Raw genomic sequence first — 144,179 nt, forward strand, 5'->3', positions numbered from 1 at the left:
TTTGTGGGCAGTGGGGTGCATGATCCTTGGTGGCAGTATGGGCCCAACAGCTTCCCAGAGTTGAGACATTAAGCATGACTCTCTTGGTACCTCCACCATGAAGCTAGACTCTGAGGAAGCCAAGGAATGGGGCAGAGCCAGCTGCCAAGTCTTCTGCTTTAGTCCTAGCCATCCCCACTTAGCAGTTTAAACACTCATGTGGTCAGAAAAAGATAGAGATATGCAGTAAAGACAGATTCAGAAGAAAAACAAACAAACCAACCTCTAAACAGTTCACATTGCATTTAAAGATATACATAGGCTTGGGAGAGAAAAGAGAAGGTACAGACAGTCATAAAAAAGAAATATATAGTTTTAAAATAATAAAGTCCTTAAAAGGGAGTAAAGTAATATAAAACAAACCATGTAAAGATGGAAAATACACAGAGCGTCTGGATACTGTATGTTATTGTGTTGTCTGTGAATTGTTTGACAGCTGAGGAAGGAGCAACAGCTGCTAAGAAACATTTGATTATAAATGTTGCTGGATTAACCCAACCTACATATTTTGAAAATGTCTTGACTTCAAAATTTAAGTCAAAAGATATGTTACTTTGGAGAAGAGTTTATGCTTTTATTTCCACAGGAAATAAAATGGCTTTGGATTCATTCTGTTTTAAGAAAAATCAGATTTGATCAAGGAGGACCCTCCCCCCCAAAAAAATCTCTGATAGGAATGGATGGCCCAGATGATCCAACATTTCAGAGCACATCTGTTTCATTTTCCTCTGAGTCCTGCATCCAGAACAGCTTCAAGGCTGCTGGCTGAGATCATCTAGCCTCACAGACAACTCTAGCCAAGACTTAACAGTTATGCTAACTTTTCTAAGATCCCCCAAAGATTACCAGTGCTCCTAACCAGCATGAAATAGCCTAGAGAACTATGCCACATTCCCAAAAATAAATTATGAATACTTGTCATTGTCTAGGGGGGTTGGTTACAAGTTGTTATGGATAATGGTCAGGAAAAAAGCTAAACTAAGAAGATTAGACTCAGGGATCTTGTTCTGAAACAAAAAGGGGGGATATAGAAATGATAGGATAAAAGGATAGATTATTGAATCTACTTTAATCCAAAAAATATTAATTTTACATATTTTCATTAGTATGGATGTTGGTTTATTGATACAGATTTAAAATTATTTTTCTTATACTCTGTGTATATTCCTACTCTTGTTTGTGGTATTATGTTTATGCGGCTCATTTAAATATGTAATATATAATTAAGAAATACAGAATAATGGTCATCTATAATAGCAAACTTATAGTCATGTTAGGTATGTTTTCAAGGTCATACAGAGATATATTTCAGATAATTAGACAATCTTAAAATACTTCAAAGACCTACAGAGTATGGCATTTAAAGTGTTTTAAGAACTTAGACTTTTCTGGACATTGAGACATGTCTGCTTCTGGCAGCACCAGTTACTGCAAAGAGGATGTACATTGAAGAAACTCCATATGGAGTTTGTTTTCCTTATGGCAAAAGCTAGCTATGTGGGTGAAGAAAGTGCCCTTGCCTTGACTTCTGACAGTATGCTGTCCAAATTGGATGAGCAGGACACAAAAGAACATGACTGCAGAACTTTGCCTAGACAAGGTGGGACAGTCCTTCAAAAGTCCTGCTTCACAGAAAAGTCTGTCAGACATGCTAGGCCTGTAGGACAGAGTTAGATTCCCTAATGTTGTGGAGGAACTTTGGGTGATTGTCCAGTAGGCTTGAGGTTCCTGTCATTAGGTAACATTTCACCCTTCTGGGGTCTTTGATGGAGTTGAAGACAAAATAGTTATAATTATAGTGTTCCTTAGTTATAATAGAAAATAAATTAGATACAAAACTTTAGACTCACCAAAATAAGACAGATAATTAAGTATTTTCTCTAATGTTGCCAAATGCAAATGGATTAATAGTTTTACTGCAATTCTTGCTTGGTAACTGCTTTGTTATATGTAATTTTACTATATTAAAGTTAAAATCTTCCTTTTTGATTAGACAGAAAGGGGAAAATGCATGGAATGGTCCTTCTCTATGCTGTGAATATGTGTTGCTCCCATTGGTTAATAAAAAGCTGAGAGGCCAGTAGATGGGTAGGAAGTTAGGCAGGAACACCAGGCTGAGAATGCTGGGGAAAGGAAGGGTGAAGTCAGGAGTCACCAGCCAGATGCAGAGGAAGCAAGATGAGAATGTCATATTGAAAAAAAGATACTAAGCCATGTGGCTAGACATATGTCCTGGCCAGCGGGATCTTCAGCAGAGACCCTAGAAGGGGGAATGGCGAATGAAAGGGACAAGAGACACAAAGAATTGACAGCAAGACAGTATTCTGATCAAGCTGCAAAATTTTATTTTTCTCAGGTGGGTTTTATAGTAAGCAGACCAGGAAACTTTCTTTGGGAAAAGATCAGGGGACTGTTGAGTTGCCAAGCAACCCAACCAAGCAACCTAACCACAAAACGTTGTTACTAATGGTCACTGTAGCAGAAAGATAAGGAAATGTTAAGTTATTTTCTAATAACTCAGGACTTGTCCAGGCATGTCAAAAGTTTCTGGTTAGTGGCTCAATACTGGACAACAGAAACTTAACTCAGGCAGGCAATATGGCATAGCTCTTAAAATTGTCCTCGGTAGACATAGATAAGAATTGTGAGTTAATTTAAGTGTAAGATCTAGCTAGTAATAAGCCTGAACTACTGGTCAAGCATTTATAAGTAATATTAATCTCCTGAGTCAATTATTTGGAAAGTGGCTGCTGGGTATTGGGAGTTGCTGGTGGGACAGAAACTTCCACCTACACTGGACATTGTGAATGTGTTTCTTACTTGATAATTGTTCTTATTGTATATAGTTTTACTCTGCTAGACTTAAAACCCTTCCTTTCTATTTAGACAAAAAGGGAGAATTGTTTGCACTTCCACCCCACTGTGCCAATAAAGCCATCTTGAATCAAGGATGGAGTTAGCGATTGGCTGACTGAGATTAACCATGGAGTTGCTGAAGACTGAGGAAGTTGAGTAGAGAGGGACAGGAAGATAGACTGAGGGGCTAGGGGGGTGGGATTCCAGGGGTTTTTGGATGGGGTGGGGAAAACATAGAGAGTAGGGTCCACCCATCAGCCCTCCACTGTTCCTTGGATTCATCAGGTTTTATCTCAATTTCTGACTCCCAAATTTTTATTAATACTAGAACAGTTTAGGTAAATGCTATAGTGTCCATCACTTTTTCCTCTGACCTGGTGACCACCATATAGTTCTGTGTTTATGGGAAATTTTTTGTTTTCAGATCTCACCTGTGAGCAAGCTTATACATCATTTGTCTTTCTGCCTGGTTGTTTCCTTCGAGTCAATGACCCTTCCCCATCACTCAGCTCCTTCTCCAAGAAGACTTGGTGCTGAAGAGGCTAGTGAGCTCACATCAGTGGTGAGCTGACTACTGGGCTTCACTGACTGTCCAGGAGGTATCCCATTACAGGGACAAGAACTTAAAACCTTCATCATTGACTTGGACAGATCATTCAGCATCAAGTAGAAGCTGACAGACAGTTATAAAAATGATTAGTAGTTCCAGTGCAAGATACTCTAGGATGAACAAAGGGAGGAAGGAACAGATAGATGCATTAAGGGGCCCAGTGCCCCAGGAAGGACCAGGAAGCTGACACAGGGCAAAAGACAAAATACAGGCCAAATCTTGGAGAGTCAGACAAGTATACAGAGGAGCTCAGCCAACTGGCTATGGCCATGGGTTTCCCAGCAGAGCCTTCCCATTGCCAGCAGCTAAACAGTCAGCCAAGGGTAATAAATTTGCAGAGCCTTGTTGTGACATGGAGAGCCCAGGGACAGTGGGGTCCAACCTTCAGTTTGAGTGTAGACACTCTCAGGCACGCTGTCCTCACCACTATTGTCTCTTGCTCCATTTCTCCTTTCTCTGCTTCCCTCTGTTCATTAGCTCTTCTCTCTTTTTCTTCTTTTCCTCTCTCCTTTCCTTCCTCATACCCTGCCTGTCATTCTTTCCTTCCCTCTCTCCATCTCCCTTTCTCTCCCCATCTCATCATCTTGTTTTTCTTTTTTTTCACCCTTCTTTCCTCCCACAAACACTTGTCCCCAACTGCAGCTCAGGTGCCAGCTGTGGAGAAAAAGATGGAAAAAGCAAGACACTCTGACATCCAGCATCTCAGAGGACCCAAGATCCACCTAAGAAGTTATTCTAGGTCCACTTTCTGGTTTCTTTGAAAGCTTTTAGCAAATGCTCAAAAAACATTCCACTGAAAAAGAAGAATTAAATCCCAGTCAAGTGTGAACAAGACCATTGGTTAGGTCTTGTCTTCCAGTCCAAGACCTGGAGGCTCTGTGTAACCCAGATTCAAGACGACAGCTGGGATGTTTTGTTTTATAAATTATTTATATTATATGTAAATATTTTTGCTTGTATAAGTTTATGTGCACCATGTGTGGGCAGTTCACTGAGGAGGTCAGAGGAGGGTTTGAATCCCCTGGGATCTTTGTTACAGGCTGTTGTGAGATACTACTTGGGTCCTAGAATCAAATCTTGTTGCTCTGCACATTGGTAAGTGCCCTTTGCTGCTGAGCAATTTCTACTGCTTCAAGGGCATTGTTTTAGGTAAACAAATCATATGCCATCTGAAAGTGTCAACATTGCTGAAAGTGAAATATAAAATCTTCAGCCAGTAAGGCTATACAGTTTCACTAATTGCTGCTTTCAGCTGCGATAAGGGGCAGTGCTTGAACATACTATTTTTTACCTTTGTTTTTCTTATATGCAAGGACTTACCTGCTGGTGGTTCAACTGTGAGAACTGGGGGAAAGTGGATGGATTCTTTTTCCCTCTCTCCGTCTCTCTGTCTCTGTCTCTGTTTCTTTGTCTATGTCTCTCTGTCTCTCTGTTTGTCTCACTTGTGTGTGCTCCCTCTTTCCTTCTCTTTCAAAAAAAGCATTGCAGTGGGGTTGTAACTTGGCAATAGAGAACTTGCAAAACTGCAAAAGAACACTGCATTGGTGGGTAGTGATTCAGGATAGTTTATGCTGTCTTGTCTGTGAAAATGGTCTGAGGCCTTATGGGTAAGGGAAATTTAAGGAAGCAGAGCCTCTAAGCTGTATCCAAGCCTGGTTCCTATATGACCTCAGCCTTACTTCTTGGCCTCTCTGGTCTCAGTAGCCTTTTCCAAAATGGGGTTGAGTGGTGATTGGGAACAAATACAAGCTCTTTGCATAAGTGTTTGGGTAGGGGTACCAGGAAGCTGTTATGTCTGGGATTAGCAGTCATGTTGGGGTATGAAGTCCTAGTGTGGGACAGATAATCCTTAATATTTTACAGGAAATTTGCAATGAGAAATTCATTCCATGACCCTTATAGCCTATCCTTTCCCCCTGATAGACAAGTGTTTAGCAGTCAGCCAGCACAGACCTGGGATGGCCTCTAACAGCCCAACCTCTCCCTAACCAAAGCCCTTTGTCCACATTATGTCATGTAATTGCAGACTTTACTGGCAGCCATGTGCACAGCCTGCCCAGTGTGAGGACATTCACATGTGTTCCCACCTGTTTTCTCTGCACATTTCTCTGCAGGGAGGTGAGGTGCAGATTCCAGTATCACTTCACAGAGAAGGAAGAAGCTCCACCCCAGGTCATGCAGCCAGCAGTGGGAAGAGTGAAGATTTGAACCTAGGTCCTTCCAGTTCCAGGGACAGGCCCTGAACAGACCACTGCAAATTCCTCACAACCCTCATGATGCCCCAGGCACTTGACTGCCCATAATGCCAGGGAGATCCAGGTATAAAATGTTCACCCATGTAACAGCTGAGACAACTCTGGGCAGGCCCAGCAACAGGCTTGAGGTCACAACTCCAACTCCAGGACACACAGACTGTGTTCCTGGGCTGTGAAAACCCCTCTTAACAAGATTTCAGCATGGCCCTTGGCTTTGTGTCCATAACTGGGTACAGGGTTTTTATGGGTTTGTGAAACATGGTGGCAGGCAGACAGGAAGAGGGTCTGCATACAGAAGGAAGTCATGGCAAGGTGACAGTAGGGTTCTGACTACCTGAGCTCCCAGAATGACAAGGTCATAACTCATAATGTTCTTTGCTACGGTCACCTCAGTTTAAGGACAGGCTCTCAGGGCTTACTACGTTGCAGTGACCCAGCTCTGTGCTGTCCCACAGCCCAAGGCTGAGGTCCTACCTGTCTGTGCTGTTCTGGCTTGACTTGGGCCCAGGGCTTGGGGACTAATTCAAACAATGGGGCCTGTGGAAAACAGGAAACAGGATGTACAAGCCTAGGAACAGTCGTGCCCTGCCAGCTGGCCTTAACCTCATGCAGGTGGAAGGATCCAGGTAGTGGATTTCTTACTCTGTGTGACCTCAGCAGCAACTGAGTCTAAAAAAAAAAAAAAAAACCTCTTTTTTTTTTAACTGGAAAATGAGGCTCTCAACTAACTTCCTGACAAATAACAGGCTCAGTGAAGAAGTATGTCTAAACCTGAAGCCCAGAAAGCAGCAAATATCTGCATCTACTCTCAGGGAGTAGTGGAGGGGATGCTCACTGCTGCCCCCCACCCCCAGAGGCTATGTCCTGGAACAGCTACTTCTGTGTTTAGTGAGGGCATAGGCCCTGCCTAATCATCTCAGCAAAGCCCCTTCCTGTCTGAACCTCCTTCAAGGTCACTGGAAATACAACAAGACAAAGAAGGACAGTTCCTGGTGGCAAATAAAGGACAGTGGTCATTGCCAGTTGTCTGCTTATAGAGGACTGTGATTCTGCAGTGCACACTGTGAAGGGCTGTGCACATGAGCCACAGGGTTTGGAGGTGGAGTTGGGGCTCTGAAATTCAGAGTGGGGCAAGCTCACCAAATGTGAGATGGAGGTCACCCGTGAGTCCTGTTGTCCAGCTGTTTCTGTCCCTGACATCCTGGGGAGGCTGTACAACAACTTTGGTCATAGTCTACAATCCATTTAACCTAAGAAACATCCGTGTTTTATTTTTGTTTGTTTCTATTTATTATTTTGTGTTTGTGTGTGTATGATGTTCATGTGTGAGTGCAGGTACATATGTGACCATGTACCTGTTGAGGTCAGAGGATAACTATCAGGAGTCATTTCCTAGTTCCACATTTCTGTGGGTTTAGGAGAAAAAACAGGCATCATTAGGCCCATGAAGCAAGTTCCTCTTGCACTGACCCATCCTGCTTATTCAAGAAGAGACATGGGCTAGCATGAGCAAAACACACATTTTCAACCTAAAAGATGTCTTCCATGCCATAGGATTACTCTAGCTTCTCACCTATGGAAATAAGATACTTCTCTACCTATCTGGGAGATCTATTTCCACATACACCCTTCATTCATACACACTTCATTCATAAAAATTTCAGTTACAGTTATCTGGCAAAATCTACCAGAGAATGAAACCAATAAAGAAATTGGTTCTTCTTTAAGAAATTAAGAAAGTTAGAAAAAAAAGCATTATTTGAGGACATGGATCCAGTAACCCTAAGGCACATGGAGTCTATGAATTACAAACTCAAATCCTAATTCCTTTTAGCATCTTTGGTGCAGTCTCTAAAACCAGGGGAGCTGGATTCCTCCCCCTCGACCCACAACCATACTGGCTTGTACATACACACCTTTTGCCTTCTGTCCAATGGTAACATGTGGGTCACAGAGCCATACTATAAACATGTCTGATTTCAAGGTAGGAAGGATTTGAATCATTTAGTCATCCTTGCTGACTCCATAAAGAAGAATGACTACCCCACGGCAGCACAGTGGCCATAAATCCACTTATTTTCCTCCTTTTATTTTTAGGTTTGCAGTAATTTTCTGCTCTTAGAAACATTAGTCTTGGGAGGAGGGATTAAACAAAATCAAATATAAAGCTACTTCAAAATACAGATGCTTGAGTCAGTGATATGGTAGGGAGATGTCATTATTGCCTCTTCACAGCATCCCTCACAGTGGATGGCGGTGCCTAGGAGAGATGATTAGGGGACTCAGATGCAGTGCAAGTGAGTATAAGGATGTACAGAGCTACTTGAGAACCACAATTCTACCCTACTTATTCTATGACCACAATCTAGTTACCTCCCCATTAATCCATTCTGGGTCTTCTTCTCAGCCAATACTGAACTGATCTCTTCTTGGCAGCCTCAGGGCCTTAGTCTTGGCAGAAGTTCCTCTCCATCCATCACTGCCACTCAAGTGTTCTGGATGACCTTTGGGGTGGAATATATTGGCTAACCTTAGGCATTTTCTTTGGAGTCTCCTGAGAATGTCCTGGAACCCAGACTTGCTTCTCATCCTGTCACTGCAATATAAGGGCCATTGTCACCCCTAGCAACCAAGGAGATTGTGCAAAGAAACAAACATATCCTGTGCTGCATCCTTCTTCAAACCAGTGAGTAGGGGCTCCCTCAATATGACCCCCCAGACAGGGTTTCTCTGTGTAGTTTTGGTGCCTGTCCTGGATCTCGATCTGTAGACCAGGCTGGCCTCAAACTCACAAAGATCCACCTGGCTCTGGCTCCCAAGTGCTGGGATTAAAGGCATGCGCCACCACCACCTGGCTCTGGGATCTTTTGACTCTAACAAATTTGATGACATAAATGATTTTGTGTCAAAGTAATGACAACCTAGTTTTTTTATGTGGGTTCTGTTGACTGTTCAAATTGTATTCTTCAATGGCTTGTCTCAGTGTATGGAGAAAGGCTTCTTACTGAAGTCTAGGCTCAACAGTGGCACAAGTCATAGCTACTTCTCTAAGGACAGTGTTGTCTCAAGCTTGGTGGAGCCAGGTAGTGGGAGCCTCTAACTGTTCTCTGGGGAGGGGTCTCAAATTCACTTCATGGAAGGTTTGAAGTTTTACTGAAGCAAGACAACAAATTTAGGTTGCAATGTGCAGAGGAAATAGGTTTCTAGCAGAGAAGGCAGTAAGCACAAAGGACCTGAGCATAAAGAGCACAGGCTGGATTCAGTTGGGCTTTCCAAGCCCCGCCCCTCCACACCTAGATGTGTCTCGTGAGGTTCTCTCTCTTCACCATCCTTCTTGCTCATCTCTAGAACAAGTCGACTGTTTTTCCTCAGTCATAATTGTATGTGGTTCTGTCTATTATTTTTAAATTCACTATTCAAAGTAGTGGGTTTGCTGTGGCTTTTTCTTACATACTTAGTTCCTCTCTCTTCCCCTCCCCTGCTGTCCTTCCCCATCATCACCCCACCTTGCTAATGGCTGCCTCCTTCCTTTTACTTTCCTGTCACATGTATTCCTTGCTTTCTTTTTCTGCATCTTCTCTTCCCTTAATATTTCTTCTTCTCTGCTCAGGGTCTTCTTGTTTTATGATCTCATAGACACATATTCAACATATTCATATATATATATATATATACACACAAAAAAAATTTTAAACTCATTTTTACAATATACAAAATTGGGTAATTTTTCTTTCAGGTCTGGTTGATTTTTGTTAAGTATAATGACTTTCACTTCCATCCATTTCCTGAAATTTTATGATTTCAATTTTCTTTTTTCACTGAATAAAATTCCCTTACGCACTTGGATCCAATTTCTTTATCCACTCTTGAGGGTGGGCATCTCTGCTGGTTCCATTTCTTACCTATTGTGAACAACAGAAGCATATCTGTCTTGTAGGTAGGAAGGTCAAGTGTGAGAGTGACAGGTGTTCACTGTGGGTTCTTGTTTCCTCTTCTTCCTCCTATGACCATCCAGGTGTCAGGACCAAAGATGTTCCAGCTTGGGAGCCTTGTCTTGTGCAGCCTGCTCACTGGGACTTCGGCATCACTTTTAGGTAATATTGGCAGTGCCCTGAATAATTTGGACTTTCTGAATTCTGTCTTGGAAATGATTCAATAAAGGTGATATTAGATGGCTGATCCAAGGAAGAACAAACTAATCACTAAATCTGTAATTGCAGAGGCTACTGGCGGAGAGTGGTATTGTCCTTTATAGGTGGCTTACAGAGAAATATGCAGCAATTCAATTCCTTTCTCACTCACTTATCTTTTTAGAAACAAATGCTGCTATAACATTATATCCTAATAGAGTCTCGCCAATATACACAAAGGATAAATTCATCAAAGTTAGATTTCAAAATTTTAAGAAGTTTGCATTTGAAATTATGGTGGCTGATGACAAGTATTTCCCTATCCACTGTCTCTAGCAGTCTGTCGGAGACCCCTGCCAAGCTCACCCCACTGCTCCATGGCAAGCCCAAACTTGGACACCTTTAACTGGTTTGTCATTATCAGAGATGAGAGGATGTGACTCATTTCACTTTGAATTTCTCGATTCCTAACATTCCTCTCAGTTTTCATGTCTTTACTACTCGTTCACATAATTTAACTAAAGTGTTCTGTCAAAATTATTAGCATATGTTTCTCTAATTTGTTTGACTTTTCTTATTGGTCTGTGTTGACTGGCTGGAAATGGGACATCAACCCACCTGGCTTAGATGTTTATTAACTTCCCACTGTCTATTTAATGGCACCTCTCTTCTCTACTATAGAAGGGCTAATGGCCAAACAGTTCTTACAGGAACAGGAAAGCTCTGCACATGTTGTCTTCAAACCTTCTCAATATTTAGGCAACTTTCAAATATGAAGAAAGGAGCCATCCTCCTATTCCCTAGCTTGGGAACCAAAGCAGAAAGAAAAGGGTGTCAGAGTCAAGGCTACTAGGGTGTTGTGTGGCAAGATGGAGTTATCTAAGCAATGATAGCTGAGTTAGCCTTGTCTGTATCATTGTAACAGGTAGATCCTGTCTGTCACAGAGCCAAGTTGCAGTATTGTAATTATATCAATTTGATTAAAATTGTTTTTAATACTTTATTTTCATTTATGTATATGTATCTCTGTGTATATGTCTATGTGTGTTCCCAGAAGCCAGAAGAGAGTGTCAGATTCCCTGGAGTTACAGATGGTTATGAACTGTCCAACAAGAGTGCTGGGAAATGAGCTCTAGTCCTCTGCAAGAGCAGCAAGCACTCTTAACTCATATTGTAATGCTTTTTTTCCCAAAAATTATGTCCATACATATATATCACAAACAGCTTTAAAGGAACAAGTGAAATAGTTCAACATTACTTAAAGATACTTAATACAGAACAGGAAAGCAGTCTACAGAAACAAATGCTAGTCTTCACAAGTGTATGATTTCAGCAGACAAAGCTGGAGGATGAACTGAAACACCACTGTACAACCACAGCAAAAACATATACAATATCACAATTCTAAGCCAGACTGCTTTACACCCAAATGCAATGAAACAGGTTACAAATGGTGGAGAAATTAGCAGGCACAACCGAGTCGCAATCAAAATTCTAAAGCATCATGTTAAGCCAGGGCACCTTTAAAAATAAGAGGTTGTTGTTGTTTCCTTTTCTTTGTTCCTGAGTTAGTAATTGTTTTGTTTCACAGTAGAGGTATTTTCTACTCCTACATTTTTAATACTTCACAGACGCTATCTGGCACATGCCATTTATTCATTTCATTCCCTGGTTATTCTCTGAGATCTTCTGTTAGGACACTCCACACTTCTGCTCTAATGTCAATAACTGTTCCCTAGGACTGATTCCAAGCTGTAATTTTGTGACCCACATTTTAGATGTTCACAAGCTGGAGCAATAGTTTCCCTCTGTTTTTTCCTTTGTTTGAGATTTTTCCATTTCTTACTTTATTATCTTAATTTCTTGACTAAGTTTTTCAAACCTGTGTGATCATCTCAGTAAGAGAGACAGATCCTCAAATTATCACTGAAAACAGGTATACACAATCAATTTCAATTGCTTGGCATATTGATCGATTGCTTTGTTGAGAAACGCTCAACCTGTATTAGTATAAAGTCATGCTGGAAACAGTGCATGGACCCAGCTGTATGGACACATTTCCTAACCTTAGGAGTCTCGGGTTCCTCTTCTGTACGATGGATATGGTGGCAATACTTTCTCACTGAGCTGTGGCAGAGACTGAATGAAGCAGTGCAGAAAAACTGACTTCTCTGAGACCAGGAGGATGGGAGCTCATTCCCTAGTGGTGCAGGCACCGATTGATGACTGTTTTGACAGATGTCCTTCAGAACCTGAATCTAGATGTGGGGTCACTTCAGGAAACCACGGATTGGTCGTTAGTCAAGAACAATTTTCTAGAAGCACTGAACACCCTGGACCCTGACAGATTAAACCTCCTTTCATCTCAGGAAGGTTTAGGGTGAGTTGGTGCTTCTTTGCTCCCAGAAAAGGGACTACCTGAGTACTCAGTTTTAAAGACAGATGGATAAGCCTTGTCTTCCCCTAGAGAGCTGAGGAGTTCTGAGGGAAGGTTCATTAGAGCTTGAGTAAGTCTGAGGAGGGCTACAGGGTCATTTTGGACAGTTCACACATCTGGGTTCCCACAGTCTATAATTTCAGGATGAAGGTAGCTGTTCCATTTGTCCTAATATCCACTTGTATCTTGGTACCTAGAGCGTTTCTCTAAGAATGACACTGTTCTTCTTCAAATAAAGCTGGGAGTAAAAGTACAAGTTCCTGTCAAGGGATGGGAACCTGGAATCCACTCCGCTTAGTCCCAAGTGTAGCTTCATGGAGCTTTGAGTCACACAGTCCTGGGTTCAAGTTCTGTCTCTGCTGCCTATTGTTTCCCTGGCTCAGTCCACTGCACCTGAGACTGCAGATGCTCACGTTTCTGAAGAGGATGTAGTGAGGACAAGAGGGTAATGAGGAGAGGTGCAAATGCTTCAAGGATGAATGACAAGAGGGAACTTATGGATTTTGTGCAGATTGCAAGTCAACAAACTTAGCCTCCTGAACCTGCAAGCTGGCCTGTCTTCCAATGGCAATGGCATCGACCTGAAGCTGCCCGTGGTTTTGGATGCCTCTGTGCCTCTGTGAGTATGTGTTTCTTGGATTTAGGGGGCAGAGTGTAATATGGACTATTTGAGTAGGCACTTAATTCCCAGCTACTCTTTGGCCTCTAGCCCAAATTTCCTAATCTGTAAAAGATGGGATCCTCAGAGGTCTAAATCCCAATCTTTAAAACATTCTAGTGAAAACATGCCATGTTGATTAAATGAATGTTGTATACAATATGCTTTTGTGTGCATGCTGCATGTATGCACTTGTGTGTATAAAGTTTTATGTGCACTCACAAGTGTTTGTGTAGTTCAGAGATCAACATCATGAAACTGCCTCAATGCGGTGTGTATGCCAGATTAATTATGAGATAGAGTCTCTCACAGTACTTGGAACTCATCGATTTGGGGTAGGCTTCCTGGATAAGTAAAATACAATTTTTAAAGTTTTTCAATTTAAAATGAGAGACACAGAAAAACAACCAAGTCAAGAACCTGTGCAAAAGAATCCCTGGAGATTGGGCGTATTCTTCACGGACAGCACTTGCCCAGTATGTGTGAGTCTCTGGCCTCAATCACCTACACAGGGGGAAGGGGTGTTTGTATTCGATACACTTGTGAAGCCATGAGCTGTGATAGTTACTTTACTTTTCTATGACCAGGATTTAGTGCTAAAAAAGAAAGGAGTGTGATTTATCTCTTAGCAACATTATAATGCTTAGATGGATTAAACCAGGTATATAATACTTTAAATTAATGCCCACAGGTAATTTGTGTTATAAAATATTAGCAATTAATTTTATTATTAGTCTTATGCCAAGTGAAAATCTTGCATGTGATAGAGTTACATTGCCCAGAGAAGTTTAGTTTAAACTGGTAAATTTTGTAGAGTATATGTAACACATTGACATTACTGTTATGATGTTAACATTGCCCATAGACACCCTGAACTGTGTCTACCCACAGAGATGAAAACCAGTGCAGCCTGCAAAGCCTTCTAGACCTGTGCCTGGTGTGACTCTTGTTTTCTGCAGGCCCCTCACTGGCTTACTGGTCCGTGTTGCTATTTCCTTGGACCTTATAACTCCACTCACTATTGAAACCAATGCCCAGACCGGCCTTCCCACGCTGTCCGTAGGGAAATGCTCAAGTGATGCAGACAGTATCATCACTTCCATAGTGGGCAGGTAAGCCTCATCCATCCCAGCAGAGCTGGGCTCTCAGGGAGGCTTTAGTACCTCTGACTTTCATCCTGTTCATACACCTGGGAAGAAGCATGGTGGAAAACACAGTATCACCTCTGTCACAATTATCAGTGCTGTCACTCTGCAGCTTCATCTTTTGAGGCCTCAGTTTGCACATCTGTGTATTAGAACAGTAGAGATCTGTACTAATCAGCTTCTGGGATGAAGACATGAGAAAATACACATGTTTACCTGAGAGCCTGGAACACGCTAAGTGCTCAAGAGACATGATATCTACACTGGCTCTATGGACTGTTCCTTTCCACTACTGAGGCAGGAGGATGGACATGTCCTGCCATAATCATGCATTTACCTATGGTACCTTTCAATTGGGTCAATGTGCCTCATGCCTTAGAAGATGTTAACCTTGCATCCACCTCCACTGGGAGGCAGTTGGTAAATTAGATGCTAGCATGGGACCTGATTGTCCTGAAGTAATCTCTACCCTCTGGAAAATTCCTAGAGTGAGATCCTGACATCCCAATCTTGTCATTTTCCATCACTGATTCCAATTGATCCTCAAACTCTGCATCTTTTATTGTGCATTTAATAAAGCAGGTTTGGCTCAAACAGGGGTTGGAGGAGGTAATGCCATCCAGTGTCTAGAGAAGGAAACATCACCTGTAAGCCTTGGTCAGAATCAGAGGGATGGCCTCTGTTCCTAGCTTTGATAATCATGTCTTGAGTCCATCCAAGCTCCCTGTACCGAAGACCTGATATGATATCAAAGACAGGACGACAGTCTGCCAAGCAGAGCCAGGAAACTCATGTTGTTGCACTGGGTCTGAATATCCATGGCCAAGAAGACTCTCATGATGCTGGTCTGTCCTCACTCTACTTTAGATATATTGGCTTTTGGTCTGTGCCTCAGACAAGCTTTTTCCTACCACAAAACACCTTACCTGAACTCAATGCATCTTTTCATCTTTCAGGGCCTTTACTAGATTCCTTCTCTTTTCTTATAAGACAATGTACAACATGTCTCTGTTGTCATTGTGTGCATATGTATTTTGAGACAAGGTCTTGCTTTAGAGTTCTGGTTAGCTTCAATCTCAGAGATCTACCTCCTTCTGTCTCCTGAGTGGTGGGGTCATAGTGGGTAACACCAGACTGGGTGGGACACTGTGTATTTAGCTGGAGGTGTTCGTTGTTTATGTTGTGTGTTGGGAGATGCGGTGTTCTGTGTGTGCACACATGCACATGTGTCAGTTGCTGGAGATCACAAAGTACTAAGCTGTCTGAGGAAGCTCCCTATCTCTGTCTTCACCACTCTGGATTATAAGCATTTGCTCTCAACTGGCTTTTCCTTCTGGTTTTAAAGTTATAGCTATTGGAGATGGAACCCGGGTCCTCATGCTTACAAGGCAAATACTTTGCCGACTGGGCTATCTCATTGCCCCACTTCACTCATTCTTCTAGTCAAAAATCTGCTATTTTCCAGGCAGGCATTGTTGTAAGCCCCAGAGAAGGATTTGGTGAAAATGAGTAGGCTCTCTGTCTCCTGCAACATGTCATGAGGAAAAAGCAGGCAGAGGACTATTTGGTCCATCATAAATTTAAGTAAAATGAGGAGCCCTACACTGACCACCATACTTAGCAGGGCACAAGAAGAGAAAATCCTCCCTTCAGTGAACAATCAGGATGGGAACCTCAGGAGATAACAACTGGATGAGAGTTGAAGGGGAGGGGGCCACCTCAGTGAGACTTGGTTATGAAGGAGGTGAAAGGCTGGTTGTTTTTTGCCCAGTGCCCAAAGCTGAGCTTGGTGCTCTGTAACTAGAGGCTGAGTGAAGGATGCTGTGTCAGGGCTGGAATGAGCACTCAGACGCTGAGGAGGTAGCTATTAGGAGTGAGATGCTCACATGCTCAGTGGTGGTCCATCCTGATAGAGGCCACTGGGCCACAAGCTGAAATGAGTCCACAGAGCAGAGTTGTGGGTCGCCTGACCTCCGGAGGACTCTCTCAGCTATGCTGAACTCTTGACCAAGCTTTGCATGTCCCTTCTTTTCCAGACTAAACAGCCTTGTCAACTGAATGCTGGATAGTGTATCTTGTCTCCTTACAAATAACAAGCCTGCTGCAAAACCAAGTAAGTCCCCAGCTCTTTGCACCCAGAGCCAGGCCTGGTGGGGATCACAGAGGTATCTGCTGGTGTGACTGTGTGCTCAGGACACTGTCTCCTGTGAGGTCCAGATTTGTCTTTGGGAAGTCTGTGGGCACCTCCTTCCCCCCTCAGTAGCTGGACTGCAGAGAGAGGAGAGGAGGCAGAAATCACAAATGATGCCTTGAGCTGTTTACCACATCCGTGCTCCACCTGTACACTTTAGCTAATGTTTCCTTGTAATCAACACACTTTCATTTAAACAACTGTGTTTAAGCACCCGTGAATGGGATTCTGCAGGGAAGTTTGACTGGGCTCCCCAAATCTTGAAATTCCAGGGTTCAAGAGTTCAAGATTTAAGGAGTTTGGTGTGTTAAGGTTCTGGATGCTAGTTCTTAGCATCCTGGGACAGATCTGGTTCATGCTGCTACATTCCATAGTTACAGGTTGCTAAGGTTAACTGTTCTCAGGTCCTAGAAATAAATCCCTCTCTCAGGGGAGGATGGTCATTGTGTTGCAGGCAAAGTCTCATCTGTTTTCTATCTCTCCCCCTCTTCTTTCTCTCCATTTCTATCTGGCTCTCACATATGTCCTGTGCTCCAGTTCCTCTTCAACAACCTGAATGTCAATCTTACTCAAGACATCCTTTGTAAGTCACAGCTTGGGGACTGGAGTGCTTTCCATGGGCCAAGACAGCTGTGGGAGTTCCCAAGGCAGGGACCTTGAATCCTGACCAAGTTGGGCTGTTGGCTTCTCTTCCCCTCATTGGAGCCTCCTTTGAGGTTTATGCTCCTCATGACTGTTGCTGGGGCAACAGGAATCAGGCACCCACGGTGTCAGGCCTTGGAGTTGGCCCTTCTGTGGTTATGTCCCTTTACACAGTCTTTGTATCTCTTGCATGCACTACCTCATTGGGTCCTCAAGAGAGTCTGCACAGTCACTACTCATTTTCAGGGCACTGTCAATACCCACTTTCAGGTGAACAGTGGCATACTTGAGGTCATAGTGACAAAGCAATGAACAAGAGGGAGGTAATGAGTTCAGTAGGCTTCTGTTCAATTTCCCATGGCAAATACTGAGGTTTTGATCTTGGTTCCTTCAGCTAATCTACCAACAGGACAGTTACCAGTCTTCACCTGAAGGGAAGAAGCAGAAGGAGGAATGTCATGACACCCTGCTTGTATAGTGTTCTAGTTACTTTTCTATTGCTGTGACAGAACAACATGATCAAGAGAAATTATAAAAGAAAGGAATTTTTTGGGATCCACAACTCAAGAGGGGTAGAATCCATGGACATCATGGTGAGGAGCATGACAGTTGGTAGGCAGGCGTGGCACTGGAGTAGTAGCTGAGAGCTCATGTATTGAGACACAATCACCAGGCTTAGAAAACTAAGAAAGGCATGGCCTTTGAAATCTTAATACCTATCCCTGGTGACATCCCTCCTCCAACAAGGGCACATCTCCTAATCTTCCCAAACAGTTTGTCTAACTAGGGACCAAATATTTAAGCACATGAGCCTATGGTGGCAGTTCTCATCAAACCCCACAGGTAGACTTTGGGGCTGGTGCACAGCAGCCCGTCAGGAAGCCAGGGCCAGTGTTGTTTTGCTTCTGTCACAAAACAAGAGAATTTGAGACCTGACTTGACTCTGGGATGAGCTCTGAGTTTGAGTACACCCTGAACCGTGGGCCTGGATCTATTGCCAACTCAGCTAGTGTCTTTGTTACTAAATGAATATCCTGGTAGTTTTTGTCTGAGTCCTAACTTTGAGCACAGACACTTGTCCTTGTCCCGCATACAGATCTGGGCCTTGTGGGCATCACATCTACTCAACCTTTTCCCATCTATCATTGCTCCCAAGGAAGAAATGAGAAGGGTCATGGTGAGGTGGGAGAACAAGACCACAAATCTCAGCTGTCTCTCTCCTTCCACAGCCTAATCCATGCTGGCACTTCATGAACCAGTGGATATAGTGATGCCAGGTTTCTGTGGATCTACTCAATAGGCAGTGAAAGCCAGCTCCTACTGCTGCTGTGACAGCCAATGTCCTGATACCCTGTGTTCTCATTCCAGGTTAATCCTAATGGCTTCATCTGACTCCCGGTGGCATTTCTCTGTAGAAAGTGCTACCATTGTCCACACAAGGTCTGTCTGTGCCTAACTGACGGACTCTCCCTGACTCTCTTCTTCTCTCAGTGGTTTCTTCTCCTGTTATCAACATCCCAGCATTAAAATCCTAATTGTACCCTGGTATGTGATTTTCTTCAGTCCTTGCATTAGGAATTATTGGCAGGGTGTGTGTGTGTGTGTGTGTGTGTGTGTGTGTGTGTGTGTGTGTGTGTGTGTATGACACTGCAACTGAGTGGCTGGTTCATTCTGATTGTGAATATTGGTGCAGAATGTGGTCCACCCTATCTAATGAGACCCAGGAGCACAGACAGACAAGCTCATGTGGCCATGGCCTTTCCTGCCTGTCTCTTCCTGAGGGGAATCTCAATCTCTTTTACTCTCCAGCCTCATTTAGCCCTCCCACTGCTAATCAGTTCCTGGACATCACATCCAGACTACAGGGATATTAGTTTCCCTGGGGAGGTCAGGCATCCTCCTGACACACAGGGTTCCTGATTACACTTCTATCAGGGAGGCTGCAACTGAAGAGGTCTTAATACTTCACCACATCCATATGCCATGAGGAAGAAACAAAGGTTCACAGAAGCAAAGTGATTCATCCAGGCCATGTAGCAAGCAAGGGCCAGAGCCAGGATTACACTGACCCTTATTTACAATTTATGTAATTGTGGTTTTTCCTTTAAAATGCTATCCCTGAGCTTCAGCACCAGGAGATCCCAGGCATGAGCTCACTTCTAGTCACTAGCCAAAATAAAAGAAGTCTTATCCTCTTCCTTGTTTAAATAGTGTGGAGGTCTGTATCTTCCTGAACTGGGTTTTATCACTTCCCCTATGTGCTATGAAAGGGATGGGAAAGTTTTCTTGGGGCAAGATTTGTGGACATTCCACCTCTCCCACAAAGACCCTGTCTGGATAAGCTTACAACTCAGGGACAGTAACTGTTGGTGCAGTGCTTGGTGTCTTGACAGGTTTCCTATAGTTTGAATCTGCAATGCTCTCCATGGGTCAAATGTTTGAACACCGAGCTGTCTCCTGGTAAAACTGTGTTGGAGACTGTGGAACCATTGAGAGCAGATGACCTAGCAGGTGAAGGTTGCTGGGGGCCAGTCTTCACAGTACTATGCCTCTCTGGGTCCACTTAATGCTATCTGATTTGTCAAGATATGACCGAGGCATGCTAAATGCTGGCACCACCACAGACTGTGCCCCACCAGATGCCATGTCCTCCCCACCATGACAGGCTTACATCTCTGAACTGGAACCAAAACAAACCCTTTCTGCGTTAAGTTCTTTCTGTTAAGTCTTTGATCACAGTGACAAGAAAACACTTGATGCAGAGAATAAATACCAGAGTGAGGTCCATTTCTCTGGGATGTTTGACCATGTCTTTGTGCCTTTGGAGCAGATTTGTAAGAGATGTATAGAAGAATCTAAACCTGTGGGATAGAGAAATGCCACAGAACTTTAAGAATAGTTTAATACACTGTACAGATGGGAGTTGTAAAAATCCAAATGCTTACACAAAAGCAGACAGGAAAACCTGAACGTTCAGAGTTTCAGAGGGGATAAGAACCAACCAATGGACAAATGAGCTAGAAGTCATTCATGCTACATTAGGGAAAGAATCTGACTGTGCTTGGCCCATGTACTGAAAATCTGAATGAGGCCAAATTTTAAATTAGTGGAATAACTTATTTCTCAGAGGAAATTTCAATACAGAACACCACTCAGGCTATAACATGGTTGTGACCTACTTCTTTTTGTTAACTGTATGGTGACATTCCAGAGCAAAAACCAGAGCATAAACATATGAAAAACATGTAATTTAGTGAAGTAAGTGTGTGGATTTCTGTGTGGACTGGTCACCAGGCTGGAAGGTGAAGTCTAAGTTATACTTGAGGCTCCAATGTAGCTAGAGTTTTCCTGCCTGGTCCACAGTCAGGACAAATCTCTGACACCCACTAGTCCCACAGCTGCTCAGACCCAACCAAGTAAACACAGAGACTTATATTGCTTACAAACTGTATGGCCATGGCAGGCTTCTTGCTAACTATTTTTATAGCTTAAATTAATCCATTTCTATAAATCTATACCTTGCCACGTGGCTCGTGGCTTACCAGCGTCTTCACATGCTGCTAGTCATGGTGGTGGCTGGCAGTGTCTCCCTCCGCCTTCCTGTTCTTTTCTCCTCTCTATTAGTCCCGCCTATACTTCCTGCCTAGCCACTGGCCAATCAGTGTTTTATTTACTGACCAATCAGAGTAATTTGACATACAGACCATCCCACAGCACTTTCCCTTTTCTTTTCTTAAAAAGGAAGGTTTTAACCTTTACACATCTCCAAAGCCACCTTGGTATATTTGGGAATTTGGGCGTAGCTTCTCTTACTACTTCCTGCTGGAGGGGGGCACTGTATCTTATGGGGATACAAAGAAAATTTTAGGGTTATGGAGTAGTCCGTGAGGGTGTATTGTCTGAGCCAGTTGCCTTGAAACCATTCTGGATGTTGGATCATCTGGGCTATGGTGTCATTGGAGACCTTTCAGGGGGTCTTGGCTGGTCAAACCTGATGTATCTTAATCTGGAACAAATCCATAGCCTCTGGCTTTCTGTGGAAACAAAAGCAGAGCCTCCTTTTCAAAGCCACACATCCTTACATCCAAATTTTGAAGTCAAGGTACCTTTAAAATATACATTTTGGCATAACTCAACAGCTTTTGCAATCAAATGGTTTTCTTCAGTTACAAATATCAAAGAGAACATAATCCAGATTCTCTGTGTGGTAGCCATCTTTACATGGCTTATTTTTTATATTACCTTGAGCCTATTGCTTTAAACTGCAGTCTTCTAAGCCTGAAACGGCACTGTGGCTGCTGGCTCCACCCACTTCAGCTTCCCAACATGGCGGTGGTATGTTTTCTGCCAGCTCTGGGAGCCATCAGCTCTCAGAAATAGTGGGTCTATGCTTCTATCAAAGCAGAGTGTAGCCCAGAAACCTCCTTTTTTGTTTTGTACTAGCAAAGGCTAAATCTACCACGCACCTTAATGTGCCACTTGCAGAGGCCTCATTCCCACTATACTGCAGGTCCAGCGCAAATGCCAGGATCCCACCATAGCAGCTCAAGCTTGCAGGCTGCTGCTAGCTTGAAATAGACAACTAGGAACTGTTTTTAGCTCTGTTTTAGAATCCTTTTACTCAGGTTTTAGGTGGAAACTCTTGCCAACACATTGGGCGCTATTTGTAGTAGAGTTTTCCTGCCTGGCCCACAGTCAGGACAAATCTCTGTCACCTGCCAGTCCCACAGCCACTCAGACCCAACCAAGTAAACACAGAGACTTATATTGCTTAAAAACTGTATGGCCATGGCAGGCTTCTTGCTAACTATTCTTATAGCTTAAATTAATCCATTTCTATAAATCTATACCTTGCCACATGGCTCGTGGCTTACCAGCGTCTTCACATGCTGCTAGTCATGGTGGCGGCTGGCAGTGTCTCCTTCCACTTTCCTGTTCTTTCTTTTCACCTCTCTATTAGTCCCACCTATACTTCCTGCCTAGCCACTGGCCAATCAGTGTTTTATTTACTGACCAATCAAAGTAATTTGACATACAGACCATCCCACAGCACTCCAAGATGTTGGCAATGTCACAACAGCGGAATGTCTGCCTAGATAGACCTGCAGACACCACTTTTAGTTTGCTCATTGTTGCAACAAAATACCTGCCTAGAAACCAAATAAGGAAGAAGTTAGTCTGGCTTACAGTTCCAGGGGGAAATATTCTATGGTGGCAAGGAAAGCATCTTGGGCAGGAGTAGGAGGCCATCTGGTCCCATTGCATCCACAGTCAAGAATCAGAGAGTGACCAGAAGAAAGGGACAGGCTATAGACCCCAGGGTCCTCTCCCAGTGATCCACTTCCTTCAGTCAGGCTCTATCTTCTAATGATTCTAGTCTTCTCACACATCACCACCAGGCTGGGATCAGGAGTTCAAACAAATGAATCTTGGCTGCTCATTTCACATTGAAATCATGGCAGCATGTAAGTGGAGCCCCTGTGTGCAGTAGGAAGTGTGGCCACCGGGGCAGGGATGTTTAGGTAGATAAGGGATCCTTTATCTGAGGGATCCAAAGAGGATGCAGCAAACATTTGTAAAAATTGCCAGTCAGTGGGAGCTGCTATTTTTACAGATGGGAGGCTGAGGCAAGGAGTGATGGTGGGAACATTCCAGCATCAGATAGCAAGGGCTGGGCAGAGCCTGGCTGACACTGAAGGATCCAGGGTCACAGGCCAGAGACCTGCAGCTATGATCTCCACCTCCTCCACAGCACAGGGGGCATTGGCCCCTGCCAAGGTCTCAGGATCCCTCTGACTTCTATGACTAGGGCAGGATCTCAACATTCAGCCCTTCTAGAAGCTCTCCTCATTTCAATTAGCAGATATTTCCTGGGAGGTATCAGCAGCCCTTCCTTTTCCACTTAATCTTGTGGCTTTGAACCTCATGGGAATAAAATAACTGCTGAGATCCAACTGTCATGTCTTCTGTCTTACCCAGGAGAAAGCAGGATAGGAACCCAGAAACAGAGAGTTGCTTGTGGAGTCAGCTTAAGGCTCCCACAGCCTCTCCAGCTTATGATGCAGGAAACTAATGAGAATGGGTTCAGTAAAAGCCCCAAGGACCTAGGTTTACTCAGATTCAGAAAGAGCAGAGAAGCTCAGCCAGCACCCTCTCTTCTCCAGTGGACCCATTTTAGAGAGGGGTATAGGCAAATGAGGACTGTCTGCAACAATGCAGACTTTCACTTTACCACTCAAATGAATCAGCAACTAAGAGATTGGCTCTTCTTTGTAACTTGGGAAGAAGCCATTGCTCCTATCCTGTTGTTGACATCACCAACACCCGGCATTCAAACACCTCCAGATTCCTTTGTAGGAAACACTAAAAGAAAGTAGTCTGGGCTCAGAAAAGTGTGATGGATAATCTTGGTTGTCATTTTGACTATATCTGAAATGAGCTAAAATCCAGATATGGAGGGCACTCCTTTGAGAGATATTCTGCTTGGTTTGAAGTATATGAATTCATTTCTACTCCGGACTGCTGAGGTAGGAAGACACACCTTTGATCTGGATCTCGAGGCAGGAAGACACACACCTTTAATTTGGGCCACACCTGCCTGAAGCCTGTATAAGGACATGGAAGGAAGGTTTTGCTCTTTGCCTACTTGTTCCTAAATTGCTGGTACATCCAAATCTTTACTGACATTGGAGCCTATGTCTTCAGGATTGAAGCATATACTGAAGAGTCGCCGAGGCACCCAGCCTTGTGGAACTGAGCAACTACTAGATCCTTTGACTTTCTGTTCACAGCTAGTCATTGTTGGAGTAGTTCAACTGCAGCCTGTAAGTCTTTCCAATAAACCCCACAATGTCATTTGATTTCTGGTCACACTGTGAACCCTGAGATTGTGTCATTTAAATAAAATCAACCATAGGTCAAGAGGCAGAGCAAGCAACCAATTGACTGGAAGTAAACAGAGAGTGAGGGGAAGTCAGGAGGTGAGGGAGAGCGAGAGAGCAAGAGAGCGAGAGCGAGAGCGAGAGCGAGAGCGAGAGCGAGAGCGAGAGCGAGAGCGAGAGCGAGAGCGAGAGCGAGAGCGAGAGCGAGAGCGAGAGAGAGAGAGAGCGCACTAGAGAACACTAACACAGGTTTTTGGCACCAGATGTGGTTCTAGAGAAACAGAAGTTTAAGGATGAATCTTTAAGTATCTGGAAGAGATTTTGAATTCTCCAGCACCTTCACATTCACTAGCACCTTCAGCTACTGGAACCTTTTGAATCACTCCCTCTCCTGGGATCCCAGAGAGTACTGAAAGCCCATGGTGTGAACTATATTACAGACTTGAAGAAACAAATGCATTTAGTTATCTTGATTTACCAATTGTGAGTGGCACTATATTTGGTGGCCTTGTATATGCAACTTTTAAAAAAACTTTTATTGATTCTTTTCAGATTTCACATCATGCATCCCAATCCTACCCATTCCCCTATCCCCCCATATCTTCCCTTCACCCTTGCAACCTCCCCCTCAAAAACAAAACAAAGTTTAAAAGAAAAACCAAAAGGCAAACAAAACAAATAAAAACAAAAATATAACAAAAAACTCATACCAAAACCAACATAACACACAAAAAAAGAGAAGAGTCTCACCCTGGAAGCTGTGGTGTGGCTTGTTGAATTACACAGTTAAGCCTTTAGTCCTCTCATCTTTCCTTGCAAGTATTCATTGCCATTGTCATTGGTCTGGTTCGAGGCACTCCTGCTACCCTGTCAATAATGGGCTCTCACTGGGGCTTCTCTTGGATATCCTGTTGTTGTCCTGTGTTGTAGGGACCTGTAGTTGGAATCTTAGATAGTCTTATAATAAAAATCTTGGAGCCAGATATTGGGTGAAAGCTGAAAGATCAGAGAAGCAGAACAAACAAGCCACAGCCAACCTCACAAATGCCAACTCCGTGGCCGATCCTGTTTCCACAAATTCTCAGACTGAAAGCCTCTGAGTCCTCACCTGAAAGGCGTCAGCCAAAAAGAGAGTTTGTTCCTGTTTCCTCACAGCTTATATGCCTTTATCTACCCTGCCATATTATTTCCTGGGATTAAAGGAATGTGTGCTTCCCAAACAAAGGCATGAGATCTCAAGTGCTGGTATTAAAGGTGTGTGCCACCACTGCCTGGCTCTGTTTCTCTCCTATACTGGTTCAATCTCATGTAGCCCAGTGTGGCCTTGAACTCACAGAGATCCAGACAGATCTCTGCCTCCCAAGTGATAGGATTAAAGGTGTGTGTGCCACCACTGACCTCTATGTCTAATCTAGTGGCTGGCTCTGTCCTCTGATCCTCAGGTAAGTTTATTAGGGTACACAGTATATCACCACCTTGTGGTGGTATTTGCTCCATCCATGACCTTGGGCTATACAGCTCAAAGGAGGCAGTGCTTTCTGTTATTGTACTTGACCTCTTTTAAAGAAGTGGAGTAGGGTCACATGCCCCTTTTCCCTGCTCTGGCCTGTGAGGTGGAATTGCTCCCGGTCAGATCAGAGGATGAATTCTGCTGTCTGTAATTCTGTAATCATGAGTGTATTTCCTCAATTTACATCTTAATAAATTCTGCTACCCTTTTAATAAACTCACATGGATTGATCATAATAAGGGGTGCCCACGTGACAAAAAGACCCCACACTCCCTGTAGCTCCTGCCCACAGCCTCTACAGCAGTGGCAGCAGGATGGCTCAGAGGCTTGTATGCTCACTGCAGGTTAGCCTCGCTAGCACCCCTGAGCTACTCTGTCCCATTCACGTGGATCTGAGGCCCATGTCCCCACTAGGGCTACTTGCATGACCAAACCCTAATGCATGCAGGCAGCTGCTGGTGAATTTATCCGCCCTGCAGAGCCTGAGAAGCCCGAACCCCCAGGAGGGGCCTGACCCCTGCTCAAGTGACCAGCTGCACACAGCAGCCTGATGGGAAGCCAGTAGACCAGGCAGCCCACGCAGCATGTGAGTCAATCACTCTCTGGCCAGTGACTCACAAGGCAGCACTAGGTGCCTTCCTAGTTCTGTTCTTTTAGCCTCAGGATCCGGTCACAGTTCCCCACCTGTTTAGAGATTACCAGCAGACTGTTCCTTTACTTTTAAAATTGTTCAGTGTAGCAGCTGCAATTCCAGGACACCCTGGGGCTTCGCCCTTGAGAGCACACCTACCCACCCACTCGCCAGCTTCTACCAGTCCAGCTGAGTCCTGTCACAGCACCACACCCCTGCCCACCACTACCATCACCAACCCTTTGGTGCCAAACAGACTGGTGGCTCATGCCAGGTGTGTGACTGTGCCTGAGTCCTTCCAGTTCATTGTTGTACTGCCTCATTTGTTGTATACAATCTGTTGTGGTCCCAGCAATGCTACCTAGTGCTCAGGTTGCCTGGTAAGTGTTTAATTCACAGGAGTCATTCAGGGACCTCAGTCAGCTGGCAACAGACCTGCTTTAGCACTATGCCACCAACACATGCTGGCCAAACAGTGCTACTACACCCCCTCCCCCCCAAAAAACATAGCAAGGACAAAAACACAAGCAAGCAAAAATTTCATTCCTGATAAGAGTACTTGATCATTTTACACCTTAATATTGATTAATAAATAAATAAAGTAATAAAATTTTCTTTACAAATTTTGAATATCAAAACATGGCATAAAATATTACTTCACAAGGTTTTAAAAACTGTTTTGCTTGTATGATGAATGAAATTTTACAGGACATATATGACCTACCTGGGATGTATATATACACCATTTTGGTATTTACTATAGTAATTCACATAGCATTGAAAAACTGGTTTAATAATAATAACAAAGATGAGTCATTATTGGGACTGATACAGGTTTTGCAATGTAGCAATAAACTTACATAAAAAGATTCTTTCTCTGGAATCTGCTACTGAGGATTTACAAAGTAACAATAAAGACTTGAATAAACAGATTCTTCTTCTGAAATCTGCTAACCAGGCTTTACAAGATAGAAATGAAGACTCACATAAAAAGATTCTTTCTCTGGAATCTGCTACCAATGATTTACAAGATAGCAACAAAGACCTAAATAAACAGATTCTTCTTCCAAAATCTGCTAGCCAGGCTTTACAAGGTAGTAATAAAAACTTATATAACAGACTCCTTAGTTTGAAATCTGCTAACTTACTACAAGAACTTCAGTCCATTAGTAATAAATGTATAAACAGATTTGATTGTATTGTCTATAAATATGAATAATTAATGGATAGAACAATAACTCTCTAGGGTGAAGTTGTTGCTTCTCAAATACTCTATAAGGAGGAAAGATTATCGTTAACTGATTAAAATAAGGTCTATGGAATCATGTGTTTCAAAAGAACATAAAAGGTTTCATGATTCCATGAAATCTCTGGAATCCCTTACAACAGAGTAGGTTCACTCACTGGAATAGAGCTTAGGTGCTTGTCTGTGAGCCCTAGAGGAAACTCTCAGTAAAGATAAGGGACCTAATAGGCAGAAGGGCAAGGCCATACAAGTCACAACATCTCCAGATGGCTCTCATACAATGGTTTATTCTGACATCATCCATGAGAGGCCAACAGATGATAGGCATCCTGGGCCATATGTGGAATATATGATGCTACTAATTCCTATGAGAGATTTAGAAAATATTAAGGAAGTGGTGATTACCTTTGGTATACACTAAACATATGTAAAACAGATGTTAAATACATAGTCTACCACAAATAGAATTATATCAGATGATTTGAATCAGTTAATCTCAGCTGTTCTATAATATAGTCAGGAGTTACAATGGAAAAGCTGATTGAGAGAGGAAGCGAGGGTCCTAGAAAAACAGGGTAAGACCAGAAGTTTTGAGATCTCCCAAGATCAAATTGTTGATGAGGGATGTTTCACTGATAGCAATGTACAAGCCACTTATGATAAGCATACAATATCCCTATGCCATAAGGCAGCTCTAAATGCTTGGGGAAAAATTCCAGAACCAGGAAAGCCCAGTGAGCTATACACAAAGATATTCCAAGGACCACAAGAACCTTTCACTGATTTTTTACAAAGGCTGACCACAGGTATAAAAAAAGCTGTGCCAGATAAAGAATTAAGACAAGTATTAACTGAGTCCTTGGCATTTAACAATGCTAATACAGAATGCAAAAGAATACTTACACCATTAAAGATCAGATCAGCTCCTTTTGAGGAATGGATTCCATATATTAGTGGTATTGAGTCTCTTAACTACAGTAATGAGGCTTGGATAGGAGAGGCAATTTCCAAAGGTAGAAAAAGGCCTCAGTGTACCAAATGTTATAACTGTGGTACACCAGGTCATATAAGTAGAAACTGTACACAGGGTGCTCCTGAAGCAATATACCCTTCAGAAATAACCCAAACGGGAGACCCCAACATTCTGGATTATGTAGAAAATGCGGCAAAGGCTGACATTGGACCAATCAGTGCAAATCAACAATAGGCATACAAGGCAACCCTTTACCAGTGGAAAATGCCTCAGGGGGGGTCTTTTGCAGGCCCCCAAATCAAACATGGTCCAAACATTTCCAGCCACTCTGGAGGAAATCCCTCTCCAGGACAATTAGATAACCCAGTGTCTAATGTAAAGAATGATACTGCACTGGATGATAGAACAGCTCTGATAGATGAATCAAAAGTTCCAAAGAACACACTAAAATGAATATTTTGGCAGACTTCCATAAATGAACAAAGACAAATTCTCAGACTTGGAATTAATGGCTTTGTTCTAGAGGGCATGGTAGACACTGGTGTAGATGTGACTATAAGTACACCAAAATCATTGCATCCAAATTGACCTCTTCAAGAGGTAGATGTCCAGTTTCTAGGGACTGGAACCCTATCTCAGGCAAAACAGAGTTTTAGATGGATTGAATGAAGAAGGCCAGATGGACAGAGAAGAAGCCTGAAGCCATATGTAGCAAATATAGCAGTGAATCTTTGGGGACAAGATCTGTTACAGAAGTAGAATACGCAGATTAAAATGCCTACAATCTCAAAAAGGGAATACAGAACAAGGCATTTTTCTAGGATTAATATTATAATATATTATAAAAAACAGCCACCAACCATTTAGTCTGTACATAAACAAAGCACAACTGCCATTGAACTCTCAGAAGTACCAACAGCCCTACCTTTAAAATGGCTAACTGCCAAAATATATAGAGAACTCAAAAAGCTGGACTTCAAAATGCTGAACAACCCAATTAAAAAATGGGCTACAGAGTTTAACAGAGAATTCTCAACAGAAGAATTTAAAATGGCTGAAAGACATTTAAGGAATTGCTCAACATCCTTAGTCATCAGGGAAATGCAAATTGAAATGACTCTGAGATACCATCTTACATCTGTCAGAATGGTTAAGATCAAAAACACTGAAGACAGTTTATGCTGGAGAGGATGTGGAGCAAGGGGAACATTCCTCCACTGTTGGTGGGAATACAAACTTGTACAGCCACTCTGGAAATCAGTATGGAGGTTTCTCAGAAAATTGGGAATCAATCTTTCTCAAGACACATCTATACCACTCTTGGGCATATACCCAAGGAATGCTCAATCTGACAACAAGGACACTTGCTTAACTATGTTCATATCAGCATTATTTGTAATAGCAAGAACCTGGAAACAGCCTAGATGCCCTTCAACTGAAGAATGGATAAAGAAAAATGTGGCACATATACACAATGGAGTACTACTCAGCAGTAAAAAACAATGATGTCATGAAATTTGCAGGCAAATGGATGGAACTAGAAAATATCATCCTGAGTGAGGTAAACCAGATTCAGAAGGGCAAATGTGGTATGTACTCATAAGTGGATACTAGATGTAGGGCAAGGTATGGCCAGACTGCAGCCCATGGCTTTGTAGAGGCTAGCTGACAAGGAGGGACCCTGGGAGAGACACATGGATAGCCCAGTGAAGTAGAAGTGGATGGGATCTGCATGAGTGGGCTGGGGGTGGGGGGATGGCAAAGGGCAAGGAATGGAGGGTGAGAACATAGGGAAATGGAAGTGTCGAGCTGGAGCAGGGACAGAGTGGGAGAGCAGGAAAGGAGATACTGTGATAGATGAAGACATCATGGGAGTGGGAAGAGGCAGGGTGCCAGGGAAGCTCTCAGGAATCCACAGGGATGACCCCACCCTGGACTGCTGGCAGTGATTGAGGGGATGCCTGGACTGATCTACTCTGGTGACCGGTCTAGTGAATACCCTAACTGTCATCATAGAGCCTTTATCCAGTGACTGATGGAGGTGGATGCAGGGATCCACATTGGTTCACCAGGCTGAGCTCTAGGAATCCAACTGAATGGAGAGAGGAGGTATTCCACGGGTGGGGGATGTCGAGACCATGATGGGAAGACATGTAGAGATGACCAGCCACACTGGTGGAGACCCATGAACTGTGGACTAATGGCTGTGGAGCCCCCATGGGACTAGACTAGGCCCTCTGGATACAGGAGACAGCTGTTTAGCTTGAACTGTTTGAGGGACACCCATGCAGGGGGATTGGGATCGATGCCTGGTGCATGGGCAGGTTTTTGGAAGCCCAGTACCTGTGGTGTGGCACCTTGAGCAGCCTTGGTGCGGCAGGAAGGGGCTTGGACCTTCCTCATCTCTGTGTGCCAGGCTCTGTTGACTCCCTATGGGAGACCTTGATTTGGAGGATGTGGGGATTGGGGGTTGCTTGGGAGGGAGAGATGGAAGTGTGAGGAGGGAGGAGGTCGGATCTGTGGGTGGCATGTAGGATAAGTAGAAAATTTCTTAATTAAAAAAATAAAAAAAACATAAAAAGATGGCTCACTGATAAACCTGTCTGGATTTGACAATGGCCTTTGACAACAGAGAAGCTACAAGCTTTAAAACAGCTGGTTCTATTGAACAGTTAAATGCCCAACACAATGAAGAATCTACCAGCCCTTGGAATTTTCCTGAATTTGTTATTAGAAAAAAGACCAGTAATTGGAGAATGCTGACAGTTCTGAGAGCTATTAATAAAGTAATTCAGCCTATGGGTTCCCTACAGACTGGGATGCCCTTGCCCTCTCTGCTACCTAAAGAATGGCCTATAATAGTTATTGACTTAAAAGACTGGTTTTTTACCGTACCTTTACAAGAAAATGATAGAGAAAAATTTGCCTTCACAGTACCTAATTATAACAATTCCCAGTCTGTTAAGAGATATCAATGGAAGGTTCTCCCACAGAATATCAGATAGCACAACCTTGTGCTAATATTTTGTATGAGAGCCATGGGAAGTAATGCATAAACAATTTCCTCAATCTATACTTTACCATTACATGGCTGACATTTTACTACCTGATACCAATGTAGATACGTTAGAAAGGATGTTTGAAGAAGTAAAGAAAAAGTTGCCTTGTTGGAGATTACAAATTACTCCTGAAAAGATACAAAGAGGAGATTCTATTAATTATTTAGGATATAAAACAAGTCTACAAAAAAAATTAGACCCCAAAAGGTACAAATTAGTAAAGATCAATTATGGACTCTTAATGACTTTCAAAGATTATTAGGAGACATTTCCAATCTATGGACCACTATTGGGGTAAAAAATGATGAACTGAGTAATTTGTTCAAAATTTTGGAGGATGGCAAGGACTTAAATAGTCCAGGAGAATTATCGGCTGAAGCTAAGAGGGAACTGGCCTTTGTGAAAAAGAAAATACAGGATGCACATGTATATCATTTGGATCCAAAGCTTGGTTGCATCTTGGTTATTTTACACTCTAAGCATTCTCCTACAGGAATTTTAATTCAGAGGCAAAGTATTATATTGGAATGGATATTTATACCAAATAAACAGAGTAAAAAAATTAAAACTTACATGGAGAAGATCTCTCAGTTGATTTTAAAAGGAAAATTGAGACTTTTTCAATTAGCAGGAATAGATCCAGCTAATTGTAGTACCTTTAACTAATGATGAAATTGACAAATTATGGGCAGAAGTTAACCTTGGCAAAGAGCTTGCAGTAATTTATTTGGGAGACATTAACAACAAATATCCCAAAATTGATAGAATTAAACTTATAAAAAGAACTTACTGGATCCTGTCTCACATTGTACAGGAAACACCAATATCTGGGTCCCATACATTATTTATAGATGCAAACAAAAAAGGAAAAGCAGGTTACAAATCAGAAAATTTAAGTAAAGTAGTTCAAAGTCCTTATAATTATGTGCAAAAATCAGAATTATATGCCATGCTATAATTAATGGATGTTTTGGGAAGCTCTCAACATGGTTACTGACTCTCAATATGTTGAAAGAGTGGTCTTTCATATTGAGACTGCAGAATTTATCCCTGATGAGTCAGAATTAACTTTGTTATTTATTCAGTTATAAGATATAATCAAGAATAGGAATCATTCCTTATATATAACTCACAATTAATCCCATGCTGGTCTGCCAGGCCCTCTAGCACAAGGTAATGAAGAGATTGATATACTCTTGATAGGAGATATGATGGAGGCATTAAAATTTCGTAAAAGACATATCAATAGTAAGGGATTTTTTTTCATAACCTGACAACAAGCCAAGGAAATTATAAGGAAATGTCCTTGTTCTTTATACAATCAAACTCCTCTACCAGCAGGATGTAACCCAAAGGGTACTGGGAGGAATAAAATCTGGCAGATGGATGTGTTTTTTTGTAGAATTTGGAAAATTGAAATATGTACATCACACCCCTGATACCTACTCAGGATTTCAATTGGCAACTACTCTGAGTCCTGAAAAGGGTGATTCTATAATCATGCATTTGTTAGAAATTTTGGCCTTCATGGGTATACCTGTACAAATTAAAACTGACAATGCTCCAGCATATGCCTCTGGTAGAATGAAACAGTTTTTTGCTTATTACAATATAAAGCATATTACAGGTACATCACACAATTCTGCAGGCCAAGCAGTCATAGAAAGACCAAATCAAACTCTAACAGATATGCTAAATAAACAGAAAGGGGTAACCAAAAACCCAAGAAATGATTACATAATGCTTTATTAACTTTGAATTTTCTCAGTGCTAATGAGAAAGGAACAAAAGCTACGGAGAAATATTGGATAATAGAAAAAACTACAAAATTAAATCAGCCTGTGTACTTTAAAGATGCACTGACCTCAGAATGGACATTAGGATATGTGTTGCAGTGGGGACAAGGTTTTCCTTTTACTTCCACATGAGAAGAAAAGCTACTGATACCATCAAAATTGATAAAGGTTTGATTTGAACAAGAGAGAGCTCTTAATTAGAAGAGGTGATAGTTTATCAACCAGCCTGACTATTCAATGTAAATTAACTTATACAACTAACAAATGTTTTTCATTTGATCAAATATAACTTACCAAAAGGAAACCTCCCCAAAGTTAGGGTTGGGGAAGGGTTTTTGTTTTTATATTTCAGGAGAATGAAGAACACTGGACAAATGAGACATCTGAAGAAAAAGGACAAATCATCAAGAAAAAATGTTCCAAGCAAAAGAGCAAACTTGCCTATTGGTATATCACATATCTAACAGGATAAAATTTTATAATTCTTCCTAAATGTTTGTTTCTGCTGTTCTCTACAGACATATAATGAAAATGGTCTTTATGTAGCCCCAGTTCAACTAAAAATTAAAGCTGGCTTTGGAGTTGGAGTGTGGGTCTTTCCTCTGAACCCAAGCACGTCTGTTAAAAGAAAATGCAAAATCTCTGTTTCATGTCAGAAGAGCTGCCTGATATGGGACAGAAGAAAAATCAAAATTAAGGGACTACTCTATTGCTACTAATATCATAATTCTTTGGTTTTATTTTGACTCTTTAAAACTCTTCTTAAGGTATGAATTTTATATCAAAATTTGTGATATATATATTAACCTTTTGTCATGATATTAATGGTCATATAGAGTCCTAACTAATCCTAGAAAAAAGGCCTCATCTAGCTTCTTGTACATGATTTTGGGTTTGAGTCTCTATCAGTTTTCTGCAGTGAACCATGACCATGGCTAACAGTGACTTTGAAGTCTCCAAAAAGATGATGGGGCCCCATAATGATAATTCTATCAGGACGATGATAATACCACTAACCTGACAAACACCACCCAAAGATCGGCTTTGGACTATGAACTGCTCAGGACAATTTCAAGATGGCTAGCTGAGATTATCCAGCCTCACAGACTACACATGAAAGTACTTGAGACAAGCCCTGCACTTTCCCATTATATAGAAACTGGACAACAAATGATACAGTTACCTCTCCCAGGACTTGACAATTAACCCAATATTTTTCTTTTCAGATTCCCTAAAGATGCCTTTGCTCCCCAGACAGCAGGAAGTAATTTTAAAAACATGATGCCCACATTCCCAAGATGTGGGGTGTGTGGTTTTTGGTCATTCAATTGGTTATGTGTAATTTTTATTGCTCAGGATGGTTGGTTATAAGTTGTTATTGTTAATGGTCAGGGAAAGGCTATATATATGAGATTAGATTTAGGATTCTTGTTTGGAAAAAAAAGAAAAAGAACAAAAAAGAGGATATAGATATAAGATAAAAGGTAGATTATTGAATCTACTCTGAAAAGAAAAAGATAAAGTAATGATAGATAGAGGGTAGATTGTTGAATCTACTCTGAAAAGAAAAAGGGGAGAATATGGATATGATATGTTAAAAGGCTGATTATTGAATCTACTTTTAGAAAGCAACTACTAGTTTTAAATATTTTACTTTGGATTGGATTTTTGTATACTGTATACAAATTTTGTATATTGATACAAATTTGAGATTAAGTTTGTTAGAAAATACATTGAACAAGATTACAATTACATGTACAGTATTGTACCTATACAGCTCATTTAACAATGCAATACAAATTGCTTGTCCTTGAAAGTTATTATTACCAACAATTAGTATATAAAGAAATGCAAATTACCATTTATTCACCTGTTATAATTGAACTTGTAGTCATGCTAGATATGTCTTCAAGGTCAAACAGAAATATATTTTGCTGGGGGATATCTTTCTGTACACTGTGAATATATGTTGTTCCCATTGGTTAATAAATAAGCTGCTTTGGCCTATGGCAAGTCAGCTTAGAGGCAGGTAGAAAATCCAAGGAGAGAGAAAGGAAGGAGAAAGGTGGCATCTAGAAAGAAACCAGCACTACTTGAAGAAGCAACATGTGAAAGTACTGGTAAGCCATGGCCACATGGCAACTTATAGATAAATAGAAATGGGTTAAGTTATAAGAGCTAGCTAGTAAGAAGCCAGTCATAGGCCATACAGTTTGTAAGTAATATAAGCCTCTGTGTGTTTACTAGGGTCCAAGAGGCCATGGGACTGTGGACTGGGTGGGACCAGAGGAACCTTTTGGCTACAATATTTTAGATAGACAGGTTATCTTCAAACACTTCAGAGATCTATAGAATACGGCATTTAAAATGTTTTAATGACATAGATTCTTTTTTATGATTATAAGACATGTCTACTCCTGGCAGCACCAATCTACTTCAGAGAAGATGATGGGCATTAAAGAAACTCTTATAGAGTTTGCTTTCTTTGTGGCAAAAGTTAGCCACTGTGCAAGAAAATGCCTTTGCCTTGACTGCTGACAGTATGCTGTCCAAGATGGACAAGGAAGACACAAAAGACAAAAGAAAGGACTGCTGCACCTTGCCAAGATAAGTTATGAAGGCCCTTCAGAAAATTCTGCTTCACAGGTAAGTCTGTCAGATATGCTAGGCCTGTAGGCCAAAGATGGATGCTGCAACATTGCAGAGAAATCTTGGGTGACTATCCAGGCATCCAGCTTTTTCTGTCATTTCTCACATTTTTTTGGAATTCGTTTATTTGTACTTCCTGCTTTCTCAGTTAATATTTCCTTCTCAGGTCTCTGAGTGAGTTGATGATTAGATAGTTCTAGTTTTCCTTGTTACTTACTGAAGAGGTGTAAATTGTATAAGATTGAAAGACATCAAAATATATTTTTGGTTGGTAGTACAATTTAGGATAGAACATGAATTAGGTATAACACTTTGGACTCACAAAAATAGGATAGATAATGGAGTATTTTCTCTGAAGTTGTCAAATGTTTATGGACTGGACATTATTAATGTAACTCTTGATTGTACATATCATATATATACTTATTGTACTTATATATAGTTTTTCTTATATTAGGTATAACCTTTTATTATTTTAGACTAAAAAGGAGAAATGTGGTGATATACTGTATACTCTGATAAAGCTTGCCTGAAGATCAGAAGACAGAGCCAGCCACTAGATTAGACATAAAGGCCAGACAGTGGTGGCACACACCCTTAATCCTATCACTTGGGAGGCAGAGATCCATCTGGTTCTCTGTGAGTTCAATGCCACACTGGAAACAGCCAGGCAGTGGTGGCACACATCTTTAATTCCAGTGCTGGGAAGCACACATGCCTTTAACCCCAGGAAGTGACATGGCTGGGGGGAGAATGGTATATAAAGTATGAGGAGACAGAAACTAAGGCAGTTCAGCTGAGACCCTTTTGGGTGAGGACTCAGAGGCTTTAAGTTTAAGGATTTGTGGAAATAAGATTGGCTGAGGAGTTGATGAGGTGAGATTGGCTGTGGCTTGCTCTGCTTCTCTGATCTTTCAGCCTTCACCCTGATATCTAGCTCTGGGGTTGTTTTTTTTTTATTAAAAAACCATCTAATATTTTAACAATGACTGTTCCTAATGGTGACCTTTGAAGTCTCCAAAAGAATGATGGGGCCCCACAAAGATGATTCCACCTGAATTGTGGTAATGCCACTAAACTGACAAAAAACACCACCCAAAAATCAGCTATGAATTACAATCTTCTCAGGACAACCTCAAAGTGGTTAACTAAGATGATACAGCCTCATAGACTACTCCAGCCAGTACTTCAAGTAAGCCTTGAACATTCTCATCACACTGAAACTGGACAACAGCTAGCTCTTCCAGGACTTGACTACTATCTCTATTTTTCCAGGGTCTCTTAAAGATGCCATAACTCCCAGACAAAAGGAAGTAATTTTAAGAACAGGATTCCTATATTCCTAAGAGGAGGGGTGAGTGATTTTGGGTTGGTCAGTGGGTTATGGATGTTTATCATCATTTAGTTGGGTTGATTTCAAATTGTTATTGGTCATGGTCAGGGAGACACTAAGCAATGGACATTAGATTAAGGGATCTCTTTCTGAAAAGGTAAAAAACATGGAATATAGGAATGATGGGATAAAAGGGTATATTAGCGAATCTACTTTTAAAATAGGAATGATAGAATAAAAGGGTAAATGATTGGATATACTTTTAAAATAGGAATGATAGGATAAACAGGTAGAATATTGAATTTACTTTTAAATTAAAAATCAACTACTAGTCTCAAATATTTTACATTGGTATGGATTTTTGCATATTGATTCAAATTTAAGGTTATTTTTGTTAGACCACACTATTTGTGTTTCCACTCTTGTTTATGGTATTTTTGTATATTGGTATGAATTTAAGGTTATTTTTGTTATACCGTATATATGTTTTTACTCTTGTTTAAGGTACTGTACCTATGTGGCTCATTTTACAATGTAATGTAATTTCCAGCCCCTAAAAGTTATTATTACAAACTTCTTATGATAATTAAGAAATGCAGGTTAGCAGTTGGTCATCTAAGAATCAAGTTTGTGGCCATGTTAGATATGCTTTAAATGTCAGACTGAGATATATTTTAGATAGATAAATGGTCTTAAAACACCTCAGAGAGCTACATAATATGGCATTTAAAATGTTTTAATCACATAAGGCTTTTCATGATAGTGAGACATGTCTGCTCATAGCAGCACCAGTTTACTTCAAAAAAGAATGATGGGCATTGAAGAACATCCATATGGAGTTTGGTTTTATTGTGGCAAAGCTAGCCAACAGGCAAGAAACTGTCCTTGCCTTGACTGCTGACAGTATGCTGTCCAAAGTGGACAAGCTGGTCACAAAAGAAAGAGACTGCTGAACTTTTCCAAGACAAGGAGTGACACTCCTTCAGAATTCCTGCTTCACATATGTGTCTGTCAGATATTCTAGGTCTATAGGCTGAAGATGGATGCCCCAATGTTGTAGAGGAACCTTGAGTGACTGTCCAGGCAGCCAACTGTCTTTATCATTTCTAATGTTTTGGAAGTTGCTTGCACTGCACTTCTTGTTTACTCAGGTAACATTATATCCTTCTTGGGTCTCTGATGGGGTTGAAGATGAAATAGTTATAGTTGCAGTTTTCCTTGTTACCAAATTAAGAAAAGAAACTCACAAAAGTGATGTAAAGATTATACAGGTTAAGAGATATAAAAGCTTAAGTTGTTTACCTAAAAATATTTTAAGGTCTAAAAAGATAATTTTAGGTTGGTAATGCAAGTTATGATAGAAAGTGAATTAGGCACAAAACTTTGAACTCACTTAGATAGGATAGATTATGGAGTATTTTTCCCAAATTTGTCAAATACAAATGGTCTGGACATTGTGAATATAGCTCTTACTTGAATTGTTTTAATTTTATATAGCTTTACTTTGTTAAAGTTAAAACCTTTCTGGTTTTGTTTAAACAATACCTGATAATTGTTCTTATTGTATATAGTTTTACTGTGTTACAGTTAAAACTTTTCCTTTTTATTTAGACAAAAAGGGAGAAATGTTGTAGGAGATTTGTTCACACTGACATTCTGAGACTGCCAATAAAGTTAAACTTTGAATCAGAGGACAGACTTAGTGATTGGCTGACCAGAATTAACTATAGAGTGTTTGGTGATCCCAATTAGAATAGGAAGACCCAGGAAGGAATAAGGAGAGGCTTAGAAAGATTCATGGCCTTTTCTATCTGGTAAGCGAGGAGAGGCAGAGTCAGCTGATTATTTCTCTACCACTCTGTGGATCTATCAGTTTTTTTGCCTCACTATCTAACTTCCAGGTTTTATTTAATAATGGAACAATAAAAGTAATCACTTCATAGGCCCATCTTCTGGTTTCTTTGAAAGGTTTCAGCAAAGGCCAAAGGAAGATTCTACAGAACCAGGAGAGAATTCTAGTTTTTAGTGGGTAAGACCCTTGGTTAGTTCCCATTTTCCAGACCAAAGCCTGAAGGGCTCTGTATAAATCACTTTCAAGACCATGGCTTAAAGCAATGTTTTGGTTTTTTCAAAGATTTATTTATTTTATGTGTAAATACATTTGCTTGCATGAGTTTATGTGCACCATGTGTATACAGTTCCCTGAGAAGATCAGAGGAAGGTTTTGAATTTCCTAGGACCCAAATTATAGGCAGTTGTAAGCTACCATTTGGATCCTAGGAATCAAATCCTGGCCCTCTGCAAAGGAGTAAAGGCTCCTTACTGCTGAGGCATCTCTGCAGCCCCAAGGGGGCATTGTTGTAGGTTACAAATAATATTTCACCCTGAAAGTGTCAACATTGATGAAAGCAAAATAAAAACTCTTCAGATTCTAACATTATACAGTTTCTCTAATTGCTACTTTCAGCAATGTAATAAAATGGAATTACTTGATAATTTTTTTTGCTTTTGTTTTTCTTATAAGCAAAGACTTCCTTCCCTGCTTGTGGTTTGAATGTGAGAACTAGGATAAAGTGGATTAAAACTATCTATCTATCTATCTATCTATCTATCTATCTATCTATCTTTCTATCTAATCTCTTCCTATCTTTCTTAAAAGTAAACAAAAACATTGCAGCTAGATTATAGCACAGCAATAGAGAATTTGCAAAAATGCAGAAAAATATTGCATTGGTGGGTGGTGTTTCAGGCTGCTTTATGCAGTCCTGTGAGGAGGGTCTGGTTGCTGGCTGTTTTCTCCTTATGGGTAAGGGATGTCTAGGGAGCAGAGAACCTAAGCTTCATCCTGGTCTGGATCTTGTGCAACCCCCACCTCACTGCTTGGCCTCTCTGGTCTCAGAAGCTTTTTCCAAATAGGGACCTGAGTGGTGACTGGGAACAAATACCAGCTCATTGCTTAACTGCTGGAGTCAGTGGGACTAGGAAGCTGCCATGACTGAGATTAGCAGGCATGTTGGGGGTAGGTGATTCTAGCCTGGGACTACTAATCCAAAATGCCTCACTGGAGATTTTCAATGACAAATTCATCCCATGACACTTATGTCCCAGCCTTTGTCCCTAACAGACATATACTTTTTATTGGAGAAGACTTTCTGTACACAGATAGAGATGCTCTTTCCAAGGTGACTCAGAGAAGCCAACACAGACCTGGGATGGCTTCTGACAGCCTAACCTTTGCCCAACAAGAACACTTTATATGTGGTATGTAATATAAGTGCAGACATTACCATCAGCTGTGTGCACAGCCTGCCCAGTGTGAGGAATTCACATATGTTTCTCACCTATTTTCTCTGCACATGGATAGTGGGGAGGTGAGGTGCAATTTCCAGTACTACTTAACAGAGAAGGAAGAAACCCCAGGAAGGTCATGCAGCCTGCAGTGCAAAGAGGGAGGATTTGAACTTGAATCTTTGAAGTACCAGGTACAGGCTCTCATCATACGCCTACAAGTCCCCTTACCACCCTCACAATTTCCTTTCCTGGAATTTCATACCAAGGATATCCAGGTATAAGATGTTCACTCACTTATCAGCTGCAGCAACTGGGGTTGGGGACCAGCAATAGGCCTGATGTCATCATCCCTACTCCAGCACCCCCAATGCTGTGCTCTTGGGGCAAATAAAGCCCTCTGAACATGATTTCAGCAATCATGTTGGCTCTGTGCCCCATAGTTGGGAACAGGGTTTTTATTCTCACAGGACCTGCCTTCTCATCTCAACCAAGCCCATTTCTGTCTGGGCCTCCTTCAAGGTCACTGACAGATAGAACAAGATGGAGCAGGATAGTTCCTGGTGACAAATAAAGAACAGTGGTTATTGACAGTTGTCTGCTTAGAGGAGTGTGTACTCCTGCAGTTCAGACTGTGAAGAGTTGTGCACATGAGCCACAGGATTTTGAGGTATGGCTATCGCTCTGAATATCAAGTGGGGTCATCTCATGAAATGTGGGATGGAGGCCAGACATTAGTTTTAGTCAGAGTCTACAATCTCTTTGACCTAAAAACATAAGTCTTTTATTTTTGTTTTTAGGTATTATTGTGTGTGTGTGTGATGTTTGGTTGTAGGTGCAAGTGCATGCGTGATGGTGTACCTGGTGAGTTCAGAGGATAATTTTCAGGAGTTGTTCCCTCTTTTGACCTTTTTGTGGGTTCTGCAGAGCAAAGAGGGGTCATCAGGCTTGTGAAGCAAGTGCCCCTCCTGCTGACCCATCTCACTGATTTAAGAAGAGACATGGGCTAGCATGAAGAACACATACATTTTCAGCCTATGACACAGAATTATTTTAGCTTCTCAGAAATGGAAGAAAACAACCTCTCTACCTACATAGGAGATAGGTTCCCACAGAAACCACTTGTCTGTCTTAATCCATAATTTTTTTCAGTTACAATTATCTGGAAAGTCCACTAGAGGATGAGACCAAAAGAGAAATTAGTTTTTCTTTAAGAAATTAAACAAGATTCTTGCTATTACTAGTAATGCTGCTATGAACATAGTTGAGCATGTGTCCCTGTGGTATGATTGAGCATTCCTTGGGTATATGCCCAAGAATGGTGTATCTGGGTCTTGAGGAAGATTGATTCTCAATTTTCTGAGAAACCACCATACTGATTTCCAAAGTGGCTGTACAAGTTTGCACTCCCACCACCAGTGGAGGAGTGTCCCCCTTGCTCCATATCCTCTTCAACATAAGCTGTATTCAGTGCTTTTGATCTTAGCCATTCTGACAGGTATAAGATGGTATCTCAGAGTCATTTTGATTTGCATCTCCCTGATGACTAGATTAAGAATATGTGGTACATATACACAATGGAGTACTACTCAGAAAAACAATAACACTATAAAATTTGATTGCAAATGGATGGAACTAGAAAATACCATCCTGAGTGAGGTAACCCAGACTCAGAAGGACAAACATGGTATGTACCCACTCATAAGTGTGTAGCTGAAGTTTTCCTGTGTTCTGGCCTGCCGGCAGTTGGGACAAATCTCTCCCACTAGCGTCCCCTAAGTAAACACACAGAGGCTTATATTAATTAAACTGTTTGGCCATTAGCTCAGGCCTATCACTGACTAGATCTTACATTTAAACTAACCCATAATTCTTATTTATGTTTAGCCACGTGGCTTGGTACCTTTTCCCAGTTCTGCCTTCATATCTTGCTTTCTCTGTATCTGGCTGGTGACTCTTGGCCCAGCCTTCCTGTTCCCAGAATTCTCCTCTCTCTTTGTCCCACCTATACTTCCTGCCTGGCTACTGGCCAATCAGCACTTTATTTATTAACCAATCAGAGTAATACATTCACAGCATACAGATATCCACAGCACTTCCTCTTTTCTTTTTTTCAAAAAGTAAGGTTTTAACTTTAACATAGTAAAATTACATATAACAAAAAAAATTCTCAAGCAAGAATTCCAGTTACAGTATCTAGTTTATTTATAATATCTAGTCTATTTGTATTTGACAAAATTAAAGAAGACACCCCATCTATCCTATATTTGTGAGCCTAAGGTTTTGTATATAACTTATCTTTTATCATAACTAAGGAAATTATAACTATCTAGTCTTCAACTACATCAAAAACCTCAGACGAATATAATATTACCTGAGAAACGGGAGAAGGATGCAAGCAACTTTCAGGAGTCACAGCATATAGATATCCACAACATAAGTGGATACTAGAAGTAAAGCAAAGGATAACCAGACAATAACCCACAACTCCAGAGAGCCTAGCTAACAAGGAAGATCCAAAGAAAGATGCATGGATCACCCTGGGAAGGGGAAATAGATGAGTTCTCCATGACCAAAATGGGGATGAGGGATGGGCAGTGGAGGGTAGGCCATGGGGGATGATAACATAAGGGAATGGGATGGTCGAGCTGGAACAGGGATGAAGTGGGAAAGCAATGAGAAAGATACCATGATGGAGGGATATATCATGGTGATAGAGAGAAAGCAGGTGCTAGGGAAGTTGCCGGGAATTCCCAAGGATGACCCCAGCTTAGACTACTAGCAATAGTGGAGAGGGTACCTGAGCTGAACTGACTTGCCCAAGTGATCAGATCAGTGAATACCCTGTCATCACAGAGCTTTTCTCCAATGACTGATGGAGGCAGATGCAGAGATCCACAGCCAAACACCAGGAAGAGCTCCAGGAGTCCAGTCAGAGAAAGAAGAGGGATTCTATGAGCAAGTGCATCAGAATCATGATGGGGAAACCTGCAGAGATGATGCCCAAACCAAGCTAATGGGAACTCATAAAAGTTGGATCAATGGCTGTGGAGCTTGCGTGGGACTGGGCTAGGCCCTCTGCATGGCAAGACAATTGTGTAGCTTGATCTGCTTGGGGAGCCCCCTGGTGGTAGAATCAGAATCCATCCCTAGTGCATGAGGGTTCTTTTTGGAGCCCACTACCTATGATGAGATACCTTGTGCAGCCTTGAGGCAGGGGGAAGTTCTTGGACTTGCTTCTACTGGATGTGCCTCCCCCTGGGACGTCTTGCCTTCTTGTGTGTGGAGGAATGGGGGGTGGGTTGGAGAGAAAGCTAGGGGGTTGGGAGAAGGGAAGAGGGGGATCTCTGACTAGTGTGTAAAGTGAAAAAATCTTAATAAAAAAGAAGAAAATGAAATTAAACTAGAAAAAATGCATCTTTGAGGACCTGGATCCTTCAATATCCCAAAGCACATGGAGTCTGTGAGTTATAAACTGAAATACTAATTCTCTTTAGCTTCTTTGGTTTGTTCTCTTAAGCCAGGGGACCTGGATTTTTTTTTTTTTTTTGGTTTTTCGAGACAGGGTTTCTCTGTGTAGCTTTGCGCCTTTCCTGGAACTCGCTTTGGAGACCAGGCTGGCCTCGAACTCACAGAGATCCGCCTGGCTCTGCCTCCCGAGTGCTGGGATTAAAGGCGTGCGCCACCACCGCCCGGCGGGACCTGGATTTTGCCCCTTGGCCCACAGCCATTCTGGCTTGTGCATTCACACATCATCTGGTCAATGATAATTTGTGGGTAACACAGCCATACTATAAACGTGGCTAACATCAAGGTAGGAAGGATGTGATTCATACAGTCAGTCTTGTTTACTCCATAAAGAAGCAACACTCTGCCATGGCAGCACAGTGGCTATGAATGCACTTATTTTCCTCCTTTTACCTTTAGTATTGATCGAATTTCATACCACAGGAAATAGATGGAGATGCATTAAACAAAGTCATCTAGGAAGCTGGTTTATAATACAGATGCTTGAGTCAGTGAGATGAGGAAGATGTCATTATTGCCTCCTCACAACATCTCTCACAGTGATTGGCTCTGCCCAGGAGAGATGATAGGGTACTTAGATGCAGGGCAGGTATAGGAAGGATGGGCAGAGCTATCTGAGACCCACAATTCTACCCTACTTATTCTATGACTGCAGTCTAGTCATTTCTCCTCTCAGGTTTCAAATGACAAAAGGGCTAGTCTATGCAAACACTAGGAGCCTTCTCAATAGAATGTTCTTCCATTCCATTCTGGGCCTTCTTCCCAGTCCATACTGAACAAACTACTTCTTGGCAGCCTCAGGTTTGACAATTTAAGACCTTAGTTTTGGCAGAAGTTCCTCTCCATCCATCACTGCCACTAAAATGTTCTGGATGACCTTTGGGTTGGAGTATCTTGGCTAACCTTAGGTAATTTTTTTTGGAGTCTCCTTTGAATGTCTTGAAACCTGGACTTACTTCTCATCCTGTCACCACAATATAAGGGCCACTGTCACCTACAGCAACCAAGGAGACTGCAGAAAAACAAGAATTTTGTGTGCATCCTTCTCCAAACCAGTGAGTAAGGGTTCCCCAACAAGAACCCCCATATAAGAGTCGTCAGGAAGCTTTGGGGCAAGGAGCAGTGGGAACATGCTGTTTGTGTTAGGGAAGTTTTGACTCTAGCAAATTCAAAGACCTGGATAATATTGTGTGGGGCTAGTGAAAACCTAGGTTCATGCGGATTCTGTTGACTGTCCAGATTTTATCCATCAATAACTTGTCTTATTTTATGGAGAATGGCTTCTTACTGGAGTCTAGGCTCAACAGTGACACAAGCCATAGCTATTTTCCTAAGTACTGTGTTACCCCCATCTTGGTGTAGTCAAGTAGTGGGAGCCTTCAACTGGTCTCTGGGGAGGGAGGGGCCTGTAGCTGGCTTTGTGGAAGGTTGGAAGGTTCATTGAAGGTAGAGAAAAGATTTATGTGGCAAAACAAAGAGAAATATGTTTCAAGCAGAGAAGGCAGCAAGCACAAAGGACCGGAGCATAAAGAGCACAGGCTGGTATCATCTTTCCAAGTCCCTTCCCCTCCACAACTTGGCTTTGTCTCTAAAGTTTCTCTCCCTACCCCACCTTGCCTGCTCATCTCCAGAACAAGCCAACTGTTTCCCTCAGTTATTATTGTATGCAGTTATGGCTATTATTTTTAAATTCACTATAAAAAGAAGTGGATTTGCTGTGGTATTTTTCTACATACTTAGTTCCTATCCCTCTCTTTCCCATCTCCACCCCGTGCTAATCACTACTTCCTTACATTTACTTTCAGTCACATGCATTTTCTGTTCTCCTTCCTCCTCTTCCCTCCCCTTAAGAGCTCTTCTTTTCCTCTTGGCTTAATTCATGACTACATACACACACACACACACACACACACACACACACACACACACACACACACACACATTAAAATAAACATAAATGTAAACAAATCTCCTTTGTACATAAAAGAAAATGGGGTATTTTGTCTATCTGAGTCTGACTAATTTTGATAAATACAACTTCCAGTTCCATCCACTTGCTGAAATGTCACAATTTTAATTTTCTTATGGCTGAATAAAATTCCATTGTGCACTTGGCTTCTCTTTATCCCCTCCTAAGGGTTGGCATGTCTTCTGCTTCCATTTTTTTGAGTCTTTTAATTAAAATTTTTATTCATTTTGCATATTATCCACAAATCCCCTCTCTTCCCTCCTCCTATCCCTCAGCCTTTCCCCTCAACCCACCCCCCATTCCCTCCTCTGACAAGGTAAGGCCTCCCACGGGGCGTCAGCAGAGCCTAGTATATTCAGTTGAGGCAGGTCCAAACCCCTTCCCCTGCATCAAGGCTGTGCAAGGTGACCCATCATAGGTAGTGGGCTCCAGAAAATCAGCTCATGTGCCAGGAGTGGATCCTGATCCTACTGCCAAGGGGCCCCTTAAACAAATCAAGCTACACAACTGTCTCATTTATGCACAGGGCCTAGTCCAGTCCCATGGAAGCTCCACATGCATGGATCACTCATGGAAGGGGAAATAGATGAGATCTCCATGAGTAAAAGCAGGGTGTGGGGAGGGGGGCAATAGCAGGTAAGGGATGGGAGATGAAAACATGAGGGAATGGAATGGTCTAGCTGGAACAGGAACAGAGTGGGAGAGCAATGAAAGAGATATCATGATAGAGGGAGACTGATTCCTTTTTTTTAACTACTGTGAACAGACTATGCCTCTCTTGTAGCATAGTTAAGTTTGAAAGTGACAGGCATTCACTGTGGGTTCTTGTTTCCTCTTCTTCCTTCTATGACCATCCAGATGTTACGACCAAAGATGTTCCAACTTGGGAGCCTTGTTGTCTTGTGCAGCCTGCTTAGTGGGACCTCAGAATTACGTTTTGGTAGTGTTGGTAGTAATAATTTGTACAATTTGAATTCTGTCTCTGAAGGTGAGTCAATAAAGGTGCCATCAGGTATCTGGTCCCAGGAGTAACTCTAATAAACACTATGCCTCCAATAGCAGAGACTACAGGGAGCGGGTAGTGTTGTCCTTTATGGGTAGCTTACTGAGAAACATACAGCTATTCAATTCCTGCTTCACCTGCTTGTAATTTTAGAAATAAACAGTTCTATTACATTATATCTTAATAGAGACTAGCCAGTATGTACACGGGATAAATATTTCAAAAGGAAATTTCAAAATTTTAAAAAGTTTGCATTTTAAATTATGGAAGGTGTTGGCAAGCATTCTCCTATCCACTCTCTCTAGCCATCTATGGGGGCATCTCCCCTGATCCTACCACCTTGCAAGCACTAATCTGGACATATTTAGCTGGTTTGCCATTATCAGAGTGGAGAGGATGTAACTCATTTCACTTTGCATGTCTCTGATCCTAACTGTCCTCTCATTTTCCATATCTTTACTGCTGGGCTACATAATTTAACTGAGGTGTTGTGTCAAAATTATTAGCATATATTTCTGAGGTTCTCTTGACCTTTTCTCATTGAATTGTGTTAACTGGCTGGAAATGAAACACATCAGTGCACCTGTCTTAGCTGTCCCAAAACTCCCAACTCTTTTTTAATTACACCTCAGTTTTCTGCTATAGAAAAACTGGGCTAACTGACAAGCAGTTCTTATAGGAACATGAAAGCTCTGCACATTCTGACTTCAATCCTTGTCAATGTTTAGACAATTTTCAAAATGAAGAAAGGAGCCATCTGCTCATTCCACAGCTGGGGAACAGAAACATTGAGAAAAGGGCGTCAGATTCAAGGGACAGTATTGAAATTACATCTGTTCTACTAAAACTGTTTTTAAGATTTTATTTTTATTCATGTAATGTATCTCCATGTACATCTGGATGTGAGTTCCTCAGAAGTCAGAAGAGGGTGCCAGATCTCCTGGAGTTACATTTGGTTATGAGCTGTTCAACAAGGGTTTTGGGACTGAACTCTGCTCCTCTGCAAGAGCAGCAAACACTCTTAACTGCTGAGCAATCTCTCCAGTCTCACCGCTGCATTGAAAACACAGATCGTATATGGTCATGCTTGAATGCTTTCTTAACAAAACTATTCATGTCCATATAATATATATATATCTCACAAACAGCCTTAAAGGAAGAAGTGAAATAGTGGCAAAGGTACTTAAAAAACACCTGATACAGAACAGGAAAGCAGTCAAACAGAAACAAAGGCTAGTCTTGGCAGCTGTATTATTTCAGCAGCCAAAGCTAAAGGTTGGACTAAATCGTCACCACACAACTTAAACAAAACCTATACCGTGTCACTATTCTAAGCCAAACTGCTTTACACCCAAAGAAATGAAGCAGTTTCAATATGTGGAGAAATTATCAGTCAATACTGTGTTACAAATAATATTTAAAGCATCATTTAAGCCATGACTCCTTTTCAAAATAAGAGATTTTTTTTGTTATTGTTTTGTTCTGTTTTTCCTGAGTTAGCAATCTTTTTGTTTTACTCTTGAAGTATTTCCTATACATACATCCCAAATTCTTCCCTCACATCACATGTTATATGCCATTTATTCTATTCACGCTGCACTCATTCCCTGAAGATCTTTGTTAGGACACTCTATCCTCCTGCTCCAATGTCAATTATTGATATGTGGTTTTGATTTCAAGCTGTCATTTTGGGACCCCTATTTCCTACTTTCACTGGTTGGTGAAATGTTTTCCCTCTTTATTTTGTACTTAATCCTAGATATTTCCATTTCTCAGTTCATTCTCTCAATTGCTTGACTCAGTTACTCAAACTCACATGAGCATCTCAGTAAGAGTGACAGGCCATAGAAGTCACCAGTGAAAACATGTATACACACTCAACTTCAATTACTTGGCCACTCAATTGTTTTGTTGGTAAGTGCACAACATATATTAGTATCATGTCAGTCTGGAAACAGTGCTTGGACCCACCTGTGTGGATACATTTCCTACCCTTGGGAGTCTTGTGTTCCTCTTCTTTATGGTGGGGATGGTGGCAATCCTGCCTTCATTGAGTTGCCACAGAGACTGAATGAAATAGCAAAGGAAACTGAATTCTCTGAAACCAGGAGAATGGGAGTTCATTACCTAGTGGTGCAGGCACTGTTTGATGACTATTTTTTGACAGATGTCCTTAAGAACCTGAAGTCTGACTATGGGTTGCAGTGGAAAATCCTGAAATGGCCAGTAATTAATAATAGGAACAGCCTAGGAGCTTTGAACATACCTAACACTGTCAGATCAAACTTTCATTCACCTGAAAATGGTGTAAGGTGAGTTGGCACTTATTTGCTTCCAGAAAAGAGACTTCATCCCCGGGGATGCCAGTGCAATATAGTAGATAGATATATAAGCCTCATCTACCAAAATAGAGCTGAGGAGATCTAAGGCAAGGGTAATTAGACCTTGAGTAAGTCTGAGTCAGGGCTACTGGCCAGTTCGGAGAGTTCACACATCTGGGTTCCCACAGTCTGTAATTTCAGGCTCAATGTGAATGTTCCATTTTTTCCTCATCTCCACCTGCTTTGTGATACCTGAAGCCTTTCTCTAAGAATAACACCTTTCTTCTACAAATATAGCCAGAAGTAAATGTCCAAGTTCCTTCAAGAGACAGGAAGCTGGAATCCCCATCCCTTAGTCTCAAGCAGTGGCTTCATGGAGTTTTGAGTCAGATGGTCCTTTGGTTCAAGTTCTGTCTCTGCTGCTTATTGTTGCCCTTGCTCAGTCCACTGTACCTGAGAGTGTAGAGGCTCACATTTCTGAACAGGAAGTAGTGAGGACAAGAAGGTGATGCAGAGAGGTTCAAATGCTGCAAGGAAAATAACAAGAGTGTACTTGTGGGTTTGGGGCAGGTTTCAAGTCAACAAACTCAGCATCCTGGACAATCTCACTAGAATTTCTTCCAACCAGAAAGGCATTGGCCTGAAGTTTCCCCTGGTTGTGACTGCCTCTGTGTCTCTGTGAGTATGTGTCACTTGAATTTAGTGGATGAAATACAAGGAGGCCACTTTGAATTAGGCATTCAATTCCCAGCTGCTGTGTTGCCTCTAGTCTCCATTTCCTAATCTGTGAAAGAGGAGACCCTCCAAGGCCTAAAATATGAATACTTTAGGTGTTCTAATGAAAACAGGCAATGTTAAATCTCTTTCAAAAGAATGTCCTATGCAATAAACTTTTGTGTCTGTCATGCATGTGTACACTGGTGCCTGTACAGCTTCATGTGTATACTTCCATGTGTCTGTGGTAGTCAGGAGTCAACATCAAGAATCTGCCTCATTCACTCATCACAGTAATTTTTCAGACAGGTTCTCTCAAAGTTCTTGGAACTCAGATTTAGACAAGACATGAAGGATAAGTAAATATGATTTTTAAAGTTTTTAATTAAAAAAGAGAGATAGGAAAATGATGGACAAGGACCTGTACAGAAAAATTCCTAGAGACAGTGTATGTTGTTCAGAAAGAGCACTTTTCCATCACGTTTGAGACTCTGACTTCCAGCACTAGCCCTGAGGGCATGTATTAACTTGATGCACTTATGCAGTCCTGGGTTGTGATATCCTAGGGTAGCTACTTAACCTCTTTATGCCCAGGTTTCTTGGCTCAGAAAAGAGAATGTGATTTCCCTCCTAGCACTGTTATAATGATTAAATGGATTAAACCAGGTCCAGTACTTTAAATGAATGCTTACAGGTAATTAGTGTTATAAAACATTAGTGATTATTTTTGTTTAGTAATTAGATTTATGCCAAGTAAAAATCACACATGCTAAACATGCATGGCCCATGGAGTCTAATACAAAGGTGTATATTTTGTGGAGACTATGTCACAGGTTGATGTTATCCAGATAATATTGACATTGCCCATAGAAAACCTGCATTATGTTCACATAGACATGAAAACCCCTGCAAACTGGAAAGCCTTCTTGACCTGTGCTCAGGGTAACTCTTGTTTTCTGTAGGCCTTTCAATGGCCCCATAGCCAACATCTCTGTATCCTTGGATATCATATCTTCACTCACTCTTCAAACTAATGCCCAGACCGGACTTCCCACCCTGGTCACATGGAAGTGCTCCAGTGATGCAGAAAAAATCACAGTTTCCTTGGTTGACAGGTAAGGCTCATCTATCCCAGCAGAGCTGGGCTTTTAGGGAGACTTTAGGACTCCGACTTTAATCCTGTTCCTATACCTGGGAAGGAGCATGGTGGAGAACACAATTAGACTAGACTCAAATATCAACTCTGTCACAAGTATCAACAGTGTTACTCTGCAGCTTCATCTTTTGAGGCCTCAGTTTACACATCTTTGCATTGGAACAATAGAGATATACTCATCAGCTTCTGGGTGAAAACATGAGAAAATATACATATTTAGCTTAGAGCCTGAAATATGCTGAGTGCTCAAGTGCCATGAGAACCACACTGAGTCTATGGACTGCTTCTTTCCATTGCTGAGGCAGGAGGATGGACCTCTCCAGACATAATCATACATTTACCTATGATATCTTTCAACTTGATCAATATTCCTTGAGCTTCTCAAGATGTTAACATTATATCCACCTTCACTGGGAGGCAATGGGAAATTAGATGCTAGCTGGGATCTGACTGTCCTGAAGTAATCTCTATCCTCTGGAAATTTCCTGGAGTGAGATCTTGACGTCCCAATTTTGTCATTTTCTATCATTGATTCCTGTTGATGCTCAAAATTTGCATCTTTAATTTTGTGCTTGGAAAAGTAGGTTTGGAGGAAGTGATGCTACCCAGTGTCTGGGAGAGAAAATATGGCCAGCAATTCAAGGGTTTGGGCTGGGAAGCCTTTAGCAGGAATGGAGGGATGGTATCCGTTTCCAGTCTTGATAACCATGCTCTGAGGCTACCCATCCTCCCACTACCGAAGATCTGATCTCAAATCAAAGACAGGACCACAGTTTTGGCATGCAAATCCAAAGGCCTGGGTCCTGCTGGACACTGCCCTGCCAGGTTGCACCAGGAAATTCATATTGCTCCACTGGGTCTGAATCCACATGCCCATGATGTGGCTCTGCCCTCACTCTTCCTTAAACACATTGGCTTTTGTTTTGTGCTCAGATAAGTTTTTCCTACCACAGGACCTTTGTATGAAAGTGGTAGTTATGTAAAACTTCTTTTTCCCTACTCCATCTCAATACATTTTTTTCATCTTTAAGGATCATTGATAGATTCCCTCTTTTTCTTATAAGAATATTCTCTTAAACTTCAGAGTACTTGACCCTGTTCTCATTGTGTGCATACATATTTTGAGATAGGATCTCACTGTACAGCTCTAGTTAGCTTCAGTCTAAGAGGTCCTCCTGCTCCTGTCTCCTGAGGGCTGGGATCAAAGGTGGGTGACACAACACCAGATATCCCACAGTATATTTAGCTGGAACTTTCCTTTGCTTATTTTGTTTTGTGGGATGGGTGTTTGTGTGCGGGCACACATGCGCATGTGTCAGTGCCTGGAGCTCACCAAGTAGGCTAAGCCAGCTGAGGAATCTCCCCATCTCTGTCTTCACTGCTCTGGATTTCAAGTGTTTGTTGTCATCTAGCTTTTCTTTCTTTTTTTAAAATATGGCAACAAGAGATTAAACTCAGGTCCTCATGATTACAAGGGATATATTTTGTAGACTAGGCTATCTTCTTGGCTGAATTTTCTCATTATTCTAGTCAAATATCTGCTTAGTGCTAGACAGGCATTGTTCTGTGCCCTGGGAAACAATTTGGTGAAATCAAATAGGCTCTCTGTTTCCTGGAATATATTCTGAGTAAAAGGCAAGCAAAGGAGTATTTGGTACATCAGTCAATTGAAGAAAAATAAGAAGCTCTACACAGACCATAATACTTATCAGGTTACAAGGAGAGCAACCCCCCCCCTTCAGTGAACACTCAGGACAGGCTGCCCCAGGAGGTGACAGTTAGATGAGAGAGGAAGGTGAGAGGAGGCAACCTCAGTGAGACTTGTTTATGAAGGAGGTGAAAGGCTGAATGTGTTTTTGCCTGGTACCCAATGCTCAGCCTGGTGCTGTGTAGGTAAGGACTGTGGGAATGTTACTGTGTCAGGATGTGATGAGCACCAGGCACTGAGGAAGCAGATACTTAGGCATGAGATGCTCAGATGCTCAGTGATGGTCTATACTGACATGGGTCACTGGGCAACACAAATGAGATCATAGAGCAGAGTTGTGGTCACCTGACCTCCTGAGAACTCTATATTCCATTCTGAACTCTTGACCAAGCTTTGCAAGTCCCTCCTTTTCCAGACGAAACGCCTTTGTCAAGAGAATGATGGATGATGTATCTGGCATCCTTACAAACACAGTGTCGAACTTGCTGCGAAGTGAAGTAAGTCCCTAGCTCTTGGCACCCAGAGACAGGCTGGGTCAGGACAAGAGAGGTATCTGTAGGTGTGGCTGTATAGTAAGAACATTGTTTCCTGTGAGGTGCATATTTCTCTTTGCAAGGTCTGCAGGCACCTCCTCTTCCTTAGTAGCTTTGATGCAGAGAGGAGGCAGAAATCACAGATGATGCCTTGAGCTGTTTACCACATCCATCACCACCTGTGCCTTTAAACTAATGCATTTTTAGTAATAAACAGAATTTTATTAAAATGACTGTTGAAGCACCTGTGAGTGAGAAGCTACAGGAAACTGGGAATTGGAGCTCCCCAAATGCTTAAGCCTTCTGAGGGGCTTGAATTTCCAGGGTTCAAGGGTTGAAGGTTCAAGGAGTCTGGGGTGTTAAGGTTCTGGATGATAAATCTTCAGATCTTGAACTTTTAACATCCTGAGGTTTTTGTTTCTCACTCAGTTGGAACAGCTCTGACTCAGGCTACTACAATTCCACAGTTCCAGGTAGCTAAGGTTAACTGTTCTCGGGTCCTGGAAATGAGCCCCTCTGTCTGGGGAGGGTGGGAAGTGTGTTACCAGCAAAGTCCCATCTGTTTTCTGTCTCCTTCCCATCTTCTTTCTCTCTATTTCTCTCCATCTCTCAGATATGTCCACTGCTCCAGGTGCTCCTCAGAGACCTGAATGTCAATCTTACTCAAGACCTCCTTTGTAAGTCACAGCCTGGGAACTGGAGAGTCTTCCACAGTTCAAGACAACAGGTGCAGGAGTGCCCCAGGCAGGGACCCTGCATCCTGACCAAGGCAGACCTTTAATTTCTCTAACCCTAATTAGGCCCTCTTTTGAGGCTTTAGCTTCCCATGATAGACAGGGTTGCCAGGGCAATGGAAATCAGGCCACCCAGGGTGTCAGGCTCTGGAGGTGACCCTTCTGTGCTTATGTCCCTTTATACAGTATTTCTGTGTCTTGCTTTCACTACCTCATTTCATTCTCAAGAGAGTCTGTACAGTCACTGCTCACTCTCAGGGGTACTGTCATTACCCACTTTCAGGTGAAAAGTGACCTAATTGAGGACAGAAGGGACAGAGTGATGTGCAGGAGGGAGGTGAAGAGTTGGGTGGGCTTCTGTTCAGTTTCCAATGGCAAACACTGAGGGTTTGATCTTGACTTGATTCCTTCAGCTAATCCACTGACAGCACAGTTACCAGCCTCCATCTGAAGAGGAGGGAGCAGAGGAGGAATATCGTGACTCCATGCTGGTACAGTGTCCTCGTTACTTTTCTATTGCTATGACAGAACAACATGACCAGGGGAAATTGTAAAAGGAAGGATTTATTTTATGATTCACAACTCAGGAGGGTTAGAGCCCATCTGTCATGGTGAGGAGCATGGCAGTAGGTAGGCAGGCATGGCACTGGAGTATTAACTGAGATCTTATGTCTTGAGACAAAATCACCAGGCTTAGTAAACTAAGAAAGGCATGGCCTTTGAAATCTTAATACCCATCCCTAGTGAGACCCCTCCTCCAACAAGGCCACATCTCCTAATCTTCCCAAACAGTTTATCTAACTGGAGATCAAGTATTCAAACACATGAACCTATGGTGACAGTTCTCATCAAACCCCACAGGTAGACTCTGTAGCCAGTGCACAGCAGCCTGTCAGGAAGCTAGGGACAGGCTTGTTTTGCTTCTGTCATAAGAGAAGAGAAAGTGAGACCTGGTCCTGACTCCAGGCAAAACTCTCATTTTGAGTACACCCTGAACTCTGAGCCCACATCATGAACCCAGACTGAGCTTGGGTCTTTGCTACTAAATGAATTTATTGGGTTGTTTTGATTGAGTCCTAAATTTGAGCACAGACACTTGTCCTTGGCCTGCCTCTGGACCCTGGCTTTGTGGGCATGGCTTCTACTCAGTCTTTTCCCATCTGCCATTGTTCCAGAGGAAAGGATGAGAAGGGGTCAGGGCCAGGTGGGAGAACAAGACCACAAATCTACAGCTTTCTCTCTCCTCTTCATGGTCTAATCTGTGCTGGCACTTCAGAAATTAGTGGAAACAATGAGGCCAGGCTTCTGTGGATCTACTCAATGTCCAGTGAAAGCCAGCTCCCACTGCTGCTGTGACAGCCAATGTCCTGATGCCCTGTGTTCTCATTCCAGGTTAGTCCCCTGTGGCTTCATCTGACTCTCTGTGGCATTTCTCTCTAGAAAGTGCTACCATTGTCCACACAAGGTCTGCCTGAGCCCACCTGAAGGACCCTCCATGACTCTCTTCTTCGCTCAGTGGTCTCCACACCTGTTATCACTATCCTAGCATTAAAATCCTAACTGCACCCTGGTGTGTGGCTTGTTTCTGTCTTTGCATTAGGAGTTGTTGTCAGGGTGTGGTGTATGTGTGGGTGAAACCGAAACTGAGTGGCTATTTCATTCTGATCCTGAAAATGTACAGAATGAAGTCCACCCTGTCCAATGAGGCCCAGAAGCACAAATAGACAGGCTCAGGTGGTGTGCCTTGTCCTGCCTGTCTCTTCCTAAGGGGAAACTCAATCCTTTTTGATCTCCAGCCTCACTTAGCCCTCTCATTGCTACTCAGTTCCTGGACACCACATCCAGACTGTAGTAATCTTAGTCTCCCTGGGGATGATACACAGGGTTCCTGATTCCACCCCTATCAGGGAGGCTGCAACTTAAGTGGCCTTAATACTTCACCACATCCTGATGCCATGAGGAAGATACTGAGGTTCACAGAAGCAAATTGATTCATCCAGGTCACATAGTGAGCAAGGGCCAGAGCCAGGATTACACTGACCCTCATCTACCATTTATGTAATTATGGTTTTGCCTTTAAAATGCTATCCCTCAGCTTCAGCACCAGGAGACCTCAGCCATGAGCTTACTCCTAGTCACCAGCCAAAATTAAAGGACTCCAAACTCTTTGTTGGTTAATTAGTGTGGAGGTCTGTATTTTTTGGAAGTGGGTTATGTCACTGCCCATACATGCTATGAAAGGGATGAGGAAGTTCCTTTGTGTCAGAATTTTGAGGCCAACCCACATCTCTCAGGGAATCTCTGTCTTGAGAAGCTTACAATTCAGTGACAGTAACTGTTGGCCTAGTCCTTGATGTCATGCCATAGTCCCTATGGTTTGAATCTGCAATGTCCTCTTTGGGCTCAAATGTTTGACACTGAGCCTCCTCCAGGTAACAATGTGTTTGGAGACTGTGGGTCCTTTCAGACTGGACAATGTAGCAGGAGAGGGTTGCTGGGCACTGCTCTTGACAGTAATATGCCCCTCTGGTCCCACTTTCTGCTAGCTGGTCTATCAAGATGTGACACAGGCATGCTACAAGCTGACACCACCACAGAATATGCCTTTCCAGCCTGCCATGTCCTCACCACCATTACAGAATTATATCTCATAAGACTTAACCAAAATAAATTCTTCCTTCATTAAGTTGTTTTTGTTAAGTGTTTGGTCACAGTAACAAGATAACTTTTCATATAGAATTGGCATTGAATATAATTAGTATCAGAGAAGAAGGTTGTTGCTCTGGTAAGCTTAGCCATGACTTTAAGCCCTTAGAACTGATTTACAGGAGATGTATAAAGAGTCTGAAGCTGCGGGCTAGAGAAACGCCACAGCTCTTTAAGAATAGTTTACAAGACTCCTCCAGCTCCAACTGGACCAAGAGGTGAGTCACTGTTTTCCCAGCTGACACCCAGCCTTTATGCCTTAGGCCCAGGGGCACAACTTGTTCCCCCATACCCCCACCCATTGCAGCCCCAGTTGCAGACCAGCAGTCAAGACTCCTGCAGGTAGGCCTGACCACAGCCCATCAGACCCTGTAATCTATGAGTCCCACGCTGTCCCCCAAACACACCCATCCCCCCGAGACCTCAGCTGCTTTCTGAGACAAAGACTCCACCAGCTCTGATTGGACCAAGAGCTCCCTGAGACATAAATATTGCCAGTGCTGATAGGATCAATAGCAGCTCCCTGAGACACAGACACTGTTTACACCAATTGGAGGAAGAGATGGGTAGATGCCAGTGCAAGAATACATTCAACAACATAAAGAGCAATATGGCACCACCAGAACTTAGCAGTTCTACTACAGCAAGACCTGAACATAGCAATGTACAAGAAGCAGAAGAAAACAACTGTAAAATGACTTTATGAAGATTATAGAGGCCTTTAAAGAGGAAATAAAAAATTCCCTTAAAGAAATCAAGAGAAAGACAAACAAAAAATTGGAAGAAATCAATAAATCCCTTAAAGAAAGTGAAGAACACCAAGAAAAAGCAATCAAATGGGTGAAGAAAAGAGTTCAAGACTTGAAAGTTGAAATGGAGGCAATAAAAAACCACAAACTGAGGGAATGCTGGAAATGGAAAATCTGAGTAAACAAACAAGAACTACAGATGCAAGCATAACCAACAGAATGCAAGAGATGGAAGAGAGAATCTCTGGCATTGAATGTACAATAGAGAAAATAGATTCATTGGTCAAAGAAAACATTAAAGCCAACAAAGTCATAACACAAAACATTCAAGAAATCTGAGACACCATGAAAAGACCAACACTAAGAATAATAGGAATAGAAAAAGAAGAATACCAACTGAAAGGCACAGAAAATATAGTCAACAAAATCATAGAAAGCTTTCCCAACCTAAAGAAGGAAATGCATATGACTATACAAGAAGCTTACAAAACACCAAATAGACTGGACCCAAAAAAAAGTCCCCTCCCCACATGATACTCAAACACTAAACATACAGAATGAAGAAATAATATTAAGAGCTACAAAGGAAAAAGACCAAGTAACATATAAAGGCAGACCCATCAGAATAACACCTGACATCTCAATGGAGACTCTGAAAGCTAGAAGGTCCTGGACACACATTATGCAGACACTAAGAGACCATGGATGCCAACCCAGACTATTATACCCAGCAAAACTCTCAATTACCATAGATAGAGTAAACAAGATATTTCATGATAAAACCAGATTTAAACAATACCTATCCACGAATCCAGCCCTACAGAAAGCACCAGAAGGAAAAATCCAACCTAAGGAAGTTAGATGCACCCAAGAAAATACAGGCAATAGATAATCCCTCACCAACAAATCCCAAAGAAGGGAAACACACATACTACCACCCAAAATAAAAGAATTAACAATCACTGATCATTAATATCCCTTAATATCATTAGACTCAATTAGCCTATAAAAAGACACAGGCTAACAGAATGGATATGAAAACAGGGTCTATTCTTCTGCTGCATACAAGAAACACACCTCAACTTCAAAGACAGATATTGCCTCAGAGTAAAGGGTTGGGAAAAGACTATCCAATCAAATGGACTTAAGAAGCAAGCTGGTAGCTATCCTAATATCTAACAAAATAGACTTCAAACTAAAATTAATCAAAAGAGATGGAGGAGGACATTTCATATTCATCAAAGAAAAAAATCCATCAAGATGAAGTCCTACCTCTGAACATTTATGCCCCAAATATAAGGGCACTCACATATATAAAAGAAACATTACTAAAGCTTAAATTGCATACTAAATCCCACAGCCTACTTTCACCAATGGACAAGTCTGCCAGACAGAAACTTAACAGAGAAGTAAGGAAACTCACCGATGTTATGACTCAAATTGACTTAATAGACATCTACAGAACATTTCACTCAAACACAAAAGAATATACATTCTTCTTAGCACCCCATAGAACCTTCTCTAAAATTGACCACATACTCAGTCACAAAGCAAATCTTAACAATACAAAAGAATTGGAATAACTTCCTGTATTTTATCAGACCACCATGCCTTAAAGTTAGAATTCAACAACAACACAAATTACAGAAAGACATCAAACTCATGGAAACTGAATAATGCTCAACTGAATCACCACTGGGTCAAGGAAGAAATAAAGAAAGAAATTCAAGACTTCCTAGAATTCAATGAAAATGAATGTACAACATACCCAAACTTATGGGACACTATGAATGCAGTACTAAGAGGAAAGTTCATAGCTACAAATGCCTGCATAAAGAAGTTGGAGAAATTTTACACTAGCAACTTAACAGCACACCTGAGAGCTCTAGAACAAAAAGAAGCAAACTCACCCAGGAGGAATAGACACCAAAAAATAATCAAATTGAGGACTAAAATCAATAAAATACAAACAAAGAGAAACATACAAAGAATCAATGAAACAAAGAGGGTTTTTTTTGGGAAAAAAAACAAAATGAACAAACCCTTATCTAAACTAACCAAAGGTCAGAGAGAGAATATCCAAATTAACTAAATTTAAAATGAAAAGGGAGACATAACAACAGGCAATGAGGAAATCCAGAAAATCATCAGGACATACTTCAAAAACCTGTACTTTGCAAAATTGGAAAAATCTAACAAAAAAAAAAAGGACCATTTTCTGGATATATAACACGTACCCAAATTAAATCAAGACCAGATAAACAATTTAAATAGACTTATAACCCCTAAGGAAATAGAAGCAGTCATTAAAATCTCCCAACCAAAAAGCCCAGGGCCAAATGGTTTCAGTGCAGAATTCTACCAGAATTTCAAAGAAGAGCTAATACTAATAGTTCTCAAATTGTTCCACACAATAGAAACAGAAGGAACATTGCCAAACTTTTTCTGAGGCTACAGTTACACAGATATGGAAACCGCACAAAGATGCAACAAAGAAAGAGAATTTCAGACCAATCTCCCTCATGAACAGTGATGCAAAAATATTCAATAAAATACTGGCAAACTGAATTCAAGAACACATAAAAATCATCCACCATGATCAAGTAGGCTTCATCCCAGAGATGCAGGAATGGTTCAACATAGGAAAATCTGTCAATGTAGTCCATCATATAAATCAACTGAAAGAAAAAAAACACATGATCATCTCATTAGATGCTGAAAAAGCCGTCAACAAAATCCAACACCCCTTCAGGATAAAGGTCTTGGAGAGGTCAGGAGTACAAGGAACATACCTAAAAATAATGAAGGCAATTTACAACAAGCTGACAGCCAACATTAAATTAAATGGAGAGAAACTCAAAGCAATTCCACTAAAATCAGGAACAAGACAAGGCTGTGCACTCTCCCCACATCTGTTCAATATAGTACTCGAAGTCCTAGCTAAAACAATAAGAGAACAAGAGGAGATCAAGGGGATACAAACTGGAAAGGAAGAAGTCAAAGTTTTGCTATTTGCAGATGATATGATAGTATACATAAGTGACCCCAAAAATTCTACCAGGGAACTCGTACAGCTGATAAACACCTTTAGTAATGTGGCAGGATACAAAATTAATTAAAAAAAATCAGTAGCTCCCCTATATACAAATGATGAAGGGACTGAGAAAGAAAGCAGAGAATTATCACCCTTTACAATAACCACAAATAATATAAAATACCTTGGGATAACTCTAACCAAACAAGTGAAAGATATGTATGACAAGAATTTTAACTCCAAAAAAAAAAAAAAAAAAAGAAAGAGAAGATATCGGAAAATGGAAAGATCTTCCATGCTAATGTAACAATGTATATAGAACCATCATAATAAAAATGGCAATCTTACCAAAAGCAATCTACAGATCAATGCAATCCCTATCAAAATCCCAACACAATTCTTCACAGACCTTGAAAGAAAAAATACTCAACTTCATATGGAAAAACAAAAAAAAACAGGATAGATAAAACAATCCTCTACAATAAAGCAGCTCCTGGAGGCATCACTATCCCTGACTTCAAGCTCTACTATAGAGCTATAGTAATAAAAACAGCTTGGTATTGGCATGAAAACCAACATGTGGACCAATGGAATCAAATTGAAGACCCTGACATTAATCCACACACCTATGAACACCTGATTTTTGACAAAACTGTACAATGCTAAAACTGTACAATGGAAAAAAGAAAACATCTTTAACAAATGGGATAGGCATAACTGGATGTCAACATGTAGAAGATTGCAAATAGATAGATCCATATCTATCATCATGTACAAAACTCAAGTCCACATGGATCAAAGAGCTCAACATAAATCTAGCTACACTGAACATGATAGAAGAGAAAGTAGGAAGTAGCCTAGACTGCATTGGCACAGGAGACTACTTCCTGAATATAACACCAGTAGCTCAGACACTGAGAGCAATAATTAATTAATGGGACCTCCTGAAACTGAAAAGCTTCTGTAAGGCAAAGGACATGGTAAATAAGATAATCCAGCAGCCCAGAATGGGAAAAGATCTTCACCAACCCCACATCTGACAGATGGCTGATCTCTAAAATATATAAAGAACTCAAGAAACTAGACATATAAATACCAAGCAATTCAATTAAAAATGGGCTACAGATCTAAACAGAGAATTCTCAACAGAAGAATCTCAAATGGTCAAAAGACATTTAAGAAATTCTTCAACATCTTTAGTCATCAGGGAAATGCAAATCTAAATGACTATGAAATACCATCTTATACTTGTCAGAATGGCTAATATCAAAAACAGTGATGACATCTTATGTTGAAAAGGATGTGGAGCAAGGGAAACACTCCTCCACTATTGGTGGGAGTGCAAACTTATATAGCCACTTTGGAAATCAGTATGATGACTTCTCAGAAAATTGGGAATCAATCTACATCAAGACCCAATGATACCACTCTCAGGCATATACTCAAGAGATGCTCAATCATACCACAATGACATTCACTCAACTATGCTCATAGCAGCATTATTCATAATAGCCAGAAACTGGAAACAACCTAGATGTTCCTCAACTGAAGAATGGATAAAGAAAATGTGGTACATATACACAATGGAGTATTACTCAGCTGTAAAAAAAGAATAACATCTTGAAATTTGCAGTCATGTGGATGGAAGTAGAAAATATCATCCTGAGTGAGGTAACCCAGACTCAGAAAGACAAGCATGGTATGTACTCACTCATAAGTGGATACTAGGTATAAAGTAAAGGATAATCAGACTACAACCCACAGTTCGAGAAGCTAGCTAACAAGGAGGACCCTAAGAGGGAGACATGGATCACCTTGGGAAGGGGAAAATAATGAGATCTCTATGAGTAAACTGGGGATGAGGGAAAGGAATAGAGGGGAGGGGATGAGGGATGAAAACATGAGGGAATGGGATGGTCAATTTGGAGGAGGGACGGAGTAGGAGATCAATAAAAGAGATACCTTGATAGAGGGAGACATTATGGGTTTAGGGAAAAACCTGGTGCTAGAGAAATTCCCAGGAATCCACAAGGATGACCCCAGATTAGGCTACTAGCAATAGTGGTGAGGGTCCCTGAACTGGCCTACCCTAGTAGTCAGATTGGTGAAAACCCTAAATATCATCCTAGAGCCTTCATCCAGTAACTGATGGAAGCAGATGCAGAGATCCACAACCAAGCACCAGGCCAAATTCTGGGAATCCAGTCAAAGAGAGGGAAGAGAAATTATATGAGCAAGGGGCATCAAGATCACAAATCTACAGAGACAACTCAATCAAGCTCATAGGAACTCATAAACTAGATTGACACTGTGGAACCTTCATGGGACTGGACTAGGCCCTCTCTACATACAGGAGACAGTTGTATAGGTGCGTCTATTTGAGGGGCCCCTGGCAGTGGGATCAAGATCTATCCCTAGTATTGGGGACTATGGGGGTCTAGCCCCTTGATAGTTCCCTCCCAGGGTCTGGGAACAATCTACAACCAGCTGATAATTAATCTTTGATGATAGGAAATGAATCTATGTACACCAAACTCCTTAGTTCATACACTTTATTATTCTGTGATAGTTCTCTCTCTGCACAGCTTCTATTCTGCTCTCATGTCTAGCTCCTTTCTTGCCTGATTTCTCTCTATATTTATCTGCTGTCCCCTCTAGGTTCTATCTTAATTCCTTCGTCTAGTTCTGTCCCTTCTAGGTTCTCATCTATCTAGTTCTTTCCCCTATCAGCTCCTCTCCCATCTCCTTCTCTCTCATCTGGCTCTTCCTCATCTTGTTCTTCCCCATCTTGCTCTTCCTCAGCTTCCATCTCGTTCCTCTAGTACTGTCTTCTAGACCTTCAATCTAGTTCTTCCCCATCTCAGTTTGTCCTGTCAAGTTCTTACCCATCTAGTTCTTCCATTCTCTTCTCTCTTCTCCCCTGTGCCCTGGAAGTCCCAGTACATAAAGGGAGGGTCCGAGCTAAATTGTGTAAAGCTATTACTTAACGTCCACCTCTCCTAGGCGGTGTCTCCTTGTGGAATTTACCGTAAGTCAGGAGACTTGCATGTGGGCTGTTATCATTGTTAGTCCTCGGAAGTTGGGTGCTCACCTGGGTGGTGTTTCCTGTAGTCCTTGAAAGTGGCTAAGGGAGATAATTTGATTCCAGAGAAAGCCTTTCCTGAGGCTGTTCTCCAAATACCTGGAATGTGTATGTCCAGAGAGTGATCAGTCTACACTGTTAGCCCTTCTTAGGGGGAAGCCAAATGGGAAAACTATGAAGGCACACATGATTTTCATAACAGAATACAGCTGAATATATAACAAGCCAAGTAACACCAAAAACTCCTTGGGATTTGGCTTCCTCTGGAGGAATTCCCTGATCCCTCCAGGTATTGACTTTGCATAACCAGCTGAGTTCTTATGATATATTCCTGTGGCCTGCAGCACCCTGGTTCATGAGCTGGCTTTTTGGGGCCCATTACCTATGGTGGAATGCCTTCCTTAGCCTTGATGCAAGCGGAGGGGCTTGGTTTTTACTCAACTGAATGCACCAGGCTTTGCAGACCCCCTATGGGAGATCTTACACCTTTGGAAGAGAAAATGGGGAGTAGGTTGGTGGGGAGGCTGAGGGGAGCAGGAGGAGGGATGAGAGGGGTATCTGTGGTTGGTATATAAAATGAATAAAAAAATTAAATAAAAAAGAATAGTTTACTAGGCAGTGCTGATAGAACTTGTGAAAATCCAAATGCTCTCACAAATGCAGACAGGAAAACCTGAGCCTCTGGACTTTCATGCTACATTAGGGAAAGAATCTGACTGTGCTTGGCCCAAGTCCTGAAAATCTGAATGCAGCCAAATTGTAAGGTAGTGAAATAAATTTTTGTCAGAAAAAAATTTCAAGGCAGAATACCACTCAGGAAATGGCATGGTGTGACCTGCTACTTTTAGACAGTTGTATAGTGAAATTCCAGAGCAAATATCATAGCATAAAGATGTGAAAAACATGAAGTTTCATGAAGTAAGGACAGTGGGTATGTTGAAAGTTGTGGACCAGGCAGGTGCACACAAAATGATAGTGATTGCTAAAGAAGTACTTCACACTTTGCCCTGGGAAAATAGAAAGGGGGTCTTGGGGGAAACAAAGGCTCCAGGTACAAATGGAAAACCTACTTGAAAGACTCATTTCTAAAAAGATTGCCAGGATACTCTGCTATAGGGAGTGTTTCCTTGGGTTCTGCCATGTAGGCAATTGGACCCTTCCCCAGTCATGGTCTACAGTAACTAACTGCTCCAGCTGCCAGAAGAGCATTGCTATTATTCACTTGTGTGGTGCTGTTTCTATAGGCATGAGGAATGTAAGAGTGTGGGGTCATTAAAGTTTGCACTTTGGATCCCAAGAAAAAGAAAGAAAGAAAGAAAGAAAGAAAGAAAGAAAGAAAGAAAGAAAGAAAGAAAGAAAGAAAGAAAGAAAGAAAGAAAGAGAGAAAGAAAAAGAAAACTCAGGTTGGCAAGATAACGTGTAACAGGGTCAAATTCCCTGCTTGAGTGCCTGAGTGCACACTGCATAAGTCTGGGTAGGTGATGCCTAATTTACACTTGAGACCCCAAGATGTTGGAAATGCTAGCAATGTGGAATGTCTGCCAATGAAGCCTGAAGACACCTGCTTTAAAATTTTGCTCATGGATGCAACAAAATACTGAACTAGATGCCATTTAAGGAAGAGGCCAGCCTGACTTACAGTTCCAGGGAAAACAGTTCATTGAAACTGAAGTTTTTCTGTGTCCACCCCACTCCTGTGTCCTTGCATTTTTGCAGCCACTCAGACCCAAATAAACACACACAGGTTAATATTATTTAAAACTGCTTGGCCATTAACTCAGGCCTACCACTGACTAGCTCTTACACTTAAACTCAGCCCATTTCTGTTAATCTAGATGTTGCCACATATTCAGTGGCTTTTCCTGTGTGCCTGTTACATGCTGCTCCCTGGAAGGTGGGCTGGCATCTCCTGACTCAGCCTTCCTCTTTCCACAATTCTCTTCTCTGCTTGTCTGTCGCGTCCGCCTCGACCAGCAAGGAAGACGCAACACCAGGCTCTTCTCCAAGCAGTTTATTCAGGAACCTTGAACAATCTTCTGACCCCGGGGAAAGCCATCTTCTTCTTTTTCTCTCACTCTCTCGGGGAAAGCCAGGCCACGCCCTTTATAGCCACTGGGCAATCAACCCCGTAGTGCCACGTGGACAATGCCAATAGGGTCAGACATACTCAAGCAAGCCAGATTAGGTCCAGGTGCGCGGAAGCAAGCCAGATCCTAGCCTTAGCCAAATAAGGAGCACCTGCCATCGGGAAGGCGGAAGCCGGATGCCGGCGCCATCTTTGCGGCGCGGCCGTACACGGCTCTCTACACTTGTCCCACCTATACTTCCTGCATAGCTACTGGTCAATCAGAGCAACACATTCATAGCATACAGAACATTCCACAGCAGTCCATGGTGGAAAGGAAAGCATTGTGGCAGGAGCAGGAGGCCAGCTGGTCACATTGCATCCACAGTCTGGAATTAGAGTATGACCAGGAACAAGGGAAGGCTAGAAAACCTCAGTGTCTACTCCCAGTGATCCACTTCCTCCAGCAAGGCTCTACCTTCTAATGATTCTAGTCTTCCCAAACATCACCACCAGCCTTGAACCAGGAGTTCAAATAAATGAGCCTTTGTGGTTCTTTTCACATTGAAATCATGGCAGCATCTATGTTGAACCCCTGTGTGCAGTAGGAAGTATGACCACTGGGGCAGGGGTCCTTAAGTGAATAAGGTCTCCTTTATCTGAGGGACCCTATGAGGATTCAACACCTTTTGTGAAAACTCCCTGTCAATGGGGGGCTTCTGTTTTTACAGATGGGAAAATGAAGTGAGGAAAGATGGTGGAAGCAGTCTAGCATCAGACAGCATGGGCTTTGCAGCACCTGGTGGGAACTGAAGGCTCCAGGTCACAGGATTGGGGTCTGCAGCAAGTATACCCTCTTTTCTTTTTTTATATATCAGGAAAGGAGCAGCCGGAGGAATCCAGGGAGTCCAGAGTGGGGAGAAAAGCAGAGCAGTGTCCCCCACCAAGGTCACAGGATCCCTTACACTTCTATGTCCAGGGCAATATCTAGACACTCAGCCCTTCTGAAAGCTCTCCTCACTGCAATTAGCAGATATTCTAGGAAGGTCCCAGAAACCCTTCCTCTGCCACAAAAAGTTTATGACTATGAACCAGGTGGGAATAAATACCTGCTGAGAACCAACTCTCCTGTCTTCTTCCTTAACCAGAAGAAAGCAGGAGAGGAACACAGAATCAGAGAGTCCTCTGCCAGGTCAGCTTAAGGCTCCCTCCTCTCCAACTTAGGATGCAGGAAGCTTGACTCTGGATGGGTTTCAATAAAAATTCTGAGGACCCAGGCTATCCCAGGTGCACAGAGAGCAGGGAAGCCCAGTCAGCACCCTCCCTTTTAAAGTGGGTCACCATTTTAGAGTCATTCTAGAGAGGTGGCTATGCCAATGAGGATTATCTACTACAGTGCAGACTTTCACTGTACCATTAAAATGGATCAGCTGCAAAGACATTGGTTTCTTATGATTTGCCCACTCCTCCCTCTCTCTAGATATCTTGCTCTCTCTCACCATCTCAGTACTCTCTCTGCTTTCTACTCTGTGCTCTCTCACATTTTGTCATCTCTCACACTATGTTCTATCTATTATTATGCTCAGCACTGTCTCCTGCTTCCCTAGCCCTAGCCATGTCCAGTCTGCTTTTCTCTCTGCTCTGGACTCCTCCAGATTCCTCTGTCTGTTCTCTCTATACATTCAACAAAAGCCTTCCCCTAATGGAGCAGTCATGTTGGCAGTTCCAATACTGTGCCCCCTCACATAAATCCAGTGCCAAAACCGACAAGTAGCACAGATGGATGCCTTTCCATGGTACTTTCAGGGCAGGAACTTGGGAAAATTCCGTTATCCTTAGGGTCCCTGGCATAGACTTGAGAAATGGCACTTGCCATCCAAAGCCTGATCCCCAAATGCCCCTGCAGGGTCTCTTACAAAATCTATTCAAATTGGGGCTTTCTGATACAATTGGACAGGACTGCCCTATGTCCATGGTTTTTGGGTTCTGCGGTCCTGCCCTCCCTACAGAGGCCAATGTCTCACAGCACCAGTCTTATTGGCTAGGGTCATGGCACCTCCAGATTCCTGCCTATCTGGGTACTGGGATCCTAAAAATTCCACTCTGACCATGCTGCCAGGGAGACTGGCCCCTCCCCCACTTCCCCCCAACTCTACCTGCCCAACCCCCTCCTAAGGGGCCACATGTTCCATTCATTGGTGGAGACAATGACCCTTCCCTCACTTCCCCCAAACTCTATCTACCCAACCCTCTCCTCCTTACCCTCCTTCCTGTCCTTCCCTCCCTGCACTGCTTCCCCCTATCTCCCAATGCCTCAACCTACATCCTGATTCACTTTTACACACTGGCTTAACACCTCTGAATCTTCCCCAGTTTCTTCTCATACTCAGTCTTGCCAGACTCCTGCCTTCCCACCCATTTCATTTCTCAGTCAGTGTCAGATATTACAAAAATTAAAAATTAAAAAAAAATTAAAAATCGACTGGCACCCCTATACCCAAATAGTCCCCAAAAATCCCTACAAGAATTGGTGAAAATGGCTTTTAAAACTTTTAATGCTCGAAAAGAGACAGCTGAGTCATCCCGATAAACAAGGCTGCAACAAAATATGCTCCAAGCCCAAGCCTTAGCAGCTGCCCTGAGGCAACCAGGGCCCCCACAAGGGGGACAAGAGAAGTCAGCCACAAGGCTCCATCCCACCGGAGCTCAGCCCAAGTCGACTCCGCCAAAAATGCAGCCAGCAGCTGCCCAGGAGGCCATGCTCGTCTGCTGACAGCCTGGACACTGGAGATCTAAATGCCCCCATGCAGGCTCATCCTCTATGCCATGACATGGAGGTCCAGCCTCACCAACATTGGCAACTGAGACTCTTCTGGCAATGAACTCCTAAGCCTGGTGGAGAACTGACTCGGCCTAGACCTGGTGATTCCTATTGCCCTCTCCAAGTTTAGGTTGATGCTGAGGGTAACAGGTAAGTCCAATGACTTTCTTCTGGACACAGGAGCTACCTATTCTGTTTTGACATCTCACTCGGGTCCTACAGTTCCCTCAACAATTTCTGTATGGGGGTGGACGGGATCCCTTCCTTCCCACTTAAGACCTTGCCACTTCCCTGCATTTTTGCAGGGCGATTTTTCTCACATTCTTTTCTGGTCATACTTGCTTGCCTTGCACTTCTGCTTGGTCACAATATTCTCAGCCGCTTTGGAACCATACTCATCTTGGCCACCACACTCTCCTGAGTATTTCACAGGTCCATTCACAGGAGGCCCTCCAGATATGTCAGCCTCTATACAAGCTTTGAGACATCAACCCGGTGAGGATTAGCAATGTCATGGAGTTCCTGTTGGATGCTCTTAATATCTCCTGGAAGCTCCACATACCCTATTGCCCACAATCCTTGGGAAAGTTTGAGAAGGCCAATGGACTCATCAAATAACAGCTCACCAAACTCTCCATTGAACTCAGGGTCTCTTGGCCCTCCCTTCTCTCCATTGCCCTTAGCTGCCTTCAGGCCATCCCATGTTCTCCTACAGGCCTGACCCCTTTTGAGCTCCTTTACAGAAGGCCCTTCCTCCTCTATTACCACCTCCAGGTCCAAACTCCCCCACTGTCTGGGTTCCTCCCCTGTTTCTCTCTTCTGAGGTCCCTTCTCTGTTCACATGCTGACAGCTGTCTCCCTGCCTCAAAACCAACAGACCCACTGCCCCTGAGCCTGCCCCACTCTCCCCAGGGGACAGAGTACTCCTCAAACAGCTATCCCCTAAATCTCTTGAGCCCCAATGGACAGGACCTTATACTATGATCCTCACCACCCCCTCGGCTGCCAAGCTCCTGGGACGTCCATGCTGGTATCATCTCTCTAGGCTCAAGCGGGCACCTATTCAGGATACATGGTCTGTCCAGCAGCTGGGACCCTCCACCCTCTGGTTTTTCAAGATGTCCCAATGAAAGGCCTATCTGCTCCTCTACTCTATGCATTCATCTTTGCAGTACGGCTAAGACAGATGTTAATAAGCTATTTTTTTCCCGAGAAACTTGCCTTCTCCGCTTCCTCAAGAAACAGATGCCTGGGGTTTCCAGGATGACAATTAACCAGATGCTCCTCCCCTCACACTTCCTGCTGAATGTGAGCCCACCAACTCCCAACTCCCCTTCTTCCCCAGTCCCATGCCCACAGGAAGTAGTCAGACTTCAACTGGTGCCCCTATACCCAAAAAGTCTGGAGTGTTTGGGTGGGAGCTTCACCTCAACCTGTGACACCCTGGCATCCTTATACCCAAAGAGTCTGGAACGTTCTCGTGGAAGATATACCTCAACTCCCCTCCCCCATCTCTTTCCCTAAATCCTCCCCTTCAAAGCCTGCCAAACACAGCTCCTCCCCCAGAGAGGCTCAAGACCACTCCCACAGGGTATATAAGCTACATCCCAGAAAGCAGACACGTGGTTCCTCCAATCTCTCCTCCCTGTCTCCTTTCTGAGGGGCCAGGAATCACCCAGGGAATGCTTTATCCATTAAACCGGCCTTTTTCTAATTTGGTCTGATTTGGATTGCTGCATCAGTGGAGAAGCCTATCAGGGTACGAAAAATTTATCACATAGTTTGATAATAAAGTTTCATAAACCCGTATGATTATAAAAATCATTAACAGGGTTAACAGAAACTGACTTGGGGATGTATGTCTAACCACTTATGTCTTTTCTAAGTGTGTTCAACATCGGGCTTCTAAAAATTATACTAGTTTTAGATAATGAACATGTTTTTTTATTAAGAGATTTTCTATTCGTTTTACATGTCAACCACAGATTCCTCTATCCTCCCTCCTCCCACCCCCCCAGCCTTCCCCACCATTCCACCCCCCACTCCCCCTCCTCCAAGGCAAGGTCTTCCCTGGGGAGACAGCAGAGCCTGGTACATTCAGTTGAGGCAGGTCCAAGCCCCTCCGCCTGCACCAAGGCTGTGCAAAGTGTCTCACCATAGGCACTAGGTGATAACGAACATGTTTGATGAATAAGATTTATGACCTCCTAAGGTTCATTCAGGCTAATAAAGCTGACTAGACAATGTATGTCTAGCTTCTTTGTCTTTGCTAACATTGTTTAGCTTTAGCTATTTGGATAAACTGAGCATACATAATCTCTGATATTCTGTAAAGGTACATGATTGATGGATCAGGAGAAGTAAGGTTCCCAGTCTTTCTGTGGACTTTATTTAGGGATTAATGTTTTATTTTCATACTAAAGGATCTTCAATTCTAATTTGAAGAAAGACTGAAACTTAAGAGTAACAAAACTATAAAATCCAAATACTTTAAAAACTACTAACCTGTTGTAAATTGTTGAAGAGAATTAAGACATACAGTTAACAGTCAGTCACCTTATAAATGATCAGATTCTTTAATGTGCTCACAAGTACATAATTCACTTCAAAAGACAAGCTTTAACCTTATGAGTATGTTGTCTAGGTTAAGCCTGAAGCAAGTAACTAAAAACAAGTAAAGTTTGTTTCAAATCAGGTATACTTAATAGACTAGGTGATTGCTCTCAAACCCCTCAGAGAGATCTGCTGAATATAGCATTTAAGGTGTTTAATGAAAAAAGGCTTCCCATGATAGACAGAAAAACCAGCTTCTCATAGCAGCAGTTGAGGCTGTCACCAAAGAAATGGGTAGCAATGGACTCTGCCTGGAACTTGCTTCAAGTGTGGTAATGCTGACCACTGGGCAAGGAACTGTTCCATGTCTCATCCATCACCAGGCCTTTGCCCAAACTGTGAACACTGTTGGGTCAACCACTCTATTATCCCTTGCCAAGGTAGGTCAAGAACTTTCCTAAGTTCTTCCTCCACAGAAAAATCCTTCAGACCTTCTGGGTCTATTATCCAAGGGCTGATGACACCCTGTATGGCAGTCAAATACTTCATGCTATCCTTCATGACAGCCAAGGACTGATTCCCTCTGCCCCCAATAAAGCTATTGGAATCACAATGAAGTAGCCCAGGCTGGCTGTCTATGTGGTGGGTATGTCTCTAATTATTTTCATTGATAGAGAGACCTTTTGGTTTATACTTCCTGCTTAAATTTATCCTTCTCAGATCTTCATGCTTGCTTGATAGGGAGGCTTAGCTTTACAAGACTCAGCAACAGCAAGACAACCATGGCTAGCTCCACTCCTCAAGGCTGCAGCTGCCCAGTCATTCCATTTCATATGTAAAAATTGGGCCTTGTTTTCCTTAGAACTTCTCCTACTCCTGCTGAGAAAGGCAAATTTACAGACGTGATTACCTTTCTGACAGGCTTCATTCTGAGAAAGAAAAACTCACAAAACAGGTTTCAATGTAAAAACAAACCCAAGCTATCATGCTGTTGTTATTAACAAACTTTATTTTTTACTTGAAAGCACCAGAATCTGCACAAGACACCCCGGAAAAAAGTTCTCAAGACACAGGAGTTTTGTTTGCCCCAGAGGGTCTAAGGGTAGAGCTAAGAGATGAAGGAAGACAAGAGATAGAGGGCAAGGGAGAAGGGAAGATGGGGGGAGGAGGGGAACAGAGGTATTTTTGTCCTGGAGGAACAAAGGACTGCCTGCCTCTGACTACAGAGAAGACAGACATGTTCCATAGGCAAATGGCAGTTTATAAAAGGAAAAACGGAAATGTCCTGTAAGGATTGTTTGGTTTGTTTTGATTGGGCATTTTAATAAGGGCAGCCTAAGGGGGACAGAAGGTTGCTGGACTTTGATAACTGGACATTGGTGGTCAGCCTCAGAAGGAGGAAGTGGAAAAATAAGGAACTAGAACTTGGTGACTAGTTTAGGAATGTAATCTAACAGTTTAGCAAGGCAGAGGGGATGGGAGAAGGGAAGGCCTGCCAGAGCCATGTTTGCCATGCTCAGGCCTGCTATATCCCTTCATTATTGTTCCTTTAATTTTAAAAGCAAAACTTGTTTCTCAATGTCTGCTCTGAGTAATCATCCACCTATGTGTCCTGGTAAATGACTGGATGCTTCCAGATAAAAGAAAAGAAAAGTTTAAAGTTTATGCAAGTTGTAAAAGGCTTCAGTAAAAATCTGAGGTCCCCTCACTATCCCAGCTGGAGAGAGCAGGGAAGCTCAGTCAACACTCTCCCCTTTAGAGAGATGAATGGCAAAGGAGAACTATCTACTTTAATGGGAATCTCTCCACTGTGCCATTTAAATGGATCAGCAGCTATGTGACTGGCTTCTCTTTGTAACTTGTAGGGAAGACCTTGAGAATATCCTGTGGTTATGGACACTAAGGCCAAGTGTACAAACAATACCTCAAAATACCTCAGTAGGAAAAACTAGAAGTGAAGAGTTTGGACCCTGGAAAGGTTTTACTGCGAGCTGAGACATAGTGAGCATTATGTACTAGTCCCCACAGCAACTCTGAAGTGTGCATCATAATCCTCTGCCTTATTCAAGGTTCTTTAGAGTAACAGCCCTTATAGAATGAATGTGAGTGTGCATATATATGCATATAGGGAGGATTTATTAGACTAGCTTACAGGCTGTGATCCAGCTAATCCAACAATGGTTGTCTTTGAACTGAAGTTCCAAGAATTCAGTAATTGTTCAGTCCACAATGTTGGATGTCTTAGATGGTCATCAGTAAATGCATGAATCCTAAAGAGGTAAGCTTTAATGCCCATGAATGAATGGACTTGAAGTTTGAATGAGAGCAAGGAGAGAGAGAGAGAGAGAGAGAGAGAGAGAGAGAGAGAGAGAGAGAGAGAGAGAGGGAGGGAGGGAGGGAGGGAGAGAGAGAGAGAGAGAGAGAGAGAGAGAGAGAGAGAGAGAGAGAGCACTTCTATCTTCCATATCCTGTATGTAGGCTTCAAGAAGAACATGTGGCCTGGATTAGAGGTGTGCCATCCCACCAGGATCTGGATTAGAAATGGAACTTCCAACTTTAAAAGATTCAATTAAGAAAAAAAATTCTCACAATTGTGCCCTGCCAAATTTGTGTATAGTTAATTCCAGATGTAGTCAAGTTGACAACCAAGAATAGCCATCACACCCTTCATACTCTACATATGAAACATAAAGAAAATTAGATTTTAAAAAAATTACCTGTGTGCAGAAGGAAGATGGCAGAACCAGAGAATATTCACATCATTCCACCACAGATGCACACTGTAACCCATGCACTGTCAAGATGCTGAATGTCATTGGGGATTGGTGAGCAGTTCCACTCGAAAGAATTTGAGTGCTCTGGACTCCCAGTAGGGCAGAAAGAATAATGAAAAGATGTCAATGAAGTGGTTGAAGACAGCCAGTGGCCAATTAGCACTTCCCGCTCCAGGGCTCTGGCTCCAAGTCTTTTGGCTCAATGTCCATCCCAACTATCCTCCCATTGGTCCTTGGAAAAGCTGCTTCATCCACTCAAACTATTCAGAACTTTCACAACTGAAGTCCCCCTTTCATGCTAGGCACAATCCTACAGAGGAGCAATAGCTGAGCCACCCAACCAAAAGGGTCAAAGTGAAGGAGCAGTTCATGTGTCAATGTGCTTATAATCTTGGAAATGGGAACATATAGAGTGGTGACCTTGGGTCTTTAACATCACTATGTGTGTCAATCCTTCCTTCACTCGTCTGTGCTGTTGTAGTTATGCATCTGCAAGGAGCAAGCTACAGTTTGTGATTCTAAGGTCACCACAATGAAGAGGACAGACAAGGCTCTTTGTGTGCTCAGATATTTTGTTCTGTTTTATCCAACTAACCATGAATAGAGAAATTCAGAGCCCACCACATCACAGAGAGTGCTTGATGTTTTAGGAAACCACAGCAGGAGGCTATGAGAGGAGGAGGGTGGGAACTGAGAAGCTGAGGGAAGACAGAAGGCTGTTTGAGGGTGAGAATTTCCAAATGAACCATGAAGGACGGCACAGAAAGAGCTGTGCTAGGACACATGTGGATGATGAGAGTGTGGAAAGGGTGTGAGGGAGGCATGAATGAGCTTTCTTTTTTAAACAAAGAAATCAAGGAAAGTGGCTGCAGTATAGAGGGAGTTCACTGTGAGGAGACATTTTACAAGAGTGATGTTTGGGAGGTTCCCTAAGAGGAGCTGGCTCTATTCATTTCATGGGTCATGTATTCATTTGTGACTTCTCTGGGCTGATTACACTCTTCTCAGATGTCACAATTTGAAATTCCTTAAAAAGACACAACAGAGTGTGGGACATAACTTAACCTAAAAAGTGTGAGCCATGGAAGCAAGAAAACCTGAGTTTGATCCTCAGAACTCTGATCAAAACATCTGGCTTGGTGGTGTACACTTGTAATTCCAGTGCTGGGGAGTGAAGTTAGAAGAACTTCTGGGGCTCACTGGCCAGCCAACCATGCCTAGATGGTGAGTCTTGGGCCAAGTGAGAGATACTCTCTCAAAATTAAGGTGGATGGGACCCCAAGTACCAATACCCAACATTGATATCCAGTGTCTATGTGGACACACATGCCCACACACATGAGCACACTCACACATGCATGCCACCTACTGTCTTCTGTGATTTCCTTTTCTTCATAAACCACATTCTTGTGTGACTTACTGCAATCTCCTGTGATCTTTCCAGTCTCCCCCACTAGAATGTGGGCGTGTTCAGACAGAAGATACATGCTGTCTGCTGTTTTACCTCAAGAGCCAGGATGACTTCCAGAGCCAGAGCCTGCTGAGGGTGAAGGAATTGATGTAATTGTTGCAGTACGTGCTACTGTGCCAAGTTCTGTGGAAGCAGATGAGGGAGCCCAGCAGCCATCCCAGGGGCTTCAGGAAGCTTTACAGATGTGGCAGGATCTGACAGGTGCAGAAGGATGGCATCTCTGCCACACACCTGGCCTCAGCAGCTCTCTTTTTTCATGGAGGGAGACTCCACAACTCCTTTCTTCTTTTCTTCACTCTGAAGGCACAACTATGTGGCCAAAGCTGCCAAGTTCTGCTGCTTGCTGGGGCTGGAACATGGCCCCCTCATCCAATTACATCTTCAATAGCTTTCTGTTTTCAACAGTTACCTTCACTACTTAAGTTTGGATATCCTGGAATTTGCTCTGTAGACCAGGCTATCCTCAAACTAGAGATCTGCCTTCTTATGTGGGAATTAAAATTGTGCAACACCACACCTGGCCCTAGTTTTTCTCTAATTCCTTTTAATTTTTATTTAATTTCCTTTCACTTTTCTTTAGTTTATTTTCACAAGTTGGAATCTTAGCTGAGTGGGGTCTGGCCCTGAGGTCACTACTCTCTTTTAATTTCAGGCTTATCTTTAATCTGTTTATCTCCTTGAACACAGGACTTAGCTCCATTCCACTTCCTGGTGCCCCATTTTTCCTCAAAGTGTAGATTTTATTTTTCCTTTCTGAGCTTGTTCCTTTTCATTACAGATCTTCATATGAGTGAACAAGAGTAACCACATGACAGAGTCAATACTAGGCTGTTCTCACACTTCCTCTGCCAAACAAATTAATCTAAAACTCTTCACTTTAGCCTCAGGATGACTTTCAGGACAATGGTTAAAAGCAGATACATTCTTTGCCAAAATATCACAAGAACAGTCTCTAGGATGCATACTAAAATTCTTGTCCTCTAAAACTTCTTGAACCCAGCCTCCACAGCTAAAATCACCCTCTGCATCACTGTCTTCCATCTTCCTACTAGCATGGCCCATCTGGGGCCCCACTTAAAGCACTCTACTGTGTTCCTAATCCAAAGTCCCCAAATCCACATTCCTTCAAACAAAAGCAAGGTCAGGTCTATCAGAGAAATATCCCACTCTTAGTACCACCTTCTATCTTAGTTAGGGTTTTATTGCTTTCAAGAGACTCCATGACCATGGTAACTCTTATAAAGTAAAACATTTCATTCGAGTTGGCTTACATTTTCAAAGGTCTAGTGCTCTGGAATAATCCTGTACACTATGAAAACATGTTGCTCTCGTTGTTAAGAAAAAGCTGATTGGCTGGTAGCCAGGCAGGAAATATAGTCAGGACAACTAAACTGAGGATGCTGGGATGAAGAAGGGCAGAGTCAGGAAGTTGCCAGACAGACAGAGAGAAGCATGATGGACATGCCATACTGAGAAAATGTATCAAGCTATGTGACAAAGCATAAATAATAAATATGCGTTAACATAAATGTAAATGTGAGCTAGTAATAAGGCTGAGCTATTGGCTGAACATTTGTGATTAACCTAAGCCTCAGTGTGTATATGTGGGAGCTTGTGGCAAGACAGTAACTTCTGCCTACAAATGGCATCCAACGTGGTCTGTGCCTACAAACTACAGGAAGTAGTCTAAAGAAAAATGCCCATATACCCCAAAATGTGTCAGGAATGTTTAGTATCATTTAGGGGGATTGGTTCCAAGTTGTTAATGGTCATAGTGGAAAAAAAGCTAGCCAACACTCATATAGTGGCTCAGTGCATTCCATGAGTTCTTTGGTGCTTCTATGCGCTAATGCTGATACACAAGTAATGTTTTTTTTTTTTTTTTTTTTAATTTATTTTAATTTATTTTGCAATACAATTCAGTTCTACATATTGGTCACGGATTCCCTTGTTCTCCCCCCTCCCGTCCCCCTCACCTTCCCCCCAACGCCCCCCCCCATTTGTGTTGTTTCTTTTTTTTTTTTTTTTTTTTTTTTTCCCCTTTTCTATTTTAATAAAAAGGAAAAAAAAGAAAAAGGTTATAACTAACAAAAGAAAAACTATATACAAAAGTACAATGACTATATACAATATATACAAGTAATAAATGTCTAAACAATGTCTAGTCCATTTGTATTTGACAAATTCAGAGAAAATAATTTCATTATCTATCCTATTTTGTTAAGTCCAAAATGTATCTAATTCACTTTCTATCCTAATTAATCTTCAACTATAACTAACTAACCTTCAACTATAACTAACTAATCTTCAACTCCCTCAGAGACCCAAGAAGGAAATAATATTAGCTAACAAAAATAAAAACAGAAAGTGCATGCAAGCAACTTCCAAAAAATTTGTGAGTTGACAGAAACAGCCAGCTGCCTGGACAGTCACCTGAGGTTTCTCCACAGTGTTGGGGCATCATCTTCAGCCTATAGGCTTAGCATATCTGACAGACTCATTTGTGAAGTAGGATGTACACAAGGTCGACAGTTCAACCTCACATTGGGTGAGAGCAGTCCATGTACCAGAAACACCTGAATTCTTCTGAAAGAGCAGCAAGTGCTAGTAACCTCTGAGCCATCTCTCCAACCCTCAAAAGAAATTATTGTAAAATAAAAGTGTATACAAATACATATATACACACAAGAGCAATTAATGTAAAACAAGGCCATGAATTTGAAGGAGAGTGAGGAGGGAAAGAAAGAAGGGATGGAAGGGTGAGAAGGAAAGGGAGAAATTTTGTAATTTAAATTACAAAATATTTTATCATTTGTACCACGTCCATAACTTTATGCAAATTAAAACAAAAAGAAAATAAAATATGACCATTTTCTTGAAAAAAAAAAAAAAAAAAAAAGCTAGCCAAATGAGTTAATTTCAAAGCTCTCTTTCTGAAAGGAAAAGGGACGATATAGAAGTGACAAGAAAAAAGGTTAGATAATTGAATCCACTAGTCTTAAATATTTACTTTGGCATGGATTTTTGTATATTTATAGACAATTAAAATTAATTTTGTTATACTGTATGTGTAATTCTACTCTTGTTCAGATATTGTGCTTGTACAGCTCATTTTAAAATATAATGTATAATTAAGATATATAGGTTAGTAGTTATTAATCCATAATAGTCAAACTTACAGTCATGTTAGTTATGTTTTCAAGATCATACATATATATTTAGACAGATAGATGGTCTTCAAATACATCAAAGTTCTACAAAATATGGCATTTAATATGTTTAATCACCTAAGGCTTTTCATGACAGTGGGATATGTCTGCTCCTGGCAGCACCAATCTACTTCAATAAAGATATTGGGCATCAAAAAAATTCCACATGGAATTTGTTTTCTTTATGGAAAAAGCTAGCTATGTGGGCAAAGAAACTGCCCTTGCCTCAATTGCTAACAGTTACTGTCCAAACTGGATCAGCAGGACACACACAAAAAAGTGACCGCCAAACTTTGCAAAGACAAGGTAGGACAGTTCTTCAAAACTCCCTGCTTTTCAAAATTTCTGTCAGATAATCTAGGCTTGTAGGCAGGAATGGATTCCCGAACATTACAGAGAAACTTGGGTGAATGTCCACACAGCCAGCTGTTTCTCTCATTTATCTCAGTTTTTGGAAGTTGCTTGCTAAGTACTTCCTGTTTCCTTAGATAATATTATATCCTTCTGGAGTCTTTGATGGAGTTGAAGACTAGACAGTTATAACTACAGTTTTCTTTAGTTATGCTAAAAAGGTAAATTAGTTGCAAAACTTTAGACTCACCAAGATAAGACTGATTATAGAATATTTCTGTAATTTTGTCAAATACAAATGAACTGGATATTGTAACTATAATTCTTACTTGATAACTGTTTTTGCTATAGTTTTACTATGGTAAGGTTAAAATATTTCTTTTAATTAGACAAAAACAGGGGAATGCTTTGGAATAATACTGTCCAATGTGAAAATGTGTTGCTCTCATTGTTAATAAAAAGCTAATTGGGATGAAGGGAGGAGTCAGAGAATTGACAGACAGACAGACAAAGAGAAGCAAGATGGTCATGCTGTACTGAGAAAAGGTACCAAGTCACATAGCAAAGCATAGATAAGAAATATGAGTCAACATAAATGTAAAAGTTAGCTAGTAACAAGCCTGAGCTATTGGCCAAGCATTTGTAATTAATATATGCCTCAGTGTGTTTATTTGGGAGCTGCTGGCAAGACAGAATTTTCTGCCTACAGTTTAGTACATTTTCTTCATGGTAAGAAGCATGGCAGCATGCAGGCAGACATGGTGCTAGAGAAGGAGCTAAGAGTTCTGCATCTTGAACCACAGGCAGCAGAAGGAGACTGTGTGACAGACTGGATATAGCTTGAGCATATGAGACCTCAAATCCTGCCCCCAAAATGATACACTTCCTCCAACAAGACCTCACCTACTCCAACAAGGCCAGACCTCCTAATAGTGCCACTGACTCTTTATGCATTCAAACACATGAGTTTATGAGGGCCATTTCTGTTCAAACACCACATCCTGGAACCCACAAAAAGCCAGATGTGCTGGATGACATTCATGATACCAGCGTTCCTAGAGTAAGATGAAAGAGGAAAAAGAAACCAGAGAACTGCCCAAATCTCATTCCAACCTGGAATCTTAGAAAAATCACAAATCGAAACTTTTATATATGAAAAAGAATCAGTCAGCTCTATTTTAAATTCTCAGGGTGCATATACATGCATCCACAGGTTTTTTTTGTATCAGGAAGCTGAGGGCAGAATTGGAAACAAGGAATTAATCATCGTCCCATCCTAGCAAGAAAGGCATGTTAGCTAATGAAAATTGGACTGTTTGGTTCTTGGCCCCTGACCTTAAAGAGTTCCTTACTCAATTATGTGCCTTTCTAAAACTTTAGATTGTCTTCTTGGGATTTTCACCTTAAAGCTATTTGACAAAAACATCTTGTCTAAACTTAAGTTATTTTCAAAGCTTTGTTTCAGCCATGATGTACTCTGAAACATGTGAACACATCTCCTAACATTAAGATTAAAAGAATTTAAGCTACTTGGGATACTGGGGCTCAAATGATTTTCTTAATCATTAACCTAAGCCAGAGTTTATGTGGTTCCTCAATAGAAACTCATGTGTTCTAGCTGTTTGATACTCCCTTGTTTTATTTCTTAATCCTCTGCAGCCTTTTCTTTATTAGAGGCAGGGGCAACATTTTATCCTATCTTTACCTATATCAATTTTTCCACTAAAATAACCTCTATTGCAATTTTTTTTACCATATTTATCAAAAACCCTCAATCAGCAAGATCTTATTTAAACTAACACTATTATTGTACAGCTCAGAGGACCCAGACCTACCAACAACTCCTCCTGGGCCCACTTTTTGGTTTCTTTGAAAGGTTTAAGCAAATGCTCAAGGACCATTCCACAGAACAAGAAGATGCAAATCCCGGTCAAGAGGGGACAAGACCCTTGGTTACTTCCCACCTTCCAGGAGAGGGCCTGAAGGGTTATGTGTAACAAAGGTTAGATCAATGTGTTGGGATACTTTTAAAGATTTATTTCTTTTATGTGTAAGTGTCATCGCTTGTATGAATTTATGTGCACCATGTGTGTGCAGTTCCCTGAGGAGGTCAGAGGAGGGTTGTGAATCCCCAGGGACAGGAAGTCTCAGGCAGTTGTGACTTGTCATTTGGGTTCTGCAAAACAACTACTGGTGCTCTCCACAGTAGTAATCGCTCTTCATACTGAGCCACTTCTCCAGCTCAAGGTGCAGGGTTTTAGCAATATATATATATATATATATATATATATATATATATATATATATATATATATATATATATATATATATATTAAAGCAAGTATGTTACTGTGATAGTGTCGACATTGCTAAACATGTAATTAAATATCTTCAGACACTAAGTTATATAGTTTCACTAATTGCTACTTTTATCTGTGATAAAATGGCAGATGCTTGAATATATTTTTCTACCTTTGTCTTCCTTATATTCAATAACTTTCAGGTAGGTGGTTAATATAAGAGAATGGGGGAAAGTGAATGAACATTCTCTCTGGCTCCTTCACTCTGGCTCTATCACCCTGCTCGGTCACTATGGGTCTATCACTTGGGCTCAAAAAAGACTTTGCAGGTTGGCGTGGAACTCCACAATAGAGAACCTGCCTGAGTTTAAAAAAGACATGGCATTTGGTAGGTAGTGGCCCAAGTCTGGCTGTTGTACTGTGGGAAGTTCTGGGAATGCTTCTGTCCTTCTGGGAAAGGGAAATCTAGGAAGCAGAGCCTCTAGGCTGCATCTAAGCCTGGTTCCTGTATGACCCAGCCCCAAGACTGGTCTCTCTAGTCTCAGTAGCCTTTTGAAAACAGTGTGCTGAGTTGTGATTGGGAACAAATTAAGTGCTGGGGTAAGTGGGACCAGGAAGCTGTCATGACTGGAGATTATCACATGTTGGGAATAGAATGTCCTAGCCCAGGACAGATAATTCTTAATGCTTCACAGGATACTTTCAATCAGAAATTCATCCCATGACACTTATGTTCCAGTCTTTGACACTGACAGAGAAGTACTTTACATTCAAGGGAACTTTCTTTACATGAGAGTGATGCTCTTTCCAAGGTGACTCAGAGGAGCCAGCAGAGGCCTAAGATGGCCTCTGGCAGCCCAACCTCTCCCTAACAAGAGCCCTTTGTGTGCTATGTAATGTAATTGCAGACATTACTGTCAACTGTGTGCACAGCCTGCCCAGTGTGAAGACATTCACATGTGTTTCCCAACTGTTTTCTCTGCACGTGGATAGCAGGGAGGTGAGGTGCAGTTTCCAATCCCACTTCACAGAGAAGGAAGAAGCTCCATTTCAGGTCATTCAGCCAGAAGTGGGAAGAATGAGGATTTGAACTCAGGTCCCCATAGTCCTAATGAGAGGTTCTGAAAAGACTGCTCCTCACCACCATCATGGTACCCCATATATTTCCCTGCCTGTCATGATAAGAACATCCAGGTACAAGGTGTTAGTTAAACTTTTTAGCAGCTAAGGCAACTCAGGTCACCACCTCCAACTCTAGCACCCCCAGGCTGTGTTACTGAGGTGTGAAAACCCCTCTTAACAAGATTTCAGCATGGTCCTTGAATCTCTGCCCCATAGCTGGGAACAGGGTTTTCATGGGTTTGTGGAACATGGTGGCAGGCAGACAGTCAGAGAGTCTGCATAAAAAAGTGAACCATGCAAGGCCACAGCAGGCTGTGACTGCCAGAGCTCTGAGAATCACAAGTTCATACTGTCCTTTGCTATGGTCACCTCATGTTGAGGACCGGCCCTAAGGACTTGGTAAATAGCAGTGACCAGTCTGTGCTGTCCCCAACTCCCACTTGTTTCTGTGCTGCTCTGACTGGACATGGGCACAGGGTTGGTGACCAATTCAAACAATGGGGCCTGTGGAAAACAAGAGATACAACCATAGGGACAGTCCTGTCCTGCCACCCTGCTGCTGCCTGGTGTAGGTGGAAGGACCCAAGCACTGGGTTCCACCCCTGTGCAACCTTGACACCTGGGGGCCTCTCAGAAACCTCTTTCTTCCAATGAAAAATGAGGCTTCAAACTTACCTCCTAATGACTAGATTAATAAAGTATATCTAGACTAAAGACCAAACAGTAGGCAAAGGGCTTCATCTACCTTCAGGGAGACTGAGTCCTATTCAATGCTGCCCCCAGAGGCTACATGCTAGAAGAGCTTAGAGGGGTTTATGCTTCTGCAATCCATGCTGTGAAGAGCTGTGCACATAAGTCACAGGATTTGGAGATGCAGCTTGGGCTCCTAAGGTCAGAACAGAATGAGCTCACAAAATGTTAGATGGCAATCATCACTGAGTTCTATAGTTCAGCTCTTTCTGTCCCTGACATCCTAGGGAGGCCAGATACCAGCTTTTTGTCTGAGTCCACAATCTATATGGCCTAAGGAACATCTCTATATTATTTATATTTTTGCTTTTATTCTGTGTTTATGTGTCTGGCTGATGTCCCTGTGTGAGTGAAGGTGCATGTGTGACCATGTGCCTGTTGATGTCAGAGCATAACTGTCAGGAGTTGTCGCCTCCTCTTTCGCTTTCCTGTGTGCTCTGCCAAACAAACATGAGTCATTGGGCCTATGAGGCAAGTGCCTCTGCTGCTGACCCATCTCACAGACTCAAGAAGAGACATGGGCTAGCATGAAGAAAACACATTTTCCTCCTGCATGAAGGAATCAAAGTCACAGGCTCACTGATGGCAATATTCAATACCTCCAACCACACAGGTGAGTGTCCACAGAACCTCCTTGTCTGTCTTCATCCATACAGTCTTTAATTACAATAATCTGCCAAAGTCCATCAGAGAATAAAGCCATTATTAAGAACATGAAATAAAGGGCATTATTTCATGACCTGGATTCAGCTATAACCTAAGTCAGATGGTGTCCACAAGTTTTCATTTCATAGTCCGATTCTCCTTTGCTTCTTAGTTTTATCTTGTTAAATTAAGGGAGCTGGGTTCCTCCCTCTCTGCCCAGAGCCTTCCTGGCTTGTGTGTTCATACAACATCTACCTCCTTTGCAATGGCAACAATTGGTCACACAGCCACACTATAAACATGTCTAATATCAAGGTAAAAGGGAAGTGAATTACTCAACTAGCTTTGATGGCTCCATAAAGAAGAAACACTAACCATTGACAGCACAGTGGTCATGATTCCACTGATTTTCCTCATTTATTTTTAGTGTTGCTGAAATTTACTGCACTGAGCAATAACCTTGTGAGGGAGCATTACACAAAATCATCTAGGTATCTGGTATTAAGTACATGTACTTGAGTCAGAAAGACAGGGAGAGTTCTTGTGATTGACAGGACACAGCATCCACTCGTAGAACCTGGGTCTGCCCAAGAGGGATTGCAAGGGCATTCAGATGCAGAAAAGGAACATAGAAAAGATTGGCAGAGTGATGTGGGAGCCACAATTCTACCCTACTTACTGAATGATCATAAGCAGCTGTGTTTATCTCTGAGTTTCCAAATGATGAAATGGACTAGCCTATGCAAACACTATTAGCTTTCCCACCAGAACATTCTCCTATTCATCCATTCTGGGTCTTCTTCCCAGCTCACACTGAACCCACTATTTCATGCCAGCTTCAAGTTCCACAACTCTGGGTTGCCACAAGGTCATCATCCATCACTGCCACTCAAGCAGGCTCTTTGACCTTTGGGTTGGAGTATCTTGGCTAACCTTAGGTATTTTCTTTGGAGTCTCCTTAGAACATCCTGAAATGAGGACTTGCTTCTCATGTTGTGACCACTATATAAGGGCCACTGTGACCCCAGCATCCAAGAAGACAGTGCAGAGAAACAAGTATTTTGTGTGCATCCTCCTCCAAACCAGTAAGTACCCTTACCAATGTAAACCCCCACATGAGAGTCTTCAGGAAGCTTTGGAGCAAAAAGCAGAGAGAAGGTGCTGTTTGTGATAGGGAGTTTTGACACAAACAGATTTGAAGACAGAAGATATTGTGTCAGATTAATGACAACCGAGGTTCATGGTTCTGTTGACTGTTCAGACTTTATTCATCAATGACTTGTCTCAGTGTATGGAGAAAGTCTTCTTCCTGGAGTCTAGGCTCAACAGTGACAAAGGCCATAGCTGTTTCACTAAGGACAGTGTGGCCCCAAACTTGGTGGAGCCTGGTATTGGGAGCCTTGAACTGTTCTCTGGGGAGGGGTCTGAAACTGGCTTCATGGAAGGGGTGAAGTTTCCCTGAACAAGAGAACAGAGTTAGGTAATAAATCAAGGAGGAAATAGGTCTCAAGCTGCGAAGGCAGCAAGCACAAAGGACCTGAGCATGAAGAGCTTGGGACAGCTTGTCTCTCCAAGCCTGACCCTCCACCCCCTTGCTGTGTCTCTAAAGTTTCTCTCCCTCCCAACCTTGACAGCTCATCTCCACAACAAACCAACTGTTTTTCTCAGTTATTATTGTATGTAGCTGTGTCTATTATTTTAAAATTCCATATACAAACTAGTAAGTTTCACTGGGTGTTTTCCTACATACTTAGTTCCTTTCTCTGTCTCCCTCCCTGCTGTCCTTACCTATACCCATCCCTTGCTAATCTCTACCTCCTTCTTTTTATTTTCATGTCACATGAATTCTTTGCTCACATCCCCTCTCTTCTCATTCCTTAGGATTTTTTCTTCTCTCATGGTCTCCTTATCTTATGACCTCACATACATTCAACACATTCAAATACATATATATATATATATACACATATATGTATGTGTATATATATGTACACACATGTATACAAATTTTAATCTTATTTGTACAAGACAGAAAACAGAATATTTTGCCATTTTGAAATTGGATAATCTTGTTTAGCCAAATGACTTCCAGTTCCATTCATTTCCTTGAAATGTTATGTATGTTATGATTTCATTTTGCTTTATGGCTGAATAATATTCCCTTGTGTACTTGGCCTCAATGGTGGCCATCTCTGCTGGTTCCATTTCTTACCTACTGTGAACAGAAGCACCAGTGTCTTGTTGGAAGGTCAAGTGTGAGAGTGGCAGGTGTTCAATGTGGATTCTTGTTTCCTTTTCTTCCTCTATGACAATACAGGTGTCAGGACCAAAGATGTTCCAACTTGGGAGCCTTGTTGTCCTTTGCGGCCTGCTCACTGGGACCTCAGCATCACTTTCAGGTAGTGTTGGCACTAACCTGAATAATTTGGACATTCTGAATTCTGTGTCTGGAAATAGTCAGTAAAGTTGCCACCAGCTAGTTCTAGGAGTAACCCTAATAAACACTACACCTGCAATAGCGGAGAGTGCTGGGAGGGGGCAGTGTTGTCCATTATTGGTGGCTAACTGAGAAATGTGCAGCCTTTCAATTCCTGTCACTCACTTATATTTTTAGACATGAACAATTTGTTGATATCATATCCTAATAGAGTCTTGCCAGTATATACACAGGATAAAATCTTCAAAGGGAGATTTCAAAATTTCTAAAGTTTGCATTTTAAATTATTTAAACTGTTGACAAATATTTCCCTATTCACTTTCTCTAGCAGTTTGAGGGACCCTGTCTCCTACACTAACTAATCCCTTGCACTAATCAGAATACCTTTAACTGGTTTGCCATTATCAGACATAATAGGATGTGACTCATTGCAGTTTGCATTTCTCTAATTCTAACCATCCTCTCATTTTTCACAACTTTACTACTCGTTTACATAATTTAACATTATAATATTGTGTCAACCTTATTAGCATGTGTTTCTGTAATTTGCTTGACCTTTTCTTGTTGATCTGTGTTGAATGGCTGGAAATGAAGGGCACACCTGGCTTAGTTGTCCATAAACTCCTCACTGTCTATTTAATGGCACCTCTGTATTGTGTCCCAGGAGACCAGCTTCCATGCTGTAGCAAGACTTTTAGACTTTTTCTGAGGGCCTTTTAGAATGAGAATAAACTCACATGCATTCTGATGTTCACTTTCTTTATTCTCTCATGTTGAATCTCTCTTTCTTTGTTATATATATATATATATATATATATATATATATATATGAGAGAGAGAGAGAGAGAGAGAGAGAGAGAGAGAGAGAGAGCAGAAAATCATTCAGGCAATATAAAAGTTACAATGGAAGATTACATTTCATTTGATAAGAAACAGAGCCATCCCAATAACACACAAGTAGTAAATCTCAACTTCTTAATTGGTGGGGCTGTAATTTAAAGCTCCAGGTACAAAGAGAGAACCAGTTATTTTATTATGTAACTAAAGAAATAGCCTTTTAAAATATTTTTAAGGAATTATAAAGCTAAACTATTGAGGAGTCTAAAATAAGGAAATTGTGCAATATATTCTATATTTCTAACTGTAATAAATATTTTAAACTAACATTTCATGATTAACAGTCATAAAAATGTTCGTTTCTTTCGGGCTAGAATTGTTTATGGAGAGAGGGACTGCAGCAGTGCTGTGGGACTGGGAAAGTACACCCAGGAGAGGTTGTAGCTGGGAGTCCCCCTCCCCCCTAGATGTATGGGCTGTAAGGTGAAGTCAGGGGCATTGTTCCAAGATAAGCTTACTCAGCATTCTCCAAGGGACAGTAACATTAAAAGCATTTTAAATCTTAACATGTATTTTTCTGTCCTGTGTGTGACTTTAGACCATAAAAAAGGGAACTTGAGGCTCTTTCTCAGGGCTGTGAAGTCAGGTTATACTCTGTAGCCCTGGATAGTTGGAAAAAATTTCTCCTCCGGAGTCTCTGAACAAAAGCTGTTTGTCTCTAGTCCTCAGTGAATCATTCCCTGTCCCTCACACAAATTTCAGGACCCAACAAAAAAAAAAAAGTTAGTTTGCTGAGTCTTGTATCATAAAACTGAGGTTTGGAATTTGTGCAGAGAGTCAATAACTGTCCTAGATAACAGCTAGACTTAGCAAGAGGGGCTGGCACTGCAATTAGGTTGCTTTGTACCTCTAACCATGGTTCAACCAATCAGACAGCTGGCTATATGGCCTTGTGAACTAGACTGCTTTCCTGGGAACGTTTATCTAAAAACCCATTAGCACTGCACCTGGTCTAATCTGAACTTACTTTGAGGTTTTACATCAGCTAGTAGTATGAAAACTGTCTTATTAACTGGAAATACAACTATTTTCCTGTGTCAGCCTGAGATGTGGTATAAAACAGGATCTAAGTATCTCACAGTTCTCATGGAACAATAGGCCTATTTATGAAGCATATTTTTATTCATCAAAATTATACAGCTTAAGAAGGAATTATCTTCCTGACAATCTACAGATACAAATGTGCCCAATAGATGGAATATATGTTCATGAGGAAAACACACTTCCATACAGGCTGTGGGGGAAATCCCATAGCTGTTTAGGGGAAAATTGTAATAGCACATGAGAAAATTACAGACAGAATCAATCAATAGTCAGTGTCCATGGCCTCACTGTCCATGCCTTGTGAAGTTTTCCCATGAGAGAATTACTCATCTGGTGGCTTGACACCTTGAATATTAGTTGCCATCTGCTCTATTATGCCATGGACCTTGGCACCACTTTTCTCTGCTCAGAAGAACTAGGCTAACTGACAAGCAGTTTCTGCAGGAACAGGGAAGCTCTGCACATGTTGCCTTCAAACTTCGTCAATGTTTAGGCAACTATCAAATATTAAAAAAGGAGCCAACTCCTCATTCCACAGCTAGGGAATGAGAAAAGCAGAGAGAAAGGGGTGTCAGGTTAAAGGCCACATAGGGAGTTGTGTGGTGAGATGAAGCTATCTAAGCAATGCTAGCGAAGGTGGCCTTGTGTGCATCATTACAATAGGTAGATCCTGTTAGCACAGATCCAAGACATAGAGTATTGAAATCACATCTGTTTTATTAAAATTGTTTTTAAGATTTTATTTTTATTCATGAGTATTTATCTCTGTGTGTATATTTGTGTGTGTGCCCCCAGAAGCCAGAAGAGGGTATCAGATGCCCTAGAGTTATAGATGGTTATGAACTGTCCATCTTGGGTGCTGGGTCCTAAACTCTAGTCTTCTGTAAGAGAAACAAGCACTGTTGAGCCAACTCTACAGTCTCACTGCTGCATTGAAAACATAGATCATATATGGTCATACTTCAATGCCTTTCTTAAGAAATTCAAGCCCACTTGCATATTTTTGTATGTATGTATGTATGTATGCATGCATGTATTACAAAGTGCCCAGTGGAAGATGTGGAACCTTTAGACAGCACTTAAAGATACTCAATACAGAACAGGAAAGCAGTCTACAGAAACAAAGGCTAGTCCTCACAGGTGCATGAAATTACTTTAAATAACTTAAAAATTATTTAACTTAAAGTTAAATAAATTTATAAATTAAATAATTTTAAATAAATAAAGCTGAATGATGAACTGAAACATCACTGTACAAGTGAGACAAAACAGTTATGACATCACGATTCTAATCTAAACTGCTTTACAACCAAAGAAATGAAACAGGTTACAAACTGTGGAGAAATTAAAAGGCAAAACTGTTTTACAATCAATATTTTAAAGTATCATTTTAAGTCATGGCTCATTTTAAAAATGGGGGTGTTTTGTTGTTGCTGATTCATTCTATTTTATCTCTGATTAATAATTTATTTGTTTCATAGTAGAGATATTTTCTCCATATATATCCCTAATACTTCACACATGCAGTCTGGCATATGACACCCATTCTATGCATTTCCCGGTTGCTCTCTGAGATCTTCTGTTAGGACACTCTCCTGCTCCAATGTCATTTTCTCTGGGACAAATTCCAAGCTGTCATTTTGGGACTCCTATTTCCCACTTTCAATGGTTGGAGCAATATTTGCCCTCTATGTTTTTTTTCCTGGTTCTAGATTTTTGCATTTCTTGGTTTATTCTCTCAAGTGTTTGACTAAGTTTTTCAAACTCACATAACAATCTCATTAAGAGCAACAGATCCTCAAGTCACCCCTGAAAACAGGCATACACAATCTGCTTCCATTGCTTGGACAATTGATCAATTTTTTTTTTTGTTTGTTTGTTTTTTTTAATTTATTTTAATTTATTTTGCAATACAATTCAGTTCTACATATCGGTCACGGATTCCCTTGTTCTCCCCCCTCCCGTCCCCCTCACCTTCCCCCCAACGCCCCCCCCCATTCCCATCTCCTCCAGGGCAAAGCCTTCCCCACAGACTGAGGTCAACCTGGTAGACTCAGTCCAGGTAGGTCTAGTCCCCTCCTCCCAGGCCAAGCCAAACAATCCTGCATAGGCCCCAGGTTTCAAACAGCCAACTCATGCAATGAGCACAAGATCTGGTCCCACTGCCTGGATGCCTCCCAAACAGATCAAGCCAATCAACTGTCTCACCCATTCGGAGGGCCTGATCCAGTGTGGACCCCTCAGCCATTGGTTCATAGTTCATGTGTTTCCATTCATTTGGCTATTTGTCCCTGTGCTTTATCCAACCTTGGTCTCAACAATTCTCGCTCATATAAACCCTCCTCATTCTCGTTGATTGGACTCCCAGAGATCCACCCAGGGCCTAGTCATGGATCTCTGCATCCAGATCCCTCAGTAGTTGGATGAGGTTTCTAGCACAACAATTAGGGTGTTTGGCCATCCCATCACCAGAGTAGGTCAGTTCGGGCTGTCTCTCGACCATTGCCGGCAGTCTGTTGTGGGGGTATCTTTGTGGATTTCTGTGGGCCTCTCTAGCACTTTGCTTCTTCCTGTTCTCATGTGGTCTTCATTTACCATGGTCTCCTATTCCTTGTTCTCCCTCTCTGTTGTTGATCCAGCTGGGATCTCCCGCTCCCCCAAGCTCTCTTTCCCTCGACCCTCGCCTTTCATTACCCCCACTCATGTCCAGGCTGTTCATGTAGATCTCATTCCATTTCTCTGTCATTGGGCGATCCCTGTGTCTTTCTTGGGGTCCTGTTTTCCGGGTAGCCTCCCTGGTGATGTGAGTAGCAGACAATTCATCCTTGTTTCATGTCTAGTATCCTGCTATGAGTGAGTACATACCATGTTTGTCTTTCTGAGTCTGGGTTACCTCACTCAGGATGATTTTTTCTAGATCCATCCATTTGTCTGCAAACCTCATGATGCCATTGTTTTTTTCTGCTGAGTAGTATTCCATTGTGTATATGTACCACATTTTGTTTATCCATTCTTCAGTTGAAGGGCATCTGGGTTGTTTCCATGTTCTGGCTATTACAAACAATGCTGATATGAACATAGCTGAACAAGTGCTCTTATGGTGTGGTTGAGCATTTCTTGGGTATATGCCCAAGAGTGGTATAGCTGGATCTTGGGGGAGATTGATTCCCAATTTTCTAAGAAAGCGCCATATTGATTTCCAAAGTGGTTGTACAAGCTTGCATTCCCACCAGCAGTGGAGGAGAGTTCCCCTAGCTCCACATCCTCTCCAGCATAAGGTGTCTTCAGTGTTTTTGATCTTAGCCATTCTGACAGGCGTAAGGTGGTATCTCAGAGTTGTTTTGATTTGCATTTCCCTGATGATTAGGGATGATGAGCAATTCCTTAAATGTCTTTCGGCCATTTGAGTTTCCTCTGTTGAGAATTCTCTGTTTAGTTCTATAGCCCATTTCTTAATTGGACTGTTGGGCATTTTGATGTCTAATTTCTTGAGTTCCTTATATATTCTGGATATCAGTCCTCTGTCAGATGTGGGGTTGGTGAAGATCTTTTCCCATTCTGTAGGCTGTCGCTTTGCCTTGTTGACCGTATCCTTTGCTCTACAAAAGCTTCTCAGTTTCAAAAGGTCCCATTGATTGATTGTTTCTCTCAGAGTCTGTGCTACTGGTGTTCTATTTAGGAAGTAGTCTCCAATGCCAATGCGTTCAAGACTACTTCCTACTTTCTCTTCTAGCAGGTTCAGAGTAGCTGGATTTATGTTGAGGTCCTTGATCCACTTGGACTTAAGTTTTGTGCACGGTGATAGATATGGATCTATTTGCAGCCTTCTACATGTTGATATCCAGTTTTGCCAGCACCATTTGTTGAAGATGCTTTCTTTTTTCCATTGTGCACTTTTGGCTTCTTTGTCAAAAATTATATGTTCATAGGTGTGCGGATTAATGTCAGGGTCTTCAATTCGATTCCATTGGTCCACATGTCGGTTTCTATGCCAGTACCAAGCTGTTTTTATTACTGTAGCTCTATAGTAGAGCTTGAAGTCAGGGATCGTGATGCCTCCAGAAGTTGTGTTATTGTACAGGATTCCTTTGGCTATCCTGGGTTTTTTGTTTTTCCATATGAATTTGAGTATTATTCTTTCCAGGTCTGTGAAGAATTGTGTTGGTATTTTGATGGGGATTGCATTGAATCTGTAGATTGCTTTTGGTAAGATTGCCATTTTTACTATGTTAGTCCTGCCTATCCATGAGCATGGGAGATCTTTCCATTTTCTGACATCTTCTTCAATTTCTTTTTTCAGGGACTTAAAGTTCTTGTCATATAGGTCCTTCACTTGCTTGGTTAGTGTTACCCCAAGGTATTTTATATCACTTGTGGCTATAGTAAAGGGTGATGTATCTCTGATTTCCTTCTCCACTTCTTTGTCCATTGTATATAGGAGGGCTACTGATTTTTTTGAGTTGATCTTGTATCCTGCTATGTTGCTGAAGGTGTTTATAAGCTGTATCAGTTCCTTGGTGGAATCTTTGGGGTCGCTCAAGTATACTATCATGTCATCTGCAAATAGGGAAAGCTTGACTTCTTCCTTTCCAATTTGTATCCCCTTAATCTCCTTATGTTGTCTTATTGCTCTGGCTAGAACTTCAAGTACTATATTGAATAAGTATGGGGAGAGTGGACAGCCTTGCCTCGTTCCTGATTTTAGTGGAATTGCTTTGATTTTCTCTCCATTTAATTTGATGTTGGCTGTTGACTTGCTGTAAATTGCCTTTATTATGTTTAGGTATGTTCCCTGTATTCCTGATCGCTCTAATACCTTTATCATGAAGGGGTGTTGGATTTTGTCAAATGCCTTTTCTGCATCCAGTGAGATGATCATATGGTTTTTTTCTTTGAGTTTGTTTATATGGTGTATTACATTGACGGACTTTCGTATGTTGAACCACCCTTGCATCCCTGGAATGAATCCTACTTGATCATGGTGGACAATTGTTTTGATGTGTTCTTGGAGTCTGTTTGCCAGTATTTTATTGAGTATTTTTGCATCAATGTTCATGAGGGAGATCGGTCTGTAGTTCTCTTTCTTTGTTGTATCCTTGTTTGGTTTAGGAATTAGGGTAATTGTAGCCTCGTAGAAGGAGTTTGGTAATGTTCCTTCTGTTTCTATTGTGTGGAACAATTTAGAGAGTATTGGTATTAACTCTTCTTTGAAGATCTGGTAGAATTCTGTGCTGAAACCATCTGGTCCTGGGCTTTTTTTGGTTGGGAGACTTTTAATGACTGTTTCTATTTCGTTAGGGGTTATTGGACTATTTAAATAGTTTATCTGGTCTTGATTTAACTTAGGTATGTGGTACCTATCCAGAAAGTTATCCATTTCTTTTAGGTTTTCCAGTTTTGTGGAATAGAGGTTTTTGAAGTATGACCTGATGATTCTCTGGATTTCCTCAATGTCTGTTGTTATGTCCCCCTTTTCATTTCTGATTTTGTTGATTTGGATGCTCTCTCTCTGTCTTTTGGTTAGTTTGGATAAGGGCTTGTCTATCTTGTTGATTTTCTCAAAGAACCAACTCTTTGTTTCATTAATTTTTTGTATTGTTCTCTTTGTTTCTATTTTATTGATTTCAGCTCTCACTTTGATAATTTCCTGGCGTCTATTTTTCCTGGGAGACTGTGCTTCTTCTTGTTCTAGAGCTTTCAGGTATGCTGTTAAGTCTCTGGTGTGAGATTTCTCCAACTTATTTATGTGGGCATTTAGTGCTATGAATTTCCCTCTTAGTACTGCTTTCATAGTGTCCCATAAATTTGGATATGTGGTGTCTTCATTTTCATTGATCTCTAGGAAGTCTTTAATTTCTTTCTTTATTTCTTCCTTAACCCATTGGTGATTCAGTTGGGTATTATTCAGTTTCCATGAGATTGCAGGTTTTCTGTAGTTTTTGTTGTTGTTGAAATCCAACTTTAGACCATGGTGGTCTGATAGAACACAGGAGGTTATTCCAATTCTTTTGTATCTGTTTAGATTTGTTTTGTGGCCAAGTATGTGATCAATTTTAGAGAAGGTTCCATGGGGTGCTGAGAAGAAGGTATATTCTTTTTTGTTAGGATGGAATGTTCTGTAGATATTGATTAAGTCCATTTGAGTCATGACATCAGTTAAGTCCTTTATTTCTCTGTTAAGTTTCAATTTGGGAGATCTGTCCAGTGGTGAAAGTGGGGTGATGAGGTCTCCCACTATTAATGTGTGGGGTTTTATATGTGATTTAAGCTTTAGTAATGTTTCTTTTACATATGTGGGTGCCCTTGTGTTTGGGGCATAAATATTCAGAATTGAGACTTCATCTTGGTGGATCTTTCCTGTGATGAGTATGTAATGCCCTTCTTGATCTCTTTTGATTGATTTTAGTTTGAAGTCTATTTTGCTGGATATCAGGATGGCTACACCCGCTTGTTTCTTAAGACCGTTTGATTGGAAAGTCTTTTCCCAGCCTTTTATTCTTAGGTAGTGTCTATCTTCGAATTTGAGATGTGTTTCTTGTATGCAGCAGAAAGATGGGTCCTGCTTTCGTATCCATTCTGTAAGCCTATGTCTTTTTATAGGTGAATTAAGTCCATTGATATTGAGGGAAATTAATGACCAGTGATTGTTCATTCCTGTTATTTTTTGGTGGTGATGTGTGGGTACTTCTATACGTTGGGGTTTACTGCTGTGGCTTTATCTGTTGCCTGTGTTTTCGAGGGTGTATCTGACTTCCTTAGGTTGGAATTTTCCTTCTAGTGCTTTCTGTAGGGCTGGGTTTGTGGATAAGTATTGTTTAAATCTGGCTTTGTCATGGAATGTCTTGTTCACTCCATCTATGGTGATTGAAAGTTTTGCTGGGTATATTAGTCTAGGCTGACATCCATGGTCTCTTAGTGTCTGCATTACATCTGTCCAGGTTCTTCTGGCTTTCAAAGTCTCCATTGAGAAATCAGGTGTTATTCTGATGGTTTGCCTTTATATGTCACTTGGCCTTTTTCCTTTGCTGCTCTTAATATTCTTTCTTTATTCTGTACGTTTAGTTGTTTAACTATTATGTGGCGAGGGGACTTTTTTTGGGGGTCTAGTCTGTTTGGTGTTCTATAAGCTTCTTGTATCTTCATAGGCATTTCCTTCTTTAAGTTGGGAAAGTTTTCTTCTATGATCTTGTTGAATATATTTTCTGTGCCCTTGAGTTGGTATTCTTCTCCTTCTTCGACCCCTATTATTCTTAGGTTTGGTCTTTTCATGGTGTCCCAAATTTCTTGGATATTTTGGTTCATGACTTTGTTGGCTTTAGTGTTTTCTTTGACTGATGAATGTATTTCTTCTACTGTATCTTCAACGCTAGAGATCCTCTCTTCCATCTCTTGCATTCTGTTGATTATACTTGCATCTGAAGTTCCCAATCGTTTTCTCAGATTTTCTATTTCCAGCATTCCCTCTGTTTGTGTCTTCTTCATTTTTTCTATTTCCCTTTTCAGGTCTTGGACTGTTTCCTTCATTTGTTTCATTGATTTTTCTTGATTTTCTCTCAGAATTTTATTGTTTTCTTTCAGGACTTTATTGATTTCTTCTAATTTGTTTGCCCTTTCCTCTAGTTGTTTACAGCGTTCTTCACATTTTTTTGTCTTTTCCTCTACACAAGCCTCTAGCTTCTTCATGATGTCATTCATAAGGCTGTTTTCTTCTGCTTCTTCCAATTTCTGATGTTCAGGTCTAGGTGTTGGAGGAGGGCTAGGGCCTGGTGATGCTGTATTGCTGTTCATTTTGTTGTATATGTTTCTGCCTTGACGTCTGCCCATCCCTTGTGCTTCGTTACTGGCCTTATCCGCACACTTGGTTCAGCCAGACCAGTGTTCCAAAAGGGAAGTCCAGAGCAAGATGGGAGCTGGGGGCCGGCCTCTAAGTCTCAGGAAGAGGCTTGGGGCTCAGGCGGATGGGTGTGGGGACAGGGCGTGGAGACTGCAGGGCCTGCCAGGGGTCTTGGAGAAGGGGATCCTTCCCGGTGGGGCTAGCAGGGAACCTGCCCGGTGGCCAGAACCTGGGGCCAAGTTGGGTAGGTCTTCCCTGGAGTGGCTGGTGCCCAGGGATGGGGTCTGGGGCAAGGAAGGGTACTCACCAGTTTTCCAAAAGGGAAGTCCGGAGCAAGATGGGAGCTGGGGGCCGGCCTCTAAGTCTCAGGAAGAGGCTTGGGGCTCAGGGGGATGGGAGTGGGGGCAGGGCGTGGAGACTGCAGGGTCTGCCAGGGGTCTTGGAGAAGGGGATCCTTCCCGGTGGGGCTAGCAGGGAACCTGCCCGGTGGCCAGAACCTGGGGCCAAGTTGGGCAGGTCTTCCCTGGAGTGGCTGGTGCCCAGGGATGGGGTCCGGGGCAAGGAAGGGTACTCACCAGTTTTCCAAAAGGGAAGTCCGGAGCAAGATGGGAGCTGGGGGCCGGCCTCTAAGTCTCAGGAAGAGGCTTGGGGCTCAGGCGGATGGGCGTGGGGGCAGGGCGTGGAGACTGCAGGGCCTGCCAGGGGTCTTGGAGAAGGGGATCCTTCCCGGTGGGGCTAGCAGGGAACCAGTTTTCCAAAAGGGAAGTCCGGAGCAAGATGGGAGCTGGGGGCCAGCCTCTAAGTCTCAGGAAGAGGCTTGGGGCTCAGGCGGATGGGCGTGGGGGCAGGGCGTGGAGACTGCAGGGTCTGCCAGGGGTCTTGGAGAAGGGGATCCTTCCCGGTGGGGCTAGCAGGGAACCAGTTTTCCAAAAGGGAAGTCCGGAGCAAGATGGGAGCTGGGGGCCAGCCTCTAAGTCTCAGGAAGAGGCTTGGGGCTCAGGCGGATGGGCGTGGGGGCAGGGCGTGGAGACTGCAGGGTCTGCCAGGGGTCTTGGAGAAGGGGATCCTTCCCGGTGGGGCTAGCAGGGAACCTGCCCGGTGGCCAGAACCTGGGGCCAAGTTGGGCAGGTCTTCCCTGGAGTGGCTGGTGCCCAGGGATGGGGTCCGGGGCAAGGAAGGGTACTCACCAGTTTTCCAAAAGGGAAGTCCGGAGCAAGATGGGGATCAATTGTTTTTGATAAGTGATCAATATTAATATAAAGTCAGTCTGGAAACAGCGCATGGACCCAGCTGTGTGGACACATTTCCTAATCTTAGGAATCTCAGGTTCCTCTTCTGTACAATGAAGATGGTAGCAATCCTTTCTCACTGAGCTGCTGCAGAGATTGAATGAAACAACTCAGGGAAACTGACTTCTTTGAGACTAGGAGGATGGGAGCTCATTCCCCAGTGGTGCAGGCACTGTTTGATGACTATTTTTTGACAAATGTTCTTAAGAACCTGAAGTCTGACTGTGACTTTTCTGACAGAGTGCATTCCGAAGCAGAATGTGAGCATCAGCTTCATTCGAGAAATTGAGATACAGAAAGAGACAATCAACAAAAGAATTCAAGTATTTTTGATCTCGCTGGATCACAACAGATTTAACTTCTCTCTGTCTCTGAGTGATATGATGTAAGTTTGTGCTTCTTTCCTCCCAGAAAAGGAACTACCCCTCTGTGGAGGCCAGTTCAGTGTCAAAGACTGATGGATAATCCTTGTCTCCTCCAAGGAGCTGAGGACTTCTGAGACAAGGCACATTAGAGCTTGAGTAAGTTTGAGGCAGAGCTACAGATCCAGTTTGGACAGTTCACACATCTGTTTTCCCACAGTCTGTAATTTAGGGCTCAAGGTGAATGTTTCATTTGTCCCCATTTCCACCTGCATGGTGGTACCTAAAGCCTTTCTCTAAGAATAACACTTTCTTTCTTCAAATTTAGCCTGAAGTAAAAGTCCAAGTTCCTTTGAGGGACAGGAAGCTGGAATCCACACCTCATTATTGCCAAGTAGTGACTTTCTGAGTCACACAGTCCTGGGTTCAAGTTCTGACTCTGCTGCCTATTGTTTCCTTTGTCTGTGACTGTCCTTGAGAGTGTAGAGGCTCACATTTCTGAACAGGACATAGTGAGGACATGAGGGTGGTGAGGAGACTTCAAATATTGCAGGAGGGATGACTAGAGAGCACTTGTGGTTTGAGCAGGATTCGAGTCGATGGATGGAGAACAAGGGACTTGCAAGCTGAACTGTCTTCCAACGACAATAGCCCTGAGATGAAGATGTCCCTGGCTGTGGATGTTTCTGTGCATATGTGAGTAGATGTCACTTGGATTTAGAGGGTGCGGTGACCTGGTCATTTTGAGTAGGCACTTCATTCCCAGGTACTTCATGACCTCTGCCCTCCGTTTCCTAATCTGTAAAAGTGGAGACCTACTGAGGCCTAAAAACCCAATCTTTAAAGTATTCTAGTGAAAACAGGCCACGTGAAATCTCTTTCAAAAGAATGCCCTATGCAACATACTTCTGTGTGTGTTGCATGTTTGTATATGTGTGTATACGGACTCACATATATATTCACAAGTGATGGTGGAGGTCAGAGGCAAATATCAGGAATCTGCCTCAATCTTTTGCCACATTAATTTTGAGATGTGATTTCTCATAGAAACTAGAACTCAGAGATTATGGATAGACTAGATGAACAAGAAAAATACAATTAAAATTTTTAATTTAAAAAGAGAGAGATAAGGAAATGACCAAGTCAAGAACTTGTGCAAGAGAGTTTCAAGGACTGGAGTTATATTTCAGGGGAGCACTTGTCCAGTATATGTGAGAGCCTGGTTCCCAACATCAGCAGTGGGGGGCATAGGGCCTGTATGAAGTCCATGCACTTATGAAGCCGTGAGCTGTGAGATCTTGGGTACTTACTTAACCTCCCAATGCCCAGGTCTTCTCACTCTGAAAGAGTGTGATTTATCTCCTAGCACTGTTGTAGTGATTAAATGGGTTAAACCACCTGTAACACTTGAAATGAACACAGGTAATTTGTGTCAGGAATGTTAGCAATTATCTTCATTCTTAATGTAATGCCAAGTAAAAAGCTCACATGTGCTGAACATGCATGACCTAGAGAAATATAATACAAATGTGTAAATTTTATGGAGAATATATAACATGTTGATATTATCCAGATGTTATTGACAATGCCTTTAGACATATATCATTGCATCCACTCAGAAGATGAAAACCAGGGCAGCCTGCAAAGCCTTCTAATCCTGTGTTCAGTGTGACTTTTATTTTCTGCAGGCCTGATGATACTCCTGTGGACAGCACCACCACTGCCTTGAAACTCCGATGTTCATTAAGGATTGAAAGAGAGAGCCAGAAGAACCAGCCCTATGTGACCATGTGGAAATGCTCAAATGAAACAATGAAGGACATCTCTGGTTCATCAGGCAGGTAAGTCTCATCCATCTCAGCAGACTGGGCTCTCAGGGAGGCTTTAGGACCCGACTTTAATCCTGTTCCTACACCTGGTAAGCAGCATGGTGGAACACACAATCAGACTAGACTAAAGGATCAACTCTGTCTCTACTATCAGTGCTGTCACTCTGAAGCTTTTGAGGCCTCAGTTTCCACATCTGTGCATTAGAACAGTAGAGACCTGCACTTATCAGCTTCTGGGATAAAGACATGAGAAAAGACACAAGTTTAGCTGAGAGACTGGAACATGCTAAGGGCTCAAGAGGCATGAAATCCACACTGAGTCTATGGACTGTTCCATTCTATTGCTGAGGCAGGAGGATGGACCCCTCCAGCCATAATCATGCATTTGCTTACAATAACTTTCAGCTGGGTCAACGTACCTTGTGCATCTGAAGATGTTAACATTTCTATTCACCTTGAGGTGAAAATTATTTGCTTGCATGGGCCCTAATTGCATGAATTACTCTCTACCCTCTGCAAAATTCTACAGTGAGATCTTGGCATAGTAGTCCTGACATTTTCGATCACTGATCTCTGTTGATCTGCAAAGTCTGCATCTTGAATTGAATGCTTGGAAAAGAATGTTTGTCTCAGGCACAAGGTGGGGACAGGTGATGCTACCCAGTGTCTGAAAGAGGACACATCACCTGCACGCCTAGGGCTGGGGCTGGGAAACCTTGGTCAGGAATACAGGGATGGCCTCTGTTTCCAGACTTGATGACCATGCCCTGAGGTCACCCATCCTCCCTCTACAAAAGATCTGATCTCAAATCAAAGACAGGGCCACAGTTTTGGCATGTAATTAAAGACCTTGATCAAGCTGGACACTCCCCTGCCAAGCAGAACCAGGAAACTCATGTTGCTCCTCTGGGTTTGAATCCCTATGACCATGAAGACTCTCATAAACTCTCTCCCCTCACCCTCTTTTAAACATATTGTCTTAAGGTTTGTGCCTTAGACAAGCATTTTCCTTAGACAGGCCCTTGGCATGGAAGTTGTGTTTATGTAAAACATCTCTCTCCTTACTCAAACTCACTGAATCTTTTCACCTTTCAGGGACTTTACTAGCTTTCTCCTTTTTTCTTATAAGAATATCCTCTTGTCCTTCAGAGTACTTGTCTCTGTTGTCATTGTGTACACACACATTTTGTGACAGGGTCTCACTATACAGCTCTGGTTAGCTTTAATCTCAGAGATCTACCTGCCTCTGTCTCCTGATTGGTGGGGTCATATTTGGGTGACACCAGACCAAATATCACACTGTCTATTTAACTCGACCTGTTCTTTGTTTATTTTTGTAAGGAAGGAATGGGTGTCTGTGTGCGGGCACACATGCGCATTGTCAGTGCCTGGAGCTCACCAAGTAGGCTAAGCCAGCTGAGGAGTCTCTCCATGTCTGTCTTCACTGCTCTGGATTACAAGTGTTTGCTCTCCCCTGGCTTTTCCTTCTTTCCTGCTTAATAAGATCCTAGAGATGGAACTGGTGTCCTCATGGCTACTAGGAAAATAATGTGTGGACTGAGATATCTCCTTGGTCCCCTTTACTAATTTTGCTAGTCAAATATCTGCTATGTGATTGTACTAAGCTCGAAGAATGACTTGGTGAAAACACGTAGGATCTCTGTCTCTTTAAACATATCCTGAGCACACGGTAGGCAGGGGAGTATTTGCTCTATCAGTGAATTCAAGGAAAATGAAGAGCCCTACACATACCATCATACTTAGCAGGGCACAAGGAGAGCACACCCTCCCTTCAGTGAACACTCAGGATGGGAAACTCAGGGGATAACAACTGGATGAGAGTTGAAGGGGAGGAGGCAGCCTAAGTGAGACTTGTGTATGAAGGAAGTATAAGGTTGAATCTTTTTTTTTTTTTTTTGCCAGGTGCCCCAATGCTCATCCTGGTGCTATGTAGGTAGGGGCTGAGTGAATGATGCTGTATCAGGGCTATGATGTGCATCCAGGCACTGAGAAAGTAGCTACTTAGGCATGAGGTGCTCAGAAGCTCAGTGATGGTCCATACTGACATGGGCCACTGGGCAACAATAATGTGACCATGGAGAAGAGATGTGACTCACCTGACCTCCAGAGGACTCTCAGCTGTGCTGAAATATTAACCAAGCTTTGTAAGTCCCTCCTTTTGTAGACAAAACGTCATGATGTACAGCGTCATGGACAGAGTATCTAGCTCCTTGACAGAGAGAGTGTCCCTTGTGATGGAAAAACAAGTGAGTCCTCCAACAGCTCTGGGTACCTAGAGCTTGGTCTGGGCAGGAGAGGTATCTGTAGGTGTGGCTGTGTGCTCAGGACACTGTCTCCTGTGAGGTGCAGATATCTATTTGGGAGGTCTGTGGACACCTACTCCCTCCATAGCTGGGCTGCAGAGAGAGGAGGCAGAAATCACAGATGATGCCTTCCTTGAGCTGTTAACACATCCATCACCACTTGTGATCTTTAAGCTAATGTTTTATGTGATCAACACACTTTTATTAAAATGACTGTTGAAGCACCTGTGAATGAGAAGCTACAGGGAACTGGGAATTGGAGCTCCCCAAATGCTTAAGCCTTCTGAGGGGCTTGAATTTACAGGGTTCAGGAATTTAAAGTTGAAGGAGCCCAGGGTGTTAAGGTTCTGGATGCTAGATCTCCAGATCCTGATCTTCTGACATCCTGAGGTAGTGGGTACTCACCTGTGATTCTGGCTGCCACGATTCCATAGTTCCAGGTTGCTAAGGTTAACTGTTCTCAGGTCCTGGAAATGAGCCCCTCTGTCCGGTGAGGGTGGGAAGTGTGTTGTCAGCAAAGTCTCTTCTGTTTTCCTTCTCCCTCACCCTCTTGCTTTTCTACCTTCTCTCTGCCTCTCAGATAATTTGACTGAGTGATGCTCTTTTCAAACTGCTTAGTCAGGCCATCATCTGTAAGTCACACCCTGGGGACTGGAAAGCCTTCCAGGGGCTAAGACAACAGCTTTGGAGTTCCCCAGTCAGGGACCTTGCATCCTGACCAAGGGAGGCTTTAGTATCTCCTCCCCTCCCTGGAGGCCTCTTTTGAGCCCTTTGCTCCCCATGATTGACAAGGTAGCTGGGGCAACGGACCCTGGAGGTGGTCCTTCTATGGAAATGTCCCTTTACACAGTGCTTCTGTGTCTTGCACCTACTACCTCATTGGATCCTCAAGAGAGTCTGTACAGCGGCCACTGTCCTTGCACAGCTTGAGATAAACAGTGACAATCCTGAGGTCACATAATTGTCACAGTAACAGGCTGGAGGGAGGTAACAAGTTGGAAGGGTTCTCTGTTCAATTTTCCATGGGAAAGACAGAGGCTGATCTTGACCTGGTTCCTTCAGCTGATCAACTGATGGAAGACAACCAGCCTCCATCTGAAGAGGAGGGAGCAGAAGGAGGAATGTCGTGACTCCATGCTGGTACAGTGTCCTCGTTACTTTTCTACTGCTGTGACAGAACAACATGACTGAGGGAAATTATAAAATAAGACACTTAATATGGGTCTCACAGTTCCAGAGGGTTAGACCATCATGGTGAGGAGCATGGCAGCAGGCAGGCAGGTATGGCACTGGAGCAGTAGCTGAGAGCTTATATCTGGAGATACAAGTACCAGACAGTGAGATTTAGAAGAGCATGGCTTTTGAAACCTCAGACCCCATCTCTAGGGACACACCTCCTCTAACAAACCATACCTCCTAATCCTTCACAAACAGTTTTCTAACCTGGGGACCAAACATTCCAATATATGAGCCAGTGGTGGCAGTTCTCATTAAACCCCACAGGTAGACTCTGCAGCCTGTCACAGCAGCCCATCAGGAAGCCAAGGCCAGGCTTAGGCTTCTGCTACAAGAGAAGAGAAACTGAGACCTGATTCTGACTCCAGGATCTTGAGTACACCCTGGACCCTGAGCCTGGAACATGACCCAAGACTGAGCTGGGCTCTTTGATTCTCAAACATTTTACAGGGAGTTAGTGACTGAGCTCTAACTTTGTGCACAGACACTTGACTGTGGACTGAACTCTCACCCTGACTCGGAATGGATTCCACTCAATCTTTCCCACCATCCACTACTCCAGAAGAAGGGATGAGGAGGGGTCAGGCTCAGGTGCCAGAAGTAGACCACAGATCCACAGTGCCTCTCTTTTCTCCATGGCCTCAGCCATATTGGGCATTGTGCAATGAGTGAGGACAGCAGGGCCAGGCCAGTCTGTGTCCAATCATTGTCTGTGAAAGCCAGCTCCCACTGTGGCTGGGACCGCCAGTGTTCTGAAGCCCTGTGTTCTCATTCCAGGTTGGTGTCCAATGGCTTCATCTGACTCCCTGTGGCATTTCTCTCCTGAAAGTGAGACCATCATCACACCAGGTCTGCCTGAGCCCACCTGTAGGACCCCCCTCACTCTGCTTCCCTCAGAGGTCCCCACACCTGCTATCATCACCCCATCATTAGAATCCTAACTGCACCCTGGTGTGTGGCTTGTTCTTGCAATAGGAGTTGTAGGCAGGGTGTGGGTATGTGTGGGGTGAGATGGCAACTGAATGGCTGAGGCGGATCCAGAGCTGGAAAGGCCATCAGGGCATACTTTACAGCTTTCCTTATGCATAGAGTTGTGGAAGCATGGAGATGATAGCCACACTGTTACTGTAACTGTGGCAGGACTCCAACCATCCAACCACACATGCAAAAGTACATATTGGCAACGTAGATTGTCAACGTAGATACCAGGCGGTGAACAGGGTCATGCTGGGAGACAACCTCACTCAGAGCCTTGCCATGACTCTTCAGTGGTCCTGAGGACTGGTGCAGGGTGAGGACCACCCTGTTCTGTGAGTCCCAGGAGCAAAGACAGACAGATTCAATGGCTCACTGGAGATTTTCAATGAGAAATTCATCCCACCACACTTATAGCCCAGCCTTTGTCTCAAACAGAAAAGTACTTTACATTCTAAAAGACTTCCCGGACACAGAGAGGAATGTCCTTTCCAATGTGATTTCAGACCTGAGATGTCCTGTGAGAGCCCAACCTCTCCCTTTGTGCTTCCTGTGTAATGTAATTGCAGATATTACTGTCCCCCATGTGTACAGCCTGCCCAGTGTGAGGACAGTGCTATGTAATGTACTTGCAGACATTACTGTCAGCCGTGTGCACAGCCTGCCCAGTGTGAGGACAGTGCTATGTAATGTAATTGCAGACATTAGTGCCAGGCATGTGCATAGTCTGCCCAGTGTGGGGACATTTAATTGTGTTCCACACCTGTTTTCTCTGCACGTGGATAGCAGGGAGGTGAGGAGCAGTTTCCTGTCCCACTTCACAGAGAAGAAAGTCGCTCCATCCTAGGCCATGCAGCAACAGTGGTAAAAGTGAGGATTTAAACTCATGTCCTCCCAGTCCCAGAAACAGGCTCTGACCAGAACACTCCAGTTCCCCTCACCACCCTCCCGGTACCCCATACACTTCCTTTTTCATCATGCAAACAACATCCAGGTACAAGGAGTTAGTTAACTCATTTAGCAGCTAAGGCAACTGATGTCATCACTTCCAAATCCAGCACCCCCACGCTGTGTTCCTGGTGTATGAAAACCCCTCTTAACCAGATTTCATCATCACCTTTGGCTCTGTGCCCCATAGCTGGGAACTGGGTTTCATGGGTTTGTAGAACATGGTGGCATGCAGACAGTTAGAATCTGCATACAGAAGAAAGCCTTGGCAAGGCCACAGCGGGCTGTGACTTCCTGAGCTCCCAGAATGACAAGGTCATAGCACCCTTTGCTGTGGCCACCTCACATTGAGGACAGGCCCCCAGGGCTTGTTAGATTTCACTCAAGCTCCCACCTGTCTCTGTGCTCTTCCGACTTCACATGGGTTCAAGGCTTGGAGACCAATTCAAACGATGGCCCCTATGGAACAAACAGATGTACAACCCTCAGGAGAGGCTTGCCCTGCAAGCTGCCCTCAACCTGATACAGGTGGAAAGACCCAAGCACTGGGATTCTACTCTGTGTGACCTTGGTAGTGATGGGCCTCTGAAAATCCTGTTTCTTTCACTGGAAAATCAGGTTTTCAAACTACCTTCCTGACAATTAACAGGCTCAGAAAAGAAGCATATCAAACCTGCAAGTAGGCCAGCAGCACATGGCTGCCTCTTCCCTCTGGGTGGACGAGTACTGCTCACTGCTGCCCCCAGGAGGTTGTGTCCTGGAACAGCTGCTCCTATATTCAGTCAGGGTGCAAGTCCTCCCTACATTTTCATCTCAGTAAAGCCCCTTCCTGTATGAATCTCCTTCAAGGACACTGGGACACAACAAAAGAGGAAGCAAGACAGCTCCTGGTGGCAAAAAGAGGACAATGGTCATTGCCAGTTGTCTATTTGTAGAAACATGTGCTTCCTCAGTCAAAACTATGTCGAGCTGCACACATGAGGCGTAGGGTTTGGAGATAGAGTTGGGGCTCTGAAATTCAGAGTGTGGTAGGCTTGCCAAACATGAGATGGAGGATATCTGTCACTCCTATAGTCCAGCTGTTTCTTTCCCTAACATCTGGGAGGCAAGAAACCAGATTTAGACAGAGTCTACAATCTGCATAGCCTAAGAAACATTGTACTTTTATTTTTGTTTTTATTCATTATTCTGTGATTGTATGTGTACAATGTTCATATCTGAATACAGGTACATGTGTCACCATGTGCCTGATAAGGTCAGAGGATAACTTTCAAGAATTGTTCCCACCTTCCACCATTCTGTGAGCTCTGAAGAGCAAACATGGGTCATTAGCCTTCTCTCAAGAAGAGACACAGGCTATGTTGCAAGAAATTTGATTACACCATAGAGTGATAGGTCATTGTGATTTGTTTAATAAAAAAATTAATGTTCAATAGCTAGGTAGATGGAATAGGTGGGACTTCCAGATAGAGACAGCTCTGGAAGAAGCAATTAGTGGTCACAGCCAGAAGCAGAGGAAACAGGACATGCAAGAAGAGAGGTAAAAGCCACGAGTCACATGACATTATGTAGATTAATAAAAATGAGTTGATTTAGTTGTAAAAACAAGTTAGAAACAAGACTAAGCTAAGACCAAGCTTTCATAATAAGTTTCTAAGTCATGATTTGGGGACTGGAAGTCCAAAAGAGGCTACTACACATGGCACCCAATGTGGGGCTTGAATATCCAAATATAGTGCCTGAGAAAGCTAAGAAAATTTCTGGATAAGGAACTGAATGTAGCATCCTAGTCCTGCAATATTTCAATGCTTGGCAACATACAGAACCATGGATACCAGCTGCTGCCTGAAGGCTGGAGCCAGCTGCCATCATAGTGCACTAAGCTGAGCCATGCAGCAGCTGACATGGCAGGTTACAAAAATTTGTCTCACACAGTCAGACAACACTGCAGGTGCTCAGTAAAGACAATTCCAGGTGGAGAAAAACCTCAAAACAGGTTACAATGTGTTTAAAAATGTGTGTGCACAGGTATAAAAAAGAAAAGAAAATGTGTATAGTCATAAAAAATAGTTTACAAATAATAAGATAAAATGTTTTAAAGAATATAAACAAAAAAGTATAAGCCACATAAAGATGGAAAATATACAGACAGTTAGGATCCTATGTGGTGTCCTGTTGACTTGGAACTTTTTATTACTAATGAGTAAATTGCAGCTGCAGAGAGACAAAGCATTGTGAGAGGAACTGCTGAATTAAAACAGCCTTGATACTTTAGGAATGCCTCAACTTTAAAATGGAATTCAAAAATGTATTGCATTGGAGAAGAGGTGATGCTTTTGTTTCCAGTGTGAAGACAGGGGTAGTTAATATATTTGCAGACATTACTTTCAGCCATGTGCACAGCCTGCCCAGTGTGAGGACATTCACATGTGTTCCCAGCTGTTTTCTCTGCACGTGGATAGCAGGGAGGTGAGGTGCAGTTTCCAGGCTCACTTCACAGAGAGGAAAGAAGCTCCATCCCAGGTCATGTAGGTAGCAGTAGGAGGAGTGAGCACTTGAACCCAGATCCTCCCTTTCCCAGTGGGAGGCTCAGACAAGAACACAATTCACCTCCTCACCACCCTCATGATGCCCCAGGCTCTTCCCTGTCCATCATGCCAGGGATATCCTGGAACAAGGTGTTTTTAATCTATTTAGCAGCCGAGGGAACTAGGGCCTGGTCCAGCAGTAGGCCTGACATCACCACCTCCAACTCCAGGGGTGTGAAACCCCCTCTTAAGAAGATTTCAGCATGGCCCTTGGCTCTGTGCCCCATGACTGAGAACAGGGTTTTCATAGGCTTGTAGAACATGGTGACAGGCAGCCAGGAAGAAGGTTTTCAGACAGAAGCAAGCCTTGGCAAGGCCATAGCAGGCTCTGACTGCCTAAGTGCCCAAAATTGCAATCTCATAATGTCCTTTGCTATGGTCACCTGATGGTGAGGACAGGCCCTGAGAGCTTGCTAAATAGCAGTGACCCAACTCTGTGCTGTCCCAGCCCAAGGACCAGCTTCCTCCTGTTTCTGCGCTGTTCTGGATTTACATGGGCCCAGGGCTCAGTGACCAATTGAAACAATAGGGGCCTGTGGAAAACAGAATGTACAGGCCTAGAGATAGTCCTGCCATGTCACCTGGCCTCAACCTTATGTAGGTGGAGGTACCCAAGCACTGGGTCTACCACTGCGTGACCTTGACAGCTGTGGGTCGATCAGAAACCTGTTTCTTCTGCTGGAAAATGAGGCTCTCAAACCTGCCTCCTGAAAACTGACATGCTCAATATAGTGTGTCTTACCTGAAGGCTATACAGAAGGCAAATGGCTGCATCTACCCTCAGGCCGGATGCATAATGTTCAGTGCTGCCCTCAGGAGGCTGTGTTCTGGAACAGATGCTCCCATGATCAGTGTGAGAAGAGACTCAGGCTTTTCTTCTCATAAAACCCCTTCTTATATGAACTTCCTTCATGGTCACTGGGAGATAGAACAAGATGAAGCAGGACAGCTTCTGGGTGCAAATAAAGGACAGTGGTCATTTCAAACTGTCTGCTTATTGGGGCTTTCGATTCTGCAGTTCACACTGTGAAGAGCTGTACACATGAGCCACAGGAACTTGACAATGAGCTTGGGAGCTGAAATTCAGAGTGGAATGAGCTCATCAAATGGGAGATGGCAGTCATCTGTCAGTCCTGTAGTCCAACTCTTTCTGTCTATGACATTCTGGGTAGGACAGACGATGGCTTTCATCAGACTCTACAATCTATATGTTCTAAGAAACATCTACATATTACTTATATTTTTATTTCATCTTGTGTTTTGTGAGTGTGATATTCATGAGTAAATGCAGTTGTCTGTGAGACAATTGCCTCTTGAGGTCAGGATAACTTTCAGGAGTTGTTCCTTCCACCCATCCATGGGTTCTGCAGAGCACACACAGGTCATTAGAAGCAAGGGTCTAGTCTTAACCCATCTCACAGACACTAGGAGAGACATGAAGAACTCATTTCCTACTTGCAAGGTCGAGTACATCACAAGATTGCTTTAGCTTCCCACTGCTGGGAGTAAACTACCTCACTATCCACATAGAAGGTGTGTCTCCATCTGTCTTCATCCATAAAGTATTCAGATAAAATGACCTGGGAAAGTCCAGCAGAGAATGAAGCCACTATTCAGAACATGAAAGAAAGTGCATTATATTAAGACCTGGATCCAGCAATATCCAAAGTCAGTTCAAGTCCATGATTTTTCACCTCAAATAGTAATTCTCCTTAGCCTCTTTGGTTTTTTATAATATATAAATATTATATAATATATAATACCAGGGGAGCTAAATTGTTCCCTCTCAGCCATTAGCCATCCTGCCTTGTGCATTCCTGCATCACCTGCCTCCTGCCCAATGGCAACATGTGAGACACACAGCCACACTCTAAATATGGCTGATAACTAGGTAGAAAGGATGTGAATTAATTGAGCAGCCTTACTGGCTCCATAAAGAAGAAACACTCCTCAATGGCAGCACAGTGGCCATGAATGCAGTTTTGTTCCTCCTTATATTTTTCTGGAATTTTCTACTCTAAAAATAATAACTTTGGGGATAAATTAAACAATGTCATCTAGGAATCTGGTTTAAAAAGCAGATGCTTGCCGGGCGGTGTTGGCGCATGCCTTTCATCCCAGCACTCGGGAGGCAGAGCCAGGCGGATCTCTGTGAGTTCGAGGCCAGTCTGGACTACCAAGTGAGTTCCAGGAAAGGCACAAAGCTACACAGAGAAACCCTGTCTCGAAAAACCAAAAAAAAAAAAAAAAAAGCAGATGCTTGAGTCAGTGAGAAGGAGGGATGCCATTACAGTCCAGGCCCTCACAGAAAAAAATCTCACAGTGAGTGGCTCTGCCCAGGAGAGATGATTAAGGAACTCAGATACAGGGCAGGTACATAGGAAGTATGGGCAGAGTGACCTGAAAGTCACAATTCTAGCCGCCTTATTGTATGAGCACAAGCTGGTGTCTTTCTGCAGAGTTTCCAAATGATGAAATGGGATAGCCTAGGCAAACACTGTGAGTCTTCCCAATAGATTATTATCACATTTGTCCATTCTGGGTCTTCTTTCCAACACATACTGAATGAACCACTTTTTCACAGCCTCAGGTTCCACAACTCAGGGCCTTAGTTTGGCAGAAGTTCCTCTCCATCCATCACTTCCATTGAAGCATCTGGGTGTCCTTTGGCTTGGAATATCCTGGCTAACCTTCGACATTTTCTTTGGAGTCTCCTTAGGACATCCTGGAACTGGGATTTGCATCTCAGCTTTTCACCACAATATAAGGGACACTGTCACCTCTAGCAACAAATAATACCATGCAGTAAATGGAGGATTGGGTGTTTACCCTTCTCCTAAACAGTGAGTAGGACTCCTCCAATGTGAACATGGGTCTTCAGGAGGCTTTGGAGAAACTGGCAGAGGGGAGTTGCTCTGTGTGTTAGGGAAGTTTTGATTCTAACAAATTTGAGCACATACATGATATTGTGTCAGATTAATGACAACCTAGGTTCATGGTTCTGTTGACTTTTCAGATTTTATTCATCAATGACTTGTCTCAGTGTATGGAGAAAGGCTTCTTACTGGAGTCTAGGCTCAGTAAGCGAAACAAGCCATAGCTATTTTGCTAAGGATGGTGTGGCCCCAAGCTTGGGGGAGCCAGGTAGTGGCAGCCTTGATCTGGTCTCTGGGGAGAGATCTATAGTTGTCTATAGTTGGCTTCAGGGAAGGTTTGAACTTTCATTGAGGTAGAGAACAGAATTCAGTTGCAATGTGCAGAGGAACTAGGTTTCTAGCAGAGAAGGCAGCAAGCACAACGGACCTGGGCATAAAGAGCACAGGCTGGAGTCAGCTTGGCTTTCCAAGCCCCGCCCCTCCACATTCTGGCTTTGTCTCTGAAATTCATCTCCACTCTAGACCTTACCTGCTCATCTCTAGAACAAGGCAACTTTTCCCTCAGTTGTAACTGTATTTCTTATTTCTATTATTTTTAAATTCACTATCTAAAGTTGTGGTTTTGCTCTGGTAATTTCCTACATACTTAGTTTATCTCTGTCTGGAGTACCAGCTTCTAGGCAGCACAGAGCTCAAAGGGAAATCCACAGCATGGTGAAGCTACAACTTTTCGATCTGAGGGGTAAGGGAAAATAAGAAAACTCACACACTCTCTTGAAGTTTTCTTTATTTTCTCATGTTGTTCTCTCTCAATGCTCCATCCTATCATGTCTTTTTATAGCGTATGTATTCCAACAAACCCTTTCAGACAATCCATCAGTCGCAAAAAGGCTACACTCCATTATTAAGTGAATGGTTACAGAAACCATGACTATGTCAACATTTTGAACTAACTCCTTGCAACTAACAGGCAAGGAGCTGCCATAAATCCTCTAACTAAAGTTCAGGCCAGTATTCCTGAGAATGTGAATGTTTTCTACCATCAGCTCAAGTCTGCATTTTCCAAGATGCCATACATATAGTGCTTAAACTTAAAAAGTACTTTTTTTGTCCTGTGTGTACCTTCTAACTACCCAAAACCACCTGCAGCCCTCATATGGGGCTACAGAGTCAAATTATTTTCTGTAGCTTTGACTAGGCAGAGTTTATTTTCACAAATTGAGGTCAAGAATTGGTGTAAGGACTTAATCATTTTCCAGCAAGCAATAACTAGGTTGTTATTTGTATTTATAACCTAGCCAGACAGGACAGCTGTGTGTTTTTGTGAGCAAATGATTGGAAATGTTTATCTAAAAAATCATTAGAAAGGTATCTCTTTTAATCTAAAGCTCTTTGGAAGCAAGGAGTGGTGCTCATTAATTTGAGCTGTAATCAGAAGCAGCTTCTGGGGGAATTATGGGCCTAAATTATGTATCAAATCCTTGTATTCATTCTTATTCATCAAAATTATACAACTTAAGGAAGGATCATTTCCTTGACAGTGCACAGACACACATGCCCAGTAGTGGGATGAATTCGTGAGATAAACACACTACTATATAGGTATTGGGGGACTCCCCACATACATATGTATTATTGAGATATCAAAGGTCCAGCAGAAGCAAAGGATATTTTGGAGTCTGTAGTCTCATGGCCTTGTCTACATGGGATTGGTCCATCAGAAGTTTTCCTCTTGGTGAACTGACATCTCAAACCTCAATTGCCATCTGCTGTTGCTCTGACATGTCTACTGGCTACCAGCATTAGTTCCTATCCCTCTCCCTCACCTGCTGTCCTTCCATATCCCCCTCTCGCTAATGTCTTCTTCCTTCCTCCTGTTTTCCTGTCACATGCATCCTTTGCTCTCTTTTCCTCCTCTTCTCTTCCCTTGAGAACTCCTCTTGTCTTTTTGTTTATTTTATGACTGCATATACATGCACACATGCAAATATACATACATGCAAATTTAAATCTCCCTTTCACATAACAGAAAATGGGGTATTTTGTCATTCTGAATCTCGATGATTGTGTTTAGTGCAATGACCTCCAGTTCCATTCATTTCCAGAAATGTCATGATTTCACTTTTCACTATGGCTGAATAAAATTTCATTATGCACTTGGCCTCATTTTCTTTATCCACTCCTGAGTATAGGCATCTCTGATGGTTCTATTTCTTACCTATTGTGAACAGAAACACATCTGTCTTGTATGAGAATTAAGTATGAGAGTGACAGGTGTTAACTGTGTAGTATTTCCTCTTCTTCCTCCTATGACCATTCCAGGTGTTAGGACCAAAGATAATCCAACTTGGGATCCTTGTTGTCTTGTGTAGCCTGCTCAATAAAACCTCAGAATCTCTTTTGGGTAATATTGGCAGTAACCTGAATAATCTGGACATTCTGAATTCTATCTCTGGAAGTGAGTCAATATAGGTGCCACCCACTACCTGCTTGGTTCCAGGAGTAACCCTAATAAGCACTATACTTGAAATAGCAGAATCCTCTGGGAATGCAGCAGTGTTATCCTTTATGTGTGGCTTACTGAAAATTATGCAGCTATTCAATTCCTGCCTCACTCACTTATCTTTTTGGAAATAAACAATGCTATGACATTATATCCTAATAAAGTCTTGCCAATATATATATATACAAGATAAATTCTTCAAAGTGGTAGTTCAAAATTTTAACAAATTTGCATTTTAAATCATGGGAGTTGTTAACAACTATTCCCTATCCACTTTCTCTAGAAGTCTGTGGGAGCTTGTATCCCACACTGCTCAGTTAAAAGAACAAACTTGGATTCCTTTAACTGGTTTGCCATTATCAGAGAGGAGATAATGTAATTCATTTCAGTTTGTATTTCTCTAACCCTAACCATCCTTTCATTTTTCATATCTTTAATAATAGTTTATATAATTTCACTAAAGAGTTTTTCAAAATTATCAGCATATATTTCTGTAGTTTGTTTGACTTTTCTTATTGATCTGTGTTGACTTTCTGGAAATAAAGGACATCAATCCTCCTGGTTTAGATGTCCATAAACCAAAGTCAATCTGTTTAATTACACCTCTGTTCTCTGTTGTAGAAGAACTCAACTAACTGACAAGTGATTCATATAGGAACAGGAAAACTCTATATATATCAAATGTTTATGCAACTTTCAAAGATTAAGAAAGGAGTCGTATTCTCATTCCACAGCTGGAGAACCAAAGCAGAGAGAAAAAAGTGTCAGGTTCAAGGTCACATAGGGAGTTGTGTGGCAAGATGGAGCTATCTAAGCAATGCTAGCTAAGGTGGACTTGTCTATATCGTTATAACAGGTAGATCCTGTCTGCCACAGAGCCAAGTTGTGATGTTGTGTATACATCTATTTATTTACAAGTGTTTCTAATATTTTATTTTTATTCATGTGTATGTATCTCTTTTGTACCTCTGTGTGTGTGCCCCCAGAACCCAGAAGAGTGTTTCAGATCCCCATGATGTATACATGGTTATGAGCTGTCCAACAAAGTTCTGAGCAACTGAACTCGAGCTTTCAGCAAGAGCTGTAAGCACTAATAACTGCTGAGCCAACTTGTCAATCTCACCATTGCATTAAAAACACAGATGGGGCCGGGCGGTGGTGGCGCACGCCTTTAATCCCAGCACTCGGGAGGCAGAGCCAGGCAGATCTCTGTGAGTTCGAGGCCAACCTGGGCTACCAAGTGAGTTCCAGGACAGGCGCAAAGCTACACAGAGAAACCCTGTCTCGAAAAACCAAAAAAAAAAAAAAGAAAAAAAAAAACACAGATAGTATGTGGTCATACTTGAACTCTTTTCTTCAAGAAACAATTCAAGCACACAAACACACACACACACACACACACACACACACACACACACACACACACACACATCACACACACATCACATCATAAACCTCCTTAAAGGAAAAATTGCAATGTTTGATTCTGGGGACAGCATATAAGATGGCTGATGTGCTGCCAGCAGAGATTATAGAAAAGGGAACCCGAGATTGTGGACCATCCACCCTCTGTGCATTCCCCTCGGGATCTTCTGCTTAGCATGCCTCTAGAGGGCCAAGGCAGAAATGACTAGTGTCCCAAGGTCATGATTTATGGTGTGCATAAATCATGTTCTCCTCCATATAATTATTTCTTGTAATGCAAGTCTTTTTCTTCTATCTGATCTTCGTGTTCTGTGTTCCTAGATCAATGGTGATTTCTATGATACAGGAAAGGAGTGAAATAAACTTCATGGGAAATTATACAGAGATGATCACCCAGGCTGGGATCAAGGCAATTATGCAGTTCATGGGAAAGAACCTGAAGCCTGGGGAAGTTCTTCAGGCTTGGATAAACTGTACTGAATGTGTGATCAACTATAGCACATGGTATGATGTGTATCAACACACTGGACTCAAATTGGCCATAATGATTAATTCAGTTTTTGAGGATATTTCAAGGGCATTGTGTAAAACTTGAAACCCTAAGGGGTATTGGCTGAAGACTACGGATGGAGTCGCATATAGATGGGATGACAAACTAAAAGTGTGGGAACCTAGAATAGGAGGAAAATAGTGGCCTCCACCAAGAAAGGGTGATGGCAACTTTAATCCAGATATTTTGATTCCTCCTGAAGGAGTGTGGAGAAAACATGGCAGTGGTTGGAGTGATTGCTGCAAGTTTTATTGGATTCCTAGATTGAAAAGAGCTGCCAGGAAAGGTGAGCTTCCTTTCATGGAAGCTCTGAAAATTGAATCAGGTCTTCCTTGGAATTGTTAGGATATAGAAGGACCGAAGTTACTGACTTCCAGGGACATATTTCTCGTCTAAGGTCATTGTGGCACACCAGTCATGGGGCTTGGTATTTTCAGAGGGCTGAGGAGGAACTTAGGTGGCTGCAGGGGTTTGAGGTCGGAGCAAGCTGTGCGAGAAGGAAGTGACTGTCTGGTATATTAACCACTGTTCTTATTTTTACCTTTTTTGTGAAATTGCATGTTGCTAGCCTCTGGCAAGTGCTCAGAAGACTGTATTATCATGAATAATAAAAATAGATTATGCTTGCTTTGGTGTTAAGCCTGGGATAGTTCCTGTGTTTAGTCAAAGATGATGAAGAACATATTGGTGATTTTAAAGAATAACCTTTGGACTCATGAGAACATTCTATATTGAGTGATTTCCCCTTTTCTTTCTGTTTTCCCCTTGCTTATGATAATAAAAGACCAAGATTACCAAGGCAAAAGCAGAAGCTGTAGCAAAGAAGCTACTTAGCTACTGCAGAAGCCCGAAGTGACCTGTCAGCTTGCATGTACACTGTCTCTGAGTCGTTACTGTGCCTTCCAGGTATCCTGTCCTTCAGACCCCTGAAACTGCTGAGGCTGGTACCTGGCAGTTTTCAACAGAACTTAAAGACACTCAGTACAGAACAGGAAAGCTGTCTACAGAAACAAAGACTAGTCTTCACTACAGCTAAATCTGAAGGATAGACAGAAACATCACCATACAACCTGAACAAAACATATAGGACATACAACTCTAACCTAAAACACCTTACACCCAAAAATGAAACAGGTTACAAATTATGCAGAAATTAGCAGGAAAACTGTGTTATAATCAATATTTTTAAGCATCATTTTAAGCCAGGGATCCTTTTAAAAATAAGGGATTTTTTATACTTGTTTAGTTTTTCCTGTGTTAGGGATCTTTTTTGTTTCATCAGTGAAATACTTCCTACTCATGTATCCTTAATTCTTCACATGCACCTGCCATTTATTCTATTCATTCAGCATTTGTTCTGTGATTATCTTGTCTTAGGACACTCTATCCTCCTGCTCCAATGTCAATTATCATGTTCTGGGCCTGACAAGCTGTCGTTTGGGACTCTATTTGCCACTTTCATTAGTTGAGGCAATATATTTCCTGTACATTTTTCCCTTGGTTCTCGATTTTTCCATTTCTTACTTTACTTTCAATTGTTTAACTGGGTTTCTCAAACAACGCTGAGCATTTCATTAAGAGAGACAAAACCTCAAGTCATCCCTGACAAACACGTATACACAATTGACTTCAGTTGCTCAGACAATTGATTGGTTGTTTTGTTGACAAATTGTAGATGTAACCAACGGTCTTATTAAATAAGAAACACAGAGCCGATTCAGAGAAGAAAGCCAAGAGGTCAGAGCTAAGAGCCTCACCCTTCCTGATTCAGGGATCCTCTTCAGCCAAGAGAGCTCTCCAAAAGGGGGACCTACTTCCTGTGTGTGTCTTTATATAGTCTAGCTGTTCTGCCTTCTCATTGGTTGTAAACCCAAACATGTGACTGCCTCGTCACTGCCTGAATGTACCGCCCTCCAGGTCCTTAAAGGCGTGCTCCACCGCCGCCATGCACTTGCTATGGCTCTAATAGCTCTGACCCCCAGACAACTTTATTTATTAACATACAATTAAAATCACATTTCAGTACAAGTAAAATATGATCAATATTAGTATGAAGTCATCCAGGACACAGAAGTGTGGACACATTTCCCAACTATAGAAGTCACAGTCTCCCACCCTGCCCCGGACCTCCCATCTGGATAAGAAGTGAGTGCCTGGGCTCAGACCCAGAGAGGCCTGCCCCTAGATCCCATCCCTGGCACCAGCCATTCTGGGGAAGACCTGCCCAACTTGGCCCCAGGTTCTGGCCATCGGGAAGGATCCCCTCCACCCCCACCGGAAAGGTTCCCCTTCCCCAAGACCCCTGACAGACCCTGCAATCTCCATGCCCTGCCCCCATGACCCCTGAGACCACAGCCACTTCCTGAGACTTAGAGACAAGCCCCCAGGTCCCATCCCACTGCGGACCTCCCATCTGGACAAGAGAGAGAAACTTCCTGTATCTGTCAGCTCTGTCTGGAGCAAGAGCACTGATAAGAACAAGAACGAATCCACAAGGAGATGGGCAGACGTCAAGGCAGAAGTACATACAACAAAATGAAGAGTAATACAGTATCACCAGAACCTAGCCCGCCTCCAACAGCTACACCTGAACATCACAAAATGGAAGAAGCAGAAGAAAGGAACCTTATTAGTAACATCATGAAGAGGGCAGAGGCTTATACAGAAGAAATCACAAATGAAATTGAGGATAAGACAAACAAAGAATGGGAAGAACACTATAAAAAAAAAACTAGAGGAAAGGACAAATAAAGCAGAAGAAAGCAATAAATCCCTGAAAGAAAATCATGAAAGAGCAATGAAACAGATGAAGGAAACAGTCCAAGACCTGAAAAGGGAAATAGAAAAAATGAAGAAGACACAAACAGAGGGAATGCTGGAAATAGAAAATCTGAGTAAACAAACAGAAACTTCAGATGCAAGTATAATCAATGGAATGCAAGAAATGGAAGAGAAGATCTCTGGCGTTGAAGATACAGTAGAAGAAATAGATTCATCTGTCAAAAGAAAACACTAAAGACAACAAAATCATGACCCAAAATGTCCAGGAAATTTGGGACACCATGAAAAGACCAAACCTAAGAATAATAGGGATAGAGGAAGGAGAAGAATACCAACTCAAAGGCACAGAAATTATATTCAACAAGATCATAGAAGAAAACTTTCCCAACTTAAAAAAGGAAATGCCTATGAAGATACAAGAAGTCTATAGAACACCAAACAGACTAGACCCCAAAAAATAGTCCCCTCATCACATAATAATTAAACAACTAAACATACAGAATAAAGAAAGAATATTAAGAACAGCTAAGGAAAAAGGCCAAGTGACTTATAAAGGCAAACTCATCAGAATAACACCCGATTTCTCAATGGAGACTTTGAAAACCAGAAGGACCTGGACAGATGTAATGCAGACACTAAGAGACCATAGATGCCAGCCTAGACTAATATACACAGCAAAACTTTCAATCATCATAGACAGAGTGAACTAGACATTCCAAGACAGCACCAGATTTAAACAAAACTTATCCACAAACCCAGCCCTACAGAAAGCACTAGAAGGAATATTCTAACCTAAGGAAGTTAGATACACCCTTGAAAACACAGGCAATAGATAATGCCACAGCAGTAAACCCCAAAGAAGAGAAGTACACATACACTACCACTAAAAAATAACAGGAATGAAAAAACTGGTCATTCATATCCCTTAATATCAATGGACTTAATTCACCTATAAAAAGACACAGGCTTACAAAATGGATACGAAAGCAGGACCCATCTTTCTGCTGCATACAAGAAACACACCTCAAAGTCAAAGATAGACACTACCTAAGAATAAAAGGCTGGGAAAAGACTTTCCAATCAAATGGTCTTAAGAAGTAAGCGGGTGTAGCCATCCTGATATCCAGAAATATAGACTTCAAACTAAAATCAATCAAAAGAGATCAAGAAGGGCATTACATACTCATCACAAGAAAGATCCACCAAGATGAAGTTTCAATTCTGAACATTTATGCCCCAAACACAAGAGCACCCATATATGTAAAAGAAACATTACTAAAGCTTAAACCACATATAAAACCCCACACATTAATAGTGGGAGACTTCAACACCCCACTTTCACCACCAGACAGATCTCCCAAAATGAAACTTAACAGAGAAATAAAGGACTTAACTGATGTCATGACTCAAATGGACTTAATCGATATCTACAGAACATTCCATCCTAACAAAAAAGAATATACCTTCTTCTCAGCACTCCATGGAACCTTCTCTAAAATCGACCACATACTTGGCCACAAAACAAATCTGAACAGATACAAAACAACTGGAATAACCTCCTGCGTTCTATCAGACCACCATGGTTTAAAGCTAGATTTCAACAACAACAAAAACTACAGAAAAGCTACAATCTCATGGAAACTTAATAATGCTCAACTGAATCACAAATGGGTTAAGGAAGAAATAAAGAAAGAAATTAAAGACTTCCTAGAGATCAACGAAAATGAAGACACCACATACCCAAACTTATGGGACACTATGAAAGCACTGCTAAGAGGGGAATTCATAGCACTAAATGCCCACATAAAGAAGTTGGAGAAATCTCACACTAGTGACTTAACAGGACACCTGAAAGCTCTAGAACAAGAAGAAGCAAAGTCTCCCAGGAAGAATAGACACTAGGAAATTATAAAGTGAGAGCTGAAATCAATAAAATAGAAACAAAGAGAACAATACAAACGTTAATGAAACAAAGAGGTGGTTCTTTGAGAAAATCAACAAGATAGACAAACCCTTATCCAAACTAACCAAAAGACAGAGAGAGAGCATCCAAATTAACAAAATCAGAAATGAAAAGGGGACATAACAACAGACAATGAGGAAATCCAGAGAATCGTCAGGTTCATACTTCAAAAACCTCTACTCCATAAAACTGGATAATTTAAAAGAAATGTATAATTTTCTGGATAGGTACCACATATCTAAGTTAAATTAAGACCAGATAAACTATTTAAATAGTCCAATAACCCCTAAGGAAATAGAAACGGTCATTAAAAGTCTTCCAAGCAAAAAAAGCCCAGGACCAGATGGTTTCAGCACAAAATTCTACCAGATCTTCAAAGAAGAGTTAATACCAATGCTCTTTAAATAATTCCACACAATAGAAATGGAAGGAACATTACCAAACTCCTTCTATGAGGCTACAATTACCCTGATTCCTAAACCAAACAAGGATACAACAAAGAAAGAGAACTACAGACCCATCTCCCTCGTGAATATTGATGCAAAAATACTCAATAAAATACTGGCAAAAAGACTCCAAGAACACATCAAAACAATTATCCACCATGATCAAGTAGGCTTCATCCCAGGGATGCAAGGGTGGTTCAACATACGAAAGTCCGTCAATGTAATACACCATATAAACAAACTCAAAGAAAAAAACCACATGATCATCTCATTAGATGCAGAAAAGGCATTTGACAAAATCTAACACCCCTTCATGATAAAGGTCTTGGAGCGATCAGGAATACAGGGAACATACCTAAACACAATAAAGACAATTTACAGCAAGCCAACAGCCAACATCAAATTAAATGGAGAGAAAATCAAAGCAATTCCACTAAAATCAGGAACGAGGCAAGGCTGTCTGCTCTCCCCATACTTATTCAATATAGTACTTGAAGTTCTAGCCAGAGCAATAAAACAACATAAGGAGATTAAGAGGATACAAATTGGAAAGGAAGAAGTCAACTTTCCCTATTTGCAGATGACATGATAGTATACTTGAGAGACCCCAAAGATTCCACCAAGGAACTGATACAGCTTATAAACACCTTCAGCAACATAGCAGGATACAAGATCAACTCAAAAAAATCAGTAGCCCTCCTATATACAATTGACAAACAGGCTGAGAAGGAAATCAGAGATACATCACCCTTTACAATAGTCACAAATGATATAAAATACCTTGGGGTAACACTAACCAAGCAAGTGAAGGACCTATATGACAAGAACTTTAAGTCCCTGAAAAAAGAAATTGAAGAAGATGTCAGAAAATGGAAAGATCTCCCATGCTCATGGATAGGCAGGATTAACATAGTAAAAATGGCAATCTTACCAAAAGCAATTTACAGATTCAATGCAATCCCCATCAAAATACCAACACAATTCTTCACAGACCTGGAAAGAATAATACTCAACTTCATATGGAAAAACAAAAAACACAGGATAGCCAAAAGAATCCTGTACAATAAAACAACCTGTGAGGCATCACAATCCCTGACCTCAAACTCTACTATAGACATACAGTAATAAAAACAGCTTGGTACTGGCATAAAAACCGACATGTGGACCAATGGAATCGAATTGAAGACCCTGACATTAATCCGCACACCTATGAACATATAATTTTTCACAAAGAAGCTAAAAGTATACAATGGAAAAAAGAAAGCATCTTGAACAAATGGTGCTGGCATAACTGGATATCTACGTGTAGAAGGCTGCAAATAGATTCATATCCGTCACCGTGCACAAAACTCAAGTCCAAGTGGATCAAAGACCTCAACATTAATCCAGCTACTCAGAACCTGCTAGAAGAGAAAGTAGGAAGTAGTCTTGAACGTATTGGCATAGGAGATCACTTCCTAAATATAACACCAGTAGCTCAGACACTGAGAGAAACAATCAATCAATGGGACCTCTTGAAACTGAGAAGCTTTTGTAGGGCAAAGGACATGGTCAACAAGGCAAAGTGACAGCCTACAGAATGGGAAAAGGTCTTCACCAACCCCACATCTGACAGAGGTGTGATATCCAGAATATATACAGAACTCAGAAATTAGACATCAAAATGCCCAATAGTCCAATTAAGAAATGGGCTATAGAACTAAACAGATAATTCTAAACAGAGGAAACTCAAATGCCTGAAAAACATTTAAGGAATTGCTCAACATCCCTAATTATCAGGGAAATGCAAATCAAAACAACTCTGAGATACCACCTTATGCCTGTCAGAATGGCTAAGATCAAAAACACTGAAGACACATTATGCTGGAGAGGATGTGGAGCTAGGGGAACTCTCCTCCACTGCTGGTGGGAATGCAAGCTTGTACAACCACTTTGGAAATCAATATAGTGCTTTCTTAGAAAATTGGGAATCCATCTCCCCCAAGATCCAGCTATACCACTCTTGGGCATATACCCAAGGAATGCTCAATCATACCACAAGGGCGTTTGCTGAGCTATGTTCATATCAGCCAGAACCTGGAAACAACCTAGATGCCCTTCAACTGAAGAATGAATAAATAAATTGCGGTACATATACACAATGGAATACTACTCAGCAGAGAAAAACAATGACACCATGAGGTTTGCAGGCAAATGAATGGATCTAGAAATCATCCTGAGTGAGGTAACCCAGGAAAGATAAACATGGTATGTACTCACTCATAGGAGGATACTAGATGTAAAACAAAGATGACTAGACTGCTACTCACAACTCCAGGGAGGCTACCTAGAAAACAGGACCCCAAGAAAGACACAGGGATTGCCCAATGACAGAGAAATGGATGAGATCTACATGAATAGCCTGGACGTGAGTGGGGGTAATGAAGGGCGAGGGTCGAGGGAAAGAGAGCTTAGGGGAGCGGGAGATCCCAGCTGGATCAAGAACAGAGGAGGAGAACAAGGAATAAGAGACCATGATAAATGAAGTCCACATGAGAATAGGAAGAAGCAAAGTGCTAGAGAGGCCCACAGAAATCCACAAAGATACCTCCACAATAGACTACTGGCAATGGTCCAGAGACAGCCCGAACTGACCTACTCTGGTGATAGGACGGCCAAACACCCTAACTGTCATGCTAGAAACCTCATCCAATGACTGATGGAAGTGGATGCAGAGATCCACGACCACTCCCCAGGTGGAGCTCCAGGAGTCCAATTGACGAGAAAGAGGAGGGTTTGTATGAGCGAGAATTGTTGAGACCAAGGTTGGATAAAGCACAGGGACAAATAGCCAAACGAATGGAAACACATTTACTATGAGTCAATAGCTGAGGGGCCCCCAACTGGATCAGGCACTCTGAATAAGTGAGACATTTGATTAGCTTGATCTGTTTGGGAGGCATCCAGGCACTGGGACCAGGTCCTGTCCTCAGTGCATGAGCTGGCTGTTTGGAACCTGGGGCTTATACAGGGATACTTGGCTCAGCCTGGGAGGAGGAGCCTGGACCTGCCTGGACTGAATCTACCAAGTTGAACTCAATCCACACAGGAGTCTTTGCCATGGAGGAGATGGGAATGGGGGGTGTGCATGGGGAAAGGCGGGGGGCGGGGAGGGAGAACAAGGGAATCCGTGGCTGATATGTAAAATTAAATTGAATTATAAAATAAAAATAAAATAAACATTTATAAACAATAAAATAAAAGAAGTCAGAGAAGAAATAAGAAAAAAAATGTCCTATGCAACACCCTTTTGTGTGTTTCTTATAAGTGTACACTGGAGTATATACAGCATCACATATTCATTCCCATGTGTCTGTGGAGGTCAGAAGTCAACATCAGGAATCTTCCACAGTCACTTACCACATTAATTTTGGAGGTATGACTCTTAGCTATCTTGGAACTCATAGATTAGGGCTAGACATGCTGGATGAGTAAAATATAATATTAAAGTTTTTAATTGAAAAAAGTGAGATAGGAAAATGACATAAGATAACCTGTATAGAAGAATTTCTAGAGACTGGAAATGTCCATCAGAGAGAATACTTGTACATTGTGTATAAAACACTCACTTCTATTACTAGCACTGGGGTGGAGGGTTGTATAAATTAGATGCACTTATGGGGCCAAGAGCTATGACACCCTGGGGTAGTTACTTAACCTCTGTATTCCCAGGTTTCCTGACTCAGGAAAGAAGAGTGTGATTTCCCTCCTAGCATGACTGTAATGATTAAATCAGAAACAATACTTTAAATGAATGCTCACAGGTAATTTGTGTTACAAAATGTTAATGATTACTTTTGTTATTCTTCTCTTGCCAAATACAAATCTCCACTGTGTTAAACATACATGAAGTATAATACAAAGGTGTAAATCTGGTAGAGAGTTATGTCCAAGGTTAATATTACCCATGTGATGATGATATTGCACATAGATGCATTATGTTCACACAGACAGATGAAGACCTGTGCTACCTATAAAGACTTCCAGATCTGTGTCAGTGTGACCGTGGTTTGCTGCAGGCTTCTCATTGGCTCCACAGCCAACATCTCTGTTTCCGTGAAACTCACAACTTTACCCACTGTTCACACTGATGATCAGACTGGCCTTCCCACCCTAGCCATATAGAATTGCACTCTTAGTACACACAAATTCTCCATTGCTCTGTTGGGCAAGTAAGGCTCATCCATCCCAGAAGAGCTGGGCTCTCAGAGAAGCCTTAGGACCTCTAACTTTAATCCTATTCCTACACCTGGGAAGCAGCATGGTGGAATACACAATCAGATTAGCCTAAAATATCAACTCTGTCACAACTATGAACTCTGTCACTTTGCAGCTTCATCTTTTGAGGCCTCAGTTTGCACATGTGAGCATTGGAACAGTAGATGTCCATACTTGTCAGCTTCTGGGATGAAGACATGAGAAAATACACATTTAGCTGAGAGCCTTGAATATGCTAAGGGCTCAAGAACCACTAGATCTACAGTCAGTCTATGGATTGTTTCTTTCCATTGCTGAGGCAGGAGGATGGACCTCTCCAGGCACAATCATTCATTTGCCTATTGTTCTTTTCAACCGGGCTAATGTGCCTCATGCCTCTGGAGATGTTACTATTATATCCACTTTGAGGTGAAAGTTAGGTGCTAGCATGGGCTCTGATTGTCCTGTAGTTAGCTCTACCTTCTGGAAAATTCCTAGAGTGAGATCTTGATGAAGTAATCTTGTCATTTTTCATCCCTGACCCCTGTTGATCATCCAAATCTTCATCTTTAATTGTATGCTTGGAAAAGCAGTTTAGCTCACGTACAAGGTGCAGGCAGATGATGCTACCCAGTGTCTCAAAGAGGAAACATAGTCTGCAAGTCAATGACTTGGACTGGTGACCTTGCTCAAGACTAGAGGGATGACTTCTATTGCAGCCTTGATGATCACGTCCTGAACCCATCCATCTACAAAGATCTGATCTCAAAAAACACAGAACCACAGTTCTGGAATATAAATCCAACGACCAGGATCCTACTGAACACTGTCCTGCCAAGCAGACTCAGGAAACTCATGGTGTTCCACTGGGTCTAAATTCCATGGTCAAGAAGACTCATGATATGGTTCCATCAACACCCTTCTTTAGACACATTGGCTTTGGTTTATGCCTCAGACAAGCTCTTTCCTATAACAGGACTTTGCATGAATGTTCTGGTTATGTTAAAAAAAAATAGCTATCCCCTTTCTCCAAATCTGTGCATCTTTTTATATTTCAGGATCTTTGCTAGGTACCTTCTCTCTTTTTTGATAAGAATGTACTGTTAAGCTTCAGAGTATTTCTCTCTGTTGTCATTGCATATACAAACATATGGTCACACCATACAACTCTGGTTAGCTTCAATCTCAGAAATGTACCAGCTTCTGTCTTCTGAGGGCTGGACTTTTTCAGTATGGACATACAAGCACACATGTTAGTGATCTGGAGCTCACCAAGTAGGCTAAGCTGGTTGACCAGTTAGCCCCAGGAATTAAACATTTCTATCTCCCCAACTCTGCATTACAAGTGTTATTACCTGGCCTTTCTTCTTTCCTTCCTTTCTTTCTTCCTTCCTTCTTTCCTTCTTTTCTTCCTTCCTTCCTATCTTTTTTCTTTCTTTCTTTCTTTATTCCTTTCTTTCTTTCACTATTTATTTATTTATTTATTTATTTATTTATTTATTTATTTATTTATTTATTTTCTTTTTTAATATAGGTACCAGAGACTGAACTCAGATCTTCATGATAAATGGAAATACTTTGAGGACTGGGCTATCTCCTTGACTCCCTTAACTCATTTTAAGCCAAATATTTGCTCTGTGCTAAGCAGGCATTGCACTAAGCTCTAGAGAACAATCTGGTGGGAAAGACATAGGCTCTATCTTAGAGCATATCCTGAGGAAAAGTCAGGCTGAAAAGATTTGGTACACAAAGGAATTCAAGGAAAATTAAGAGTGCTACAGAGACTTATGAGTATAAGATAATTGAACTCTTTTCTTCCATCCTATCAGAACAACAACAACCAATAGCCTGAGAAACAACACAAATACTGACAGAATGAACAGTACATTCTTGTCTGACCAATGGCCATTGAAGAAACCAATGTGGAAATTAAAAAGATCCCAGAATCAAATAAAAATGAAATCATAATTTACCACAATTCAAGTGACCAACATTTTTTTACTATCAAGGTGTATGACACTTTGTTCTCTGTGTATTGGAGTGTTTTCATTTTCAGATACACCTCCAAGTGACTTCATGGAGCATTTGAAATTGTGCCTGTCTGTTTCCCTCAAACAACAACCCTTCCCCATCACTCAGCTCCTCCTCCATGAAGACATGGTTCTGGAAAGGCTAGTGAACTTCCTGTCAGTGGAGAGCTGACTATTGGGCTCATTGACTATTCTGGAAGGCTGCAGTTCTAGAGAAAAGACTTTAAACCCTTCATTATTGATGCCAAGAAAACATTCAGCATCAAGTAGAAGCTGACAGTTACAAAAAAGATCAGGGGTTCTAGCACAAGACATTTTGGGGTGAAGAAATGGAGGAAGGGATGGATAGGTGCATAAAGGCAGATCACTAATTCAAGAAGGACCTGGAAGCTGATACAGGGCAAAGGACATATCACAGGCAAAATCCTGGGAGCTGTTGGCCAGGAGCACAGAGGAGCACAAAAAATTAGCCATGGCTATGGGTTTCCTAATATGTCCTACCTGTGGACATCAGCTAAGAAGTCAGCCAATGGTGCTAAGCTTGCAGGACCCTGTGTGAATGGAGAGCCCAAGGACAGTGGGTTCCAGCCTTCAGTTTCTACATTCTCAAGACAGTTCTTCCCACACCCATTGTCTCTGGCTCCATTTCTCCTTCTTCTTCTTTCACATTTTGATTAGCTCTTATCCTTTTCTTCCTTCACTCTCTCCTTTCCTCCCTCAGACCCTCCCTGTCATTCTTTCCTTCCTTCTCTCCATCTCATCACTTTGCTTTGTCTTTTCTCTCACACCTCTTTCTCCCACAAACACTGTAGCTCATGTGCCAGCTCCAGAGACAAAGATGAAAACAGCAGACACTCAGATGTCCAGCAGTCAGAGTCACACCACCCGCCCTCCTTTTAGACCCACTTTCTGGCTTCTTTGAAGACTTCTAGCAAATTCTTTAAAAGACCATTCCACAGAACAAGAAGATGCAAATCCCACCTGAGGATGGGCAAGACCCTTGGTTAATTCACATCCATCAGTCCAAGGCCTGAGGGGCTCTGTGTAACCCGGATTCAAGACAAGGGCTTAGAGCAATATTTTAGTTTTATTTTTAAGATTTACTTATTTTATGTGGAAATATGTTTGTTTGAATGAGTTTATGTGCATCATGCATGTGCAGTTCCCTGAGGAATTCAGAGGAGGCCTTTGAACAACCTAGGACACAAATTACCGGCAGTTGTGAGCTGCTATTTGGATTCTGGGAATCAGATCCTAGCCCTCTTCAAAGGAGCAAAGGCTCTTCACTGCTGAGCTATCTCTCCAGTTCCAGGCCACAGGGTTCTGGAATTAATAAAATGTATACGTCACCCCGAATAATGTCAACATTGCTGAAAGTGTAATTAAAAATCTTCAGACACCATTGTAGTATAGTTTCCCTAACTGCCAAATTTAGCTGTGATAAAATGGGAGGTACTTGAAAATATTTTTCTACTTTTGTCTTTCCTATCTTCAAAACCTTGCCAGCAGGTGGTTTACTTGTGACAACAGAGTAAAGTGGATGAACTGTATCTCACTCTGACTCTTGCTCTATCACTCTCCCTCCATCCCTCCCACTCACCTTCTAGCTCTCCCCCCACACACACCCTTGCTCACACTTTCTCAAAAAAGAATTTGCAGGTTGGGGTGGAACTCCACAATGGAGGACCTGCCCAAGTTTAAAAACGAAATGGCATTTGGTAGGTGGTGGCCCAAGTCTGTCTGCTGTACTGTGGAAAGGTCTGGGGATGCTTCTGTCCTTCTGGGCAAGGGAAATCTAAGAAGCAGAGCTTCTAAAATGCATCCAAGCCTGGTTCCTGTGTGACCCAGCCCCAATATTGGCCTCTCTGGTTTCAGTAGCCTTTTCCAAACAGTGTGCTGAGTTGTGTTTGGGAAAAAATACCAGCACATTGTTTAATTTTTTGGTCAGTGGGAGCAAGAAGCTGTCATGAGCGGGGTTAGCACATGTTGGGAATAAAATGTTCTAACCTAGGACAGATAATCTTTAATGCTTCACAGGAGATTTTCTTTCTTTTTTATTTAAAAGTGTTTTTTCCATTTTACATACCAAAAACAGTTCCCTCTGATTCCACTCAATCCTCCATTATCCACCCACTCCACCCTGCATTCACTCCTCAGTGATATGCCAGACTTTGTTCACTGGAGACTTTCAATGAGAAATTCCTCCCACATCACTTATGGCCAGCCTTTGTCCTTCACAGACAAGTATTTTCCATTCCAGGAGACTTTCTGTACACAGAGAGGGATGGTCTTTTCAAGGTGACTCAGTGCAGCCAGCACAGACTTGAGATGGCCACTGATAGACCAACCTCTCCCCAACAAGAGCCCTTTGTGTGTGCTCTGTAATGTAATTGCAGACCTGACTGTCAGCCCTGTGAACAGCACACGGAGTGTGAGGACATTCACAAGTGTTTCCCACGTGGGTTTTTATGCACATGGGTAGCAGGCAGGTGAGGTGCAGTTTCCAGTCTCACTTCAAGGAAAAGGAAGAAGCACCTACCCAGGTCATCCAGTCAGCAGTGGGAAGAGTGAGGATTTGAACCCAGGTCCTGTCAATCCCAGTGACAGGCTCTGACCAGACCTGGGCAAGTCCCTCAACACCCTCATCATGCCCCAGGAACTTCACTGCCCATAATTCCAAGAACATCCATGTACACGGTATTAGTTAACCTATTTTGCAGCTAGGGCAACTGAGGCCACCACTTCTAACTCCAGTGTCCCTAGTCTGTGTTCCTGGGTGTGAGTACCCCTCTTAATAAGATTTTGGCATGGTACTTGGCTCTCTGCTCCATATCTGGGAACAAGGTTTTCATGGGTTTATGGAACATGGTGTCACACAGACAGGAACAAAGTCTGCACACAGAAGGAAGCCATGACAAAGCCACAACAGGTCTGACCGCATGAACTCCCAGAATCACAAGTTCTTAATGTCCTTTGCCATGGCCACCTCATATTGAGGACAGGCCCTAAGGGATTTGTAAATAGCAGTGCCTCAGCTCTGTACCATCCTCAACCCAGAGCCCTGCTTTCTCCTGTTTCTGTGCTCTTAAGCTTTACATTGGCTCAGGGTTGGTGACCAATTCAAACAATGGGACATGTGGAAAACAGGATGTACAAGCCTAGGGACAGTCCCTACCTGCCACCTGGCTGCTGCATGGTGTATGCGGAAAGACCCAAGCACTGGGTTTCTACCCTATGTGACCTTGACATCTGTGGGCATAGGAAGAGCTGTATACATTAGCCATAGGGTTTGGAGGCACAACGGGCTCTAAATATCAGAACAGGGTCATTTCATTAAATGAAAGATGGTGATCAGCTCTCAGTCCTATAGTCTGGATGTTTCTGGCCTTGAATATCCTGGGGAGGCAAGATACCAGCTTTGGTCAGAGTCCACAATCTATATGGCCTTAGAAAATTGTGTACATTACTGATATTTTTATTTTTATTTTGTGTTTGTATGTAGATGGTGTTCATGTGTGATTGGAGATGCATGTACGGCCATGTGCCTATCGAGGTCAGAGGATAAATTTCTGGAACTGTTGCCTCCTTCCACATTTCTGTGTGCTCTGCCAAGCAAAAATGAGTCATTAGGCCTGTGAAGCAAGTTCCTCTCCTGCTGATCCATCTCACAGACTCAAGAAGAGACATGGGCTAGCATGAAGAAAATATACATTTTGTGCCTGCAAGGTGGAGTCTACATCACAGAATTGCTTTAGTTTCTTACTGGTGACAACAAACTACCTCCCTGCCCACATAGGAGTTGGGTGTCCACAGAACTCCCTTCTCTGTCTTCCTCCATACATTCTTCAGTTACAACTATCAGCCAAAGTCCATCAGAGAATAAAGTCATTATTGAGAACTGAAATAAAGGGCATCATTTCAGGACCTGGATCCAGCTGTAACCTAAGCCAGGTTGAGTCTATGAGTTTTCACTTCATATCCTAATTCTCCCTGACATCTCTGTTTCCCCTCTTACCCAAGAGCACTGGGTTCCTCCCTATCAGCCAACATCCATCCCAGCTTGTACATTCATACATCATCCACCTTCTGTGCAATGGGAACATGGGAGTCATACAGACACACTACACACATAGCCAACTGAGGTAGGAAGAATGTGAATCATTTAGCCAGCCTTCATGGCTCCATATGGAAGAAACACTAACACTCAACAACACAGTGGCCATGGACCCACTCATTTTCTTCCATTATTTTTAGTGTTGGTGCAATTTTCTCCTCTGAGCAATAGACTTGAGGAGGAACATTAAACAAAATCATCTAGGAAGCTGGTTTTAAATACATGTGCTTGAGTCAGCAAGATGGAGGTAGTTCTTTTATTGAACCCTCACAGTACCCATTCACAGAGGCTGGCTCTGCCCAGGAGTGATCACAAGGGCATCCAGATGTAGAGAGGGAACATAGGAAGAATGGACAGAGTGACATGGGAACCACAATTCTACCCTATGTATTGTATGACCATAAACAGGTGTCTTTACATCTGACATTTCAAATGAGGAGATGGGTCAGCCTAGGCAAACACTAAGAGCTTTCCCACCAGAACATCCTCCCAATCATCCATTCTGGGTCCTCTTCCCAGATCACACTGAACAGACCACTTTGTGCCAGCCTCAAGTTCCACAATTCTGGGCCTTAATCTCCATCAATCATGGCCACTCAAGAATCCTGAGAAACCTTTTGGTTGGAGTTTCTTGGCTAACCTTAGATATTTTCTTTGGGGTCTCCTTAGAACATTCTCAAATGTGGACTTGCATCTCAACCTGTGATCACAATATGAGGGCCACTGTCACCCCAGCATCCCAGGAGAGCATGCAGAGAAACAAGGATTTCATGTACATCCTTCTACACAACCCCTGAGTAGGACTTCCTCCAGTGTGGCCCTATCCTATGTGAGGATTCTTTAGGAGACTTTGGGGGCAAGAGTCAGAGGGAAGGTGCTGACGGTGTTGGGGAATTTTAGACTATAACAAATTCACGATATAGACGATACTGTGTCAGACTAATGACAACCTAGGTTCAAATGGCTTCTGTTGACTGTTCAGATTTTATGCATCAGTGACGTGTCACAGTGTTTGGAGAAGGGCTTCTTCCTGGAATCTAGGCTCAACAGTGACACAAAGCCATAGCTACTTCTAAGGACATGGTTGCCCCAAGCTTGGAAGAGCCAAGTATTGGGAACCTGAAACTGTTCTCTGGGAGGGGTCTGAAGCTGGCTTCATGGAATCTGTGAAGTTTCACTGAAGCAAAAGAATTGATTTAGGTAACGTGAGGAAGTGTAAATATGTTTCAAGCAGAAACAGCAGCAAGAAGAAAGGACCTGACATAAAGAGCTTGGGTCAGCTTGTCTTTCCAAGCCCTTCCCCTCCATACCCTGGCTGTGTCTCTAAAGTTCATCTCTAGATCTTGCCTGAACAAGACAACAGCTTTTCTCAGTCATAATTGTACATAGTTTTGTCTATTATTTTTAAATTCAATATAAAAAATAGTGGATTTGCTGTGGCATTTTCTACAAGCTTAGTTCCTCTCCCTTTCCCTCCCCTGCTGGCCTTCCCTGTCCCCAGACCATGCTAATGGCTTCCCCTTCCTTTTCCTGTCATATCATATACATTCCCTGCTCCCTCTTTCCCCTTCTCTTTTCTTAAGACTCCTTTTCCTATCATGGGCTTCTTTTTTTATGGTCTACACACATTCAAATATATGTGTGGTATATATGTATATGTATTAACACACACAAATTGAAAACTCATTGTATAAGACAGAAAATGGGGTTATTTTGCATTTTAAATCTGGATAATTGTGTTTACCACAATGACTTCCAGTCCCATTCATTTCAAGGAATGTCATGATTTCATTTTTCTTTATGGCTGAATTAAATTCCCTTGTGCATGAGACCTCAATTTCTTTATCCACTAGGGATGGTGGGTATCTCTGCTCTTTCCATTCTTCCCTGTTGTGAATAGGAGCACGTGTGTCTTGTAGGAAGGTTAAGAGTGAGAGTGACAGGTGTTCACTGTAAGTTCTGGTTTCCTCTTTATCCTCCTGCAACAACACAAGTGTCAGGACCAAAGATGTTCCAACTTGGGAGCCTTCTTGTCTTGTGTTGCCTGCTCACTGGGGCCTCAGTATCTCTTTCTGGTAATATTGCAGTGCATTGAATAATTTGCACAGTCTGAATTCTCTGAAGTTGAGTCAATAAGGGTGCCACCAGCTAACTAGTCCCAGGAGTGATCCTAATAAACTGTGCCTGAAATAGCAGAGACTACAGGGAGAGGACAGTGTTGTCCTTTATAGGTGGCTTACTGAGAAATGTGCAGCCATTCAATTCCTTCCTCACTCACTTATAATTGAAATAGGAAACACTGCTCCAGTGTTATATATACTACTAGAGTCTTGCCAATATATGCACAGGATGAATTCATCAAAGTGAGATTTCTAAATAATAAGAAGTGTGCACCTCTTGAACAATGCCAGCTATTGAGAAGTTTTCCCTGTTTCACTTTTTTAACACTTTGAGGGAGTATCTTGCCCGATCCTGCTCCATTGCAAACCCTAACATAGACACCTTTAACTGGTTTGCCATTATCAGACATAAGGGGATGTAACTCATCTCACTTTGCATTTCTCTAATTCTAATAATCCTCTCATTTTTCACAATTTTACTACTGGTTTATATAATTTAAAGTTTTGTGTCAAAACTATTAGCATGTGTGTTTTTGTATTTTGCTTGACCTTTCCTTATTGATCTGTGTTGACTGACTGGTAATGAAGGGCATCACCACATCTGGTTTAGGTTGCATAAACTCCCCACCTGTCTTCTCGGCTATAGAAGAACATGGTTAACAAACAGGTCTTATGGGGACAGGAAAACTCTGCACGTGCTGCATTCAAACCTCGTTCATGTGTCCTTAGAATCCAGAAGAGGGTGTCAGATCCCCTGGAGTACAGGTGGTTATCAGCTATCTAACAAGGGTGCTGGACTGAACTCTAGTCCTCTGCAAGAGCAGCAAGCGCTCTTAACTGCTGAGCAATCTCACCAATCTCACCACTGCATTGAAAACACAAGAGTGTATGGCTGCACATGAGTGCTTTCCTTAAAAAAAGTCAAGCCCATGTGTATATTCACATGTATGCATGCATGTATGTATGTATATATGTGCATGTATGTATTACAAACAGTCTTAATGGAAGATGTGAAATCTATCAACATTACTTAAAGACATGCAAAAAGGAACAGGAAAGCAGTCTACAGAAACAAAGGCTAGTCTTGACAGTAGCATGATTTCAGCAGCTAAAGCTGAAGGATGGCCTGAAACATCACTATACAACCTGAACAAAATATATACGATATCACAATTCTAATCTAAAATGCCTTACAACCAAAAAGATGAAACAGGTTACAAATTGCAGAGAAAGTAGCTGGCAAAACTGTGTTACAACCAATATTTTAAAGAATCATTTTAACCCATGGCTCATTTGAAAACTTAGGGATTGTTGTTACTGTTGGTGGTGGTTCTTGTTGTTTTATCCCTGATTAATAATGTCTTTGTTTAACAGAGGAGATATTTTTACACAAACATCCCTGTCACTTCACTTTTGCTGTCTGGCACATGAAATTTATTCTTGTTATTTCTTGATTCTTCTGCCAGCTCTTCCATTAGGACACTCTACCTCCTCTTGCAATGTCGATTCATTTTTCTGGGCCTGATTACAAGCTGTCATTTGGGGCCCTTTTTCCCACTTTCACTAGTTGGAGCAATATATTCCCTCTATGTATTTTCCTTGGTTCTAGATGTTTCCATTTCTTAGTTTATTCTCTCAAATGCTTGACTGATCAACTGTTTTATTGATAAATGGTCAAAATATATTGATACAAAGTCATCCTGGAAACAGTGCATGGACCCAGCTGTGTGGACACATTTCCTAACCTGGGTGTCTCAGGTTCTGCATCTGGACAATGGAGATGGTGGCAACCCTCCCTCATTGGGATGTTGCAGAGACTGAATGAAACAGCAAAGGAAACTGACTCTCTGACACAAGGAGGATGGAAGCTCACTCCCTAATGGTGCCGGCACCGACTGATGACTGTTTTTGACAGAAGTCCTTCAGAGCATGAAGATGGATGTAGAGTCACTTCAGGAAAACTGTGATGTGGCCATTAATAGTATTTAGGAGTTTTGAACTCACTGGATTATAGCAGATTGAACCTATTTTTACCTCAGAATGGTATGAGCTGAGTTGTTGCTTCTTTACTCCCAGAAAATGGAATACCCCCTGTGGAGGCCAGTTCAATGTCAAAGACAGATGGGTAAAACTTGTCTTCCCACACAAAGCTGAGGAGTTCTGAAGCAAGGCTCCTTAGAGCCTGAGAAAGTCTTAGGCAGGGCTACAGGCCCAGTTTGGACAGTTCACACATCTAGGTTCCCACAATCTATAGTTTCAGGCTCAAAGTGAAAGTTCCATTTGTCCTCATCTCCACCTACATCCTGGTACCTAAAGCCTTTCTCTTAGAATGACTCTTTTCTTATCCAAATACAGCTAGGACGATAAGTCCAAGTTCCTTGAAGGGAAAGGAAGGTGGAATCCACAGCCCTCAGTTTCAAGCAGTGGTTTTTGGAGATTTGAGTGTCACAGTCCTGGGTTCAAGTTCTGGCTCTGAGATCCAATATTTCCCTCCCTCTGTAGTCCACTGATCCTGAGAAGGCAGAGGTTCAAATTCATAAGCTGATGTAGTGAGGACAAGAGGCAAAGCTGAGAGGTGCATGTGCTGCAAAGAGGAATGCCCTGAGGACACTTATGGGTTTGGGGCAGGATGCAGGTCAGTGAACTCAGCATCCTGGACTTGTAAGCTGACCTGTCTTCCAAGGGCAAAGGTGTGGAGCTGAAGATGGCCCTGGTTGTGAATGCCTCTGTGCGTCTGTGAGTTTATGTCACTTGGATTAGGGATGAGGAGGGGTCAGGGCTGGGTGTCAGACAAGACCACACATCCATAGCTGCCCCCCTCTGTGGTGTAATCCGTCCTGGGCACTGTGGAAATGAGTGGATACAGTGAGGCCAGGCCAAGGCCATTCCAGTCACTGTCCAGGGAAGACAGCCTCCCACTGCTGACGTGACAGCCAATGTTCTGACAACTTTTGTTCTTATTCCAGGTAGGTGCACAGTGGCTTCATCTTACTCCCTGTGGCATTTCCCTCTAGGATTTGCTTCTGTCACCCATACAAACTGCCTGATGTCACCTCAGAACTTCTCTGTCCTTGACTTCGACATAGATGCCTCTATTTGTGATTTGGGGCATCTCTCTGACAAGTCTCTCAGTTCACTTGGTGATGCCCAGATTGGAATAGTCACCAGGACACTTACCCTCCTCTCTCTTGTCCTCCTCACCCTTCCCACCTGCTATCCCCTTTCCTCAAGTCTCTCCCATCACTTCCTTGTCTGCTTCCTGGCTCCCTCCCCACCTGTCTTCTGCTCCCTCCTGAAGCTTCTTCTGTCCCTTTGTCTTGCAGGTTTCAGTCTAAGTTCCCTCCTGGAACCCAGATGTTCCTAAAGCCTCACTGTCTTTCTGAAAACTGGTTGGCCTTAAAATAGCTGGATTGCCAATGGTAGTACACATGATCCCCAAATTCTCACAGATTGACACCATTTCTGCCATGACACAAGCAAATAATCCCAAAATTCATTATGTCTAAAGGTTCTCTGATCTCCGCTTTCAAATATCTCTTAACATGAAGACTTCCATGCTCTCCTTGCTCCAGTCTTTCCCCCATGACTAAATTCAATTTTATAAACATACAGATGTCCTTTGGGTATGGATAATACTAAAAATCATTACATGCTACACTACTTTATTTTTTAAAAAGTTGGCTTTGGAGTTGAATTATGGTCCTTCCTCTTCAGGCTCAAGCACGCTTGTTTATAATTTCCTCCAAATGTCCATCTTGATCAGTCAGGTGACCAGGCTGTATGACAAGGAGGAGAGCAAAACAGAGCAGCTCAGGGAAAGGCAACCCGTGTTTTCAAATAGCTGAGAAGTGAACTCAGCTCTTTGAGTTCATATTTCCCATAGGGATTACTGCTGCTTACCTTACACTCCCTTTCAAGGTTTTATTGGACCCTCTATATACTTCCCTCACTTCTGTCTCTAAAACTTTTCTAAAGTATAAAATTCAACTCAATATTTGTAGGAACAGTGCATACAATTTCTGTATCTCAGAATGTGTAAGTTCATTGGGTGTGGTTTTAAAGAAAATCTTTAATATCTGTAACCAAAACTTTTAACTGAAGGGTTGATAGTTAGAAATCTGCAGCGTGCTTGCAGGTAACTTGGATTCAACTTCTGTTTATGAAAACAGATGATTTTAAAAAGAAAAATAGGGTGCACATGATGAACTCACCTTGGAGTAAATCACCACAACGTGGCTTGCTGTCATCTTGGCGGATGACCTCATCAGGATGGAAGCAGCCATGTGGCTGGCAACCATCTTTACTACAGTTAAAAAGATGACATGCCATGTGACTTCACTGCCATCTTGGTTAAGGTGACCACGTGATATAAACCAACTAAGGTAACACCCATAAAACTTCTAAATCCTACATAGCCTTCTGCTTACCATTGTATCTCCTTTTTTTTTTTAGACTAAAGAGGCATCAGCAGGCCTCCAGTCCATTATGGATTGGGATGGACATTTGTATAATGTTGAGAAAAAATAACAGATGAGGACAAATCATGAACAAGGCTTATAGAAAATAAGACTTTGAAAAACATGCTTGAAAATTAAAGTTCATGAAATCCTAAGGTTATAAAAGTCTACTCAGGTTGACAGAAACTGACTTAGAGATGTATATCTAACCACTTATGTCTTTCCTGTGTTCAACACCAACCAGGTTTCTAAAAAAACAATACAAGTTTTAGATAAGAAACATGTTTGAGGAATAAGGTTTATGACTTTTTAAGATTCATTCAGGCAAGCAAAACCTGACTTGACAATGTATGTCCAGCCTCTTTGTCTTTGCTAACATTGTTAAACTTTAGCTATTTGGATAAAAGAGTCATACAAAATTCTACAAAGGCACGTAATTGATGGATCAGGAGAAGTAAGGTTCCCAGTCTCTCTGTAAACTGTATTTAGGGATTATTGTTTTATTTTGATACTAAAGGATCTTCAAATCTAATTTAAAGAAAGACCGAAATGTAAGAATAATAAAACAGTAAATCCAAATATTATAAAAAGCTACTAATGTGATTTGAAACTGTTGAAGATAATTAAGACACAGTCAGTCACCATATAAATGATCAGATTCTTTAATGTACTCAAAAGTAAGTGTATAGTCATGCTACGTATGTAATTAATTTCAACGGATGAGATTTAGACTTCTTAATGTTTTATGTATGTTAAGCTTAAAGGAAGTAACTAAAAACAAGCAAAGTTTGTTTCAAATCAAGTATACTTAATAAAAGATTAGGTGACTGCCATCAAACCCCTCAGAGAGATCTGCTGAATATAACAATTAAGGTTATTAAGGAAAAAAAGGCTTCCCATGATAGACAGAAAAACCAGCTTCTCATAACAGCAGCTGAGGCTGTCTCCAAAGAAATGGGCAGCAATGGACTCTGCCTGGAACTTGCTTCAAGTGTGGTAATGCTGACCACTGGGGAAAGAACTGTTCCATGTCTCACCCATCACCAGGCCTCTGCCCAAACTGTGAACACTGTTGAGTCGACCACTCTACTATCCCTTGCCAAGGTAGGTCAAGAAATTTCCTATTTAGAGGCCTATAAAGTTAGTAAGGTTGTAAGAAAAGGAGGATCCAAGGAAATTGTGTAAAGCTATTGCTTAAAGTCCACCTGACCTAGGCAGTGTCGCCCTGTGGAATTTACCTTAATTTGGGATACTTATGTGGTGGTTTGGACTGTTATTTCTGTTAGTCCTTGAATGTGGCTAAGGGAGATATCTGATTCCAGTGCTGAAAGGAGAAGAAACAAATGGGCCTGAGGGGAGGAAGTCTTTCCTGAGGTTGTTCTCCAAATACTTTGAACATATATGTACAAATAGTGATGAGTCCAAACTTTTAGCAATTCTTAGGAAAGAATCAATTGGGAAAGCTATGAAGGCACACATGATTTTCATAACAGAAGACAGCTGATATATAACAAGCCAAATAACACCAAAAAGCTCCTTGAAATATGGATTCCTCTGAAAGAATTCCTTGATCCCTTCAGGAGGTGGCATTGCCATAACCAGCTGAGTTCTTACAATATATTCCTCTGGCCTGTACCAAAGCACCAACACCCGACACTGATATCCAGTCTCCATATGGACACACATGCCCACACACATGAGCACACTCACACATGCATGCCATCTACTATCTTCTGTGATTTCCTTTACTCCATAAACCACATTCCTGTGTGACTTACTGCAATCTCCTGTGCTCTTTTCAGTCTCCCCCACTAGAATGTGGGCGTGTTCAGACAGAAGATACATGCTGTCTGCTGTTTTACCTCAAGAGCCAGGATGACTTCCAGAGCCACAGCCTGCTGAGGGTGAAGCAATTGATGCATTTGTTGCAGAAAGTGCTACTGTGCCAAGTTCTGTGGAAGCAGATGAGGAGCCCAGCAGCCATCCCAGGGGCTTCAGGAAGCTTTACTGAGGTGGCAGGATCTGACAGGTGTAGAAGGACGACAGCCCTGCCACACACCTGGACTCAGCAGATCTCATTAGTCTTAGTCTTAGTGCTCTCTTCTATCCTTCAATCGAAAGCCACCAACACGTGGTCAAAACTGCCAAGTTCTGCTCCTTGCTGGGGCTGGAACATGGCCCCCTCATCCAATTACATCTTCAATAGCTTTCTGTTTTAGAGGGTTACCTTCACTGCTTAAACTTGGATATCCTGGAATTTGCTATCCTCAAACTTAGAGATCTGCCTTCTGATTGTGAGAATTAAAGTTGTGCAACACCATTTCTGGCCCTAAGCTTTCCTCTAATTCCTTTAAATTTTTATTTAATTTCCTTTTGCTTTTCTTTAATTTATTTTCACAAGTTGTAATCTTAGCTGAGTAGGGTCTGTCCCTGATGTCACCACTCTCTTTTAATATCAGGCTCATCTTTAATCTGTTTGTCTCCTTGAAGACAGAATTTAGTTCCATTTACCTTCCTGGTGCCCCATTTCTCCTCAAAGTGTAGATTTCATGTCTTTTCTGAGATTGCTCCTTTTCATTATAGATCTTCATGAGAGTGAACACTAGTAACCACATGACAGAGTTAATACAAGAGTTTTCTGAGACTTCCTCTGCCAAATAAATTAATCCAAAACTCTTCACTTTAACCTAAGGAAGACTTTCAGGACAATGGTAAAAAGCACCTACATTCTTTGCCAAAATATCACAAGAACTGTCTCTAGGATGCATACTAAAATCCTTCTCCTCTGAAACTACTTGAATCACGCCTTCACAGTTAAATCACCCTCAGCATCACTGTCTTCCGTGTTCATACTAGCATGGCCTATTTGGGACCCCATTTAAAGCACTGTACTGCATTCCTAATCCAAAGTTCCAAAATCCACATTCCTTCAAACAAAAGCAAGGTCAAGCCTATCAAAGAAATACCCCACTCTTGGTACCACCTTAGTTAGGGTTTCATTGCTTTCAATAGATACCATGACCATTGCAACTCTTATAAAGGAAAACATTTCATTTGAGCTGGCTTACATTTTTAAAGGTTTAGTGCTATGGAATAATCCTGTACACTGTGAAAATGTGTTGCTCTCATTGCTAAGAAAAAGCTCATTGGCTGGTCACCAGATAGGAAGTATACAAAGGACAACTAAACTAAAGATGCTGGAAAGAAGAAGGACAGAGTCAGAAAGATGCCAAACAGATAGAGAGAAGCAAGATGGGCATGCCATACTGAGAAAATGTACGAAGTCATGTGGCAAAGCATAGATAAGAAATATGCATTAACATAAATGTAGAAGTGAGCTATTAGCAAGGCTGAATTATTGGCTGAATATTAGTAATTAATGTAAGCTTCAGTGTGTCTATTTGGGAACTTGTGGTAGAACAGAAACTTCTGCCTACAAATGGTATCCAATGTTGTCTGCACCTACAAACAATAGGAAGTAGTCTAAAGAACAATGCCCACGTTCCCAAAAAAAAATGTGTCAGGGATATTTAGTATCATTTAAGGGGGAATGGTTCTAAGTTGCTATTGGTCATAGTTTAAAAAAAAAGAAAAAACTAGACAAAAGAGTTAAATTCAAAGCTCTCTTTCTGAAAGGAAAAGGGAAGATGTAGAAATGATAAGATAAAAGGTTAGATTACTGAATCCACTAGTTTTAAATATTTTGCATTGCTGTGAATTTTTGTATATGATATGCATACACAGTTAAAATTAATTTTGCTATACTGTATGTATATTTCTACTCTTGTTTGGAGTATAGTGCTTATACAGATAATTTAAAAATATGATGTATAATTAAGATATACAGTTTAATAGTTAGTAATCCATAATAGTCAAACTTATAGTCATGTTAGTTATGTATTCAAGGTCATACTTATATATTTAGACAGCTAGAAGGTCTGCAAATACTTCAGAGTCCTACAATATATGGCATTTAATATGTTTAATCACCTAAGGCATTTCATGACAGGGAGACAGTGAAAAGCACCAATCTATTTCAACAAAGATAGTGGGCACCAAAAAAACTCAATATAGAATTTGTTTTCTTTATGGAAAAAGCTAGCTATGTGGGCAAAGAAACTGCTCTTGCCTCAAATTGCTAACAGTTACTGTCCAAACTGGATCAGCAGGACACACACAAAAGGTGACTGCCAAATTTTGAAAAGACAAGGTAGGACAGTACTTCAAAATTTCCTGCCTTTCAAAGTCTGTCAGATATTTTAGGCTTATAGGCAGGAATGGATTCCTGAACATTAAAGAGAAACTTAGGTGAATGTCCAGACAGCTAGCTGTTACTCTCAATTTTTGGAAGTCACTTGAAAAGCACTTCCTGTTTACTCAGATATTATTATATCCTTCTGGGGTCTTTGATGGAGTTGAAGACTAGACAGTTATAATTATAGTTTACCTTAGTTATGATAAAAAAGGTAAATTAGTTGCAAAACTTTAGACTCACCAAGATAAGATGGATAATAGAGTATTTTCTCTAATTTAGTCAAATACAAATGAACTGGATATTGAAACTGCAATTCTTAATGGATAACTGTTTTTGCTATATATAGTTTTACTATGTTAAGGTTAAAATCTTTCTTTTTAATTAGACAAAAGGAGGGAAATGCTTTGGAATAATACTGTACACTGTGAAAATGTGTTGCTCTCATTGTTAATAAAAGCTGATTGGGATGAAGAAGGGAGGAGTGAGAGAGTTGCCAGACAGAGAGAAGCAAGATAATCATGCCAAACTGAAAAATGTACCAAGCCACATAGTATAGAATAGATAAGAAATATAAGTCAATATCTATGTAAAAGTTAGCTAGCAACAAGCCTGAGCTATTGGCCAAGCATTTGTAATTAATATAAGCCTCAGTGTGTTTATTTGGGAGCTGCTGGCAAGACAGAAACTTCTGCCTACAGTTTGGTACATTACCTTCATGGCAAGAAGCATGGCAGCATGCAGGCAGTCATGATGCTAGAGAAGGAGATGAGTGTTCTGCATCTTGAACCACAGGCAGCAGAAGGAGACTGTGTGACACACTGGATATAGCTTGAGCATATGAGACCTGAAATCCTGCCCTCAAAATGATACACTTCCTCCAACAAGGCCTCACCTACTCCAACAAGGCTATACTTCCTAATAATGCCACTCATTATTTATGCATTCAAACACATGAGTTTATGAGGGACATTTCTATTTAAACCACCACACCCTGGAACCCACAAAAAGCCAGATGTGCTGGAGGACATCCATGATACCAGCATTCCTACAGTGAGATGATAGAGGAAAAAGAAACTAGAGAACTGTCCCAAATCTCAAACCAGCCTGGAGTGGAGGAAACTACATTAGAGATACTACCTCAAAAAGGTGGAAGGAGATGAGAGACCTAACACAAGAAAGGTATTCTCTAACCTGTAAAATATGCTGTGGTAATTGTGCTTCCCAGACCCATAACATATATAAACAGAGACAGAGACAGAGGCAGGGAGATTATAATTATTTTTATAGGAATAAGTTAACATAGGTCAATGAAAACTTTAAATATAAATGGCATAAAGTCATCAATAAAGGGATGCAGATTAATTAACTGCATTTAAGAAACAATACATCAAATTGTCTATTTTCCTTAAGAAAAACCCTCACTAGTAAAGAGACCCAGAGAAGGAGATTCAAAGGATGGAAGTCAAACTTTCAGGGGAGTGGACACCAAAAATAGATGATACAGGATTTTGGTTTTTGATGAAGTAAAGTTTAAGTCAAAATTAGTTGTAAAATATAGATATGTCTACTACACCTAAACAGACAAAACATTTCACAAGGGTATATAACACTTATAAATATAAGTGCACCAAATGTGGGGGCTCTGAAAAGCATAAAAATGCAAATGGCCACATAAGGACACATGGATTCTGATACAATAAGAGGGGCTGAGATCAATAGCCTATTTTTATTTATAAATGGAAGACCCACAGTAAAACATCAATAAAGAAACTGTAGACCTCAACTGACCATACATCAAATAGATTTAACAGTACCACTGCTGTGAGGAATAGCCTCTAGCAGCACATGACTTGATGGGATTCCACGGATACAGTGACCTAAGACTTTTTTGTCTAAGGGAATAAGGGAAAAGACACACAAATCCTCTTGATGGTTTCCTTCTGACTTTTTCTTTATTCTTATTCTTCTTCCTTTTTACCTTTACTTCTTTCCTGGTGGATTCCTTCTCTCATTCTTGATGTTTTCCTTCTAATTCACTTTATTTTTTTCATTCCAGCTTATATACCCAAGTAGAATCTTTCAAACAATATAAAAATTACAATGTGTTCTCATTCTATTTTTCTATTAAATGATTACAATAAATACAAGTAAAAAATACAGCATGTTTTCAATACCCCTGACATGATTAAACATTTTACATATTACTAGTGAAAAGCAAGCCTCCAAAAACCCACATACATTCATGTCCAAGCAACTTATTATAGATTAACAGAGTGTTTGAGCAAGGTATTTTTCTCAGTCGTTCTTTTGCTGTCAGGCTGCATTTTGTGGTTACAAAGAAAGGGCAAATAATTTTATTATTTATCTCAAGAGGTAATCTTATAAGAAATCTTAGAAAAAAATCACAAATCTAAACTTTCATATGTGAAAAAGAACCAATCAGCTCTACTTTAAATCCTCAGCATGTGTATACATACATCCACAGTTTTTCATATCTGGAAGCTGAGGGCAGAAACGGGCCTAAGGAATTAATCATTGTCCCATCCTAGCAAGAAAGGCATGTCAGCTAACGAAAACTGGACTGTTGTGTTCTTGTCCCCTGACCTAAAGTATTCCTCACTCAACTATGTGCCTTTCAAAACTTTATTGGTCTTCTTGGGATTTTCACCTTACAGCTATTTGACAAAAACATCTAGTCTAAACTTAAGTTATCTTCAAAGCTTTGTTTCAGCTATGATGTACTCTGAAACCTGTGAACACATCTCCTAACATTAATATTGAAATAGTTTAAGCTCCTTGGGCCACTGGGACCCAATTGTTTTTCTTAATCATTAACGTAAGCCAGAGACTATGTGGTTCCTCAATAGAAAATCATGTGTTCTAGTTGTGGGACACTCCCTTGTTTTTGTTTTTGTTTTTTACTTTTATTTCATTTTATTTTACAATATAATTTAATTCTACATATCAGTCACGGATTCCCTTGTTCTCCCCCACCAGCCCCCCCCCCCTTCCCCCCAGCCCACCTCCCATTCC

The 144,179-nt window shown here is 41.9% G+C and overlaps 1 pseudogene; it reads left to right on the top strand.

Moving 5' to 3' along the window:
• Positions 1-12,112: 12,112 nt before the first annotated feature.
• LOC128101008 (BPI fold-containing family A member 2-like) lies at positions 12,113-103,681 on the top strand (annotated as a pseudogene).
• The last annotated feature ends 40,498 nt before the right edge of the window (positions 103,682-144,179 follow it).

The sequence above is a fragment of the Peromyscus californicus genome, unplaced genomic scaffold (genome assembly GCF_007827085.1).
Source record: "Peromyscus californicus insignis strain IS unplaced genomic scaffold, ASM782708v3 Scaffold_7__1_contigs__length_154581171, whole genome shotgun sequence".
Taxonomy (NCBI): domain Eukaryota; kingdom Metazoa; phylum Chordata; class Mammalia; order Rodentia; family Cricetidae; genus Peromyscus; species Peromyscus californicus.